At 55.0% G+C, this 119,399-nt stretch overlaps 2 protein-coding genes across 5 annotated transcripts; one reads left to right on the top strand and one right to left on the bottom strand.

The window, feature by feature from the left end:
- Window positions 1-10,200: 10,200 nt before the first annotated feature.
- On the top strand, window positions 10,201-13,021 carry Prf1 (perforin 1). Its single transcript, XM_026405835.2, has 2 exons — window positions 10,201-10,742; window positions 11,893-13,021. The coding sequence occupies exons 1-2, from the start codon at window positions 10,201-10,203 to the stop codon at window positions 13,019-13,021; spliced, it is 1,671 nt and encodes a 556-aa protein (XP_026261620.2).
- A 16,133-nt stretch (window positions 13,022-29,154) lies between these two features.
- On the bottom strand, window positions 29,155-91,474 carry Pald1 (phosphatase domain containing paladin 1). Of its 4 annotated transcripts, none has more exons than XM_026405827.2 (20): window positions 91,458-91,474; window positions 64,850-65,063; window positions 62,630-62,732; window positions 61,455-61,634; window positions 60,375-60,539; window positions 59,416-59,576; window positions 59,232-59,307; window positions 58,340-58,491; window positions 57,905-58,004; window positions 57,654-57,752; window positions 55,927-56,022; window positions 55,514-55,642; window positions 54,834-54,950; window positions 54,596-54,751; window positions 54,140-54,322; window positions 53,031-53,171; window positions 52,772-52,843; window positions 49,720-49,860; window positions 32,418-32,573; window positions 29,155-30,846 (listed from the first exon to the last, which is right to left on the bottom strand). In XM_026405827.2, the coding sequence occupies exons 2-20, from the start codon at window positions 65,032-65,034 to the stop codon at window positions 30,694-30,696; spliced, it is 2,565 nt and encodes an 854-aa protein (XP_026261612.2). In that variant the 5' UTR covers window positions 65,035-65,063; window positions 91,458-91,474; the 3' UTR covers window positions 29,155-30,693. The 4 variants fall into 4 exon arrangements, with proteins under 4 accessions (XP_026261612.2, XP_026261611.2, XP_077654492.1 ...); XM_026405826.2 differs by lacking the exon at window positions 91,458-91,474 and adding an exon at window positions 91,076-91,153; XM_077798366.1 differs by lacking the exon at window positions 91,458-91,474 and adding an exon at window positions 87,063-87,125.
- Between the last annotated feature and the right edge of the window lie 27,925 nt (window positions 91,475-119,399).

Genomic DNA, 119,399 nt, shown 5'->3' with positions numbered 1-119,399 from the left:
ATAGCATAGTGGTAAAAGTTTCAAGCTTAATTCACACACACACACACACAAAAAAAAATTCATTGAAAGTAAAAATGATTTAAACAAAAATCTGGAGGTTTGACCTTGTAAGTGAAACTGAGGGGAAACACTCTCACAGGGTAGGAGTGAACTAGTGCCAGCCCTATGAAGCCACTTACAGCACACTTATGCACAAAATTGAAAATGTGAAGGATTCTGACCTAGTAGTTCAACTCCTGGGAATTCATTCTACAGATATGCCTGTGCGTATCCAAAATAAGGTATCTCCAAGGTCATTCATTGCAACATTGTGTTTAAGCACAAAAGACTAAGGACAATCCAACAACCCTCAAATGGAGGCTGGGATGATAAATTATGATTCATCCCTACGATGAAATACAATGCAACCATTTTTAAAGAAAAATAAGAGGATGAGGAAAGTCTGTGTTGATAAGGAAAGATCTTCAGACTTCATATGAAAAAACAAAATCAAAGCATAGAGCCAAAATATATGCTTCCTTTTGTACGAGAAAGGGATAAAATGAAAGTTATTTATACTAGTTACTATTTATACTTACATCTGTATGAAAATTCTACGTGAGGACACAGAAGAAACTAGAAAGAGAAAAAGAAGAGCAGAGGCCCCTGCAGAGGATCAGGGGAGAGGCAGGTTCAGGGGGGCCGAGGGGCGCCCTTCACCAGGTAGTGTTTATATTGTTTTGAGTTTTGCATCTTTGTAAATGAATTTCCTGATTTTAGATTTCAATGGCTAAATTAATAGCAGATCAGATGCATTGGAAAGGAAGAAAGTGCCACTTGGAACCAAGAACTGGAGAAAAATAATGATATTGGTGAAAGAGGAAAAGTCGAAAATAAGAAAAGAGTCCAACAGACCCAGAGGGGAGCACGCACAGGCCCGGCGTGCTTCTGCTTGGTCTTCACAAAGGCCGAGACACAGAGTGCGGCAGACAGAACACAGGAAGCGATAACGGCCAAGGTATTTTTCCAGAATGTTGCATGATGAGACTCCTCCGATTCAGGAAGCACCACAAATCCCAGACGGAATAAATTTAAAGAAATGCATCACTAGATACAATCTTTGTAGTTGAATTTCAGAAGACCAAACCTGAAGAGATCTTAAAAGCAGCACTGCCTCCACCAACCCCTCAAAAAGCAAGAACCCCAATTCTCCATGAAGGAGTGATAAACAACAGCAACAGAGATACACCAACATCAAGGTGCTGGGAGGTGTGAGCCAGGAACACCTTCAAAGTGTACAGCCAAAATCAAGATGCAAGAGCAAGGATGAAGACGGCCACCCCGCTGACACCTGTAATCCCAGCCACCGGGGAGGCTGAGGCAGGAGGATCCCAAGTTCAAGGCCAATCTCAGCAATTCAGTGAGACCCTGTCTCAAAAAAAAAAAAAAAAAATTGAAAAATTCACTGGAGAAGTAGCTCAGAAGTAAAGTGCCTTTGGGTTAATTGAAAGAAGGAAGGAAGGAAGGAAGGAAGGAAGGAAGGAAGGAAGGAAGGAAGGAAGGAAGGAAGGAAGGAAGGAAGGAAGGAAGGAAAAGAAAGAAAGAAAGAAAGAAAGAAAGAAAGAAAGAAAGAAAGAAAGAAAGAAAGAAAGAAAGAAAGAAAGAAAGAAAGAAAGAAAAGAAAAAGGATGAAATGCAGGTATTTTAGGCAAACAGGAACTGAGAACCAGAGCTCCCACAGATACTCAATGAAAACACATCTAAGGGATGTGCTCTAAGAGAAAGGAAGATGATTTGAGCAAAGACATTGGCAAATGTGGGGAGATACAAACAAGCTCTAACTGTGTCTGGTAACAGTATGAATAATTGATTTCGTGGAGGAAAATTAAGATAGAACAAAAATAACTCTCAGAATGAAAAAAATGGAAAATTTGGTTAACAATATCCTGGGGGGTCTTCTTATCCCCAGGCAGGAGAACAGGGGTACACAAATTTAGATTTATATGTTAGCATTTTTATGGGTACCCAAAATAGAAAGAGAAAGGATGGAAATTTTTTTTTTTTAAAGAGAGAGTGAGAGAGGAGAGAGAGTGAGAGAGAGAGAGAGAGAGAGAGAATTTTTAATATTTATTTTTTAGTTCTCGGCAGACACAACATCTTTGTTGGTATGTGGTGCTGAGGATCGAACCCGGGCCACACGCATGCCAGGTGAGCGCGCTACCGCTGAGCCACATCTCCAGCCCAAGGATGGAAATTTTTAATTTTTAAAATGTTCAATGGAGCCGGGAGCAGTAGCACACGCCTGTAATCCCAACAGCTAGAGAGGCTGAGGCAGGAGGATCACAAGTTCAGTGCCAGCCTCAGCAACTTAGGGAGGCCCTAAGCAACTCAGTGAGACCCTGTCTTTAAATAACTTTTTTTTTTAAGGGGCTGGGGATGTAGCTCGGTGGCTAAGCACCCTGGGTTCAATCTCTACCAAAAAAAAAAAAAAAATTTTCAAAAAAATTTTTAAAAGTTCAGTAAAACAGAAGGCAGGAAAGGAAGGAGGACACAGAAAAAGAAAGAAAATGAGAAAAAAATGATGGTAAAAAACAAGTTCTGAGAGAATAATAAGTACCATAAAGTTAGATGGACTTAATGCACAGTTCTTTTGGCCACTCCAGACAGAGGACAAAACAAAATCCTACTAAGTTTAACAGAGACCCAGCTAAAACTGAAGAACACAGGGAGTTTGGCAGTAAGAGAAATATCTTCATGGTGAGGACTAATCAAAAGAAGGTTGGTACACTTAAAAATGGTTAGGGTGCAAATTTTATGTTATGTGTGCTTTATTTATTTGTGATACTGAGGATTAAACCTAGGAGGGTTTCACCAGCTGTTTCTATTGTTTATTTTAAGACAGGGTCCTGCTAAATTGCTAAGCTGGCTTCCAACTTGAGATCCTCCTGCCTCAGCCTCCTGAGTTGCTGGGATTACAGGCTTCTGCTACCATGCCCAGCTATACTTTATCACAATGAAAAGTAATAGTAGAAAAAAAAGTTGGGATTGTGTTATTAACATCAGTCAAAATAGAAATTTTAGCAAAAAGCATTACTTGAGATAAAAAGGGCCACTCGTAATGATAAGAAGTTCAACTTACCAGGAAGCCCAAACAACACTAAACTTACTTAGTAAAGCAGCCTCGTAATTCATAAAGCAAAAATTGACAGAACTACAGTTGTAGGAGAAACCAGACGCTCTCCCTTCATCATGGGGAACGGAACCTGACTCTCTGGGTAATGAACCTATTAAGAGTATTTAGATTTGAATTTAGAACCCTCCATCTAAAAACTAGCAAATATATATTCCTCTCAAGGAGCACTTAAAAAAAATACTGAACACTCCGTTGATCACAGAGAAAATTTCTACAAATATCAGAAGGGGGGTCAGAGAGACCACCTGCTCTGCTAACTGTTAGAAATTCACAGCCAAGAGGTAGTGCTTGAAATTCCCTGTGTGTGGCAGTCACTGGGGAGGCTAAGGCAGGAGCATCACAGCTTCGAGACCAGCCTAGGCAACCTGATAAGTCTCTGTTTCAAAATAAAAAATATAAAGGAATGGGAATGGAGCTCCAAGGTAGAGTGCTTACCTAGCATGTGCCAGTCCCTGGGTTCAATCCCTAGGATAACAGAAGTTCCACAAGAATACCAGAAAAAAGAAAGAAAGAAAAAGAAATTAGTTAAATGGGAAATGATGCTAGAATAGAAGGGATCAGTGAAGGCAAGAATAGGCTCTTTGATAAAACTAATCCAATGTATAAAAACCTTTGGCAAGATTATTCTAGAAACAAAAAGAAACATCATTAAAAATATATCTGGGATCAAAAAGGGAGCATCGTGCTGGGCACAGTGATGCACATCTGTAATCCCAGCAGCTTGGATACACACTTGCAGCTCTGGAGGCTGAGGCAGGAGGATCACCTGTTCCAGGCTCAGTAACTTATCGAGGCCCTCAGCAACTTAGCAAGATCCTGTCTCAAAATTAAAAATAAATAAATAAATAAAATGGGCTGGGGATGTGGCTCCGTGGTTAAGCACCCCTGGGTTCAATCCCCAGTACAAAAGAAGGGGCAAGCACCACTACTGATTCAGAGTTTTTTTTAAGACAGAGAAAAACCATCATAAACAATTTTAAGCCCATAAGTGTGAAGCTTCAGACAGACCAGAAAATTTTCTAGAAGACCATAACTTGCCAAACTAATAACAGAAAAAGACAGAGAGAGAGAGAGAGAGAGAGAGAGAGAGAGAGAGAGAGAGAGAGAGAGAGAAAGGGAACCTTAATAGAATTATAACCATTGAAGACATGGACTCAAAATCTACCCAACTACAAAGCAGAATGCCATCTTCTATAAAACCTTCCATGGAATGGAAAGAAGATTCTTCAACTTCTTCTGAGACTAGGGGGGAAATGGGCAGAATGTGGGTAACACCTAGGAGTGGGGAAGAAGAACATCTAAGCTTCAGAAACCTGTCAAGAAAAGGGACCAAAGAGTTATCTGGGGTAAAGAAAACAGTATCTTCACCACATTTGGGGTCTTTCGGATGTGTAGATTAGTTACCATCTAAACCCTTTGTTTGCTAAAGGACCCCTTGGTGACAGTTCCCAGATGTGGTTTACGTGGTAAGCAGAGTCCACACAAAGAGATGCGATCCAGATCAGTACCTCCCTCAAGCGTTCTATGGATTGTCTTATTCTGTTGTTGCTATTGTAACAAAATACCTCGGGCTGGTGTTTTAGACCATTTTCTGTTGCTATCACAAAATACGTGAGGCCAAGTAATTTAGATAGAACAGAAGTTTGGCTCACGGCCGTGGAGGCTGGGAAGTCCAAGTGCATGATGCTGTCATCCACTCAGCGTCTGGTGAGGGCCTCTTTTGCTGCAGCATAACACAGCAGAGGGCACCACGTGGCAAGGCAGAGCGAGGGCATTAACTTGGGTCTCTCCTCCTGTTCTTAAAAAGCCACTAATATCATCATGGGGGCCCACCATGAGGACCTTATCTAATTCTCCTTACCTCCCAAAGGCCCCACCTCCAAGTACCAGTGACATATGACTTTGAGAATTAAATGAATTGCTATGGTTTGAATGTTTGCTCCCCAGCACATGAATTTGGGAGAACAAACATTTAAAGCCTAGTAAGTAGGTGATTTATAAGAACAGAAGTTTATTTCTCACAGTTCTGGAGGCTGGGAAGCCCAGACCAAAGCACCAGCAGGTTCAGCTCCCAGGGAGGGCTCACTCTCTGCTCCACCAATGTCACCTCGTGGCCATGTCCTCAATGTGGCCCAAAGCAGAAGAACAAAAAGCAACTAAGAGATTCCTTCGAGCCACTTTTATCTCAGATTTATCTCCTAAAGTCTCCCCACTTATTATTATTGCATTGAGGATTAAGTTTTAATATGAATTTTGGAAGATGTCAAAGCCATAGCCAATATCAATATCTATGGAGATTTTCTATCAAGAATAGAAATGTTGGGGCTGGGGCTGGGGCTCAGTGGTAGAGCGCTTGCCTAGCACATGTGAGGCACTGGGTTCTATCCTCAGCACCACATAAAAATAAAGAAATAGATAAATGGTTTGTGTCCATCTACAATAAAAAACAATTGTTTTTTTAAAAAAATTGAAATTCTGAGGGCTAGTGATGTGGCTCAGTATTAGAGTACTTGCCTAGCATGCTCAAGGCTCTGGGTTCCGTCCCCAGCAATATGCACACACACACACACACACACACACACACACACACACACACACACACATACAAATTGCAACCTTAAAAGGATCAGAACCATTTGGAAAACCACATGGAAAAGAATGAAATTGGATGCTTTTCCATATGCAAAAATGAACTCCAAATGGACCGTAGATCTAAAACTGCAAAACGGTTAGTAGAGAACATCAGAGTAAATCTCCATAGCCTTGGGTTAGACCGAACCTTCTTAGATATGACTAAGAACTACAAGAAAAAAAAAAAGAAAATAGATACATTGGACTTCATCAAAATGAAATATGTTTATGCTTCAAAAGGACACCGTCTAAAAAAATGAGAATGCCACTCAGAATAGAAGAAAATATTTGCAAATCATATATCTGATAAGGTTCTAGAATCCAAAACATAAAAAGAACTATGAGAGCTCAACAATAAAAAGACAACTCACTTCAAAAATGCACTTCAGGAGACATTTCTTCAAAGAAAATCAACAAAAAGCTCACAAGAACATGGAAAACCATGTGCCATTAACTATTAGAAAATTCAAATCAAAACCACAAGGAGATACCACTTTATACCTACTCAGATGGCTGTAATAAAAATGACAAATAAGGGTGAGAAAGGAGGTGGAGAAATTGGAATCCTCACATGCTGCTGTTAGGAATATATGGAAAATAGTTTCTAAAACGGTAAAAACCCAGGGTTTCCATGGGACCCAGCAATTCCACTCAAGGTACAAGCTCAAGAACAATGAAACATGTTCATTCAGCTGGGCACGGGGGCATCTGCCTTAATCCCAGCAGCTTGGGAATCTGAGGCAGGAGGATCTTGAGTTCAAAGCCAGCCTCCGCAATCTAGCAAGGCCCCAAGCAATTTAATTGTTGCTAAACCCTGTCTCTAATTAAAATATTTAAAAAGGGTGGGGACGTGGCTCTGTGGTTAAGCACCCCTGGGTTCAATCCCTGGTACTAAAAAAACGAAGAAAAAAAAAAGAAAGAAAACGTATGCTCACGCAAAAACTTGAACACCAATGTTCATAGCAGCATGATTCATAGCCAAAGAGGGGGAAAAAATGTTCATAGCCAAAGAGTGGGAAAAACCCAAAACCCATCAACTGATGTGTGAATGAACAAAACGTGGTCTATTGGAACAGTCAACCGTGAAAAGCAATGAAGTACTGACAGAGCTACTGCACGGATGAAGCCTGAATGTTCTGTTAAATGAAATAGCCAGACACGAAAGGTCACATGTCCTATGATCCCATTTAGATGAAATGTCCAAACTAGGAGAACCCATGGACGTGTTGGGGAGAAATGAGAACTGACCACCAACAGGAACAGGGGAATCCTTTCAGGAGTGATGAAAATGTTCTAAAATTGATTGTGGCCATGGGTGGACAGCTCCAGGAACAGGCTAAAAACAATGCATTGAGTCGGGGACTGTAATCTGGTGAATATACAGTTTGTGAATTACATCTCGGTAGAGTTGTTTTAAAGGACATGTGGATGGTGTCTGGCAATGGACAAAGTGTGCCCTTGTTGAAACTTGTGTCTCTGAGGGTGACTGTGCTTAATGCACATTTCAAGCACGAGGTTGACCTGGACAGGATGGCCGTCACCAGAAGCCAAGCCCACTTGTCATCCTGGATGTCAATGGGGCTCTTCGATGGGCAGCATCCACACCATCATAGGCACCAGCCACTGGACACCTGCCAAATGCTTGTCTCGTCATGAGTTGGAAGGATTCCTGGGGATCCCCACATTCTCCCTTTGATTTGAGAGGTGAGGAGACTCAGGCTCAGCCAGGGCTTAAAGTGTCTTGCCAAGAGTCCCACAGCAAGTTGCCCGTGAGGCTGGGACTAGAGCCTGTTTCGAGCCTCGCTTTCGTTTCCTATAGATTTTTGCAGGGTCTTCATGTGCGTTCCGTGCCCCTCCTCGGATGTCGGAAATGAAACTCCTCCCAGCCCTGGTGTCTGAGCCAGGCCACGGGCCGGAGCTGGGGGGGTCAGGAAGCCGCAATCTCTGGGAGAAGAAGGGGAGAGGATGGGGCCAGTTCTGAGAAGGCAGTGTGAGCCCCTGTTCCCGTCAGAGCGGGGGTGCAGGGGGGACAGAGACTCAAGGGATGAACCCCAAGACGTGACCCATGACACACGGTGTCACACGTGGTCTGAGGCTTTGTGGCTATTTTTTCCTGTCACAGACACAGTTGGAAGGACTGAGAACTGACCCCCCCACACTCACCCCTGTGTCCCACCTCAGAACCAGTGTGCTTTGGCCCCCCAGAAGGTGACCTGTGAGTCACTTGCCCCATGGAAACCTCCCCCGCCCTGAGGCAGGGCAGAGAGTGGAGGAGCGCGGCTCGGATCTCTCAGCAGGGCCTGCTGGGCCCGGGACAGGGCTGGCATGAAGGAGTGGGCAGGAATGGACACCAGCTTTGGACGTCTTTTCTCCTCACTGCTCCAGGAGCAGGGGACAGTCACATATACGGACACCTTCTGAGGGCCAGGCACAGTTCTAAGCACTTGACGCAGGCCCGAGGCCAGCCGGCCCTAGGCACATCTGACGTGAGCAGAAGGGGCAGGGCTCGCTTAGCGTGGAGCACGGAGCCCTGTGGCACCTCCCCAGGTCCCGCGGCCCAGGCTTTTGTGGCAGATGAGCCTCTGGCCCCTCCGCTTGCTTCCTGCGGGCTGTCAACAGGGCCGGATGAGGGGGTGATGACAGGGTGGGTGCTGGGGGACCTGTGGCCACAGCTGGAGGTGGGACAGGAAGCTGAAGTGATGTGACGTGGCTGGGGCAAGCCTGCCTGGGGGGCTGACGCCACTATTTCAGGAGACTCTGGTGGGGAGCACGGTGGCGGCCCCGCGGCATTTTCTCGCAGGACTCCAGGTAGGGCGGAGGTGGGGGTCAGGGCCGGGGGTCCTGGGTGGGAGGGAATGGCTGCCGCTCTCACGGGGGGGGGGGAGCAGGAAGTGCCCTGACCCGTGAGATACGAGCTCTGGGCCTCAGAGGGCCCGGCCTGCCCTCACTGCCTCCCTGGGCAGCCTTGGGCCCACTCTGGCCTCAGTTTCCTCATGATGGAGTCGCACTCATGGTCTCCAAGAGCCCCTCCAGCAACAGCTAGAGCTTCTGAAAACAAATGGCCAAGAGGACAAGGCCGGTGGAGACCGAGATCCGGGCTAGGGTCACGACAGAAGCCTGTGGTCCCCTGAGCGGGGTGCCCGGGGGGACTTGGGAAGCTGCCCTCCCCTCTGCACCCCCTGAGCCCTGCATGGTCCTGGAATTCCACCTTCAAGTCACCTCTTTGGGTTGGGCCTGGAAGGCTCCATGTAAGGGACATTCCTGTCCTCCATGACCCCCTTTTCTCAGAAACTGAGGTCCCTGCAGGCACCAGAGAGAAAAGGCCCCTGAGCAGCTCAGGTCACAGGGGGATAGAGAGGAGATTTCAGCCAGGTGTGGTGGTGCACACCTGTCATCCCAGCAGCTCAGGAGGCTGAGGCAGGAGGATCGTGTGTTCAAAGCCAGCCTCGGCAACTTAGCGAGGCCCTAAGCAACTCAGTGAGACCTGTCACTATATAAAATATAAAAAAAGGGCTGGGGATGTGGCTCAGTGGTTAAGTGCCCTGGGTTCAATCCCAGTACAGAGAGAGAGAGAGAGAGAGAGAGAGAGAGAGAGAGAGGAGATTCCCAATCATAGGTAGGCACCAAGCCATCTCAGAAGGAGGGAGAAACTTCCAGCCAATGTAGACAACAGGTAGGTCTCTGCCAGACGTCCAGGAGCTTGGTGGGGAATGCCGGAGGGGAGACCCGGGCACCAGGAAGGGTGTGCATAGCAAACCCAAGGCCCCTCCCCCACCAGAGCCAAGGGCGTGGGCACACACAGCCCCCATCCGTTCCCCCGTCTACCCACCCCCACAGCATGGCACATCATGCCTCTCCAGTGAGGCTCAGAGGGAGACCCCGAAGGGAAAATGGGGAGCGCAAGGGTGTGCATGGCCTCATTTCTTTCCCGGTTCTGTTAAGGACTCGGTGGGAGAGATGGGGATGAGAGCTGGAGACACAGAGTGAGAATCAGGTGGAAGAGGGCCAGCAGTTCCAGAGCCCAAAAGGAACCTCCTCCGGAATCCAGACTTGGCAGGTCCTCAGGCTTCCAGCTACTCTTCCCTCTTCTGAGACCAGAGCCCCATCCTCACCAGCAGCAGCAGTTGTGTCCTGGGGACACAGACATCCATCCAGATTCCCATTAGGGAGGCCTTAGTAAGTTCCTAGCAAAGGAGCCCTGCTGGATGCCGGGCTGGGCAGACACACTCCCTGGGCCTGTCTGCACCGAGCTGTAGAACTGACGCAGCTCCCGCATTCAGTCATTTAGCAGAATCCCTGCCCTTCCAGTGATCCCCACTGGTGGGCAGAGAACACAGCCACCCTCCCTCCCTCTGCCCGGGGTCCCAGAGCTCAAAGCTCCCTGTTCCCACAGCTCCATGGGCACCCAACTTCTCTTCCGGGGCATTCTCCTCCTGTTGCTGCCCCGACCTGCCCCAGCCCCCTGCTACACAGCTGCGCGATCAGAGTGCAAGCAAAACCATGACCCCGTGCCTGGCGCCTTGCTGGCTGGGGAAGGTGTGGATGTGACCAGCCTCCGCCGCTCCGGCTCCTTCCCCGTGGACACACACAGGTTCCTGCGGCCCGACGGCACCTGCACCCTCTGTAAAAACCCCCTGCAGAAGGGCGCCCTGCAGCGTCTGCCCCTGGCGCTCACCCACTGGCGTGGGCAGGGCTCCAGCTGCAGGCGCCAAGTAGCCAAGGCCAAAATCAGCTCCACCGAGGAGGTGGCCCGGGAGGCGGCCTCCAACATCAACAATGACTGGCGGGTGGGGCTGGACGTGACTCCCCCCGAGCCCAGCAGCAACGTGCACATGTCTGTGGCCGGCTCGCACTCCAAGGCAGCGGACTTCGCAGCCCAAAAGACCCACCAGGACCAGTACATCTTCAGCACGGACACGGTGGAGTGTCGCCTCTACAGGTGAGGGCCGGGGGTGGTGCAGGTGATGTGGACGAGGATGGGGAAACCCCAAGTTCCATCTAGGAGCTCTGGAATTGCAGGATGGGGACTCGGAGGCTGCTCCCACCAGGAGGAAACCAGAGATCTGGTTCTCAGGCTTCAGGTGACAGCCCCTGGGCCTCTTCCCATCCAGGAGGGCCCAAATCTAGGAGGGCCACTGAAAGCCCAGGCAGAGGGAAAGTGAGCAAGACTGTGCCTGATGTCCTAATGTGGTACCAGGGAGGTGTGCTGAGAGCCCACCCACCTCCTTCCTGGGCACTGCCAGCCTCCCATGGGGTCCTACCTGGATAGGGACAGAGACCAGAGACCTGGCTGGGTCCTCCCTCCTTATTGCTGTGTGATCTTGGGCATCTGATCTGGGCCTCATTTATCCATTGAACCAATATTCACACCTGGTTCATGTGACAGGGCGACCCGACTAAGCAACAGCTGTCAATTCTCCAGCCCTCATAGAACAGGGAGCCTGGGACACAAGTCCCACACCAAGCAATGGCCACCCGAGTTACTCCTCTGATTTCCCGGGCCGTGAGTCCTCCACAGTGAGGCAGGGCACCTCCTGCCTGCATGGCCAGAACAGTTGGGAGCCCAGACCCATGAGCCTGAGCCAGAGGAACGGATGAGTGAAGGTTCAAAAGCAAGATGGGAGCCGGGCGCGGTGGTGCACACCTGTGATCCCAGCAGCTCGGGAGGCTGAGGCAGGAGGATTGTGAGTTCAAAGCCAGCCTCAGCAACAGCGCAGCCCTCAGCAACTTAGTGAGACCCTGTCTCTAAATAAAATACATATTAGGGCTGGGGAGGTGACTCAGTGGTCGAGTGGCCCTGAGTTTAATCCCCGGTACCAATAAACAACAATAAAAAAGCGAGGTAGAGACCATCCATGCTTTTATAACCAGAAAATACAATGCTTCATTTAATGAGGCAAGACCTATGTCACGTAGCTCATCACCAAGGAGTGGTAGTGCCCAGAGCTTTGGCACTGGAGCCAAGGGCACTGAGTTCAAGTCCTGGTTGTTCCCACTCACACTTGAACTTGGGAGGTCTTGCAGGAGTTATTGAGTGGGGAAAACACTACCCACCCTCGGGCTTACCTGGTGTTTCTCTCTCCCCACAGTTTCCACGTGGTGCACAGACCCCCACTGCACCCTGATTTCAAGAGGGCACTTGGGGACCTGCCCCCGCACCTCAACACCTCCACCGAGCCTGACTACCTCAGGCTCATCCACAACTACGGCACCCACTTCATCCGGTCCGTGGAGCTGGGTGGCCGAGTCTCAGCCCTCACGGCCCTGCGCACCTGTGCCCTGGCCTTGGATGGGCTCACGGCCGACGAGGTGGCGGACTGCCTGGCCGTGGAGGCCCAGGTGAGCATCGGTGGCCATGCCGAGTCCTCCTCCGAGTTCAAGGCCTGCGAGGAGAAGAAGCAGCGGCACAAGATGATAACCTCCTTCCACCAGACCTACAACGAGCGCCACTCGGAGGTGGTCGGCGGCCGCCACGCCTCCTGGCGCGACCTGCTATTCGGGAACCAGGCTGGGCCCGAGCAGTACTCAGCCTGGGTGGCTTCGCTGATCAGCAGCCCCGGCCTGGTGGACTACAGCCTGGAGCCCCTGCACTTCCTGGTGGACGGCCAGGACCCGCGGCGGGAGGCGCTGAGGCAGGCGGTGAGCAACTACCTGATGGGCAAGGCACGCTGGAGGGACTGCAGCCGGCCCTGCCCGCCTGGGCAACAGAAAAGTCCCCATGACCCGTGCCAGTGCGTGTGCCACGGCTCAGCAGTCACCAACCAAGACTGCTGTCCACGCCAGAGGGGCCTGGCCCAGCTGGAGGTGACCATCGTCCAAGCGTGGAATCTGTGGGGAGACTATGGCAGTGCTACAGACGCCTATGTGAAGGTCTTCTTTGGTGGCCAGGAGCTGAGGACCGGCACCATATGGAACAATAACAACCCCAGATGGATGACTCGGCTGGACTTTGGGGATGTGCTTCTGACCACAGGGGGCCCCCTGAGGGTGCAGGTTTGGGATGCAGACAACGGCTGGGATGACGACCTCCTTGGCTCCTGTGACCGGTCCCTAAGGTCTGGCTCCCACGAGGGGCAGTGCCACATGAATCACGGTCACCTGCAATTCCTCTACCGGGCCAGGTGCTTGCCCCACCTGGCTGGGGGAACCTGCCTGGATTACGCCCCCCAGGGGCTTCTGGGAGAGCCTCCAGGGAACCGCAGCGGGGCCGTGTGGTGAGGGCTCAGGCTTTATCACTGAGGTGGCTGAGTTTACAGGTCAACCCCGAGGTCCCTGGCCCAACTGTCCCAGCCCTCCGACATTCCAAGCCTGGCAGTCACTGCTGCACAGACTATAGCTCCGGCAGGGGTTGGGCAAAAAGTCAGCAGACTGTCCCACGGGCTGCTTAGAGCGCATCTTTCAAAACCCTCCTTGCAGCCATTTATTTTTTACTTTTTGGTACTGGTGATGGAACGCAGGGGCACTGTGCTGCTGAGCTGCATCCCAAGTCCTTTTTCATTTTGAGACAGGGTCTTGCAAACTTGCTCAGGGTCTTGCTAAGTTGCCAAGGCTGGCCTCAAACTTGTGATCCTCCTGCCTCAGCCTCCCAAGACACTGGGATTACAAGCGTGCACCACCACACCTTTGCTCTTTGTCTCCCTGCTTTATCTCTAAGACCAAGCAAGGACCGCCACAACCTAGCTCACTGCCCACGTGAGGCCAATAGATAGGATATATAGGACGGTGACCGTGATGGTGGTGTTGTGGCAGAGGAGACAATGGGACAAAACCACTTCTAGAGCCAAAATTCTACATCAGCAACCCATACGAAATGGGCAGGCAGGTCGTGTAAACTGCTCTTCTGCTTTGGCTGGAAATGTGGAGACTCGAAATATTTTACTTTCCTGGTAACCCTCTGGCTTGAGAAAAAGCAGCATGAACTTAGTGTTGAGTGGCCACAGACATTCAGTTCCCAACTGGAAGAAAACAGGGACAGGTGAGGACGGTGGTGAATCAGCAAGTGTGAGTCTTATTTATGGGTGGGGTGGGGGCGGGGCCATGCTGCAGCTCTCCTCCAGCCAAACCTTCCCAGGTGGAAATGTGAGCCCAAAACTTCCAGGTCTTCTCATTTTTTTTAAGCAATCATAAACTCCAATTTGATTGCTAACTGTGGCAATTCATCTCACTTTGTACGCTTTGTAAAAATAAACCTCTGTGGGCAAATGTGGTATGGGTCCAAGAGACCATATTTTCAGGCCATCACAGAGCCGGGGATGTTCATTCAGAAAACTCTGCTTCCCACAGAGCCCATGCGCGCAGGCTGGAAAATCTCACAACGCAGGCGGGCAGTGCAGTCACTCCAACAGGGTGGTCTCTGAGGGCTTCCGGGCCTTGGTGTGCAGAAAACCTGATTTCAGGGCCTGATGTTAAATGAAGTGGTCTTTTTGGGGGGTGCCTAGGGTATAGGCCTCAGTACACAGGCCCATGGAGTTGGGGGGCAAGGTTCAGGGCAGCTCTGTAGCTGTGGTAGGACGTGGCAGAACAGGGTCAGGGGGACTCAGGATCGGCCAGAGCTCCCCACGCTATTTGATACTCCTGACAAATCACTCTCTGAGGTTTGTGGAGCACCCATAAGCTCAAAAGCCAAGTAGTGACCCCAAACCCCCAGGTTGGGCAGGAGGAAGGAGCGAGGCCTAGAAGCCTGATAGAAACCACTGTCCTTCCACGTTCCCATCCACAGCCACACACACAGACAACCAAGAACACAGGAGGGACCTCGAAGTGTCACTCGGGCTGTGACTGAAGCAGAAGTGTCGACCCCACCCCTGGGGGAAGGTAGAGCCGCGAATCGGGGTGGGGCCTGCTCGGCCAGCCCGGCTCCCTGGGCCTCAGGGTCTCCACGAGGACCCTCTTCCCTTCCCTCCTCTCAGGCCTGCTCTGCAGGAGCTGGGGAAGGGGTCCCGAGCGGTGGACTGGCTGGCCCTTCCGTCTCCCAGGTCGGGAAACCACAGCCCGGAAGCAAGAAGGGGTTGCCCAGTGGTCAAGGCAGAAGTTAGTAGCAGAAAGAACCAGGTGCCTTTGAGTCCTGGGCGCGTCCCTCTGAGCACAGCTTCAGAAAGGACGATGGGGCCGGGAAGGAGGGCGGTTAGGGAAAGGGACTGAGGAGGCCAAGGAGCTGCTGTCGTGGGGGCGCAGCTACGATGGAGCCCTCAGCCCCGACTCAAGACCAGCAGGACATTTCCAGCTCTGTCCCACAAGGATGTGGGGCCGCTGGGTCACAACCGGAGCCCGGGTTTGTTTGAAAACTCGGACACCTTCCATTCGGCCCCGTGAATTCACTTGGTGAAAATAAACCCATGCAGAAATCACCGGAGAAGCCAAAGAGAACTGGGCTGCGGGTCCCCACCCTGCAGCGACCCAAGGGGCAGGCCTGAGCCCCCTCCCTGGGCAGGAGACACAGGGGAGGGGAGAGACCAGGGTCTCTGTTTCCCTGTGTCCTCTGCAGGCGGACTTGGGCCTCCTGCTGGAGTCTGGGAGGCCGCTGGGCCTTTATCCTAGTTCCAGGAACTTGCCCTCAGCCCGCCCTTGTCACACCAGGGGTGACGGAAGCTCTGCAGCTGCAAACCCCGAGTGGCTGCACCCCTACCCCTCTGCTCCCACTGTCCCCGACTCCTGTCACTGCCATCTCTGTAACTAAACCCTGTGCAAATTACTGTAGTGGAGTCTGCCACTGGCCGCCCACGGGGACCCTGAGTGATAGTCCACTCCCTGAGCCCCGGTGGAAAGCAGGGCCCGCCTCCCGCAGAGGCTGACAAGGCCCAAGTCTTGCCTCCCTGCACCGGAGCTCCACTGTAAGTGGGAAGTGGAGGCCCAGGGCTGGGCCACCAGTCTGAGGCTCTGCTGCAGGTGTGGGATGTGATGAAACCAAGGAATCTGTGCAGAGACACAGTGAGGGACAGCGGAAGTGTGCCAGGAGGGTGGCGGATCAAAGGCACGTTATCCCACCACTCAGCATGGGGGGCCACTGGAGCGGGGTCCCCCTGGGGAATTCCAGGCGCTGATGGAGAACACGTACCCCAGAGTGCCCCACGAGGGCGGGGGAGCTGGGGTACTGACACCCCTTGCCCTCAGTCCTTGGTGAGGGGGTTCTGGGGGAGGCATTCATTCCCACAGACTCCCCGTCCACCAAAGGAGCAGTGGAGCAGGTCCAGCAGCCAGAGAAAGCCCTCAGCCTCGCTGAGGGTGTGAGTCAGGAGATGTGCTGGTCTTGCTTACGGCCATGAAGGCAGGCTGACATCGAGCCCCTGGAAGCCAGAGCTGGAGCGTGGCAGGAGGAGTTCCTGGGCCAGGGGCTTCGGGGCCGCTGGTGACAATGCCCAGAGCTCCTCAGCAGTGTCTCCACCAGAGCAGCCCTGAGGCAGGATTTGGTGACACTGTTCCTGGAGGCTCGGGCTGTGCAGGCATCCTGGTGACAGAGTGCTCAGTCCGTATTCATGGTGACTATTTGTCATTTAAACTTGACTTCTATTATTTATTGACTTATTTCATTTAAACTTGACTTCTATTGCCAGCAACTAAATTCCTTGCTGCTTCAACACCCCATCCCTTTACACTGGTCCTCTTGCCACCATGGTGGGCCCATGTCCTTAGAACTAGCATTTACCTGTCCCCAAGCACCTTCCTCCCCAGGGCATGAGCACAGAAGGGAGGGAACCATTGCCAGGTCCCATCATCCAACTGATAGTCACTGAGAGCCTCCCATGGGCCAGTTCCTAGGCCCCCAGTGACCAGCACATCATGCAGAGCATGCGCCCTTGAGCCCCACGTCGGATGGGGGAATGGATGAGGACATGTAGGAAGATACCAGAGTCAAGGTGACATCCTGGGAGGGAGCTCAGGCTGAGTCGCTTTCCTCTCTTTTCAATCTCACACACGCACTCGCACACAGGTCAGCGATGTCTCCTAGACTCGGGGCTGGCATTGATGACAGCTCAGTGTTTGTTTTTTATTTTTTTACACATATAGAGCACAATTTTTCATCTCTCTGGTTGTGTACAAAGTATATTCACACCAATTCGTGTCTTCATACATGTGCTTTGGATAATAATGTCCATCACATTCCACCATCATTTCTAACCCCATGCCCCCTCCCTTTCCTTCCCACCCCTCTGCCCTACTTAGAGTTCGTCTGTTCCTCCCTTGCTCCCCCTCCCTACTCTAGTATGAATCAGCCTCCTCATACCAGAGAAAACATTCAGCATTTAGTTGTTTGGGATTGGCTAACTTCACTTAGCATTATCTTCTCCAACTCCATCTATGCCATATTTTTTTTATCCATTCATCTACTGAAGGGCATCTGGGTTGGTTCCACAGTTTAGCTATTGTGAATTGTGCTGCTATAGACATTGATGTGGCTGTGTCCCTGTAGTATGCTGTTTTTAAGTCCTTTGGCTGAAGATCTAGGAGTGGGATAGCTCGGTCAAATTGTGGTTCTATTCCCAATTTTCCAAGGATTCTCCATACTGCTTTCCATATTGGCTGCACCAATTTGCAGTCCCATCACCCATGTATCAGTGGACTTTCTCCCCTATATCCTCGCAAACTCTTATTGTTGTCTGTCTTCATAATAACTGCCATTCTGACTGGAGTGAGGTGAAATCTTAGAGTAGTTTTGATTTGCATTTCTCTAATTGCTAGAGATGATGAGCACTTTTTCATATATTTGTTGATTGATTGTATGTCCTCATCTGAGAAGTGTCTGTTCAGGTCCTTGACCCGTTTATTGATTGGTTATTTGGGTTTGTTTTTTTGAGTTCTTTATATACCCTAGAGATTAGTGCTCTATCTAATGTGTGAGGGGTAAAGATTTGCTCCCAAGATGTAGGCTCTCTATTCACCTCACAGATTGTTTCTTTTGCCGAGAAGAAACTTTTTATTTTGAGTCCATCCAATTTATTGATTCTTGATTTTAATTCTTGTGCCACAGGAGTATTATTAAAGAAATTGGAGCCTAATCCCACATGATGGAGATTAGGGCCTACTTTTTCTTCTATTAGGCACAGTGTCTCTGGTTTAATTCCTAGGTCCTTCATGCACTTTGAGTTGAGTTTTGTGCATGGTGAGAGATAGGGGTTTAATTTCATTTTGTTGCATATGGATTTCCAGTTTTCCCAGCACCATTTGTTAAAAGAGGCCATCTTTTCTTCAAAGCATGTTCTTGGCACCTTTGTGGCTCAGCATTTGCTTTTTAAATGGTTTCAGGGTACCTTTTTCTCCCTCACACACCTTCATGGTCTCTGGGGGCTGTGTCAGTGTCTGACGAGCAGCTGACAAGCTGGGACAGTGAGCCCGCGCCCCTGACAGGTGGACAGAGCCAGTCTAGGTTGGGGGAACCTGGGGATGGAGGGGCTGCTGCAGCTCTGAGAGGCGGGGGCTTCTCTTGCCTTCCTATTACTCTGTCTGTAGTGTTCTTCATTCCCCCACATCTGTCACTTCTACATTATTTGTCCCCTTGTCCTTATAACCATGGCTTTTCTAGCCCAGGTCACTAACATCGCTTGCTTGGACTCATCTGCCTGGGGCCTGCTCCCTGATCTCCAGGCTCCTGTCTGCCCCCCACCCCACCCAGGGGTGCCTGCACTTGCCCATCTCCCCTCGGGGCCCATCCAACTCCATCGCTGCCTGGAGACTGCCCCCTGGGGCCTGTTCTGCCTGCCCCCGGCTGGACATGCTGGGATAGCCTGCTCGCCCCATTAGGCCTCCCGAACCTTCGACTGACCACTGATGAGAGATGGCATAGCAACACGCAGCTCCCATCCCATCCAGGAGCTAACTCCAGGGCAGATCCCACCCTGGCTCCCAGAGCCTTCCACTCCAGTTGCCCAAGCGGTGACCTGCTGGACCATCCCTGTCCGGCTTCCGCACCCCTCTACTGGCATTTTCTGGAATAGCCTCCTGCAGAAACTACTTGCCCTGGAATTCCTGACCCAGGGCTGGCCCTGGGGGAACCAGCAGTGGCCCACATTGACCACGGCATTGCTTTGCTGAAAACTCCTGATTCCTTGTGGCTCTTGGGATAAACCCCACATGTGAGCCGCAGACCCCACCTGTTGACCCCGGCTCTCAACCCCACCTCCACCTCACTGAGCCCAGCCTCACTGAACTTGTTGTATCCTCCTTTGGTCACACCCTTCACACTCTGACCCTTTGATGATGTCTTCCTCCAGGAAGCCTTCCCTGACTGCCAGGTCTAGATCATGGCCCCCTTCCCCTGCTTCTGCAGGCCCCAGCATTTTCCCTCTCAGCACCATTTCTGTCTTATGTGTGGTTGAATCAATTAGTCCAGCATAATTGATTGGCATAATTTTTTTTTTTTTTTGGTACTGGGGATTGAACTTAGGGGCACTCAACCACTGAGCCACACCCCCAGCCCTATTCTGTATTTTCATTAGAGACAGGGCCTCACTGAGTTGCTTAGCACCTTGTCATTGCAGAGGCTGCCTTTAAACTCGTCATCCTCCTGCCTCAGCCTCTCAAGCCGCTGGGATTACAGGCGTGCACCACTGCACCCATCTGATTGGCATAAATTTGACGAATGAAAAATATTGTGTGGATGACAAATGAGTGGATGAACAACCCCACCACGGAATCTTCCAGCCTCTGCTTGGACCCTCCTAGAGAGAGCTCACTGCCTCCCAAGGTAGCGGGTTTGCATTTGGAAGGTTCTGGCCTGAGACATCTCCAGCCCTGGAGGTGCTCCGGGGTTCTGTCTGCCCCTGTCTCCAGGAGGGTGGGGCGGAAGGAGCAGCAGGCCGAGTTCAGTCCACGCAGCAGTCTCTGCTGGCTGTCCTCCTGTGAAGCAGTCCCAGAGGGGTGCACACCGCTTGGCTGGTGGGGCCGCCCACCCCCTTCCCCATCGTCACAGTAGAAATGAGGACTTCTCGTGGAAGGAGATGGCTTCCCTTTGTGGCTCCTGACTTTTTCTCATTAGAATCTGTCACGGACGGGAGTCAGATCCAGCTGGGCTACCTCTTTCTCTGGGCAGAGCTGATGTCCACTTGGCCTCGCAGGTTCTGACCCCAGGGGGGCAAGATCCACCCCTGGCTGTTAGTGGGCCCTCCCCTCTCTCCTGCACTGCCTGATGAGGTCCTGCCATGGCCCGGCTGGCCACAGCACGGCCCAGGTGGGTAGGCAAGGAGAGGGAGGGTCTGGTGTGTTGGGACCAGGGTCGCAGGCAGGATTCTCCTGGCTGGTTGGGGTTAGGGTTAGCTGCACAGAGACCTCTAGCGACTCTCTTGAACACCTGGCAACCCCTCAGGCCGCTCCTCCAGACCCCAGGGCCCAGCCCTAAGTTGAGGGGGTGGGAAGAATGGTCTCCATGCGGCTTCTAGTGGGAGGGCCTCAGCCCCTGTTCTCTAGCCGTCACATACTCAGGAGCAGGGCCAGTGACAGCATCTGCACCATTTTCTCACTGGCATGGTGGGCACCAGGCCACCCTCCTGTGCTGCGAAGGCCCCAGGTCCTTTGGCCTTTCTCTTCGCAAAGGCCACACACTGGACCCCAGCCAGCCAGGACCAGAACCACCCGGGTGGTTTTGCCAGCTAGAATCAGACTTGTTTGCCATGGAGCCTCCACAGCACATCTGGACTCCCAGTTCATCTCCACCACAGCCGGTTCCTTGTTTCGTCTTAAAAGGACAGTGATGTCATCTCGCTGGCAGGACACTGGATTTTCCCCTGGGAAACCCAACCTACTCGTGAGACTCCGCAGTCGGGGAACGAGGTCGACCCTCTCCTTGCTCCTCGCAGGAATCGGCACCACGGGGCACTGGGATCTCTGCCCGAGGTCCTGCCACCAGCAGGAGACAGAAATTCAGTGAGGACACCCTGGCAGCCCGTGTCCACCCTCCACCAGGAGACGGGAGTTCGGGGCTCCATGTGTTTTCGTTTTGTGAAGCACTTTTCCAATTTGCAGGAATCGTGGGCGCCCCGGCTCCTCCCCGTCCCCTCCACTTCCTGCTGTTTCTCACAAACAGCCGAAGAGACAAACCAGCAGCGTCTCTTGAGCGTGGTTGGAGGGTTTTAAGCACCATTTAGGCCTTACCTCCTCTAGTCTTGCCAGCAGTGCTCTGCGGCTGGTGCACATCTCTCCTTCCTGGAAAGGAAGTTGCCCAGGATCCTGAAGCTTCCCCTCGCATCTCGGTGGTGAACCTTCTCCACCAACCCCTGGAGGGTTCCAGAAGTTTCCCTACCACATTTTGCACTGCCTCCCCTAGGGCTCTCCTTTGTAGGTTCCATGACCTTTTTCAAAACGATGCTGCATGGTGACTGCAGAGGCCCCACCTCTCAGGGGGAGCAAGGTCCCATGCCACCTGGCCACTTGCTTCTCTTAAAAATGTAAAATATAGGGCTGGGGTCGTGGCTCAGCAGTAGAGCACTCGCCTCGCACATGTGAGGCCCTGGGTTCGATCCTCAGCACCACATAAAAATAAATAAACAAAATGAAGGTATCGAGCCCAACTACAACTAAAATAAATAAACAAATATTTTTAAAAAGAAGCTTAAAAAATGAGGACATAGCTCAGTTGGCAGAGTGTTTGTCTTGCATGTGTAAGGTCCTGGGTTCAATCCCCAGCACCAAAGGGAAAAAAAAATGTCAAGTACGCGTAACATTTACCCCAAGTGTGCAATTCAGTGCCTTAAATGGAATCACAATGCTGTAGCCCTCGCCTCTGTCTAGACCCCAAATTTTTCATCATCCTCAAAACAAAAAATGTGTACCCTTAAACTTCCCTCCAGCCCCTGGTGATCTATTCTATTTTCCTCTCTGTGAATGGCCAACCCTGGATACACCAGATAATGGAATCATGCGGGATTTATCTTCCATGCCTGGCTTATTTCACTTAGCATAATGTTTCCAAGATCCCTCTGCATTCTTGAATGCATCAAAATTCCATGTGTTTGGCTGAGTAATATTCCACTGTGTGTCCACGCCACATTCTGTCCATCCATTCACCCATGGTGGACACTGGGCTTGTTTCCCCCTGAGCTGTGGTGGATAATGCTGTCATGAACATTGTTGGGCCAGTATCTGTTTCAATCCCTGCATTCAACTCTTTTACACACATCTCTAGGGGTGAAATTGCTAGGCCCTATGGCAGTTCTGTATTTAGAATTTTGAGAGGCCACCAAATTGTTCCCTGCCACTAGCTTTTGAGCTAAGCTCTTCATGTCTGTCTGTGCCCGCCATTGCCGTGTCAGATCGGGGCCTGAATACAGGTGCAGTCCTCTGGCACTCCTGCCAGGGCGACAGCGACTCCAGCCTTCCCAGCCACACCCCACCCCTCCCTCACACCCCGCCCTGCAGGAGGGAGGATGGAAAGCCAAGGCCTCAGGATTCACATAGTAGGTGCTCAATAAATGTTGCTAAATGAACGAGGGAATGTTGACAGGTATTTCCACCCCCACTCTGCACAGGACCGTGAGCTCACAGAGAGCAGGGACCACAGCCTGTTCACCTCAGTGGCCCCACCAAGCTGGTGTGAAAGGGAAATCCAAAGTGAATTAAGGTGACTGACAGCGGAGGAGAGAGTGACCAGGGTTGGGGGAGGTGCAGGTGCTGAGGAAAGTGGGAGGGGAAGGGACAGCAGAGGGAGGGGAGGAGGACAGGGGTGCGGACCTGGGGACCAGAGCCCTGCTCCTGGTACAGGAAGCCAAGAAGAGCTGCCCTGGGCTGAGGGGACGCTCTAGGCTCCAGCCTCCTCCCCTTAGGGGGCTTCCCTTTGCAGACCGAGCAGCTGCTCTCCACCACCCAGAAAGGCCAACTCTTCCCCCCTGTCCCTGGAAACCGTCCCACAGCTTAGGGAGCTGGTGTTTTGGGGAAGCAGGACTTGCTCTGAGGTCCCTGCCCCCAAGACTCATCCTCCACGTCATCAAGGTGGGGAAGGGGCTTCCGGTGATGTTCTGTTTGTTTTTACCTTTATCTCCCTTTGCTCAAGTGCCGGCCGTGGGACTGGACCTGCGTCAATATGCATTATCTCATCTGAGTTTCCCGAGAGCCTCATTTTACAGGTGAGGAAACCGAGGCTCAGGTCTGATCACTTGCCCAAAGTCCCTCAGCTATTTAGTTGCTGAGAGAAGTGGGATGTGAAATAGTGGTGTCTTGTGGCCAATGGCACCGAGTACGTCTGCAGCCTGCCCCAGTCCACAGTGCCCTTCGGTCTTCCCTTAGCCTTGGCCCCCATGCTGAAGGACTGAGGTTGGGCCCAGGGACTCGGATGACTCCCCTTCCTGTAGCCAGGTCAGGGGGCTGTTCCTCCCTTCCCTCCGCCCTTCCCTCCGACTGGGAGGTTCCTGGCCCCCCTGCGTCAGGCGTTGGGAAGTGACCCCTACCCACGGTGTGCAGCCCACAGCTCTCCCGGGGCCAGAGCTGGGGCACCCTGTGACCAGCCCCAGTTCCCGTGCCCTCTTCTGGGCCACAGGAGGTGGCCAGGTGGACCTGGGAATTCCAGAGAGCCTAAAGGAAATGTCACCACCATTCTTGGCAGGCTGGCCCTCCTTCTCTGTCACTCTGACTGCTCGGTGACAGGAGAGTGTTGTTGTGGCTCTTTTTGGATGCCCAGGGCAGTAGAGTTGTCTGGACGTATGACACAGGGACAGAGTAGAACTCACTCCAACTGGGATCCCATTCAGGAGGGCATCTCGCTCCGGCCATGCAGACTAGACCAGAGGCCCCTCCCTTCTTTCCCACAGCCTCCCCTGCCCCAACCTGGCTGCTAAGAGCAGCCAGCGGTTAGAGGCCGCCTGGGAATGCCCCTGCGGAAGGTGTCCAGCGGGCTGGGTGCCCCTTCCCACTGCTGACAGAGCAAGCTGGACCGAGGAGAGACGGGCCTGTGTGTGAGCCAGGCCGGCCGCCGGCATGCACATCTGCTTATGATTTGGAAAACCAAACCAAACCAAACCAAGGTTTGCAGAACCAACCACCAGTCAGACGAGACGGCCAGGAACCACTCGGCTCTCTTAAGAACCCAAGAGGCTTCCAAGCCCTTTGCAGACCATTTTGACCATGCAAATTTTTTATTAAACAAACCATGCAAATGGGTTGGCTCGAAGGCCAGGAGTGATCACGGGGCTCCTTATCTGAGCTCTGGGTAGGTGCTGCAGGGAGCCGACTGCGAGACAGTAGCCGATTCCCATCATCCTGTGTCAAGTATCTGAACATAACGTCGGGACTTGACTTGGACAGATTGAATTTCTTCCCCTTGGCACTGGGGATTGAAACCAGGGGCGCTTAACCACTGAGCCACATCCCTGGCCCTTTTTGTATTTTATTTAGAGACAGGGCCTCGCTGAGTTGCTTAGGGCCTTGCTGAGTTGCCAAGGCTGGCTTTGAACTCGTGACCCTCCCGCCTCAGCCTCCGGAGCACTGGGATTACAGGCGTGCCCCACCCCGCCAGCTGCTTGCACAAACTTAGTGCCTCAGATTTTTCCCTGCATTTCTTCCCTAGTCATGTCTCCCAACTAACCCTAAAAGCATTTGCCTGCTCTTTGTCTTCGTTGTATCAACAACATGGGGCAAAAAGATCCCTTGGGAAGACCGGCCTTGGCAGGCCCCGGTGTGTGCTGGGTGGTACTTGCTGGGCGCCCTGAGGCAAGGGGCTTCCTCTTTGAGTCTCTGGCTCCTCATGCACAGCTCGGCCACAGGAACAGCAAAACAGGTGAGGGGCGCAGAAGCACTCGTGGGGAAGAGGCCTGACTGGAGGCAATACCCAGGAAATGGCCTCTGCTCAGGGGGTGACGCCTGTCACTGAGAGCTGAGGAATCCTGCCCTGCTCAGAGGAGGCAGCGGGAGGAGGCAGGATCCACTCCATGTTGGAGCTGAAGGAGCAGACGGGGAGGGGTGGAGAAGGTGTCCAGTAAGGCTCTGTTCACCCAGGAAACACTGGGGACCCTACCGTGTGGGGTGTGTGGGGACACATTAGTACTCTGCTGCACCTGCCACCCCACCAAAGCCCCACTCCCCTCCTCAGCAAACCTTCCTGGAAAGCTCTTCAGGGTGAGCAATCCTACGTGTCTCAGACCTAACTGGGCCGGCACTGATGGGCACCCAAGGACCAGGGACAGGACGTGTTCTCAGTGCAGCAGGCAGAGTCATCTCCTGTGACTACAGTCCCCTAAGCTTCACAGCTGTCCTCACCCAGGGCTCCCAGGACCCCCACACCCCAGGCTTCCCATCCGAGGGGCTGGAGGTGGCCCACATTCTTTTTTTTTTTTTTTTTCGTTTTTGGCGGACACAACATCTTTGTTTGTACGTGGTGCAAAGGATGGAACCTGGGCCGCACGCATGCCAGGCGAGCGCACTACCGCTTGAGCCACATCCCCAGCCCCATGGAGGTGGCCCACATTCTTTGGAATCTTCCCAAAATGCTTGCGAAGAACTTGAGCCCAAAGAACAATGATGCAACCTCCCCGTGTGCAACACGAACCCCCTCGAGTTCACTCCAACACAAGTCCACTCCCATCTCACCAACCCAGAGCACAGCCACAGGCAGCAGGGACGCGATGACAGGTGTGAGGAGGATTTTAAGTATGGAAGAGGCGACTGCATATGGTTTACATTCATGAATATGAAAATATTGATAGAAGATTTCTGTCTTGTTCTGGGACAATGTTGGTACCACCTGGGCCCAGGAAAAGGTGTTTTCACCCGAGGGGACTCACGAATACGGAAGAAACTGAGAACATCATCAAGACGCCTTCCTAAAACCTGCCTGCCCATTGCAAGGGCTCCATGAACCATCCAGCCACAGATGAGCCAAGAGATGGGAGCGCGGTTCCAGAACACTGAAATGATACAGAGCCGCCTCACACCTGACTTATAAGGCCACCATAGGCTGACCACAAAACTCAGGATGACAAAAGGGGGAAACACTTGGAAACACAGATGCAAAAGTTCTCATTAAAAAGTTCTGATTCAGCAACATGTCTAAAGAATAAAACATTGACCAAGGAACACTCATCTAGGAATATAAGGGTTATTCAACCTTGAAAAATTTGTTAATGTCCATTTCAATATTCACGTATTAAAAGAGGGAGCATATAGCAGTCCCATGAGTGGTAAGAAAACATGGGTTTTATTTTGTTTTATTTTTTACAGCGCTAGAGAGTGAACCCAGGGCCTTGCACATGCAAGGCATATGCTCTATCCCTGAGCCACAGACCCACTCCAAGGTTTTTTAATATTAACAAACCAGGAATTAGAGGAAATTTCTTTATCATAAGGGCATCTAAACTAAGTCTAGATCAAGAATTAGAGTCAGTGAATGGAGCATTAAAAATATTCTTATCATTAGACTTAGGAGTGAGGATGATCATTATTTCATATTGTGCAGGAAGAATGAGCCTACATAACAAGAAAAATACTAAATATAAATAGCAGAAAGAAATTAAACAGCTGAGCATGGTGGCACATGCCTGGAATCCCACCTGTAGAGAGACTGAGGCGGGAGGATAAGTGGGAATGGCCACCTTCCTGGGAGACGTGATACTGTGAAGGTGTCCATTTCCCTCGCTGAGCCAATAGATATTGAATTATCTAATGACACCATTAACATACCGATGGGATTTTAAAATACAAGTCAGTTGATTATTCTAAAATCCATTTGGAAATGACAGCACCTGAGAACAGTCGGGAAGCACAGAAGGGAGTTGTGACAGGAAGGCGGAGGAGGGGAGGCCGAGAACCTGAGGACACTGGTGTCCAGCGCAGGGTGTGGACGGCTCCTGGCCTCAGAGACCCCGGGCAGCTCCCCTGCGCACTAAGACAGCAGCTTGTCAAAGGTTCCTGGGGCCCAGGGGCGCCCGCTCAGCTGTGGTGGATGTGGATGCAGGCATTCGACGTCATTGTCCCTCAGCTGGTTGTCCCCTTCTCGCGCTGCAGCCATCTGTAGCCTCTCCCTTAAGTTCCCTAGTACTTAGGACTCTCCTGGTCACTCACTGAAACACCCAGCGTGAGCTCGACGGGGCCTCACGGCTGGCTGAGTCTCTGCCCGGCCCTGGGGGTCAGCACGCAGAAGGATGGGGTGCGCAGGCTGGCTCAGCCTGGGTCCTGCCCCTCCAGAGCACCGAGGGTCACAGTTACTGCGAGGATGACGAATGCTAGGGGCAGTGACAACTACGCATCTACACTACGAACCCATGGATGGGGGGACCCCAACGCAGGACAAAGGCTGTAGTTCAAGTAGCGCAGGGTGGTGGTTACTAATGATGGGCTAATTGCAGATCCACTTGGAAAAAAAATCATATTTTCTATCTCATGTCATTCACAGGAATCTATTCCAGAAGAATCAAGAAACTTAACACACACTAAGAAAGCATTCAAAGAAAACACAGAATATAGGTAAGAACTTGCCAGACTATCCCCAAAATGTTTCCTCTTGGGCCTCTCCCCAAATTCCCCCAGCTCCCGCATTTCCTAGAGGGTTTGACAGTCTCTCCCCCATCACTGGACATGGCAGAGAGGCTCCCCACACCTGGAGTTGGCTCCAGCAGCCGCCCCGACTTGAGCAAGGGCTGGGAACCAGAACTCTAGCTGCACAACGGGATGAGTTACTCGGGTCTCGTCGCAGGTTGAACAAGAGGAGGGCTGGGAAAGAAGTCCAATACACAGCTGGACACACACGTGCTTAACAAAGAACTTCACGAAATAAGCCAATTGTTGATCCAGAAATGGGTCAGCTCCAGGGTGGACTGGAATGGAGGGGTGGGCTGGAGGGGAGCACGTGTGTCTGATGGTGTTTGTCTGTTGAGTTGCAAATCAACACAATCAATCCCTTTATTTATTTTTTATGTGGTGCTGAGGATCAGACCCAGGGCCTCACACATGTGAGGCGATCGCTCTAACACTGAGCCACAACCCCAGGACCCTGGTGATGTTTTAAAGCTAAAAATAAATACAACAAACAGAATAAAGGGCCGCCATCCTAACAAATCAATAAGATAAAGGGGAAAAAATAGCAAAGGATGCAGATGACTCAAGAAAGAGAAAATATAAATGACTAATAAACATAAAACAACTGTGGACCTCACCACAGCATCTGTTACAAAGAAATACAAATTCAGCCCAGCGCAGTGGCACACGCCTGCTATCCCAGCAGCTGGGGAGGCTGAGGCAGGAGGACCGTAAGTTCAAAGCCAGCCTGGGCAACTTAGTAAGGCCCTAAGCTATTCAGGGAGACCCTGTCTCTAAATAAAATACAAAATAGGGCCGGAGATGGGGCTCAGCGGTTGCCTGCCCCCCAAGTTCAATCCCTGGTACCAAAAAAAAAAAATATTTGTGCATTATTGGTAGCTACATTTTATCTCAGAAGTAAAAAGTCTAAATGACCACAAAGTAAACGAAATGCCCTAGAATAAATTTATCAAAGTTATTAATTATCCACACAATCAAATGTTATGAAACCACGAAAATGTTTCAAAGGCAATCTGGCACATGCCTATAATCCCAGTGGCTCAGGGGGCTGAGGACGGAGAATCTCAAGTTGGAGGCCAGCATCAGAAATTCAGTGAGATCCTGTCTCAAAATAAAAAATAAAAGGGCTGGGGCTGGGGCTCAGTGGTAGAGCACTTGCCTTGCCCGTGTGAGGTACTGGGTTCGATCCTCAGCACCACATAAAAACAAATAAATAAAAATATTGTACCAACTACGACTAAAAAAAATGAATAAAAAATAAAAGGGCTGGGGATGTATCTCAGTGGTAAAATGCCCGTTTTCAATCCCTAGTACCAAAAAATAAATAAATAAAACCAGAGAGTAGGGCATAGCAATGGGAACAGAGAACGAAGAGGAAGTGGAGACTAAAGTCCACCTTCCTTTTTTTTTTATATATTTATCTATTTTTTAGTTGTTGATGGACTTTGATTTTATTTTTTATTTATTCATATGCGGTGCTCAGGATCGAACCCAGTGCCTCACACATACTAGGCAAGCTCTCTACCAGTGAGCCCCAGCCCCAGCCCCCACCTTCCTTTAAAGGCCTTAAAGTCCACTTTGTTGCACACATTTTCCCTAGATATGGTAGTTCTTCACACTTTAGTGAGAATTAGCTTGTCATGTCACTTTATGGAAGCGTGACAGCCTGGGGTGTCCAGTGTGAGATGGGAATGAATGATGGGGGATGGGAAGGAGGGAGAAGGATACCTTAAAAGCCACCTTCTCTAAGATCAGGAGTGCTAATGGCAGCCTCTGCGCTCAACTCTGTGCAGCCAGCCTCCCTCTGAAGAGGCAGGGTCCCCATCTTGTCTCACCTCTACAATATCTGTTTCACACTAAAGATAAACCAGCAGCTGGGCCCACTTCACATTTAAGCTGTTTTTAATGCCAAAAAGCTCTGTACAAAAAAAATAATAATAAAATCACAAATGATTCCTCACAACACCCCTGTGAGGTAGGTAGGCAAGTATTATTCTCCCATTTTACAGATGGGGAAACTGAGGCAGAGAGGTGAAGTGATCGGCCAGTGGTCCCAGCACAGCTGAAAGTCAGGGTCAACCATGAGAACACAGAGATCCCTCCCAGTGTAGCCCCAGTCTCTGACTCCTCAGCTAGACCTTGTCTGCAAAGAAATTAAAATTTTTGAGTACATGCAAAATTATAAAACAAATCTGAAAAGGTAGTGAGCAGACATACAGTAGTTTTGCAAAAATAATTCAGCTAAGAGGGTCCCTACTTCCCAACACTGGGCACAAGTGGACAGCTTTGGCCTCCTCTCTCCCTTTCAGATATGGCAGCCAACGAGAAGGGCACCTCCTAATTTTCTGCAGATGGGCATGAGCTCCCCAGAGGCCAGGCCTCCCTGGCCCCATGGCCAGGCGGGAGGACAGGCTCCTCACTGCCCAGGGCCTGGGTTTCAGCAAACACCAGCCTCCAGACAGAGGAGAGGCAATCTCAACCCACACGCCCTTTCTGTCACTTCTCCGTGCCACCTTTAACTGGGCGAGGTAGCTCCGGTGACCTGCCTCAGCAGTGTCTGGCCCTTCCTGTGGCCGGGGAGACAGCTGAAGGATCTCTGCGAGGACGGTCTGGAACCGGGTGACCCTCCTGCATCCTTGGCCCAGTCCCACATTCCACGGTTCACAAGGGCCGCCCCGGAGCCTGTTGTGGATCCGAAGTCCTTGGGGCTCCTCAGCAGCAGGTGGGGCCATCTTGCACGGGTGGGACAGGAAGGAGGAGCAGAGGGGCCGCAGCCCCAGGCTCTGGCTCTTCGGCACCTGCAGCCCAGGCTGCTGGGCAAACGGAGCAGAGCTTCCCGCTCTTCTGGAAACTTCTTCCTCTCCTAAGAGGGATTTCAAGCTGGTTGGGGACCTCCACCATCCTGCCAGCCGGGGAGTGGGAAGGAGGGAGAGGAAAGGCCCCGGCAGCCCGGCGCCATGCCATTGTCCTCCCAGTGCCCCAGGCTGGGGACAGGCAGGAGACACAAGAAAACTGATCAATCACCTGGAGCACTGTCCCCTCACCTCGGGCAGCCAGGGACCCACAGCCAGGGCTCAGGCGGCAAAGGGGAGGGTGAAGAGAGCCGAGAAAAGAGGAAGAAAGGAAGGAACCAGCCCCGCAGGGCTCAGAGCCACTGAGAGGGACTGGAGAGGACAGAAGGTGGCGGTTAGCTGTGGGCACCAGAGGGGTGCTCCTCGGAAGCCGAGTGCCAGCAGCCTGCAGGTGTCCACCCTGTAGTTCCCTGGAGGCTCCCTCCACGTGCGTCTGGGTTACGCGCGAGGAGCGGCTGTGCCGTCTGCATGTCCCACAGGAAGCTCTCTCCCAAAAGGCTCCCGCCCAGGCTCTCCAGGCAGCCCCCAGGGCCAGTCCCAGCCAGAGACACTCAGGGTCCCCCCAGCCCTGCAGGAGAGGCAGGGAAGCCCCTACGGGAAGTCCCCAGCAGCAGAGGGCTCAGGACCGAGGTTCTGCTCCTGCCACCGGTGTCGCAGCCTCGAGAAGGGCTGGTCCTCCAGGCTCTCCAGCTCCGGGAAGCCCAGCCGGTCCAGGATCTCATAGACACCGGCCTTCGATGCCACCTGGGGAGGGGCGAGTAGGGCAGTGTGTCACGCCCTCCTCCCCTCAATGGGCCCCACGGGTCTGCGCGCCCCTCTGCTCACTTCCCTGAGCCTTGGCTTCCGCCCAGCAGCTCAGTGGCCTCTACTCGGGAGGGCACAGGAGGACAGAGAGCTGCCCAGGTGGACCTCAGGGCACAGGCTGGCTGCTCTGGGCACCCCAGTTGGCCCAGGGAAAGGCTGGAGAAGGCAGAGGAACTCCTGGGCTGCATGTCGGGCTCCAGGCCTCTGCACCCACAGCTCCCTGGACACTCAGCATGCAGCCCCGCTACCGAACACCAGGTCAGGCCCAGGCTAAACACCCAACAGCCTTCCCCTCCTCTCTCCCACCACCCTGGGGACTTAGAGTAAGTGGAATACGGTCCTTCTTTCCTCTCCCTGGGCAATGCTCACCCCCAGGCACCCTCCCAGGAGAGAGGGGCTGAGGGGTCCTGGGGCTGGGGCCTCGGTCCTGCCCAGACCAGCAGCTCTCCCTCCTCGGCATCCCTCCCCCGCACCCAGGCTCAGCTGGGAGGGGCTCCAGCTTCCTCCCAGCTCCTGAGCCCCGATATCTTCTCCCAAGCAAAGCCCAAGACAGAAACCTCCTTGTCCCCACCCCCACGCTTCCACCCACCTCGGGGGCGCAAGAGGAAGCTGAGCCCAGGCATGTCCACAAGGGTGGCCCTGGTGTCCCCCCAGCTCTTGCTGACCCAACACCCACCCAAGGGCAGGAGGGCTCACTTCCTGTGCTTCCCCACCACCATGTCCCGAGGACCCCCAAAGGCCTGTCCTCAGCAGTCCCCCTGACTGCCATCTGGGGCTGCAGGGGTCTCCCTGCCTCTGCGCCCCCGCAGCTCTGAACCTACCGGCACCCCTGCCTGAACCCCACACCTTCCTACCCACTCTGCCTGGGTGGCCAGCAGCTCCAGTCCTGAGTCCAAATTAGAGTCACCAGGCCTCTCTGGTGAGCCCGGGTGGCCTGGCTTCCTAGCAGAGGGTAACCGTAGGCTGCTCTGCTGAGGGGGAGGGAGCCCGTCTCCTGACCTGGGGGTGCCAAGGCGTGAACAAAGTGTCCGTCCTAACGATGACCCCTGTGCTGGGTCTCCTCCTGAGCACACGTGGTGGGCTTGGGTCTGGCGGACGGCACTCAGTGTACCCAACGCCACCTTCTGAGTGGATGCCAACCACTAAGGTTATTCCCACTTTAGCGTTGGGATGGCAGGCTTGGAGAAGCCACCAATTTGTCCAAGGTCACAGCAGGAAGGAGGTGGGGGCAGGGACACCACAGCCCTGCCCTTCACCCCGCAGGGACCAAGCGAGGGCTGAAATGATAATGGACAATAATGATGTGCCCAAGGCCCTGAGCCAGGCAGCCACGGGCCACCCGGAGCAGGCTCCCGGCCCAGCAGGCGGCCGCCGCTGCCTCCCATGGGACCTAACTCACCCTGCAAGTGCAGAAGACCCAGGGTAGGACAGATGACACAGTGCCCTCTCCTCGGGGTAGCCTGCCACCAGGTCCCCACCGGCAGCACACAGGGACAGGACCGGCCTCTCACCTCCCGCATCCACCTGCTGAAGGGCCTCTGCCAGGAGCCAGCCTTCTCCAGGTGGAGGTAGGCGTTGAAGAGGATCAGGTAGACGTAGCGCTCCAGGTACTGTGCACTGCGCAGCCGCAGCCTCCGCGCCTCCTGCTCCTCCTTGGCAGCCTTTGCCTGGAGGAGAGGGCAGGCTGGAATCAGCATGGGCCCCACTGCCCCCCACAAACACGCACGCCCCATGCCCTGAGCCCCGGGCAGCTGGCCTGGCACGAGCCCTCTCACCCACCACAGGCTCCACCAGGCCTGCCACAGGTCTCTGATCCGGGAGAGGATGTGGCACAGCAGTTGTCCCTCCACATCAGCCTCAGGGGCCAGAGGGGTGGGGTCTCCCAACAGCTGGGCCACAGCTGGAAGTACCTCCACTCGAATCAGAGCTGGAGTGGACCTGCCCAGGGCCTGGGGACCAGCCCAAAGCTCCCAGGGTCCTGTGAGGCAGAGGGCGTGGCCAAGCTGGCTCCCGACCCCACCGGAGGCGCTCAGGGGCCCTGGGGATGGAGGCATGGGGGAGGGCAGGGTGTGCCAGGAGGAGCCAGGGGGACAGGGCCGCTGCTCTGATTCTCTGAGTAACTCCAAGACCCACAGGCTGGGCTCTGGCCCCAGTCCTGCCATGTAGGCCTCAGCCCCTGAGATTCCAGGGGGAGGGTTTCTCAGTAAGGGGAGGAGCGACAAAGCACCTGTAGCCCACAGAGAGCCACCCGGACCCCTCCTTCACAACAGGGCACTGGGGACGCAGGGACAGGCAGCAGGCCCTGCCCTCCCCCAGAGGTGTCCGAGGGGAGGTGGCACCCAGGTGGGTCCGGAAGGACAGCGGGCACATGGAGGCAGGACGAGGACCCAGAATGTGTGCCCACAGGGTGGAGGGAGGAGGAGTGGTGGGGGAGAGGTGGGATGGGGGGCAAGGCCCAGACAGGAGTGAGGGAGCCAATCCAAGACTGGACCCAGCACACAGGGGGCTGGAGCTGAGTCAGGAGAGGTGGCACGCCTGTCATCCCAGCAGCTCAGGAGGCTGAGGCGGGAGGATGGAGAGTTCAGAGCCAGCCTCAACAACAGCGAGGCCCGAAGCAACTCTGCGAGACCCTGTCTCTAAATCAAATATGAAAAAGGGCTGGGGATGGGGCTCCGCTGCTGAGCGCACCTGGGTTCAACCTCAGGTGGGCTGGAGGTGACTCCGGGGTTGGGAACGACCCCAAGGCTCCCTGAAGGACAGTGGCTGCAGCAGCGAGGATGCTGAGTTCTAAGGATGGACGGAGCCTGTGCTCGAGAGTCCATTTTGCATAGAAATCAGGCAATAGACCAAAAAAAGGAAAAAAAACAATGTTGTTTTCCCTAAATGCAAACCGCAGCCACCACAGGACCACCGCCACCTCCAACGTGGCTTCGTCACAGCGCAGTGAAGAGGTGAGCACACCCCCCCTCAGGCTGCCTCTACCCTTCCCCAGAGACCACCCCAGGCCTGGAGCCCACCTGGAAGCCCTTTCTTAGGGAGGAAGCCACCCACAGCCCCGCTGGGCAAGAGCCACTTCAAACCACTTTCGATTAAAAAGCCCAGAAAAAATGTCCTGTGGGCACAAAAAGCTCTAGGTCTCGGCTGGCAGTGGACACAGCCTGCGCCCTCTGTGGCCTGCTCCCAAGGGGACAGAGGCCTGCCTGTGCCAGAACTGGGCCTGAGGAGGATTCGGGTGGAGGCGACAGGGGCTCCTTCCGGGTCCTAGGGCAAGGATAGAATTATCCTAAATCCAGAGCTCTGCAAAGAGGTGCCGGACACCCAGGGAGTGCTGTGGGCACATCCTGTGCAGTCACAGGGCTGTGATTTGGACCGTGACCGTCTTCCTATCAGAGCCTTGGTCTCCTTAGAACCACCCACGCTCACGCTGCCTGGGCAGGAGTGGCAGCCACCTCCTGGGGATCAAAATAGCGCAGATGTTTTAAGAGTTTTCCAGTTCTCCAGGCTGTCATTAGCTGTACTGCAGCGGGACAAGCTTCCTCGTCTGCTGAGACGGAGCCTAAAATAGAACAGGGTCACCACGGGCAGCCAGGACTCTGAGCACTTGAAGCCCCTCACCCCTCGGGTCTGCCTGGCCTGAGGCAGCCCAGCACTGCCAAGGTGGCTCTCTTGACGCTCTGCTCTTTGCTGGACCACCAGGAAGAGGCCCACCGAGCAGGGCTGGGAGCCCCCAGGTTGACACGCTGAGTGTGTCACACCCAAATTGAACGATCGGACCCTGACATTCTCTCAGAGCAACCCCATGCAGGAGGAGGGCCTTCCTGTTTTGCAGCTGGGGCTCAGCAAAGTTAAGAAACTGCCCAAAGTCCCAGAGTTCTGTGCTGCTGGGCATGAACAGCACGTTCCAGGTTCTTACTCTGACCTCTTTACCAGGGCCAAGCCAGCCCCTCTTGCCCTCCATCCTCTGGGCCTTCTCCCACTCTGTTCCTCCTCCCTGGAATGCCCTTCCTCTGCCTGGCCCTGCCATGTGCAGCTTGTCCCTCCGGGCCTGGGGCAGGGCCCCTGAAGCCTGTTCCGAGTCCCCCACCCTGACCCTCCACGGCCCCTCGCTCTCAGCCTGAACCTTTTCATCTTCATTCCACGGTGAGGATCGTGTACCAAGGCAGGCTCTGCCTCCCCAACCACAAACCCAGCGGACAGGCGCTGGATTGTAACCACTGCTCCCTCCAGGGCCAATCTGCAGCAGGCGCTCAGGTGGCCAGTGACACCCCTCCCTAGGTCATCTCCTGTCCACAGCACCCAGTAGCACCCAGAATTGGGATCCTAGGCAGATGCTGGGACCCCCAGTTACAGCTCCACGCAGCGCCTGGGAAGTACCTCTGTGGATATCGGTCAGGCCCCAAGAGACCCCCGCGCACTCCCCAGACCCGCCACCCCCCAGTTTGCCCATCTCGGTGGAATGATGTCCTCTCAGCAGCTGGGGTCGAGTAGAGACCCCTCCTTCCCATCTCCCCCGCCCCACACCCACAGTCAGGGAAGCCCACCGGCTCCCCTTTGAGAAGTTCCCAAGCAAGGCGGCCTGCCTCCCGCTGTCCTGGTCCATGACAGCCCCCGCCTGGCCGCCCTGCACCGACTCCACCCCGTTGTCTATTCTCAACACGCTGAGCGAGGATCTCCCCTCTGGTTCCCCCTGTGCTCGGAGTGGAAGCTGAAAGCCCACACGAGGTCTGCCTTCTCGCCCTGAACCCTCTGACCTCCTCCCCTGCCCTCCGGCTCCCTCGCTCTGCCCCTTAAAATCACCAGGCTGCTCCTGCCTCAGGCCCTCTGCACACGCTCTGTCCTCTCCCTGGAATGCTCTTCCCTCAGATGGTGGCATGGCTCCACCCTCACCTGCTCTCAGTCTGTCCAAATGCCACTGCAGTTGAGCCCTGTCTGCCCACCCTACACAAAACTGTAATCCCCTCCCCATCTCCTCACTGCTTCAGCTCCCGCGTGACGTCGCTGTCCACCATGCCACAAGACTCCCCCAGGGAGGGACTGTCTTCCGTCTGTGGCATTCCAGCACCCAGCAGCACTGACACCTGGAAGGTGTGTGCTAAATGCTCAGTCGGTGGCCAGGTAGGGCTGGGTCTCGCGTCTCCGTGACTCCCAGCCTCGCAGGGTGCTCGGCACGGCCCACACCACCCCTCTGCTTTCCAGAACAGGCGGAGGTCAGGGGTGCAGCCCTGCCATGGCCACCTGGAGGGCTGGCAGCAGAGCCCACGCAGGAGCCATAGCTCCTGCCCACGCGTGGCTTGCCTGGCCAGAGCGGGCCAAGCTCATGCTCGAGGAAGCAGGAAAGCCAGCCAGCGAGGCCAGGCCCAGGTCCATGTCAACAGCCAGACTCTCCCTTCCCCATCCCGGAGCTCCCCCGTCCCCCTCCTCACCTCCTGAGTGGGAGGACACAGGAGCTGGTGGCCTCTGCTCCCAGCCCTCAGAAAGGGCCAGGGCTGCAGGGCAGGTCCCCGCCCTTCCCCCAGGACCAGGCCAGCCTCTCCTCAGAGGGCAAGCCCCCCACGCCATCAGCCCTGTCCTGGGGGCTTCCTCTGGCACTGCCTGGCACCAGGGCCTGAAACACAGGAGCTTTCTGTACCCGGGCCTCAGCCCACGTGGGCACGGTTTTCCAAAGACACCATATTCTATTTCTAACTGACAGTGAAGTCATCGATCTGGTGCCAGGCCTCTCTACCTGTTGTCCCCAGAAAACCCCGCCCAGAGCACCCCTGGCCAGGCACAGGGCTCCACCCAACACGTGACGCCCCCTCCTTGTGAATGACCCCCCAGCGAGCCTGGGGTCGGGCACCCTGCCCACACGCCCTTACCCACTCCCGCCTCACAGCGTCAGGGCTGGTCCTCGCCTCCGCTCCTCACAGTGAAAGAGCAGGGCTAACGACCCCAGGTGACAGAGGGGAAAACAGGACCAGAGGCCAAAGCAACATGCCAAGGCTGCTCAGGGAGTCACCGGCAGAGCTGGGCCTGGAACCCAGGTTTCCAACCACCCCCAGGGCGCTTCTCATCTCTGGAGAAGAACCTCGTCTTGGACGACCCACAGCGGGGACCAAGAAGGCACCAGGCAGCCCAGGTCTCCAACACCCTGACCGACCTTCCACCCGCTCCCTGCAGACACCTCTGGAGCCCCGGCTGCACCAGGCAGGTCCTGGAACCAGGCTCGGGGAGGCCGCCTCTGCAGCAGAAGGGACAGCAAGCGCACAGGAGGGTCTTCCTGGGTGGGGGTTGGACCCAGGGCCCCAGGGGATGCTGAAGTGGAGTCTAGACTCCTCCAGACGCTCCTGCTCAGCCTAAGACGGGAAGGCAGGGAAGCCAGAGGGCTCGCAGCCCACACCCTGCACATGCATGCAGGAGCACACACATGCGTACACACACACACACGCACACGCACGCACATGCGCACACACACAGATTCTGTTCCAGTGGCTGCCCTGACCCACTGGCTCTGTCCTGGGCCGAGTGGGCAAGCCCAGGAAGCAGCCTTTCTTCTGTCACTTTTGGTGGGACCCTCACAGCACTCCAGGGCTCCTCTAGTTGCCCAGGACGGGCCCTGGAGACACGTTACCTTTTGGAAAGGTGTCTCCAGGGAACAACTTTGGCCACTCCAGGGTCTTTTGTTGTTGTTGTTGATAATTTTATTTCTTTATAACTCCAAGGTCTTAGAGAGACTGACAAAGACCCCCACGCAGAGCCCATCTTGCTTACTTTTTGGGGGATGGGGGAGATGCCAGGGATTGAACTCGGAGGCACTCGACCACTGAGCCACACCCCCAGCCCTATTTTGTATTTTATTTAGAGACAGGGTCTCACTGAGTTGCTTAGTGCCTTGCCATTGATGAGGCTGGCTTTGACCTCGAAATCGTCCTGCCTCAGCCTCCTGAGCTGCTGGGATTGCAGAGTGCACCCCGTCCGGCTTGCTTATCTCCTTCAAGACCTTAGTCCTGTGACACTGGGCCGACTCACTGATGCCCAGCAGCTCCTCTGTGTGCAGACCCCACACCAACCCTGTGGCGCACCCAGGAGCAGCCGGGGGCTTCCCCGCTAACCCTTCCTCTTTATGCTACCACAGAAGGGCCCCTGGCCACAGCAGTGCAAAGAAAGGACAGGCCAAAGTGTTGGCAGAGGAGCTCCGGTCCTGCCGCCAGCCAGTCCCAAAACGTGCTCAGCCCTCCATTTCTGCCCCAGTGAACTGGCCTAATGAACCTGTCCCACTTCACCAGCAGCCTGAGGCCCAGCAGGAACAGAAGGTGGGCCTCAGAAAACTGCTCCCAGTCACACAGGACAGCCTGCACAGACTGCCTCTCGGACTGAGGGGTGGGTTCGGAGGCAGGGGGCTCACCAGGCAGGCACAAGGGCCCAGGACCTTCCACCCCTGCCCTGCAAAAACAAAACCCCCCAAACCTACATCTGAGACCAAAGGACGTGCCACGCCCCCTCCGTGGCTCGTCCTCCGTGGCTGCCTTCACCTCAGCTCTTCCTCAAACGCCTCTGGAGGAAACAGGGGACTCAGAAAGCTGCTTCAAACACAGAACACCAAGAATTCACGCCCTGGCCCACACAAGGGAGGTGAGGCGGGCATCACCGATCCCAGCAGGGCTTCCTCCAAGGGCCCTGACCTTGGTTTATGCCACAAATGTCTCCCCTTCCCAGGCCCAACAGGAAACGACTGATCCACAGACTGTGTCACCCTGTGGGCCTGTGGCCGTCTTGGCCTCCCCTCAGCCTGGGCCCGTCCGGCCCTACCTCACCAAATGGCTTAGTCCAAAGGGTTTTCTTTCTCTCTTTTTTCCATTTGAGGCAGTTCTTAAAATTCCCTGAGAACAGCACAATGGCACGTGCTTGTAAGCCTGGCAACCCGGGAGGCTGAGGCAGGAGGACCATAAGTTTGAGGCCAACCTGGGCACCTTAGAGAGGCCCTATCTCAAAATGAAAAATAATAATGATAACAAAAAGGGCTCGGTGGTAGAGTGGCCCTGGCTTCCATTCCTAGGGCCACACACACACACACACACACACACACACACACACACTCTCCCTGAACATTCTGGCCCCTCACACAGCTAGGGTGACCAGGCTTGGCCATCGCCATGAACAGTGGAGAGGGCATCACTGTTGGCTGCAGCCCCCAAAGCCAGGCAAGCCTGAGTCGGGCTAAAAGGGGGACGGAGACTGTCATCCCAGGGCGGGTCCATCCCAGTGAAGACTGTCTGCGGGTTCAGTCTGCCACCTCCATGCCAGCCCTGTCCTGCGGCCTCTGCTCTGCAGCCTGAGAAGAGCCAGGACCGTGGCGTCCCCCCCACGACAAGCATGGGGAGGGTAGGAGGAGGTGAAGCTGGCCCCCCGGGGGCAGGGTGGTGCAGAGAGGGCCGCATCCGGGAGCTGGGTCTGGGTCTCACCTTCTCCCTGCCACCCCCAGCTGTGTTCCTGGGCACACCTGGCCTAAGGACGGAGACCTCTCTCCCCCATAAATGCAAGACCAGAGCTAAGTGGGAGCCTGCCTGTCGTCAGACACCAGCGCAGAGTGAGGACCCGGCTGTGAGCACCCGGGACTGGTGCTGAGCTGCTGGGAGAGGCCGGGCCCTGGCCTCCAGCACTGGTCTGCAGCCGCCCCTGGCTCCCCCTTCCCTCACCATCCAACGTCTTTCCTTGTCCTCTGAAGACGGGGAAATCCAGGGGAAAAGCCACCACCTGCCTTTCTGCCCCAGAAAGGGTGGTCTCTCAGGAACTGTCAGTTAATTGCCACAGTTAATTAAAGAAGAAACGAGGAATGAGCAGATCACCATTCTGCAAATTCCAAATGGCCATCCCCCCATTTTTTTTTTAAAGCAGTACTAGAAATTGAACCTAAGGAGACTTGACCACTGAACTGCAATCCCAGCCCTTTTCTGGTCCCGTTAAGTTGCCCAGACTGACCTCAAACTGAGATCCTCCTGCCTCAGCCTCCCAAGCCACTGGGATTATAGGCTGCACCACCACACCAGGTCCTGCAAATTCCAAATGAAAGAAGAAATTCAAGTGACGTCCACCAAGGACACCAGTGACAACAAGTGCAAGGGCAGGGGCTCCAGGCCCTGGCGCCACCTGTAACTCTTCCAACTATTCCAGACAAAGATGGAGCAGGAACTGGTACAAGCCTGTGACTCCAGAAGTCTTCAGGAGACAGAGGCTGAGCTAAACCCAGGATGCCACTGTCAAGGTCAGCCTCGGGAAGCCTGGTGGGATGACCAGCTGCTCCCAACAAATGTGATCCAGGGGAAAGGGAAGAGAAGAGCTTTTGAGATGAAAAGGGCCTTAGGCGGGGGAGGGCTGAGTGGTAGATTCCTTCCCGTATTTAGAAGCCCTGGGTTCCCTCCCGGCCCCAATAAGTAGGCAAATCCACGAGCCTTAAGGGCCAACGGACCATATGTAACAGGTGGCTCTCGTGTGGACCTGCTCCCAGGACAGACTCAATGAGACCAGGGAGCAAATCTCAACACTGACTCAACATCTGATGATAAGAAACTGCTAATTGTTTTAGGGGAGACACTGGTGTCCTGATTATCCTTTTTCAAAAGATCACCTTGTCTCTCTCTCTCTCTTTTTTTTTTTTTTATTTTTTGGTACCAGGCATTGAACCCAGGGGCACTTAACCACTGAGATACATTCCCATTCCCTAGCCCCTCTTCATATTTTATTTAGATCAGGGTCTAAGTTGCTTAAGGCCTTGCTAAGTTGCTGAGTGCCGGGTTTCTGTTCTCGCGACTAAAACTCAGGGGTCACTCCAGGTAAACTGGGCTAACCGGGCTGCGCAAAATAACCACACAAGAGACACAAGTACCTTTTTCTCTGGGGTAGCTGTGACGGCTCCTCTGACCTTAAGGGTCTGCAGGAAGAAAGAGAGGGAGAGCATGTGCTGACCCCTTTTATTGAGGAGAAGCCATTCAAATGAGGCAAGGGGTCAGGTTTCAGGGGGCTGAGTCTATCTTCATGATGTCCACTGTCAGCAGGTTGACTGACTCCTGGGTAGGCCACAGTAAGAGAAGGGGACACACACAATGCACTTCCATGGAACGTTTTATCCTAAACAGGGCAAGGGGTTATATTACAAAGGAACAGGCGAGCACAGCTTCACCCATGGGGCTGTAGGAAGACAGTCACTCGAACCCTAGAAGAGCGGGGCAGTCTAGCAGCATGGATGCCTGACCTCACATTGCCCAGCAAGGGAGTTAACTCAGTCACGTGCAGAGGCTGGTCTCCCATACTGAGGCTGGCTTTGAACTCTGGGTCCTCCTGCCTTAGCCTCCGGAGCCACTAGGATCACAGACATGTGCCACCACACCCAGCAAGATCACCTCTTAGGGGCACGTGATGAAATATTTACAGAGGAAATGCTATGCAGGCAGGCACTTGCTTCATAGTGACCCATGCTGAAGAGGAGGTGACGGGGACCTCCCACAGCCAGGAGGTGGCACACCAGGGCCCCTGGGGCTTTCCACTTTGAAGTTTTCTGTTTGAAAATTTCCAAAATCTTTTTAAGAATAAAATAAGTTCCTACCTTTCAAGGTAGTCAATAATGCTACTTTTAAGGATCAGCCTTCAGAAATAATCCCCGTGGGGCTGGGGCAGGGGCTCAGAGGTAGAGCCCTTGCCTAGCACATGTGAGGCCCTGGGTTTGTTCCATCCTCAGCACCACATAAAAACAAACGAATGAAATAAAGGTATTGTGTCCCACTACAACTAAAACAAAAATGAATAGATAAATGTGTATAAGAAGGAAGGAAGTGATCGCCATGGGTAAAGGAGCAGCATGTACTTGGACACCCCACCCCAGGAAACACCTGGAAAGGCCATCCACAGAGGAACCGCAGGGGACACAGGACATTCCCACAGGGCTGCAGGTTACGTGGATATTAATAGGACACAAAGACCCCGCAGGGAGAGACCATTCCTGCACCGCCCCTCCCGGCCCCCAGAAGGCAGGCTCGAAGGCCCAGGGCAGGCGGGCAGGGGGTGGCCACGCTGGGGAGCCCTGTTGAGTGACACCACCCCGGTGCGGAATCCCGGGGGCCATCATAATCCCGCCCACCAGAGAAGGTATGCGCAAGCGCACAAAGACCAGACAAAAAGGCCCACAGGCCCCGGGGTCCTGGAGGCCCGGCTCTCCCAGGCCTCGCCACGCTTTCCGCAGGCTCCGGCGACGCTGCACTCCCCGGCGACGCTGCACTTCCCACAGCTCTATGCCAGCCGCCACCCGCCGGCCTCCCGCTCGCCTTGCAAGCCCGCCTGGAGTGGGGCTCCCCTCTCCCACGGGGGAGCAGTGGCCGCACCCCCACTGCCTGCCCCCGCCCTGCGGGGCCTTCACTGCGGGAAGCAAAGGCCAAAGGCCAGGGGCTATGCTCGCCCGCTCCTCGCCAAGCCACGCTGCTCAGGGGCGCTGAGGGGCGGAGGGCCAGGGAGCCAGGAGCTGCCTGAAGTTAGGGGCTCAGAGTCCCAAGGCTGTGATCTCTGGGAAGGACACTTCAGGCGGACAGTTCCCAGGCAGTGGAGCTGACGGAGGTGACACCCAGGCCTGGGCTCAGGGCCACGGCCATCCGGAGGCTGCAGGGAACCCCAGAGGGCTGACCAGTACCCCGGCCACTGTGTCCAGAGAACTGCAGACCCACTGGAGGTCACCTAGGGACCTCTGGTTTGAAACCAGAAGACAGAGGTTTGAATGAATAGCCAGACACCTGGGGAGACCCAGGGCTGCCCACTTCTGGAGGAGCGGTTCCCTGGAGGGCAGCCGAGCTGCTGCCCCACTAGAGCCTCAGCAAACCCTTGCCCCCCACGAGAGCAACGCGGAGGAGACCCCAGGGTCAAGAGCAAAGCGGACAGGAGACAGTTCGGGGGTGAGGACCTGGGCCTCTCATCCTGCTCTACCACCAACTCGCAGGGGACCTTGGGCACTCTGCCCTCCCACTCCAGGCCCCCGGCCTCATCTTTAAACAGATCGCCAGGTCTCTCCACAGCCTTTCAGCACTGGATGCTGAGGGTCAGTGGGGACATTGTGAAACCAGGAGGGGCCCCCTGGGGCACTGGCCTGGGGCACGCTCAGAGCCCTCCGTGCTTAGCACCTACTAGGCATGAGGCAAGTCCTGCTCCTCTGGTCCCCAAGGACTTCCTCATGCCACCCCATGGGAGGAGCAGTATCGCCCAGCAGGTGGGAACACAGGCGGTCAGAGAGTCTCCCCTCTCATGTACAGAGCTGGCCTGAGGCCCCTTTTAACCTGGAGGCAGCTGGGACCACGCAGGTCATCACCCTGACCTCAGGCAGGACCTAGATCCAAGCTGGGACATGCAGGTCACCTTGGAGGAGGCATTCAGCCTTTCTGGCCTTATAAAGGAGACAGAAGCCTGGTGGCCGGAACAGCGATCCCCAAGCCCAGGCCCTGGACCGGTTTTCTTGGGGCCACCAGAAATTAGAAATATAAACATTTTCAAGGCTTCTATTCTGACATGACATCCTTCTAACTAAAATATCCTTTTTCTCTTTTGGTGGCAGGGAGGGTACTGGGGGTTGAACTCAGGGGCACTTGACCACTGAGCCACATCCCCTGTCCTACTTTGTATTTTATTTAGATCACAGGGTCTCACTGAGTTGCTTAGTGTCTTGCCATGGCTGAGGCTGGCTATGAACTCACGATCCTCCTGCCTCAGCCTCCTGAGCCACTGGGATTACAATTTCCAGGCAAAATATCCTTTCTTTTATGAAATACCAACTGTATTAGATGTTAACTGGGGTTTTAAATGGTTGTTTCCTCTAGGAATCCCAGTGACTCAAGAGGCTGAGACAGGAGGATTGTAAGTTCAAGGCCAGCCTTGGCAACTTAGTGAGGTTCTGTTTCTAAATAAAAAGGGCTGGGGGTGTAGCTTAGTGGTATAATATCCCTGGGGAGTACCCAAAGAAAATGTTTGTATCCTCCTTTTCTTTAAAAGGATGTATTAAACAAAATTAGACACTAGCAATCCTAAGGAAGTCCTTTCTTTAAAAAAAAAAATGGTCTGGGATAATCAGGCCATGGCTCAGTGGTGGAGCACCTGCCTGGCTCGTTACCAGAAGAAAGAAAGAAAAAAAAGTAAGCTGCTCTGTGAGATCCAAGCCCTGGGCTAAGGTCCCTTCCAGGTCCTGCCTTGTTCTCTAGCAGCACTTCCAGAATCTGCGACTGGGTGACCGCAAAGATCTCCCTGCTAAAACTCCTTGGATCAGAACCATATGGAATTTCTGTCCCCTTGTCAAGTGTTGGCAATGAATTAGTGACAGCCTCAACAAAGTGGCCTTATTTGTCCGGCCCCAAGCCAGGTCTCCTGCCCTCCCCAAGCCCAGGCCTAGAGGGCGCTAGTGAGGAGAAAAACCTCCTGGTCCCTTTGCTAGTTGCCCCCCCCCCCCACAGAAGGGCGAGGCTTGAGGGCTGAGCCCTCCACAGGGCCAGGGACATCAGCAGGGGCCTGTCAGGGGAGGAAACCAGGACTGCACTCCAGAGGGCCTTGCCTGACCCCCAGGGGAACTGAGCCTGACACAGCCTTGGCGGAGACTTAAACCTGGAGCTACAGGAACAAAACCCTGGCTAGACCTTAGGGCCTGCTGCCTGCAGTGGCCTGTCAAGGGTTTTGAGATACAACCAGCTGTGACCACTGGAACCCAGAGCTCTAGTCCAGCTGGAAAGTTAGTCACATCTTTCTTGTAGAGCCCCAGCGGACAGCATCCCGGAGGAGTACAGAGGACACGGCGCCATGTTCTGGGCACACAGGGCCATTCCCAGGGCCGGACAGAGAGCTGGACTCCAGCACCTCTTCACCACGGCTCCCAGCTGTCACGGGAAGGGCAACAACAACAACAGCGGCCACTGTGGCCAGCAGGAATCGTGCCTGAGTGCTGTGAGGCATTCACGCTCCCCACCCGTCCTCACCACGCCCCCGTTCATCAGGTGCCATGGTGGTCCCATCTCAGGGCCAAAGAACCTGGGCCATGAGTGTTTCCAGAAGAGACTCAAACCCAGATACTCCAATTGCCCAGCCTCCTCTCTCTCCATGTGATCCCAGAGAAGGTTAGGAAACTCCCAGAATTGAAATATCTTGTTGACATGGAGAGAGGATGCCAGAAAGAGAACTGTGCTGCCCTGACATCAAAATTAAGCAAAGGCTTCACAAGAAAGGAAAATGCAGACCAATAATGCTTATGAATATACATACAAAAATCCTCAGCCAAATGCTAGCAACTGAATCCTGCATGTATGTGTTCAGTCACAACGCCACGACTACAATCACTTATCCCAGGAATATAAGGCTGGTTTAACCCCTGAAAATCAATAAACCAACATGCTGTGTATCAACAGAATAAATGACAGAAATTATACATGGCCCACCCACATCATGGAGGGTAATATGCTTTACTCAATTCTGCTAACTTAAGTGCTAATATCACCTAAAAAAATATTTTCACAGAACTATCTAGAATAGTATTTGACTAAATATCTGGATATCATGGCAATACCTAAAATTCTGATACATAAAATTGAGCATCACAAAAACATAGACATAAATCTTCATGACCTTAGAGTAGGTATGACATCAAAGCACAAGCAACACAAGAAAAAAACAGATGTTGAACTTGGTCAAAATCAGAATCTGCTGTGCACTAAAGGATCTTATCAAAAGAGTGAAGACAACTCACAGAAAAGCAGGAAATTTTTGCAAATGATACCTCTGATAACAGATTGATGTCCAGAAGATGTAAGAATGTCTAGACTAATGAACAAGGCCTACTCAATTAAAAATGAACAAAGGATCTGAACAAACAACTCACCAAGGAAGCTATACGAATGATCAATCAGCTCATGAAAAAATGCTCAACCCCAGTGGTCAAGGGGGAAACGGAAACCAAAACCATGACCAGTTCACACTTCACACCCAGGAGAATGGCAAGAATCAAAAAGAAAGACAAGGGGCTGGGGTGTGGTTCCGCGGTAGAGCGCTCACCCAGCACGCACAAGGTCCTGGGTACCATCCCCAGCACCGAGAAAAAAGAAAAAACAAAACCACAATGACTAGTGTGTTGGCAAGGACAAGGACAGGGAGACGTCAGAACCTTCACACGGGGCTGGTGGGGATGGGAAACGGTGGAGCCACTGTGGAAGACAGTCTCAAAGTTCCTCCGAAGGTTGAACTTAGAATGACCACAGGATCCAACCAATCTACTCTGAGGTTGTATTATTGTGATTCATAGTTTTGCTTTCCATGTACAGTTACTGGGTCATAGTTTGCACTCCAAAGTGGGCTACAGAAACTAGAATTTCTTCCCCAAGGCAAGTCATAGAAACTATATAGAAATCCTAACCTACCCTTGATAGGTAGCGGGACACAAGAGCCTTCTCGTTCCAGAGGGTGTCTGGAGGAGTGCAGCCCAGAGACACCAACAAGAGAGCAGAACACACAGCGCTGGGGTCCCCACCCAGCCTACAGCAATGCTGCCCGTGCACTAAGGCCTCCGGAAAACCCCAAGGACAGGCCACTGAGCACATGGACACTCCTGGCAGGTGATGCCCACGGAGGACCCGGAAGCTGCATGTCCTCTCTCCCAAACCTCAGCCCGTGCCTCTCTGGGCTCGGGAGCTGCTCCAGCCATTCATTAAGCCCAAGGAGGAGGTTGTGGCATCTATATCCTGTCCATCAAAAGCTCAATTGAACCCCTGGGGCTCATGAGTGGCAGGAAAGGGAGGGGACAGTCTTGGAGCGAGCCCTCAACCCGTGAGATCTGGTTTCTCCAGGTAGATCAGAAGATACCTGGCTGGTGTCATCTGCACTGAGTGTCGCGGTGAGAACAGAGGGGAAAACGGAGCTTTTTATTTTTTCCCCCACACAGGCATATCTCCAAGATAAATGAAAACATGCCCACACAAATACTTTCACACAAATGTTCACAGCCCACGACTCAAAACAGTGAAAAAGTGCAAACAACCCAAATGCCTGTCAGCTAATGAGTGGATAGCCAAAACACGAACCTTCCACACAATGAAATGTTATTCTGCACTAAAAAGAAATGAAGTAGCCAGGTACAGTGGCACACGCCTCTGATCCCAGCAACTCAGGAGGCTGAGGCAGGAGGATAAGTTCAAAGCTAGCCTCGGCAACTTGAGAGAACTGACTCAAAATTTAAAAACTTTAAAAAGGGCTGGGGGAGTTTCTCAGTGGTTATGCACAGCTGGGTGTAATCCCCAGTACCAAAAACACCCATAAACCTAACCAGAGTAGGCAGATCCACAGAGGCTCAAAGTAGACTGGAGATGTGGGGCTGGGGGAGAAGAGACTGCCAGCAGGCAGGAGGTTTCTTCCTGGGGTTCTGGAAATGTTCTAAACTTGATAGTGATGGCTGCACAATTCTGTGAATGTACTAAAACCATAAAATGGTAGACTATAAATATGCGCATCGCATGGTGAGTGAACCGTACCTCAATAAAGCTGTTATAACAAAGAGAAAGAGCAAGAGACTAGGGCAGCTGGTCCCCAGTGAGGGCCCAGCCTCTGGGAGCTGTCAGACATCCAGACCTGGAATCAGAGACCCTGGAGTGGGCCCAGCTTAGAACGGGGCCCAGGGGCCTCTGAGGGTCACTGAAGGTGGAGACCCTGCCTATGGGATGTGGTTCTCAGCCTGAGTTACAGCTGGGGAATTTGAAAACAAGACCCATGCTGGCCTCACAGCAGACCAACCAAACTGAACTCTCCTGGGATGGATCCCAGGCCTGGGTATGTTTTAAAGCTCCCAGGTTAACCTCCTGCGCAGGCAGGCAAGGCCCCTGCACTGGGGCATGTCTCGGGCTCCCCTCGCCAGCATCTTGAAGAATGGACCAAAACTTAGCTCGCTGACACCACCTGGTGGTGACACCAGAGAATGACTCTACCCTTGGCCTCTGACCCCTCCAGGGGCCCGGGATGAGGCTGGGGATCCCCATCCTCCCACTGCAGAGGTCAGCACCACTCTGGCACTGGGAAGGGGGTGGGTGGCCTGGTGGGAAGGACCCACAACACTCCCTGCTCCACCCTGTGTGTGTCTCACAGTGGACATCCTGGGTGGCAGGGCTCAGAGGCCTATGAGTTTTAGAGTCGGGGATATAGAGAAGGGGACTCTTGGCAGAGCTCAGCCAGCATGGGGCGGTGTCTGTGGTATTTTGAAGCAGGACTAGGTGTTACCCCCAACCCTCCCACTTTTCTCTAGTACTAGGGATTGAACCCAGGGCCTAGGACATGCTAGGCAAGCAGTCTACCCTTGAGCTGCATTTCTATTTTATTTTGAGACAGGGTCTCAAAATTACAATACAGGCATCCACCACTGTGCCCAGTTTTAGCCACCCCCTTTGGACTGCCTGGGCCTCTAGCTGCAGAAACATCTGGAAGCCTGAGACCTTTGCCCTCTGCCAGTGAGTTCTTAAAGTGAAGGAGCTCAGCCTCTTGACTCGGTGCTGCCACCAGGTGGCAGCATGAGAGACCAGGGCTAGTGGGACCCAAAAGTAACCCAACAGAAGCCCCAGGGTGTAATTTAACCACAGGCTCTGGAGAAAACACGTGTGTCTTACCAAAGTACACCAAGTCCATTCCAGAAGCTCCTTATCCACCTTCCCCTCCCCACACTGGCAGCCCCTGAAGTCTGCAGAACCCTCTCCCAGCTGACCTCTGATCTTATCTGACTCCCAATGCTGTGCCTGCCCCAGGACCCTGAGCGAAGTCTGGATCACTCTGCTCATCTGTCCTACCTGCAGGCTGAGGCCCGGGGCTGGCTTGAGGCTATGGCTGGAAGCTGTCCCTGAGAATCACAGACCAGCAGCACAGAACACGAGCTGGCACCAGGGGAGCTCTCACCCCACCTCTGGTGGCCCCTCCCACCCCAGCACCCCACTGTCTCAGCAGCCAACCAATTCCCAAGCCGGGGGAGCACAGAAGTGGGCAGGTCAGTGCACCCCCCTGAGGCCTGAGGCTGTGATGCCCAAGTGACCCCTGGTCCTGTGATGGCAGGTGGGTGAGCCAAGTGTGACCAAGCTGGGAGCATGGGGTCAAGAGGGCTGGACACAAGGGCACACTGAGATAGGATGAAAATCCATATTTTACATGAAATCCAAAACTGTTATAGAAATTTCATTTTTATAATTTAGTGAGTTGTTCAAAATTAACTTGAGGGGAGGGAAGGGACTGAAATGGAGTCAAATCAAATTCCATGCATGTGTGATTTTGTCAAAATGAACCCAACTACTCTGTGTAACTCTAATGCTCTAATGAAAAATTCATTTTTAACTGAGCAGACCAAAGAAAGAGGCCAATGGGGGCCAGGCCCAGTTCCAGGGCAGCACAGACCGTGTCCTGGGGGAACTGGTGGATAAATGCTGACCTGCTGGGCCTGACAACCACTCCCAGGCCCTCAGGACCCTGCCATCTACCCGCCTCTGACCCAGGCACACCGGGGTCCCCATCTCCACAGAATACAGAGTCAACGCCGGGCCCGGGTAGGGGCTCTGCCTGGCCTCATTCTCCATGGGCCCCGGGACGAAGCGGTCAGGTCCTTTTCGTATCACCCCTGCACACGCCCCAGGGACAGGATCAGCGGGGTTGGGGGTTTCCCTTTCAGGGATCACCTCTGCTTCTGGAAGATGGAAACGTGACCAAGAGCAGAGGGCGAGCCTGCGATACCGCCAGCCACCTCACACCCCATCAGCCACCATGGGGGCTGGGCACATCTGGAAGCACACCTGGGCAGGTGAGGCTCACCTGGCGGTAGGTGCAGATGATGATTTCCCGCAGGTGATAGTGCATGGGTGTCATGGTCTCGCTGACTGTGTCCAGCGCTGCATCCACCTCCTTCTTCATGTGGTGCCCATCAGGCAACAGCTGCACCACGTCCATCACCACCTGGGCCCGGGGAGGGGGAGGAGCACACGAGAGACAGTGGGGTGGGGGCCCCCAGGCTAGGCAGCTGGCTCAGCCCCCTCTGAAGGGCCACCCCAGCCTGAGGCCAGGCCCTGGCTGCAGAGCCCTGCTGGCCCTCTCTCAGGCAGGGACTGACAAGGTGGGGTCCTGTGCCTCTCAGGCCAGGCTCCCAAAGTGTTGTGTTTTGACCTTTGGTTTCTGCTTAGGGGCTGTGCCCAGGGCCTCGGACCTGCCGGTCAAGCGCTCCACCACTGGGCCGCAAGGCACGCAGTTCACGTTGCAATTTCTGCACAGTTCTTAACATGGGTACCGAGACTCTAAAAGGCCACGTACTGTGATCCTTTTTCGGCTATGCCAGTGGCTTTCCAGCTTACAGTCTAGAGACACTTTCTCTTCTGAGGTCAACACATGTTAAGCCCTCCCATGGGGAAGGGGCAGGTGGTGCGCCGCTGCGCCATCTCAGTCAGCTCACAATTCCGCATCGTGTATGTGACACGCACGCACGCACACTCCAGAACTCTAATCTATATAGGGGACAACTGTCTCACGCTGGGCTGGGAAGACAAGGACATGTGGGAAAAAGCAATGTGGGGGCCCTTCGGGTCCTTTTCCTGCCCCACAGGAAAGCACCAGAGAGTACCCCTTGACTCCCGGGAAAACTGAGGCTGTCACGGGGCAGGGCTCTTCTCCTCCCAACAAACCCCCTTCCAAATCTGCCCTCATCGCACCCCTCCAGCCTGCTCCTCCAGACCTCTAACACCTTTGCCTCTTCAGTCCCTGGCTGGTGTCCCTGCCTCAGCCCTGCCCTCCTGCTCCCTAGACCAAATATGACACTCTCACCTTTATATGAAAGTCACATGTCACCCAGGGTCTTGGTCTCCTTGGTCTCCTGGGGGCTCATGCCCTCAGCACACAAAGGCCCCACCCTGTCCCGCCCTGCCTAGCCCCTCCCTCCCGAGGCCCACTCCAGTGCTCACGTTCACGTCTTGGCCCCACAAAGCTGGGGCAGTCTGTAGCACCTGCTTGGTGCGCACCACCAGCAAGTGAGGGAGGGACATGCACAGCCCTATCCCAGGGCAGGGCCCCCTGCTCCCAAATGTCTCAGGAAGCTGGCCCAGGGCTGGGCAGTCTGCAGGACTCGCATGACAACTGGGCATTCAGCTGGTACATAAACCTCATCCACAGGGTCAAGTGGTTTCCAACAACAGCGCCAGGGCAGAAGGGCCAGTCCCTCAGCGAGACTCTATGTCTAGTTTTCCACATGCAAAAGAATAAAGCTGGGCCTACCTCATACCACATACGCCAATCACCTCAGTGGATCAAACTCCTAAGTGTGAGGGCTAAAACCATAAGTCTTAGCATAAAACGCACAGGAGCTTCATGACATTCGATTTGCTTTGATTTCTTGGATATAAAACCAAAAGCCAGCCCAACAAAAGCAAAAACAGACAAATTAGACTTCACTAAAATTAAGAACTTGTGGGGCTGGGATTGTGACTCAGAGGTAGGGTGCTTGCCTAGCATGTGTGAGGCACTGGGTTCGATCCTCAGCACCATATAAAACAAAATTTTTTTAAAAAAATTAAGAACCTATACATCAAGGGACACTACCAAGAGAGTAAACACAGATCTGATACGGGATCAATATGTAAAGAACTCTGAAAACTCAACAACAAGACAACCAATTCAAACACAAAGAAATGAACAGACACCTCTCCCAAGAAGACACACAAGTGGCCAATAAGCCCCAAAAAGCTGCCCAAGGTTAATCATTAGGATAGTGCAAATCAAAACCCCAAGAGAAGGCTGAGGCAGGAGGATCATGAGTTCAAAGCCAGCCTCAGCAACTTAGTGAGGCCCTTAGCAACTCACCAAGACCCTGTCTCTAAATAAAATACAAAAAAGAGCTAGGGAATAGCTCAGTGGTTTAGCACCTCTGGGTTCAATCCCCAGTGGAAGGAAGTAGTTGGGGGTGGTTAACAGAGGGCTAGGAGAGGGGGCGATTGGGGAGTCACAGTTTTATATGGCAAAGTCTCTGTTTTGCAACATGAAAGAGTTAGATGGACAGTGGTGATGGTTACACAACAATGTACGTATATTTAATGACATCGAACTGTATCCTTTAAAATAGTCAATTTTCTTTCTTTCTTTTTTTTTTTTTGTTACTAGGGGTTGAACCCAGGGATACTGAGTCACATCCCCACCCCCGATTTTATTTTTTATTTTTTTATTTTTTATTTTAAGACATGGGCTGGCTGAGTTGCTTGGGGCCTTGCTAAGTTGCTGAGGCTGGCTTTGAACCTGCATCCTCCTGCCTCACCTCCAGAGCCCCTGGGGTTACAGACATGTACCATCGCGCCTGACGTAAACGTTCTGTTATGTATATTTTACCACAATAAGAAAAGAATCAGAAAACCAGACAGAAAAAGAGAGAAAGGAGAGGCCCAGGGAGGAGGAGGAGCACGGCAGGTGAGGACCCTGCGGAGGCCCAGGTGTGGGCTGCAGCCAGGGGCGCAGGGCAAGCTGGCCAGGGAGCAGGAGCAGACAGGGACACTAGCCCCTCAGGGAGGCGCCACCTCCTGGTGGTATCTGGATGACTCGCTGCAGGGTGACCAGATGGCTGATGACTGAGCCTGAGTGTCGGGCTGTCCATTCAGCACCCGACCTGAAGCAGGGAAAGGACCAGGGCAGTGGGGCCCACGCTGGGTCCCAGGCGCCTGATGGCGGTCTTCAACGTCACCCAGACGAGGACATGTCCAGTGACCCGCCACAGGGCCCCAGAGCCGAAAAGAAGAGATGGCAATGGGGAGAGCTCTGAGGAACACCCCCAGACCCACCGCAGGGCTCCTCTCCCCTCCCCAGACGCCCCCGGGAGCCCGCGGGGCACACTCACCTGAAACTCTCCCTTGGTGAACTTGGCGTCTGGCACACTCACCAGCTCCTCCTCACCCACCTCTGGGCAGCCCTGAGGGAGCACAGCAGATGACCTGGGGCACCCCAGCCTCCCTCCCCCACGCCAAGGCCCTGCGGGGGTCTGCCAGGGCCCAGGCACTGCCTGCTCCCTGTGGCTTCCTGCCACGGGCAGTGTCCCCGGGACTCAAATGCCCACCACTGCCAGGCAGACCCGTCCTCACGCAAGAGGCCACACGTACTTGGATGCTCCAGAAGGCCAGCACGGCCACCACCATGGCCGTCGTGGTCCGGCCCTGGCCACTGAGGCAGCTGAACACGAAGCCGGAGCCTGGGTCCTTGGCAAGAGCAGCCCGCAAGGCCTCCAGCAGGCGGTCGAAGTCCTGGGTGGGAGGGCACAGCTGAGGGTGGGGCCTCCTGGCTGCTCCAACTCCCGGCATGGCACCCCCTCAGATGGCAACCCCAGGAAGGGCCCGGCCCACAACTTTGCACATGCGCACATGCGGCTCACTCGGCACCCGAGACGGCGTGTGTGTGAACCGCTGCACCCTGGTGCAGTCATACCGTCCCCACCCCAGGGACCGGATGTGTGAGCAGACACAGCACCCCGGGGGCTCCAGCTGCCCACCCCCACCCAGCAGGTCATGCCAACCCCGGGTCCTGCACCCCTGCCAACCCAACTGGACGAGGCCAGGTTCCCATGCAAGGGCAAGGTCCTGAGCTCAGACTGCTGCTGCCCTCAGCCACCAGGGGGCCACACACCACAGGCAGGAGCCCTCAGCAGGGACATGTGAGCCCGGGTAGCATCGAAGCGTGTCCAGAGGCGCACTGTGACCCCTTCACAACACACGTCAGGCACACACCACGAACACACCCACGTACCTTACATACAGGCTACACCTCCTAGGAACACACATCTGTCACGAAGCCACAGCGGCCACACAACACTGCTTCCGTCACACTAGCCCGGCATGATGTTCTCCTGCACGAACCCCACCTCTGCCTCCCAGATTCCACAGAACCTGCCAGGCACACGTAGGTACCCTCCACAGGGGCCCCATGCCCCATGCACACGCCCCATCAGACACCTGCACATCCTGTAACACGCAGTACACACGAGTACACACACTGCAACACGTGATCAATATGTATGTGTCCACACTCACACACACACACACACACACACACATAGAAAACGGTGTGAACGAGCCTCTTGGGCTAAATCTCAAGGCCTCAGGAGACAATGTGAGGCCCAGTGCTGACTGGGCTGGTCTCCCCTCCCTGAGCCCAGGAGTGGAGGTAGGGGTCACCCGGTGTGCCCCCAGCGGCCTTGGCCTGCCCGGCCCCTCACCTCCTCTCGGGGGGCACAGAAGTCGGGCACGGGGATGCGGTGGTAGGTGAGACCGGGGCAGGCTCCGTGGTGCTGGCTGAAGACCTCCCGCATGGTGAGGCACGTCTGGAACCGGGGGCTCGGTGGGCCCTTCGTGTCGGGGGACGTCGAACTCAGGTGGGCCTTCAGCTGGGTCTCCAGGGCCTGGCACAGACAGACAGAGGGAGAGGCTGCTGAGGCAGCCTGCAGCGACCTTGAAGGGCCACAGCCTGCTGCCACAGTGACCAGGCTGGCTGCCAGGGGCTTCCCTGCCCCCCAGGAGCCCTGGAGCAGGAGTCCTCCACCAGCAGCTCCTGAGACGCCCCCGAGGCCCCGTTTCTCCATCTGTAGCAGGAACAGGGGGCTCCTGAAGACCCTCCTCAGCCAGTTCCAGAAGGCTCCCAGGCAGGGGAGTCAGAGCAGGAGCAGGAAACTCACCTCCAGCTGGTCGGGGAGCAGCGCTGGCCCGGGCAACGGCAGGCTGTGGGTGTGGCCATCACACTGCAGCACGGCCTCCTGCCGCAGGTTGACCCAGACCACCTGCCGCAGCTTCCTCTTGGCATCAGTCAGGTAGGCCAGGATGCTGCCCAGGGCCTGGGGGCGGAGGCCATCAGTGAAAGGGCCCAGCCACACCCTGCCCGCCCCCCATGTGGGGCCCAGACCCCAGGAGCGTCACCTTGGCGCTGGGTTGGGCTGTGCCATAGATGGGCATGCGGGGCACTCGCCGGAAGTTGGCCACGTCCATCTCCCTGATGGTGCTGAGAGCATCCGGAGAGACCAGGTCATCGGCCTCCTGTGGGGAGGGCACCGAGTCTGGGACCTACCGCAGCCAACTGCAGCCACTGAGGGTCAGAACCCGCCTGTGGTCCAGAGGGGGGCTCCACCTCCCCCGCGGACAGAACCCCTCTGCACACCCAGAGCTCCCCCAGCGCCCCAGCGGGGACAGGAGCCAGGGCAGCCGCTCCCCAGAGGAGGAGGCTGAGCTCAGAGAGAGGAGCTGGGACCAAGGGACCGCGGCCCAGCACCCCGCCTCCCTCCAAAGTACACAGGACTGAGACTCAGGAAAGGGACCAGAACAGTGGCCTGAGGGGCTGCGGTCATGGCTCGGAGGTAGGGCGCTGGCCTGGCGTGTGGGAGGCCCTGGGTGAGACTCTCAGCACCACATATAAATTAATTAATTAAAGGTCCACTGACAACTGAAAAATAAAATAAATAAAAAGGAAGAGTGGCCCGACCCTGGGGCCCGAGGAGGCTCCTGCTCCCAAGAGGATCCTGCCACCCCATGGGCCACGCTTGCCCCAAGCCCGCAGGGCCCCCAGCCAGGCCCACTCCCACTCCCTTCCGCCAGCCACTCACCAGGGAGCCCTTGGCGATGAGGTCCCTGGGGGCCGCGGGCCCCGCGGGGCTCAGTGTCACAGGCAGGCGGTAGAGCTCAGGGTGGGCGCAGAGCCAGCGGCTGAAACTGAGGGCCAGGGCCAGGGGGTACTGCGGCCCGAGGCAGAGAGACGGGCACTCAGGCACAGCGCCGGCCAGCTCTCCTGCCCGCCCCAGAAGGCCAGCACGGGGACCAGAGTGCGGCGAAGGAGGCTGGATGGCGCTGACACCACGCAGAGGCCAGAGGGGTCAGGCCCAGGAACCACCCTCCCACAGGTCCCTCACTTCCGCCTTCCTGGGGACCAACACAGCACCCGCGCCCCCACCCAGCTCCGTGGGGTCCCTGACACCCGTCACTCTATGGGGGGGACATCTGGAGGAGCCCCCAGCCCCACCTGCTCGTGGAGATAGTAGTTAAACAGGACCAGGTAGAAGTATCGCTCCAGGCTCCGCAGCGCCCTCTGCCGGACATCATGCTGGCCACCGCTTCCCTAAAAAAGGGCCAGCAAGGGAGGGCAGGTGCTAAAAATGGGGTTTCTCAGGCGACCCACTCTCCATGCCTGGAAGGATAGGAGGAGTTCAGCCTGGGAAACCCCAGAAGAGGGTCTCCCTGCTTCATACCACAGTTCTGCCAGGCTGGAAGTTCTCCTGTATGTCTAACTCTACCTCATTTGCTATGGTTACCGGTGGGGCCAGGAGAGGGGCTGGCAACCACACCAGGCCCCGCAGCTCTGGTGCTGACCTGCTCTCGGCCTGGGGGGGCGTGGGGGCTACTGAGCTCTCCTCCGAGGCCACCCCCATCATGTCCATCCTGTTCCGCGTCCTCTGTGCTGCAGGATCAAGTGTTCAAACCCTTTCCGAACCAGGGACCCGAGCCGGGTGCAGTGTGACCCATAATCCCAGTGGCTCGGGAGGCTGAGGCAGGAGGATCGTGAGTTCAAAGCCAGCCTCAGCAAAAATGAGGTGCTAAGCAACTCAGTGAGACCCTGTCTCCAAATAAAACACAAAATAGGGCTGGGGAGGGGGCTCAGTGGTTAAGTGTCCCTGGGTTCAATCCCTGGTACCGAGAACAAACAAATAAATCTCAAGACAAAGACCAGGTAGCCACACGGGGACCAGCTAATGCTGTAAAGTTACAACAAGCAGAAGGTAAACTGTGTGTTAGGGCAACTCAGGCCAGAGAATCCAGACACCTGCTCCCAGAGCTGTGCTGAACGGTGGTGACCTCTTCCTAACTTCTCAATTCTGTCAGAGCGCCCAGGGCCCAGCATCTTCCAGAAGCTGCAGACAGGACCACATCCTGGTCTTGACAAAGAGACCCCAGGAGCTTCATTCCTGAGGGGCGCTGCCGTATCCTGGATCTCCAAAGCCCCCCACAGGCCCCTGTGCTATAGGCTCGGTCTCTTCCATGTTTAAGAAGTGGGCCGTAACCCCAGTGACTCAGGGGGCTGAGGCAGGAGGAGCGCAAGGTTGAGGCCAGCCTCAACCACAGTGAGACCCTGTCTCAAAATAAAAAATTAAAAAGGGCTGGGGCCATGGCTCAGTGGTAAGCTGCCCTGGGTTCCCTGCCCAGCACAGGGCGGGTGGTGAGGGGGTAGGGAGGGCTATTATGAGTGGGAGGTCTTTAGGTCACAAGGGTGGGACCATGGGACCCCCCCCAACTTTGCACCCTGGCCATGACATAAGCGGTTTTGCCCCCCCACACATTCCTCCTGACTCGCCACAGGTCCAAAAGGAACAGGGCCCCTCCATCATGGACTGAAACTTCCCAAATGATGATCCAAAGTAAACATTTTCTCTTTATAAGCTGATCATCTCAGGTATTTCATCATAGTAACACAAGGCCAATGCAGGAACTTGGGGGATCTGGGAAGTGTCCCAGCTCAAGCACCAGCCCCCGGCAGCTCCCTCCATCCTGTTTATCCTCGCAGCTCAGGGACCCGGTCAGGGAAAGTAAACTTCCCCTCTTCCTCAGCCTTCCTGCAGGCCAGCAGGAAACTCCTTTTCTTATGGGAGAAGCAGCCAGAGAGGTCGATCTCAAAGAAGCGGGTCACAGCGCTAACCAAACCTGGCTGCGGCCTCCCAGGAGGCAAAGGCCCTGAGCCGCCTCCCTGGGCCTCACCTGCGCCCTGCTCTGGGTGGCTCCCAGCTGCCGCTGGCCCTCCAGGACCTCCTCCTTCAGATCGTGCAGCTCGGCACAGGCGGCGATGGCCCTGTCTACCTGGAGTCAGGGATGGGCAGTGAGGAGGACGAGAGAGAGGACAGCGTCAACAGAAGACCGTGGGCAGGGAGAAGGCGTGAGGAGGGGAGGTCCCCTTGCCGGTGAGGGCAGGGACCGTGCCTGCTGCCCCGCCCTGCCCGCCCCTCACTCACCTCCTCTACCACCTTCCTCCCCCGGGGCGCGGTGCAGAGGAAGCTCTGGACCACCTGGAACTGCTCCATGGGCAGCGGCCTGGTCTGCGGAGGGACGGCCCTGACAAGGCGGGAGGTTAGCCACTACTCAGGGCTCCCTAAGGCTTCTGGGACAGCTGTGCTGCCCACTGTCTCCCCTCCCACTGCCACTGGGAAGCAGGGGACTGTAGGCTCCTCCTGGATCCCAAAGGGCATTTCTCCCACTAGGGAACTGAGCCCAGAGAGGTCAAGTTTCTCTCCCCAGGTCACGCAGCAAATCTGTGACCAGCCAGGAAAGGAGCCCCAGCTCTGCCTCTAGGTTCCTGGATGTGTCCCATCATCCTGGGCAGCCCTGCCCCCTCCTCTCCCCTGCTCATTCCCACAGCCCCTTGGGACTCTGGGTCCCAGGCCACTCACTCTGGCTGTGAGATCGTCCCACTGTGGTGAAACAGCACGAGGGTGCCCAGCACCATGCCCAGGTTGGTCCTGCCCACGCCTGACTGGCAGCTGAAGAGGAGGGCCGGGGGAGGCCCATGGGCGTCGCAGAGCCGCAATAGGCTGGGGGTCTCCTGGGAACAGACCGTGGACAATAGGCCACAGTATGACCTGGGGACCCTGAGGCTGGGCCGAGGCGAGGAAGGGCTCGTGCACCAGCCAGCCCTGCCCCGTCGTCTACAGCCAGCGGGGGACAGGGGGCCCGGCCTCCTGTGCAGATCCACAACCCGACCTGCCCACCTGTCCCAGGAGGCTGACCCCTTGGAGGGACTCTGGAGCAGGGCACAGGGGGCAGGTGCAGGGACTGGAAGCGAGAGCTACTCAGAGGGCATCGGGCCTGTGTGGCACCCGCTGTGCCCTGCAAGTTAAATAAGGCAGCATCTGAGGGCTGACCAGAGGCCACTGGAGCCCATGAAACCCCAGCTAAGAGGCGGTGCAGCGGAACGGCTGTGTCCCCCAAGGCCATGAGGGACCTGAGGGCTGGAGAGGCTGGGGGGGCTCTCCAAGGCCACGCGGCACGTCAGCAGCCGAGCCCCCTGGGTCCAGTCCTCCAGGGCCCCCGGGCTCTGTCATTAGAGTGTGTGCAGATACACACCCACACACAGGTGCACACAAGCAGAGACCTAGAGAGGGTACACACTCACCCAAAGGGACAGACACACACAGGGTGCTGCCCCGTGCAGCCCAACCCACTGGTCCCCCACACAGCTCAGGGCGAAGCCCCCAGGGAAAGCCAGAGACCCTGCGCCCTCAGACTCCAGCCCTCAAGGCCCCTGTCCCCACATGTCCCAGCACTGCCTCTGCCCCCGTTTACCCTGATGACACTGACGAAGGCGTCGAGCTGGGCTTCCAGGGGGGCACCTTGCTCAGGCAGGGGCAGGCGCTGGTACCTGCCAGGTGAGGAGGGCCTCATCAGGCAGGCCACCCACCCCCATCCCCATGCCCGACCTGCAGATGGCGAAACTGAGGCCACAGCTGGAGGACTGGTGCCCTGGTACCTGTAGGTGGGCTGCAGGAAGAGGGGCCGCTGGTACACCTCCTTGGTCACATGCACGTCATCCTCAGCCCGGACGGTCACGGCGTGGGGCTCCCCCTGCAGGTCCCCCGTGCTGTGGTACACGTGGTAAGTGTTCCCGCTCAGCCGGGCAAAGTCGTGGATCTAGAGGGCGGTGTGAGGTCACAGGGACAACCGGACCTTCAGCCCCTCCTGGATGTCCCAGCTGACCTCTAGAGTGACCAGCTGCACAGGCCTCTCTTCATCCAGGAGGGAACCCCATGGCCAAAGACGCCCTCTGTACCCTGCCTGGGCGCCTGAGGGATGGGGGCAGCCAGCTGTGCGTGGGCTCACCACTCGGGGATGCCCGCCCTGCCCCAGGGGCAGCAGGAACGCATCAAGCTGCCAGGACGGGTGAGGTTTGCTCAGCTGGGCGGGTGGCTAAGGCACGGGGAGGCAGGAGGCCGGGAGGGGAGGCAGGAGGCCATGTCACCAGTTGGGCCTCGCCTCCTGCCCTCTGGAGCCTAGGGGCACGTGACCCCACCTTCCCCCTACACTCTCCTGTGGTGGGCCCACTGCCTTAGAGCCCTGCCAAGTCTCTGTGCTGTGGAGGGCAGGAGGAAGACTTAGGTGTCTCGAGATGGGCCAACAGAGGCCCAGAGGGACAGCGCCCGCTGGGCCCCACAGCACAGGAGGAGACCGACTCTGCTCGTGGGCTCCCTAGTCCAGGGCTCTTTAGACCCCCAGACCCTTTTCTAAACAAGGACGTTGAACACAGGGGAGAGAAACAGGCTGCAAAGGGACAGCCACAGAGAGGCCCGAAGAGGAAGACCTATCTCTGGACACCTGGGCACCAGCCTTGCAGACAGTCTCCCCCCCAAGCAGAGCACAGAAGCAAGGCGTGGGGGCGGGGAGAGCCAGGCGGGCTGCCCCAGGAGAGTGCCCCCACCCCTCCCACCTCACCTCCTTCTGGATGGTCAGCTCCAGCCTCTCCGCCTGGCTCCCCGGACCCAGGCCCCGGAGGTTCTCGTGAAGGTTCTGCTTGTCGCGAGGTGTGTAGGACACAAGGTCCTCGCCAGCACGCAAGAACAGCACGGGCTCCTCGCGCACGCAGAAGATGACGCACTCCTGCCGCGAGACGGCCACCCGTCACCAGGCGGGGACCTCGCCCTGCGCAGCCTCTGCCCGGCCGCTCCTCTCTCCTCCAAGGCCCAGCACCCGCCCTGGACCCTGCCACCTGAATCCTCCCCGACAAACAGCTCAGTCCAGTCGCCTGCTCCACCACCCAGTCAGCAGGAGCCCCCCCAGGGCCAGCGTCCTTTATGGCTCTCGGGCTCTCCGGTGCGGAGGCCTGCTGTGTTGCAACATGGAGAGCCCACAGTTCCCGGACAGGACCCCAGATAAATCAGGGGCTCGATGACATCAGCTGAAGAAATGTCTGTCCCCACCCCTGTGCCATCAGCCATCGAGCACCCACAGGCAGAGAGGGTGGGACTTAAGTCAGGCTGGGAGGGGAGCCACAGGGAGCCCCACCTGGCCCCGGTTCCTAGGGGCCTCCCCACCAACAGGGAAGGAGGGAAGGAAACAGGCACTTGGGGTCTAGCTGCCTGGGTTTGGGTCTTGGGGCAAAGCTGTGTGACCCTGAGCAAGTCACTATTCTCTCTAGGCCTTAGTTTCCTCCTCTGCAAAATGGGCCTGGCAGCTCCTCCCTTAGGGTTGACGGCACGATTCATGTCAGCTGCCATCATCTGGCATCTCTTGTGTTATGAACAGGCCCATGTCACCCTGTCACCCCCTCCCTTCCTCCTAGGCTCTCGGAACGGCTCGGAGTTCCCACATCCACACAGGACACACGATGAACATCTGGCGGAATTCCCAGCCGTCAGGATCGCCCACCACAAGGACCACCATGGCAGTCAGTCGAGGCCTGATGCAGGCCCCGCCGCCCTCCCGGGCCTGTGGCCAGGCCCCTCCAGAGCCTGGAAGCCGCCCCTCCCTGGAGCCCTCCTAGGTCGGGGCTGGACTGGAAGCGGCCTACTTTACCTTGTGTCCGTCCTTCTGAAGTTTCTGGAGGACGCGCCTGAATCCTAGGAGGCTGGGCTGCCCCATGCCAAACACGGGGAACCCGCCGCGCCCTTGCCGGAAGTTGGGGGCCCCGCAGCTCTCCGAGGTGCCCAGCACGTCCACCTTCTCAGGAACATCCCGCACCAGGAAGTATCGGCCCTGGCAGGGGACAGCCACAGCAGAGTCACTCAGAGACCCGGGGAATCTTCCACAGGCAGGGCTCTGTCCTGGACTCCAGGGGACACGGAGCAGGGAAGTGGGGGAAGGGACACGCTCTGCCCTGCGTTCCCCTGTAGGCTCCCAAAAGACATGGGTGTTGGGCAGGTGTCCCAGGGCAGGGGGGAGGGAGAGACCACCCTCCTGGGCGCATCGGGAGGGCCCGGGGCCAGGCTTGGAGGAAAGACAGGGAGAGGGGCGGCTTACGGGGACTCCCCCAGAAGAGGGCAACGTCCCCGCCTCCCAGGGGCACACGTGGAGAAGGGACTCCAGGAGGAGGTCACATCTGTGGCACCTGATGAGCCAGAGCTCAGCCCCTGCCCGGCCCGGCCAGCTCTGGGGTCCCACGGGAATGGCCAGCAGAGGAGGGAGGAAACCCGGCCCAGCCCCCGGGCGAGGAGCAGGAGGAGCAGAAGGAGCCCTTCCCTGGGCAGAGGGAGCCCTGGACCTTCTCGTGCCTCCCGGGCCCCCAGCAGGCCCTGGCCGGGACAGATGGGAAGGGGAGCCGGCACCCCGGACTAGCCAGAACGGCCCGGAGCCTCTGTGGGCAAGCGCAGCCTGTCCCCATTCCCGTGGCTCAGCACCCGCTGCGTCCACCCCTTCCACCCAGCCAACGGGAGACCAAGACGTCCACCCGAGGCCTGGCTCTCTGGGCCCCTCTAGGAGGGAAAGAGCAAGTCAGACAAGTCCAGAACTTTGAAAAGAACAGAGGAGGCTCTCAGCCGGGGAGCCAGCGGCCACTAGGCCCATCTCCACTGCCCGGCACCTGAGGAGGGAGGAAGGGGCCTGGCAGGGAGCAAGTGGGAAACCACGGGGCGCAGAGGGAGGGCAAGCTGCTGGCCTCTGGGAAGGGGTGAGGCCCTGAGGGAGGCGGGGGGGGGGGGGGAGGGCAGAGGAAGATGGGGGAGGGAGCCCGAGGCGGGCAGGGCTGGCCTCACCTGCACCAGGTAGTGCTCCGGGGTGGCGTCCGAGAGGCGGCCCAGCGTGTAGTGGGCCTTGAGCAGCTCCTCGTGGATCTGGAACTCCTCCCTGCAGTTGTACCTGCCGGGGGTGGGGTGCAGCCAGGTCAGTCGTCTGTCCACTCCAGGGCCACAGGAGGCCACCCACCCTCAGCCCGCAGCTTCCCCTCTGGGGCACAGACTGCCCATCCTACCCCAGCGGCCACTGTCCCCTTCTTCTTCAGACACAGAGCCCAGAATTGTGGCGGGACTGGGCCGCCCCGCTGTGGACTAACGTCCAGCCCCCGTGCAGCTGGCTCTGGTCACGGGATCGGCCCTGGCCAGGGAGGAGTGGGCAAGTCCGGGGCCACCCCCAGAGGGAAGGCCTTCTGACCCAGAGGCAACAGCAGAAGCAGAACAGCATCTCGGGCCACAGGACAGAAGGCACAGCCCAGGACACTGGTGCAGACCGAGGGAACCTGACGGGCCGGGCAGCCACACCAGCCCAGGGGGCCCATCGAGACGCTTCTGTCTGACGCAGGCGTCACCCTGGGGGTCACCTCGGTACAGTGGCCTAACCCCCACAGGGGCTGGTCAGCATCACCCCAAGACCCGTGGCTCCTCCACACTCCCTGGAGGAACCTTCGGCAGACACAGAGGCACTCGAGGGCCCTCGGGTAAGGCCACCCAGCATCCAGGACTCAGAGCCACAGCACTGACGGTGACAGCACGCAGCACAGGCCTCCCAGAGTCTTGGCCTGGTACTGGGGCCCCCCTACCAGAGGCCGGCCTTCAGGAAAGGCTGGGCAGGACAGAGCAGGGCAGGCAGCGGGCAGCACAGACAGGTGGTCTGGAGACCAGCCCCTGCTGCTCTGCCTTGGAGCCACCTGGCCGGGCAGGCAGGCCACCTCGAGAGCCCGCAGCCACGTCCATATGGGCTTTTGGCTCTGCTCCGGGAGGCTCCCATCGGGTTCTGCAGAGCTCCTCTCCAGAGGACCGACAGTGAGCACGTGGACTCTGGGCACATGGCCTCGGGGACAAGCGCTCAAGCTGCCATTGAAGTGACGAGGAGGAACAGTGTCCAGTAACAATCATGAAGAGGTGACGGGCAGAGTCAGCCTGCAGGGTGAGGGTGCCGGTCCTCCACCGCATGACCCCCGAGGGTCCTTCGGCCTCCAGCACTCCGCTGGCCAAGGAGGGCAGCGCTCAGAGGGCCCCAGGCCACACACGGTGCCTTGAGCTGGGTCTTTACAGCTGGCCAGCAGCCGTTCAGGGCCCAGCACTTGGTAAAATATTTGATATCATCTCAGATTACACTGATAAGAAAACTGAGGCCCAGAGAGGGCGAGAGGCTTGCCCTAGGTCACAGAGCACAGGATTTCACTAAGTTGCTGAGGCTCCTGCCTCAGCCTCCTGAGCCACTGATTATAGGCGTGGTCCGCCACACTTGGCCCCAAACACATTTGTCAGAACAGAGACTCCCAGGCCCAGCGGCAGAGGAGCAGGGTGGACAGGCATGGCGAGCGCACCTGACCTCTTGTCCAAGCTGCCCTTGGGGACAGCACGGGTGCCCAGCACAGCCCTTGCACAGGCCTTTCTGTTTCTTTTCTTTAATATACTTTACCTTTTAGTTGGACACAGTATCTTTGGCCTCCCATATGTTAGGGGGCGCTCTACCGCTGAGCCACAGCCCCAGCCCTTTTCCTTTCTTATTTCGAGACGGGGTCTCCCTGAGTTGCTGAGGCTGGCCTCGACCCCGCCTCCATGGCCAGAGCTGCTGGGAACACAGGCCCGCACCGCCACCCGCCGCCACCCAAGGCCCCGAGATGACCCATCCTTTACCGCACTTTGGAGCCATAATTACCGACTTTGAAAGAAAACATCTATATTCCATGTATCTAAATATATATACACTTCCTTTGAAAATGTTTAGTCAAAAGTTATTTTCAAAGGGATGTCCCCTCCCGCCCCTCCCCTTTCTCCACACTCTGACGCGGAGGAAGTGGTAACAGGGGCTCAGGGAGTCACAGCAGAAACCCAGCTCTGCTGCCTGCTGGCTGGGCGTCTCCAGAAAGACCGCTTACCCTCTCTGGGCTCAGTGTGTTCGCGTATGAAACCGAAAGCCCTCTGTTGGCACGAGGTGCGCGCCACCGGCTGCACCTCCAGGGGTTCCCGGGGGCGGGTCCTCCAGGATCGTGGCCACGCCCACCCGCTACTCACGTGATCACGACCGGGGCCACCTTGTTGGGGATGATGGACTTGGCCTTGCTGTTGTGCACGCTCATGGTCTGGAAGGAGTGGACGCTGAGTGAGGGCCGCCCGTCCACCGCGCCGCCACCCTGGAAGCCTTCGAAGGGGGCACCTGCCGGGACCGTCTGCTGGGCTGTGCTGGCCGTCGTACCCATAGTCCGCGGGCAGCCTCAGGACCCCAGACCTGCGGGCGAGAGGGTGTGCGGGGTGGGAGGGGCCTGAGGACTGGCAGGAGGGGACCGGGCCACCCGTGCCCTGCCACCTCCAGGGAGCAGGAGCGCAGACCAATGGGGCTGGATTCACAGGCTCACTGACCCCAGCCCTCAGCGGGCCTGCTGGTGCCTCAGGGGAGTTACCCACAGGGACAGGAGGACCGTGACCTTGGGGTTCACACTCCCCTGGCAAAAATAAGACAATTGGGAGGGATTATCTGGGGGTCAGCGGCTGAGTGGAAAGAACCAGGGCAGAGGTGTGAGGAGGGGTGCCACTGGAAATGAAGGGTCTGGGGGACAGGGCGCAGGAGGACAGTCTCCTTAGGGGGTGGGGACGCAGCAGGAATCCACAGGTCCTCCTTGCACAGAGACAGAGGCCATGTCACCCCCTCTGTATCATTCCTCCAAGCGAGTGCAGGGAGACACCCAGACACACCTGCTTTAGTCCTTGACTCCATTTCTTTTTAAGATTGCATTTCATCTTCGCAGCCGGAGGGATGGAACCCGGGCCTGGCTGGCACACACTAGGTGGGTGCCCTACCACTGACCCACACATCCCCAACCCCTGTTATATTTTATTTTGAGACAGGCTCTTGCTAAGCTGCTGAGGCTGACCTCAAACTTGAGATCCTCCTGCCTCAGCCTCCTGAATGGGATCCCAGGCGTGCGCCACAGCCCAGCTCTCTACACCGTGAACGTCATAAAGGGAGGCCAGCGTCACCCAGACCAGCAGAGCTCAGCAGGTCAAGGCTCCAAGGAGCATAGCCCCGAGGTCGCAGCAGCACCCAGGTCAACACGGCCATAGCAGAAGCCAAGGCCAGCACGCATGGGGCGCTCTGTCCACAGGAGAGACCTGGGCCTGAGTGTCCCAGGGGCCACTGGGCACTGTCTGAGAACAAAATGCTGGAAAGGCCTGCCGCCCTTAACTCCTGGGTGCTTGGTGCTCCCCGAGGAGGCACTTCCTTCCCCCTTGTGCTCCTGTCTTCTCCTCTGGTCACGGGGCAGGGCTGGCATCTAGAGCAAGAGGACAGGGACAGCCTTCTGGAGCCGGGGAAAGGGCTCAGCAGACTGAAAGCCAGGCCCTGGGAAGGAGGTGCTGGGAACCTCACAGAGGGCAGGAGACATGGACGTTCCAGGAGCTCAGCAGCCGGGCACCAGGGAGCACTCACGTCCAGGAGGAGGGGCAGCCCCTAAGCCCCTGCACCCGGGGACAGCCCCACTCTGCAGCCTTACAGACACGCCAGCTGCTTGCAGTGGGGCCCAAGGCCCGCGTCACCAGGGGGGCTCTGCACCCCAGCAGCACCTCCAGTCACCAAGGGTGGGTCACAGACCCACACAAGGCCAGCCACGGCAGAGCTCCTGCCGACCCCCGCCCCAGAGCCTCCCCTGACCCTGGGGTCTCCAGACAGGACACTGACCACCAGGCTCACGGGCCCTCCCGGAGCCTGAGCCAGGCCAGCTCCTCTCCCTGAAGCCCTCCCCGTCTCCCCTCACCCCTGAAGCCCCGGGACAGCTCTGTGGAGAGCGCACCCCGGTCCCCAGGAGCCGTACCCCCTTCACCCCCAGTTCTCCCCCCGCCTTTATTTTCCCTCAAAGATGGTAAGAATGAGCCCCCGAGTCCCCACACCAAAACACACGGTCAGAGAGGAGGAGGGGCTCGGGCGGACCCCAGCTGGCTGTCGGCAGAGCGGACGTTTCCTCTAGCGGCTCTCACGGAACCTCCCAGACCCCTCCCAGCGTCCCGGGCCAAGGGGCCATGCATGGGAACGGGCTCAAACAGGGGAGGGGGCACAGGGAGAGGGCCTGCAGGAGCACAGCTGGCCACAGCTGTCACCACTCCCACAGGGCGTGGACACCTCCACTCCCCGCTGGCCACATGGCCTCCCTTGCCCCCAGGCTCACAGGCAGTGACAGGCCCCGGCTGTGCCTGGAGGGGCAGCCAGGAGACAACACAGATGTGCCCAGCTGTGCTGCAGGGGGCGAGGCAGCCCGTGTCCCCTGAAAACTGACCCACCTCCAAAATGTCGGGAGGAGGGCACCACCCCGGGGCATCTCTGCCAGCCAGAGTGAGCCTCGCCAGCAGAGCCCTGCCTGCCGGTCACATGCTGCGGGGACTGGGCAACCTCTTCCCTCTCTCTGGGCCTCAGTGTACTAGCCACGAGTGGACAGGGAGGGACGGGGTGGTCTGAAGGCCTCTTCTAGCTGTAGGTGCGTTTGGTTCCTGAGACTGATGGTCCTAGTGGCCGTACCACTGCTGTCCACTGCCAGGGACAGTGGTCAGTAAGCTCAGGGGTGTGGGTGGGCACCCTAGTGCCCAATCCCTTGAGGGGATACTGGGGTGGCTGGAATGAGGAGAGATGTCAGAGGAGGGGCCACAGCCTGCACAGTTTGGACAGTATTGTCTGCCAGTCAACTCGTATCACTATAACAAACTACCTGAAATAATCAACTTAAAAAGAGAAAAGGTGTATTTGGGTTCCCAGATTTGAAGTTTCAGCCCATGGTGGGTTGGTCCCACTCTTTTGAGGACTGTGGTGAGGCAGGATGTCACGGCAGGAGCCCGCAGTGAAAGAGTGCCAACAGGAGGGTCTCTTGACTGCCAGGCTTTTGTCATGGACTATCCCATCTAATCCTGACTGTGTGAATACCAAGTTCACACAAAACACCATTTAAAGATGGACAAGACTTGAAAACTCATCTGGATGCCAAACAGGCACATGAAAGGCCACTGAGCACCAGGAGCAGGGGTCCCCTAGAATCCCAGCAATCAGGAGGACCATGAGTCCAAAGCCAGCCTCAGCCACTGAGCCAGGCCCTAAGCAACTCAGCGAGACCCTGTCTCTAGACAAAATATAAAAAAGAGCTGGGGAGGGGGCTCCGTGGTCGAGTGCCCTGGGTTTAAACCCCAGCACCAGAAAATACGGTAGAAGAAAAGGTCGAATAACGTGTTCTTAAAATCAACTCCGCCCACTCCTGTCTGCCCTTTCAGTGTGGCTATTTAAAATGGCCCACGCGGCCCACGCTCCCTTTCTACTGGACAGTGCTTGAGTCTCCGTGGCCGGAGGGCAGCCCGGGGCAGCTGCTGCGTGGGAGAACCTGATCACAGCCTGTTAGAGGCGGGAGTTTCACTCCCATTTTACAGAAGGAAAGGCAGGCACTCTCCTCCTTCCAGACTGCGAAGAAGAGTTGAAAAAGTAAAAACAGGATGGAGAGTGTCTGCAGTGATTGCTGAGTGTTCAGCAGGGGCTGCGGCTGTGGGGTGGCCCTGGGGGTGGCCCTGGGTTCCTGTCTGTCTCGAGGGGCTCGTGGAGCCGGAGAGAAGCCAGAGAGCCGACCTCGACCATCAGGGCTCACTCAGGTGATCACTGCTCGTTCAAAATCCTTCAAAATAAAAATATTGGAGTCAAAAGTTTTTTCAGAACTAAAATTCTAAAAACCGATTTGGTTAAGCTGCCATTTAAGACCAGGCTTCCACGGATCCCTCCTGGCTCTGCCTGGCGGCCTGAGAGGCGTCACGTTGGAGGAGGAAGCTGCGGGCCCCCAGGAGGCGCCCGGGAGCCCGGAGCCTGACCTCTGGTTGGTGATGTCCACGCTGCGGCCACCTGGGCTTAAGAACCAAGGGCCTCGATAAACACCCGGCTCCCGGCTTCTCCTGGAGGAGCCCAGGAGGGGCAGCCCCGGGGCCGGGGCCTCCAGGGACCCACTTGGCAACCCTGGGCCCTCCCTGGCCCGAGTCCCGAGGGCAACGCGCCCTGGTCCTGGGGTGGACCTTGCTCCCCGCCAGGTGCCCTGGCGCCCGCAGCGCTTCTTCATTTCCCTGAGGCCTCTGAGCCCCCAGCCTCTGGCCACTCTCCTGGGAGCGGGCCTGGCCTTCCCCAGACCCGGGCCACACTTTCTTGGCATGCTGTGACCAAAGAGAAGAGGTGACCTGCCTCCCTGTCCCAGCACTGCCCCTGAGTGGGCTCCTCCTCCCTGGGCCCTTCTCCGCAGGCTCAGCCCAGCCTGCCCCAAGGCAGGACGTCCCGTTGGGGAAGGTCCCTGTGAGACGCTGCAGGCCCTGGTCCGGCCCAGCTTCCCAGCCGGGACCATCCTCGATGCCTTCATCCCCCAGAGGAGGGAGAGAGACTGAGCACACGGCCACCTTCCCCACTCCCTGCAGACACGTGGGGCCACGTGGTGAATCCTAGTAACAGGACATACGAGCAGTGTCACATGCCAAACTCCAATCCTTCCTCATGAGATCTTTCCTCCCTTCTTCCATCCTGTTGCCTGGAACCCAGATGTGATGATGGAAGGTTTGCAGCCATCTTGAACCATAAGCCCATGAATCCACGCCCCAGGAATGGTGGAGACCAAGTTCCCCAAGGAAACCGTGGAGCAGAGCCATCGCACCAGGCCTGCAAAGCTCTGGGCTCGGACAGGACAGAGAAATAAACTTCCATCTTGTGTAAACTATTGCTACTTGGCTTTTCCTATTACTTGCAGCCAAATCTAATCCTGACTAATGCACCCTGTTATTTTTAGGTTTGACCCTCAATGACCACATGCCGCACGGCCACAGGACAGGGCTTACTCCTTTCCCCTCATGCAGAACATCGAGTTTCCCTGCCAGTGGACAGGCCGTGCTGAGGGCTGCGGGCCACACGCGGGCGGAGAGTCCCCAGGATCCAGGAAGTCAACTGTGAGGAGGCCACAGAGCAGAGAAGAGCACCATTCACTTCTAGGTGTGGCACAGGGGCTCTACCCAGGATGCCCCAGAGATCTAGAAAGTTCCACGGAGCAGAACATTTGCTCCACGCTAGACACAGACATGGCCCCGACCACTCCACAAGGCAGAGAAAGGCCCCCAGGGTCTCCCCACCTAGGTCAGAGCCTGTCCTCCCTGCAGGGACCCTCCGAAGCCAAGGGAGGCCCTGGGGAGTATGCAGGTGCCACCTGGTGGGACTCGCCCAGGATGGAGCAGGCGAGGTGGGACCCCCAGGGAGCAGGCGAGGTGGGACCCCCCGGGGAGCACGCAGGTGCCACCTGGTGGGACTCGCCCAGGACGGACCCCCGGGGAGCATGCAGCCAGTTCTGGGGAAGGGGCCCTCTCCTGAGCTTCGGTCCCCAGGCAGGCAGCTGGGACCTGGGGACCCATTCCCGGGGAAGGTGCTGGAGAGCGTCCCACCAACTCTCTCCCGGCAGCCACCAGGTCTGGGTCCTCGGGGCCGACGGGAACTTACCCTGGAACCCACTGAGGACCTGCAGCCTGTGTTCAGTAAGTGCCCACCTCGCTCCCCCACTCCAGAGGCTGCCACTCCAAGTGTCCTTACTGAACTAATCTCAGTCACCTGTCTCCAGAACAACCCTGAGAAGGCAGGAGACCAGCTGTTTCCCCATTTAGCAGGTGGGAAAACCGAGGCTCGGAGAGTTCACGCCCGGGGCTCTCCCACTGCATCAGCCCTCAGCCCCACCTCTCCCTGGGAGCCTCCCCAGCTTGACAGACAGACACCGTGAGGCCTAGAACAGGGGCTGGCAGAAGGCGGACAGCCCCCCACACGCCCCTGACGTCCAGATGAACAGGGTGGGTAACAATGGAGCTAAAAATAGGCCTATCTCTGGGACAGTGGGGAGGGCTGAGTGGCCAGCTGCAGGAAACATCTGCCTCAGCTCCAGAGCACACTAGAGGAAGTCACCCTGCGGCAGGGGTCCTCACTGCCCCGGGTCTCTCCCCCCACCCCCAGTGCAGGTTCCTGACACCCTTGGGCGTCTTGGAGCCACCGGAGACAACTGCTGAGACACTCCTCTGTCCTGTTCCTCCCATTCTACAGAGGAGGAGAACGAGGTCCAGAAGTCAACCCACAGTCACAACGGAGGGGTCAGGGCCAGGCGTCCCCTACCTGCAGGGACCTCATGGTCCCCTGCACTTCAATAGGTGCGGCCTCCAGGGTCCAGGAAGACCCCGCAGGACCAGGCTCTCCTGCTCCAAGGAGAAGCTCACCAAGCAGAGGACACAGGTTCAGCACGAAGGGCTACAGCTTCCTCCACACAGGGCGGCCCCGTTCTGAGCCTGTGGGTCCCCTATTCCCACCCCGTACAAAACCCTAGCACAGAGTTGGAGTGAACCTCTTACTGCTCCTGGCAACATCAACAGACCTTTGCAAATAATTAAAAATAATGCTGGGCTCAGGGATGCACACCTGGAATCCCAACAACCCTGGAGGCTGAGGCAGGAGGATCACAAACTGTAGGCCAGCCTCAACAACTTGGTGAGACTCTGTCTCAAAAAAATAAAAAGGGCTGGGGATGTAGCTCAGTGGTAGAATATTCCGGGGCTCAATCCCCAGTAGCAGAAGTAAAAATAAAAAATGTTTTCTTTTTTTTTTTTTTTTTTTTTTTTTTTTTTTTATTTATTTTTCAGTATTTGGCGGACACAGCATCTTTGTCTGTATGTGGTGCTGAGGATCGAACCCGGGCCGCACGCATGCCAGGCGAGCGCGCTACCACTTGAGCCACATCCCCTCCGACCCAAAAAAAAAATGTTTTCGAATAATAAAGCAGAAGTGTATCTGGGCCACAAGTGGAAGTGTCTGTGTAAGGCAGCCCTTTGCCTTGAAGATCTCTGGAATGTCCACAAACAACAAGCTGGGCAGCCTCTCCGCGGGGCCAGCCTGGCCAGTCTTCTTCCAGAATGGAACAGATGCGCGGTTACTTTTGCTGCCAGGTGGCAGATGAACCACATCTTCCCGCCTGGCCCTTCCTCCTTGCCCCTCCTCTCCACCCAGCCCACTCCCAGCCTCCCCTCCTGGCTCCGGCCATGGGTGTCCCCAAGGCTCTCCAGGTTAAGGCTGAAGCTGGTCTTCAATGGCATCCTGTAGCCGGGCCAGCGCTTGGCACAATGTAGCCACTTGAATTAAAAAAACCTGGAAGCCGTTTCTGTTGTTCCCTCTTTGGCACTGGGGACTGCCCCAAAGGCACGCTCCCCGGAGCTACCTTCCAGTCCTTTTGATTTTTAGTTTGAGACTGGGTCTCACCAAGTATCTGAGGCTGGCCTCCAACTTGCGATCCTCCTGCTTCAGCCTCCCAAGTCGCTGAGATTACAGTCACGTACCACCATACCCAACCCAAACTGGGAAGGTTAAAGAACAGATGAAAAACAGATCCACCTTATAGATGTATGTGTTCTGAAAATGAATGAGACCACACCATAGTTCCTGGGTGGAACTATGCAGCCCAGGGCCTAGACGGCAGCACCTTCTGACCAATGGCAACTGTGCGGGGACCACCTTGTAGAAAACGCTGGATGGGGAGGCTGACCCAAGCCCACACCGCGGGGAGGTGGGAAGGTCAACGAGGACAACACAGGCCAGAGGCTGTGAGCGCTAGAGACAGGGGAGCAGCTCTGGAGTCTCCCAAGAGCAGATCCCACGTGGGAAGAGGTCGCCTGGCTCGGACCCTCCGGTCTCTTCCACCAAGTCACGCCCTCTCAGAGGGGCCCAAAAAAGGCACCTCCAAGGTCCCCTGCCCCTGGCCCACTACTGCAGACTGACCATGGCGCTCTGAACAGGGTTTCAGACCACAAGGGATGGGTGGTGGCTGTTTTCTGGCACCAGGGATCAAACCCAGGGCCACTCAACCTCCAGCCACACCCCCAACCTGCTTCACATTTTATTAGACACAGGCTCACGGAGTTACTGAGGGCCTCGCCAAGAGCTCTGAGCTCACGATCCTCCTGCCTCAGCCTCCGCAGCCCCTGGATTACAGAAGTGTGGCCCGCGCCCGGCCCAGATGATGAGTTCTTAACCCTAAACGGCTCTCTCCACTCTCCACATGGTGCTCCCCGGGGTTTGTCAGAGTGGAGGACAACAGTGGCAGCAGGCGATGTGCACAGGGCCCGGAGAGGACAGGCACCGGCCGGGGCCAAGCATGGTCTAACTCCGGATCCGCGCACCCCAGGGGTCCCCAGCACCCTCCCGCCAGGGGTGCAGGAGGCCAGGACACCACCTTCCCAGTGGGATCCCACTCGGTGGCACGAGAGTCTCCGTGAGAGACCCTGCTGGACACACGGCAAGGCCCCAGCAGGACCGGTGACGGTGCACTTGCCGTGGAAAACGTCATGCGAGGGTGACCTTGCGGGGCAGTAAAAATGATGTGTGTCACGAACCTCAGCCCCGGCCCACGTCTGTTTGGGACTCCGGGCGATGGACCGGGTGGTGCAGGAGAGCACTCTGGGGTGACCGAGGGTGCCAGGCCGGGGGGAAGCACCACTGGGCGCCGCTCCCCTGCTCCCCTGCTCCCCCGCTCCCCTTGAGATGCCTTCTCCAAAGGGCCGCAGTGAGCCTGCCCCTCAAGGTCCACAGCCAAGGGCGCCTGCTGCCGGGGACCGGGTGAGAGCTTTCCGTGGGAAGTCAGAATTCTGGAAAAGCTGGGCAGCCGCTGCGAGTGTGACGGCACCCCAGGACAGGGGTTCTCAGTGACAAGGGTGCCGGTGCTAGCAGTGATTAGTGGTGCAACTGCTGGAAACGGCGGCATGGCGTGTGTCCACATTCGGAAAATCTGCAAAACCCCGTGAGCCGGTGTATTCCCGACAACGGATGTCCTGAGTTAGAAAACCATCTAAAGGAGACAGTTCAACTTAAAATCAGCAGACTACAGTGACGCAGCCACATCCATGTCTACAGCAGCTCAATTCACAATAGCTAAGCTACGGAACCCACCTAGGTTACCGTCAACAGATGAATGGATAAAGAAAAGTGTACATATACACAATGGAATATTACTCAGCCAGAAAGAAGAATGAAATTATGGCATTTCCTGGTAGCTTAAAGAATGAAATTATGGCATTTGCTTAGCATGTGTGAGGCACTGGGTTCAATCCTTAGCACCACATAAAAATAAAGGCATTCTGCCCATCTACAACTACAAAAAAAATTTTAATTAAAAAAAATAGCACATCACAACATCCTGACCACCCAATGCAGAGCAGATGTGAGCACCCAGCTGGTGTTGGGCAGACATTAGAAGGACTTGCAAAGGTGTGAAACAAGGCCACTCTTCACCCTCCTCTTACTGTCCAGGAAAACAGTTATTTTTAGAAAAATGTTTTATGTCAACCTATGTGTTTAGCTTTAGTGTGTTCTGCCACACCGGGGATCAAAGCCAGGGCCTTTCACGTGCAGGGCAGGGCTCTATCACTGAGTGGTGCCACCTGCCTTCTAGAATTACTATTTTTAAAATGACTTTATAAGCCAGGGGCAATGGTGTATGCCTATGATCCCAGCGGCTCAGGAGGCTGAGGCAGGAGGATCAAGAGTTCAAAACCAGCCTCAGCAAAGGCCAGACACTAAGCAACTCAGGAAGACCCTATCTCTAAACAAAATACAGAATAGGGCTGGGGATGTGCTCAGTGGCCGAGTGCCCCTGAGGTCAATCTCTGGTACCCTAAGTAGATAAATAAATAATAAAATGACCTTAGAAGTCAGTGTCCTCCTGTGTATTCAGTTTTAACCTTCGCCCGTGCTGCGGCTCCATCCCAGAAGCTCCCGTGTGCTGGCTACTCTACCTCTGAGCTACATCCCCAGCCCTGAACGCGTGCTCTTGACCTCGGGCTGCCCTGGTCTGGCATTTGTTCCCAAAGAAAACATAGAAAAATGAAAGATGATCTATTATAATGGAAACCAGGGAACTGAAGGAAGAGAATGTGAGTAAATATTTGTATAATCTCAAGCCAGAAAAAAGCTTTCTACTGAAAATGCTGGAACTTAAATATCAAAAGACGGACTATGTAAAAAAAGGGTCCTGGTCCTGGTCCTGGTCCGGGTGGTTGAGCTCAGTGAGAAAGCACTTGCCCACCATGTGGGAGGTCCAGGGCTCAGTCCTCAGCACCCTTAAAAAAAAAGAAAAAGGCTGAGACTGTGACCAATACAGAAATCTCACAAAAACAAACTACACAAACATATTTTAACATATTTATAGTATGTACCATATTCAATAGTTTTCTCAAGTGAATGGGAAAGAGTGCAGCTGTCCCTTGGACTCTCTAGGGAATGAGCCCCAGGACACGGATGGTGGGACCCTCACAAAGTGGCAGAGTCTTGCCTGGCGTGCACGGGGCCCTGGGCTCAAGCCCAGACCTTGAATCCTGTCTAGATCCAGTTTTCCTAACTGTTTTACCGTGGCTGTGTGACTCCATGAACGTGGAACCTTGGACACGGAGGCCGACTGTGCATCTTCACAGTAAAATGGATCAGAAAAACCAACCAACCAACCAAATAAAGACAGGGTGGGGTGAGCTCCAGGAGTGGAGTGTGCCCAGCAGGCTTGAGAGCCGGGTTCGATCCCCAGAACCACAAATCAACACACAATTTTTAAAATCTAAATGGAAAAAAAAAAAGAGGGAGAGAGAGAAGAAATAATGACAACGAATGTGAAAACAATTTGTCACATGCAGTTTGTCAACTGCAGGGAGATGCCACGTGTCTCCTATCATCATATTAGAGGTAAACCAAGGCAGAAATGCCCAGTGTCTGCCTGGCGTTGGGCAGGGCTCTCCAAAACATCCAGTGGGGCATCAACCCGCACAGCTCTCTGGAGGCCAATCTGGTGGTGATTCTAAACTACGTTAAGATTGTATGACACTGGGGCTGGAGATGTGGCTCAAGTGGCAGCGTGCTTGCCTAGCATGCACGAGGCACTGGGTTCGAGTCTCAGCACCACATAAAAATAAAATAAAGATATTGTGTGTCTACCTAAAAAAAAACTAAAAAAATTAAATATTAAAAAAAAGACTGTATGACACTCTGACCTAGTCATTTTTCAATTGATTTATTTGGTGGGGATGGTACCGGCGATGGAACCCAGGGGTGCTCTAACACTGAGCTATATCCGCAGCCCTTTTTTATTTTAATTTGAAATAGGACCTCTTGAAATTGCTCAGGCTGGCCTCAAACTTGCAATCCTCTAATGAGGCTTGGTACATGCCTATAATCCAAGGGACGCTGGAGGCTGAGGTACGAGGATCACAAGTTGGAGGTCAGCCTCAGCAATTTAGCAAGATCCTATCTCAAAACAAAAAGGGCTGAGGATGTAGCTCAGTGGTAGAGTGCCAAAGGATTTATTTCACCCCCAGTTCTGAAGGAAAAGAACCACTTGTGATCCTCCTGCCTCAGCCTCCGGAGTAGCTGGGATGGCAGGTGTGCACCACCACGCCAGACCTCAATCAATCTACTCACAGGAGATCACCAAAGATATGGCCACACCTATGTCCAGTACAGTCTGGTTTGTATTTAGTCAAACACTGGAAACATCTTTTATGGACACACTGCAGGCGTCACGACGTAGCCATCTGATGGAGCCGCAGACGCAGGTCCCTGACAGAACCTAGAACCAAAGACGGCCAGGAGTCCATCTACCCAGAACTCAGACACAGGCAGGCAAAGCTCACCTGTGATGCCGAGTCGGGGAAGCAGTCAGGTGTGCAGCAGGAAGGAGGGGACACTGGCGCCAGGACCTGGGCACTGATGGGACTCTTCTGAGGGGCGAGCCCCCCACACCAGCCATGTATACTTTGCACAGTCACCAAGCTGCACACCTGTGCAGTGTGTACCTTCCTATAGATGTGGAACTTCAATTTCTTTGTGTGTGTGTGTGTGTGTGATGCTGGGAATTGAACCCAGGGCCACGTGCATGCAAGGCAACCTACACCAACTGCACTATGTCCCCAGCCCCTGGAACCTCAATTCAAAGTTTCAAAAAAACAAGCCCACAGTTTATTTACCAGCACATTTCATGTATGTATATTTAGTTTCATTTAAAAAAAATGTCAAGAGAGGTGGCGCAGGCCTGAAATCCCAGCAGCTCAGGAGGCGGAGGCAGGAGGATCACAGGTTCAAAGCCAACCTTAGCGGGGCGCTAAGCAACTCAGTGAGACCCTGTCTCTAATAAAATATAAAATAGGTCTGGGACGTGGCTCAGTGGTCGAGTACTCTGAGTTCAATCCTGTACTCAAAAAAAAAAAAAACAAACCACCAAAGCATTTTAGGGTTTTGTCCCATTAGAAAGGGTGGGGGAGGTGTCTTGGGTACAAGTGAGCACAGACAGTGGGAAACGTCTGGAAGGACGACTCCCAGGGCACCGTGGGGCACGGGTCAGCTCTGAGCAGGCAGATCAGGACGATGTCCTCATTTCCCTGACCTCTGTTCTGTTGTGGGGCTGGGGACAGAACCGGCCGCCCGTGCAAGGGAAGCGCTCCACCCCTGAGCTACACCCGTGTTTACTGAACTCACCACCCACCGCGGCCAGCACCCACCTCACAGCCAGAGACACGGCCCCACCGGGAGGACGCTCCCAGGTTTCCAGGGGCGGAACGCGAAACCTCCCTCCGTGGGAAAACCAGAACGTTCCAGGCAGAGGGCAGAGGACAGGTCACCAGCGCGGCCCTGCCCCAGAGGCCTGGCCTTGGCCTTTCTGAGCCTGGTTTCCTGCAGGACAGTGAGGACCAAAGGAGGCCGTGCTGGCCCAGCCTGGCCAGGTCAGTTCTCTGTCACCTGCAGATAGTCCCACGTCCCGGAAAGAAACGGAGCCCAGGGAGGTCAGGCCACTTTCTCACCTTCCACCCGACTTGTCCCCACAGGTGACCCCAGGACAGCCCTAGCACACAGAGCCCTCCACATAATTGGAGTGTGGCCAGAGAGCTGGGCCCTGGTCACCCCTGGAAAGTGTCACCCCCTTCTGGGCCTTGGTGCCTGGAGTGAAAGGAGCAGGCTGGCCCTTGCACTTGACCTCAGGTAGCCTCCCTCAAGCCACGCCCACCAGCCCCACCAACTGCCCCTGGACCTGAGGCAGGAAAGTGGTTGGCTTATGCAGACAGGAAGCGGCCTTGCCGGATGAATGACAGGCACATTCCACCCGGAGCCCCCACCTGCTGGTGACCTGCAGGGTCCTGGGAGCCAGGACTGAGCGGGCACAGAGGCCAAGGAGGAAACAGGATCTGCTGCGGAAGGCCAGGCACACGGCAGACCCCCGGGCAGGGAAGTGACTTCATTTCACACTCTGTCCTCTGCGCTTCCGTCCCTGGCACTGGAGGGACTTAACCCTGAGGGGACCGCGCTCCCCCAGGCTCTGGCCTGGAGGCTCCAGGCAGCCAGGGAGAGGGGACCCAGGCTTCCTCCTCCGCCACCGTTTCTCCCCAATCCACAGAGGAGGGAACTGAGCCCCCAGCTGCACCAGACAGCGGCTGCAGCCTCCCCACTACATGGAGCTGCACAGGGAGGGAGAGGCTGACCTGCCACCAGGAATGCGGAGAGGGCTTCCTGGGATCAGAGGCAACCATGCAGGGCCAGGAAGGATGAGCAACGCTTGGCAGACAGGAAGAGAGAGGAACAGCATTCTGCCCACAGGGAACAGCGTGGAGAGAAATGCTGCACACTGTGCAGAGGCGCCTCGGATGCAAGAAGGGATCTGTGAGGCCAGACGTGAGGAAGGGGTAGGCTGGGCCGAACCTGAGCGCCTGGGAGACCACACAGGAGGTTAGGGCTGCTCTGCAGGGGGTGACGTGCCACCCTGGCTACGGCAAAGAGGCGGTCATGACCACGGCCAGTGTCAACCAGGATGGCGTAGAGGAGGCAGCAGGTAGAAAGCTGCCGGGAGATTCCTCTGGGGCCCAGGGCTCGAGGCCTCACCCGACCCCCACCAGGCCCCCGACCCCCACCAGGCCCACGGACCCCACCAGGCCCACGGAACCCACCAGGCCCACGGAAACTTGCTTTCTCTGTAAAAAGAGAAGTCTGTGTCGGCTGTCAATCACGAGGCCAGGCACCGAGCGCCAGGCTGCCCGGTTCCAACCTGGGCTGCAGCGCCAGAAGCTCTGCGACCCCCGACGGCAATGCTGGGCCTTTCTGTGCTTGAGCATCCTCCTGCCACGCAGGCTGGGCGGCCCCATCCCAGAGCACAGCCAGGTTCGGAGGGCCATGTAGCGGCCCAGCTGACCCTCAGGGAGGCTGAGAGAGGAGGCCAAGACCACGTGGCAAAGAAATCATGGCACCAGGAAAATTCAGGTGAGCCCAGATGCCAGGCCCCCCCACCCACCAGGCAAAACAAGCCCGGCCCTGAGACGGCAGCCTGCCAGGTGGGGCCCCGACAGAGCAGCGGGGGCAGCGCAGGCTCCGGAAGGGAAGCAAACGTCCCAAGTCTCTCCCTCTTCCTGTTACCTCTCCCCGCAACCCTGACGCTCTGTCCAGGGAAAGTCCTGCCCAGAGTGGCATCCTGCCTCGCCCACCCTGGGCCCAGCTGCCCTGCCAGCCCTGTGCAGAGGCCCAGACCCCTGCAGATCCCGACCCAGCCAGCCCAGGAGGCTGGCGCTGGGGCTCTCCACAGAAGCTGCCCGGGCAGGGCACCTGACCCAGGAAGATGGGCCTCTGCTACTGCCTCAGCTCCCATCAGCTCCACACTCTGCTGAGGAGACGTGATAAGCAGGATCCCAGGAGATGACTCCGAGCCCGAGGCTCAGGGAAAGGCCAGCCAATCCTGTGCTGGGGTCAGGAACACAGAGCCAAGGCCCTGCAGGCAGGCAGACCTGGCATCCAAGTCTGGCTCACCACTGACCTGCTGTGTGACCTTGGCCAAGTTATGAACATCTCTGAGCCTGGTTCCTTTATCTGTAAACTGAGGGTAATGTTGACTTCTACATCCTAGGGACATGGCGAGGATTACAGGAGACAATGTAGGGAAAGGGCCAGTACTTAGTAAACATCAGGAAATCTTATTTATTCCCCTCCCACCATCAAGCCGACCCCCTCTCTCAATCCTGAAATGTGAGATGTCAGAAGAACAATTACATCCCTCAAAAGGAAGGAAATTCTGACACGTGCTGTAACAGGGGAGGGTCTGGGGGACATGCTGCCCAGTGTTCCAGTAAGTCAGACCCAAGAGTAGAAAAAAGGTGAGTGGGGACAGTGAGACAGGCCCCCAGAGTGGTCGCTGCACCCGGAATGAATCAGGAGGGCAGCTGCGGGAGGAGGAAGGCCGGCCAGCTCTGACGGGTCTGGAATTTCAGTTTGGAAAGATGAAGAAGTTCTGGAGGTGTCGCCATGGTGATGGCTGGCACGCTAATGTAAATAAATATGCTGGACGCACAGATTCAGTGTGAATTTTACGTTTTATACATAATAAAAAACTAAGATGTCATTTTAGGACTTTTCGTGATGCCATGCTATGCCTGTGTCCACCCTTGGAGAGTCCAGGGCTGAGGCGGGACAGAGGTGGCGAGGCTAAGGGCACCATGGGACAGGGGCTGGGGCGGCTGGAGATCCAGAGCTGCCTTGGGGGCTTCGTGAGGAGGTGGTCCTGGACCAAGCGGCCACCAGCCAAGGCATGCCCGGGTCCAAGGCAGCCACCTGCACCTGCGCCCACCAGGGACACAGAGAGCAGCCCCGCTCGGACCCACACAGGTGCACACACGCTGCCCCAGGCCAAAGACGCCAGGCCGTCGCCCAGCACCAGGCCCAACCAACACAGCACCCCGCAGCCACCCGGCATCCACCAGGAAGGCAAACTGCGGCTGGACACCGTCTCTGGGACAGAAGTAGGGACAGGTGCAGGTGAGGAAGAGGAGGAAGAGGGAACTGCTGCTCACTGGGCACTCGGACAGCGATGGGACCTCGAAACATGGCCCTGTGAGGCCCTCGGGCTCCAGCTGGACCACCTGAATTTCCCTAAATTTTGAGACCGAATCTCATTAAGCTGCTTAAGGCTTTGTACGTTTCTGAGGCTGGTCTTGAACTTGAGATCTTCCTGTCTCAGCCTCCCAAGTGGCCGTGATTACAGGCGTGCACTACCACACCCAGCTCAAATCTAAAACTTTTTGAGCCCCAAGTGGAAAATTCCACAACAGATCTCCTGTGACGGGCTGAAGTCAAAATGTGGGTGCATAAAAATACTTTGGGCTCTGTGCACGATGTATATATGAACACAAGTGAATGTCAGGCTTAGATCTGATTCCCATCCCCAAGGTGTATGCAAATGTTTCTAATCTAAAATCTGAATACTTCAAAGGCTTCAAATCTAAAACTTTTTTTTTTTTGGTACCAGGGATTGAACCCAGGCAGTTTAATAAAGGGGTGCTGGAGTGGTACGTGTGGCAAGGGAGCACTACACAGCAAAGAAAAGGAAGAGACTGCTGACACATGCAGAGGCACGGGTGGGGAGCAGACACGGGGGTGAAAGAAGCCAGGTTAAAACAACTCATGTGAATTACCCATTTATACCAAACCCAAGGACAAGCAGGTGAGGTCCTCAGAAGGAGGTCGGAGAGGACACTTATGGGGGAACAATTGGGGAACAGACTGGGAAGGGGCACCAGGGAGCCTCTGTGCTACCGGAAATGCTCTACAACGTGACCTGGATGAGGGTTTCAGAGACACACCTGTAACCGTTCATCAAGCTTCGACCTGATTTACAACCTGAAATTATACCTCAGTTAACAAAATAAAATAGAAATAGCTAAAAACCCCACTCTCCTTCTCTGAGGATGGCAGCGAGGTGACTCTGGGAGGCTGCATGTGGCAAGGCCCTGGCGCAGGTCAGGTGGCGGCTACGAACAGGGCTGGGAATCAGAAGGACCAGGGCTCACATCTGAAGCTCCTTCGGCCTAGATATGGGATTTCTTCCCTTTTTTTGGTTTTGCTGTTGTTGTTGACCAGATTTTTTGAATTAAAAAAATAATCTGTCCTTACTGTCACGAGTCACAGATGTATAAAGGTCTGCACCCTCCCCGTCACCCTCCACCCACTCCTCAGGCTCCTTCTGCACCTTTCCTAACTAAAAGGCCGGCCAGGCGTGCAGTGCACACCTGTGACGGGGCCGAGGACCCGCAGCAGCTCAGGGAGGCCCTGTCTCTAAATAAAATGTGAAACAGGAACCCCTAGGTCCAATCCCTGGTACCAAATATAGACACACACGGGAAAGGTGGGGGTCTTGGGGTCTCTCGGTTCCCAGGGAGGTCTCGCGTTTGAGCAAAGGTCTGAAGAAAGCGACGTGGCCAGCTATGGGGCGTCCCAGGTGAAAGGGCCAGTCGAGGCCAGGTCCTGGGGTGCTCCTGGCGCACTGAGTCTGTCTGTTGGGTGGGGCTGTTCTGGAGGACAATGGCTGACACAGCAAATAAACAGGGAGCCACCGGGCGGCCTGGGACAGAGAAGTGCCCTGGTCTGACCCTGTGGCTCGAACAAGATCACCCCAGCCGCTGGTGAGAAGAGGTGGCGGGGACAAGGACAGAAGCCCCCAGAACTGTTCAGCACCTAGTGCAATAAATACAGGTGGCGCTGGGTGCTGGGGTCAGCACCTGGGCCCCGGAAGGGGAAGGGGCTCGTGCTAGGTCCACTGGGAGGTGAGACCAAGGGGACCTCCTGACCCCTCAGTGCTGCAGTCAAGAAACGGAGCCGCCAGGGGCAGCGGGCGCCATTAGCCCTGGCGGGACAGGCGGAGGGAGGAGGAAGTGTGGGCAGGGCTGGACAGACAGACGGAAGGCTGCGGTCTCTACCCGGCTGCAATCACAGAAGGAAGCGGCAGGCCCTGCGGTCCCCGCAGAGAAACAGGAACCCGGCTTGAGGTTCGCGGGGGTCGCTCTGGAAATCAACGCCAAATAGAGAGGGGACAGTGGGCCCAGAGAGGAGGGCGGACACTCTGCAGGCCTCACCGCCCACGGAGCCCAGGCCACGGCCAGGCTGTGGGCTCACAGGCCCCTTCCCAGACACAGAACTGAGTTCAGGGGGAGCACCTCGTTTAGAGCCAGGAAGGCCGGATGGGCCGGGAGGGGGCAGGCAGCCATGACCCAGCCCAGCCTACGGCTCCCACCTGTCTCCCCAAACACGGCCTATGGGCTCAGGGTCCCCACCCAGCCTGGGAGTCCCCAGGATCCCCAAAGGGTGACACAGAACTCTGGGTTTCTAGAGGTGAGAGCATGACTCAACCCAGACGCCAGGGATGTCTGCTTAGAGGAGCATCTGGTCTTTTTAAAGTGAGCTGTGATTCACATATCATAAAACTCACCTTTAAACACACAACCCAACGGGCTTTAGTATGTTCACAGAGTCATGCACCCTCACCACCATCTAATCTCAGAACATCAAACTCAAAAAGTAAAACACAGAACATAGGACCCAGCAAATTCACCCTGAGATGTCCTAGAGCACTGAAAATAAGCACCCAGGGCTGGGATTGTGGCTCAGCGGTAGATCGCTTGCCTAGCATGGGCAGGACCCGGGTCCGATCCTCAGCACCACATAAAAAATAAAGGCATTGTGTTGTGTCCATCTACACCTAAAAAATAAAGAAATGTTAAAAAAAATAAGAAAAAGAAAATAAGCCCCCAGTCGAGTTGGGCTGGGGATGTAGCTCAGTTGGTAGAGCGCTCGCATGCACAAGGCCCTGGGTTCAATCCCCAGCACCACAAAAATAATAATAATAATAAGCACCCCAATACTACCATGTGATGCCATAGCAGCCAAACGCCTACTTCGAACAGCCAAAAAGTAGAAATACGCCAATATCCAGCAACTGATCAAAAAATGAACAAACTGGGATCTATCCACACAACGGGCGGTTAAGGTCCACCAAAAGGAGCCAGGTCCTGGTACATGCTACTACCCTATGGCTGGACCTTGAAAACGCTAAGCTAAGTGAAAAGAGCCACATAAGAGCCAGCCACAGTGGCGCATATCTATAATCCCAGCAGCTTGGGAGGCTGAGACTGAAGGATCTCAAGTTTGAGGCCAGCCTCAGCAACTTAGCAAGGCCGTAAGAAACTTAGCAAGACCCTGTCTCTAAATAAAATATGAAAAAGGGCTGGGGATGTGGCTCAGTGGTTAAGCACCCCTGAATTCGATCCCCGGTACCAATAAGAGGAAAATAAAATAAAAATGCTTCACTGTACCTTGTATGAGTTTCCAAAAACAAAAGGTAATGAGACATTCCTTGGCCACCACCATGGCCACCTCACGCACCTGCACTGCTGTGCGATGAGGGCCGAGACTGCTCCTGTGTTTACCGTCCAGCTCCTTCTCCATGAAGGTCACATGACACCATCGCGCCCAGCACAGAGAAAGGTGGTGGTTCAAATCAGAAAAGAGCGGGTGGGGAGGGAATCGGGCCACCTCATCCCCAAGGAGCCCGGATGTGGCCAATTCAAAGGGCAGCCTCCCAGCCGTCAGGGCCGCGTTCGTGTTGAGAACTGGGCAGGGTCCACCTCTGGGCCAAACTCCTGACTCCCACAGAAGTGGGTTTAAGAACTTCCCGGATTTCAACAGTGCCACTATGCTGCCCGTATCTGCAAACCAGCCACACGGCTTCCAGGTACCCAGTGAAGCCCGTTAGACAGACACCGGGGACTCCTCACGGGCAGCCTGGGCTCAACCATGAGATCCAATGACCCCAGGTCACCCAGTCAGCCCAACAGGGTCAACACTCCTGTGCAGTGGGCACAGGAAGCAGAGGCAGGGGCAGGAGAGGCCAGGGGCAGGAGAGGCCAGGGGCAGGAGAGGCCCAAGGGAAGGAGAGGCCCAGGGCAGGAGAGGCCCAGGGGCAGGAGAGGCCCAGGGCAGGAGAGGCCCAGAGGTCGGGTCCTCTGATACCAGCCCAACACGGCCAGTCAGCTCAGGCACGGTCCCTCCAATGACACCAGCACTGTTCACTGGAGGTCGGCTGACTTTCCAGTATTTCATCATGTTTTGATTTTGCTGGTTTTTGCAAGGTGGGGGGGTGGGCCCCAGGCCCCTGTATGCTAGGCAAGCGTTCTAACGCTGAGCTCGCTCCCAGCCCCCTCGGGTATTACAGTTACACAAAAACTGTGAGTCTAAGGCATCTACACTAGTCTTCTACATATTTAACTTATATTCCAATACAAATAATGTAAATCAATGAGTTAGGGTCCCCCCGTTTAAAAGGGGATCCACAAAAATACACACACACACACACACACACACACACACGCTGCATTTATATAAAACGTGGAAACTGTGCAAACCTATAAAGACAGAAAGCAGACTGGTGGGCTGGGGGGGGTCTTTTCTCCCAGGGAGCTTTCTCCCTCTTCCACCTCCTCCTATAAGGTCCCTGAGCCCAAGGTGAGACCCTAAGTTACAAGACGACCCCACCCTGGGTGAGCAGGGGACTGCCCTGGAACGTCACAACACAGGATTCCTATCTCCTGGACTCCGTTCATACAACGGTACTAAGAGACACTACTTTGAATCATTACATTTGGAAAAACCATGAAAACAAGCAATGTCAGGAGTGGCAGGAAATGGGTTTCGCTTATACACCATGAAATGTCAGAGAATATGCTGTCAGAGAATATGCATGACGATGTCGGTTCAGAGTCTGGCCCTGACTGGCTGGGGAGGGAGCATAAAAATCTAACATGGTGGGTGGTGCATGCCTGTAACCCCAGCAGCCCTGGAGGCTGAGGCGGGAGGCTCGAGAGTTCAAAGCCAGCCTCAGCCACTTAGCAAGGTCCTATGCAACTCAGCGAGACCCTGTCTCAAAATAAAATATAAAACAGGTCTGAGGATGTGGCTCAGTGATTAAGTGCCCCTGGGTTCAACCCCCGGTACCAAAAAAAACAGTGTTTTAAAAACAAACAAAAAAAATCTCAGCACAGCCAGGTCCCTTCCTCCAAAAGCCCCAGACAGGCCAGCCCTCCGCCGTCCACAGGCCAGGCAGGACTCTCCAGGAGGCCGGCGGCACCACCAGTAAGGGACTGGCAATGCAAGTGTTCTCCAGGCTTCAGAGGGCATGCAGCACGGTACTCTTTTGCCCTTGCACAGGTCAGTCCCAAGACTCCTAATAAATCGCTCTCTCCTGGGACCTAATTCCTGTGTCACTTCACAGAGACAGGAAGAGGAAGCCCCTGCAGCTGACTGCTGGCTGGGGGGACAGTGGACACACCAACAGACCCCTAGCCACACATTCACCAGCCCCCACCTGTAGGGACTCCAAAGTCCATGAGCTCCTGCAGCAGACTCTGCCATGAGGGTGGGGAGGGAGCCCCACAAAGACACGGATACCACCCCCCTCAGGGTCTCCCAGGCCTGCCAATCAGAGTCCTGGGGCTCCGATGGAAGGCCACCCAGGGTGGGGTCAATACCGACCTCTGGGGTCCTAGGATAAAGGGTGACGTCACCACAGGGTGGCCATCAGGATATATCCATTAACTCTTTGGGACAGCAGGAGAGGAGTTACTTCCTTCACAAGGTTCTCCAGTTCCAGGAAAAGAAAAGGGGGAAGATAAGTTTCCCTCCATGTTTTCCAAACACCATCTTCCAGAATGCTCAAGGGTCCTCCACTCTGGGACAAGGCAGCGGGACACACAGCCTTCAGGTGGACAGGGCCTGCGGCTCAGCAGGATGCAGAGGCTGGCAGGATCCCAGGTTACCTGAGGACACCAACCCCTCTCCCCCAGCAGGGCCCCGGCCTTGCAGCCTCTTGGCCTCAAGGCCATTTCCAGGGGGACCCAAAGCCCTCCCACAGCCCTCCCAGCAATGCACCTCTCTCCTCCCTCCTCCCTCCTCCTGAAAGCCCAGTTCCCAGGAGTCCAGGAACTTCTGCAGTAACACCCCCTGTTCCCAAAGTCCCAGGAGTCTGCAAAGGTGAGGGGGGACCTCCCTGCAGAGAGCTCGTGGGGGCAGAGCGGGCAAGCCCAGGCCGTTCATGGATTTCCTACAACTGGTATAGGAACGGCTACAGCTCAGCTCCGGGGGGTGCCCAGCCTGGGCCGGGGCACTCTGACAAGGCATCTGGGTTCACTGCACGCACAGGTCCTGGAACTTCAAGTTACGGCCAGTCCACGTGCAAACTGCAGGCCCCCGTTCCAAGCCTCCATGAGACATCACCCTTGGCACGCAGGTCCCTTCCCCGAGGCCAACACAGGCATAGGCAGCAGGGACACCAGCACACAGGGCAGCAGCAGGGTGTGACATAAGGTTGGCATGCGGGGAGCTCACCTCTGTGAGGAGCTGGGTCCCCTGCACCTCATACTGAACGCAGGGTCAGGTACCCCAAATCTAGATGCCATCCAGTCCCCTTCCCTCACACGGCACCACACAAGCAGTCCTTGTCCCTTGGGTGTCACAGGTCTCTCCTCTGCTGAGAAAACATTCCTCATGCCAATAACGGCAGCACCTAGGGCTGGGGATGTCGCTCAGTAGTAGAGCTCTTGCCAAGCATGCGTGCGTCAGGCCCTGAGTTCAACTCCCAGTACCACCCAAATACTACCAATAACCACAGCACCCACTGTCACACCTAACGTCTAATGAGCACACCCTGCGCCACAGTAACCCAGACCTCTCTGCACACTACCTCCTTTCACCCTTGCCACATTCCTCTAAGGGAATTCTCATCAGGCACAGAGAGGTTGTTTGCCACCCAGGGCCACACAGCTAGTGAGGGAAGGTGAAGGACTCCAGACCCTGGTGGTCAGCCAATGCTCTTAGGTCACTACAGGTCTCTCAGAGGTAGAAGATGGTGAGGGGACGCAGCTGTCACAAGTTCCGAGTGCTTCCTTGGACTACATCCCCACAGCCACAGGCCTAGGGAGGGAAACAGCCCTCTCCCAGGCTGTCTGCAGCTCCCAGGCCCACCCCTGTGCCGTGTGCCAAGTGCCCAGCTTTAGGAGGCCTAGAAGGCCAGTCTGAAGCCCCTGGCCTGGACAGGGAGAGGCAGGAGAGGCACAGGAGAGGCACAGCTGCCTGCTGGGAGCTCAGAGGCATGATTTGGGGCTATTCTTAGCGCACCACTGGCTCCTCTCCCGGAGGCCCAGCAGGCGGCAGGCCCAAGCTTCCCCACACCCGGCCTGCCATTTCCTGACCCTATGTGGAGGTCCCCCTGGGCCAAGGAGGGGCTGGTGGGCCCAGAGAAAGGACAAAGCACACCAGCTTTCAAATGAGAAGTCCACACAGCTGCCAGCCTACCCCAGGCCTGGGCCAAGTCCCCTGGGCCATGCATCTGGCTACCGAGGAAGCCCAGGGGAGGCTGCATTCAACAGCCCACCCCGTGATGACTGGGCGCCGCGGGCTTTCCACCCTCCAACATCCCCCCACCCCTGGGGCGTTACTGGTCCCCCTGTAAAGACAGACAACTAAGGCCTTCAGTGACTTGCCGAAGGTCACACACGGAGTTAATCTCAAACCCAGCGAGCGCCCAGGGTGGACGAAGACACTCAGCTGCCAGGTTAGACCAAGGAGACAGTCTAGAGGTTAGACCAGCCAGGGGTAGGGATCTGTCCTCGCCCAGGGTTGGGGGAGGAGCCCATGCGGGGTGGGGGCAGGCAGTGGCCCTCATCACTGACCTGCAAGCTGGGTTTCAGGAGGAGAACCCCACAGTCAGGTTCCTCCTTATCCTGGGGGAGCAAAGAACCGTTGAAGCCGCTCACCCAGGCCAGGCAGCCACACTCAGGAAGCTCCCAGAGGCCCAGGGAAGACGGGAACCAAAGGCTCAAGGAGGCTGGCGCAGTGGTACATCCTGGAATCCTAGCAACTCCGGAGGCCGAAGCAGGAGGACCTCAAGTTCAGAGCCAGCCTCACAACTTAGCAAGACCCTACGTAACTTAGTGAGACCCTGTCTCCAAATAGAACATAAAGAGGGCTGGGGATGTGGCTCCAGAGTTGAGTGCCCCTGGGTCCGATACCTGGTACTAAAAAAATAAATAAATAATGGTTCAGGGCTGGGGTGTGGCTCGGTGGTACAGTGCTTGCCTAGCCCGCGTGAGGCACTGGGTTCGAGCCTCAGCACCACATAGAAATAAATAAAGGTCTATCAACAACTAAAAACAAATAAATAAAATAAAGGCATTCTGTCCATCTGCAACTAAAAATATTTTTAATAAATAAATAAAGGTTCAAGGAGGTGCTGCAGGTGCCCCTGGCACAGACCCTGCCTTTAGGGAGTGGGAGGTCAACTGTGGATCACAGTAAAATAGGAAACGAAGCTTTTAGGGTCCTCAAACCCCAAAGTGGGAATTTAGAAAGGAAACCACACCACAGAGCGCCACCGTCAGACCTTGGTCTGCGCTGTCAAGTGCCACCCCTGAAGGCCCACAGCTGACTCTACATCAGCCAAGGTACTCAAGCCCCGTGTATGTGCCCCTGGGTCCTGTATCTGCAAATGTCAGCTCACATCCACGTGCTCTGCTAGGCCCACCTACTTGTCTGCTTCCCATACAGGTAGGTTCAAATCCCCGCAAAGACGGACAGGCAGCGTCTGTGTCCCTGGGTCACTTGCTCATCCCACAGTCGTCCTGGCCTGTTCTCCTGTACACGTGTCCACTTCCTGTTTCTGAACCTGGGCATGCACACACGTCCCATGCCCACACAGGGGTCCCCACCTGTGCCTGGGAGACCCAGGTCTGTGTATGCCACCTGTTGGAGGTGGGTGGGTATGTCCACTAAGTTACCACAGTGCTGGCCAAAGGCGTAGGGTGAGCTCAGCAATCCCCGTTCCCAGAACAGCACCCGAGGCTGGGCACACACACTACCACCTCGGCAGAGTGTTCCAGAAAAGCAGATACCTGCCAGGGATGATGGGGGGGTGCAGAACCCTAGAGACAGCAGAACCTCACAAGAGGGAGGGCAGAGTTGCCCCAGCCCCCATCCTCCACCATGCCAACACCAAGGAAGGAGATCACCACAGACACACCGTGACCCGGAGCCTGTCTGCACTCACCGGAAACCCAGTCTGGCCCAGAGCCTCCCAGCCTCCCAATCTCCCCAGCCCCCAGCAAAGGAGGCTTTTCAGAAAGGAAGTGAGGGCTTCCTCCCATGTACCTCTGAACCTCTCCCAGGGCTGGCTCTAACCCCAAACCTCAGGAGCCCCAGGGCAGCTGTGAGAGTCCTGTGCCCAGCCTGACCAGAGAAACCAAATGGGTTTCTAGACCCCAAAACAAAATCTGGGAATGAGGGAGGGTGGGGCATAAACAGACAGAAGGATCTCCCAGACCCTCCCACTGCTCCCTGTCCAGGCAAGAGGCCTGATCACCAGTAGGTAATCAGGAGGGGAGTCTGTCCTGGGAACTCCAAGGCACATCTGCATTGGCTGCATGAGGACAGCCATCACCCTAGTGACCCTGCAGCCTGAAATCACTCCCAGAGCCATTACCAGTGTGGGGCTTCTGGGCATTTCCACTGTTACTGGTCCAGGACAGGAACTGTGTCAGAGAACCCTCTGTGTACGGTGACTAGACTACCCAGACCCTCCCACCACCTACAGCCTCCCCAGCATAGCCCAGAGCCTGGCACCTAACAGGTGCTGGGTCACGGGGTTCCGGTTGTTCTGCAGAGAGCCCAGGAGATGGTACCTGGACCTCTGGTTGGGAGAGCAGAGATGCCCAGCTTTCAGAGGCCAGGAGGCATTTCCTCTGTCTCTGACTCCCCCAAGACAACCATGCTGGCCACTGAAGGGGCACCACCATGGTGGCCACTTTAAGAAGCCCTCCACCAGGCTCCTTCTGAAAGGTCACTGCCACTTCAGGAAAACTCTCTGAAGTTGAAAATGGACCCTCCTAGGAGACTCAGGCCCTCAGAGGAAGCGGGCCAGACGGAGCCAAGAATCAAAGCCTGTGCCCACAGCAGCCTGCGGACTCTTCCCCTGTGTGTGGACCTCAAGGCCCCTAAAGATGAATCGGGGACCCCATCTCGGGGCATGAGGGGCTTCTCTCCCTTCCACATCTCAGGTCGCCCAGCTCGCAGGCCCAGCCATGAAAAGCGGAGATGTCGCCAGCCTACTGCGACTCCAATCCGAGGGAAATCTCAGGACAGGGGACTGGCCCAGTGACCAGACGTACAAAACGACCGGGTCACCACCAGCCCCCGTCGGCCTGGGAGGCATCCATCCCGCGGGGCTGGGTGGGGGCCCAGGACCCTCCTCTCCGGCATGGGGGGTCCGAGCAGCCCCGGGCTGGGCTGGGGCACCGGGGACCCGGGGCCGCCCTCCCGTCGCCACCCCCGGCCAGCTGCGTCGCTACCTGCCAGCCCGCGGCTCCAGGGGGCATCCGCGCTCCTGCGGCCGGCTCGCTGCACCCGGACTGGGGGCGCCGGGGCAGGCAGCGGCGGGGCGCGCCCGGCGCGGGCTCCGGCTCGCGGCCCCCGACTTCCCCGGCCCATCCGCGGGCCCCGGAGGCTCCCGAGGGCAGGCGGCGCCGGGCCGAGCAGGCGACACGGGAGAGCCGAGTCCGACGGCCGGCGGAGAGCGCAGCCAGCGCGCCGCGCGGCTCCCCGCGCCCGCGTCCCCCACGCCGAGGGGCGGACCCCGCCGGCCGCCAATCACCGCCCCGCAGCCGCCCGGCCGGCGGGAGCCCGCGCCCCTCCGCGGAGGGGCGGGGGGCTCCGATTTAAAGACACACTCACCCGAGCAGGTCGCGATGGGCAGCCCCGAGGCGCGAGTCCCGGGCGGGCGCGGAACCGCGGCCCCACCTTCCCTGGCCTGCTTCCTCCCTCCGCCCGCCCGCCCGCCCACCCTCGGCGGGAGGAAAAGTTTGGGGCGGGGGAGTCTGCCCGGGAAGCCAGTTCCTCTTCCCTCCTGTTCAGCTCGATTCCTTCTGGAAGATACGCCACCCCGACCTACAGCCTCCCTGGCTCTGGGAGAAAAGCAAATGCTATGGGCGCCACACCCCCTCGAAAACCACAGTTCCCCCGGCAGACCGGCGGACCCGGGCTTCCGTCGCCCCTCTCGGCTTTTTAAAGGCAGGCCGAGCCTCGGCGGAACCGAGACGAACCTCTGGGCTCCAGAATCAGCCTTGCTGTGCTGTGCGACCTGAGCCGGGTGCTTGCCCTCTCTGTGCTTCAGCCTCTCTAGGTTTCTCAGGATGAACACATAAAGAGCACACCGTCGGCTCAATCGTGGTTTTCTCCTAAGCACTGGACTCCCGAGGAAAGACGCCCCCCCAAACCCTAGAGGCGAAAGAGAAGCAGGAATTTGGGGAGGGAAGGAACCCTCCTCCCTCACTCGGTGGCTCCAAACGCTGAGGTGCCCAGGACCCTGACTCCACCTGCCGCGCCGCTGGGCCCACCTGCATGACCCCTGGGCCCAGGCTGGCGCTAAGCTCTCCAGCCCCCGCGGTCACCCACGTGCGTTCCCTCTCACCACGGCTTCCTCTCCAGGAGTCTGGGCTTTGTTGTGTTTGTTGAGTCACTTCCTCCCTCTCTCTCCTGCACTCTGGGGAAATCCTCCTTCCTCACCTGTCACTACCTGTCTTACCCCCAATCAGAGCCCAGGACGAAGATAGTGCAAGCCCTGAGCTCAGGGGTGGGGGGCACACAGCCTTGGGTCTTACCAGACTTCCAGCACCTAGGGCTCAGGCTTCCCTGGCCCACGTAAAGAGCTAAATATTTTATTATCCCTGTTTTTTGTTTTTGTTTTTTGTTTTTTTGGTACCAGGGATTGAACCCAGGGACACTTAATCACTGAGCCACATCCCCAGCCCTTTTTTATATTTTATTAGAGATAGGGTCTCACTCAGTTGCTTAGGGCCTAGCCAAGTTGCTGAAGCTGGCTTTGAACTCATGATCCTCCTGCCTCAGCCTCCCAAACTGCTGGGATGACAGGCGTGGGCCACCATGCATGGCTATTATCCTTGGTTTTTGTTTTTGTTTTTTTAATATATTTTTTGGTTGTTGATGGACCGTGATTTTATTTATTGATTTTTATGTGGTGCTGAGAATCAAACCCAGTGCCTCGTGCCTGCAAGGCAAGCACTCTACCACTGAGTCACCACCCCAGCCCTTATCCCTGTTTTAATGGATGAGGGAATGGACCTGAGAAGATCTGACCTCAGCTCAGGCCTTCTCCAGCATAAGACGTGGCCGAGGGGCAGAGAAAGCCCAAGACTGGCCTTGAGAAGCAGACCTGACCTTCACGGTCCAACAGAGCTGGGCTCAATTTGGCTCACAGTTCACCAACTGTCTGGTCTGGGGAAAGTAAACAAACTCTCTGACCTCCAAGTTCTTCACCCACGAGATGGCTCCATCCTCCTGTAGAGAGGTGTTTGAGGAGCTGGTGAGCTGGGCACCTGCTGTCTAGGTGCAGTGTGTAGTGCGGGGTAGCGCTCCATCTTTGGACACAGTTCCCTTCCTTCCATATCCCATCTCAGATGCCCCAACTGATGCCCCTGCCATCCTATGGATGCATTCCAGGATAATGTGCCCCTCATGGCCAGGACTAAGATAGGAGCAATCGTACACACAAACCCACACATTCACACACACATACACACACACACACACACACACACACACACACTCTCATACAACATATATGCATAGACACATATACACACAAACAGCACACACATGCACACACACAAATGTGCATAGGCAAACAGGTACCCCAGTCCAGTAGATGTTGGGGGGGTGGGGCCTGTGGATGTTTTTCTCTCTAGACTGAGCTCCTGTAGGATAAAAGCACATCTGACCTGTCGTTGGGTCCCCTGGGCGTGACTGGCACATTTTCATTCATTTGTTTGTATTCACTATGCACACAGTAGGCCTTCTTATTTCACCCAGCAGAAAGGTGGAGGGCAGAGATATCCTCAGGAAAACCAGCCACCTCAGGCCTTCTGGTTCCAACAGAAGCCTCAGGGCTCGGCTGACAGGCCGAGGGACAGGTCACAGATTGCATCTAAACCACACTGCCCAGCCGTCCCAGCACCGCCACCCCCAGGTCCCCAGAGTCTGCCAAGTCACTGCTCAGAGCAGAAAGTCCCGCAGCCCTGGCTGTGGGGCTGGAGCAGAGTGGGGCAGAAGGAAGAAAGCCTTGGGGACCAGATTCGCACCCGGGCCTGAGTGTTGGGAGCTGCCCGGGAAGGGAGAGTCCTAGGAACTGGGGCAGGTTGTTGAGATAATATGAACTCTGTCCTTTCTCCGGGTACCAGGCCAAAGGGGAGATAAGTCAAGCCAACTGGAGCCTCTCAAAACTGGAGCCACGGCTCCTGAGAAGAGCTCAGAACAAAGCCCCAAATCCCAAGAAAGGGCTGGGGGTTCCAGAATAGGACACAGAAGGCAGAGGGCTCAGGACCCACTCACCTGCCCAGCACCCCCAGCCCCCAAGCACAGCACTGAGACCTCCCTTACCACCTGCAGAAGGCCGGGGCCGAGGGTAGCTCTGTGCAGTGCTGTGCTGTGCTGAACACGCCTGTGCTTGTGTGGCTCATGTGCAGACTCGGTGCAGGGATGTGACTAGGGACTGCACGTTTGTGCAAGGATTCAGTGAGAGTGGTGTGGATATGTGAGCGGGCGTGTGTGTGTGTGTGTGTGTGTGTGTGTGTGTAGCACACACAAAGCAGCCCACAGTCCAAACCCAGTCCAACTGCGGCTGCCAAGAACGAGGTGATAGGGCACCTCATCACCACAGTGACAGAGCACTGCCCGGCATGTACCAGGCCCTGGGCTCCGGCAAGGGGGAAGATGGGCGATTCTAGTCCTCTGGCTTCCAGGAGTCCCCTCAGCCCAAGCACGGTGCTGGTGCTCTTGGGGAGAGCTCTCTAGTTTGGTCCTTTGGCAGAAACACGAGCCGTGGAACTGCAGATCCCCTCGTGGGAACGCTCAAGCTGAGAGCTGTCACCTGACAGGCGCAGGAAGACAGGAGCTGGGCTCCAACCTGCAGAGATGGGACCTGGGAAAGACCAGGGACAGGCCCTCCGCTCTGCTCAGCCCCTGCTCCTCGCCATGCCTGCCAAAGCTGGGGGACGCGGGGCCAAGGAATGGGTGACGCTAGGGCCAGAGCTGGCCGTACCCTGCTCCCTGAGACACAGTACTGCCAAGGACCGAGACCACGTGGACCCTCCAAGTGGGCATCTTTTTATTTATTTACTTATTTGTTTTCTGATACTAAGATTGAGCCCAGGGGAACTTAACCATGAGCCACATCGCCAGTCCTTTTGGGAAAAAAAAAAAAAAAAAAAAAAAAAAAATATATATATATATATATATATATATATATATATATATATATATATAGTTGTAGTTGGACACAATACCTTTATTTTATTTATTTTTATGGGGTGCTGAGGATCGAACCCAGGACCTCGAACGTGCTAGACAAACACTCTACCACTGAGCCACAACCCCAGCACCCCCAGCCCTTTTTTAAAATTTTTTTTATTTAGAAAAATAAAAAAATTAGGCTCTCACTAAGTTGCTTACAGCCTCACTAAGTTGCTGAGGCTGACATTGAAACTTGCCATCCTCCTGCCTCAGCCTCCAGAGTCACTGGGATGACAGGCGTGCGCCACTGTGCCCAGATCAGCTGGGCCTCTTGGAGCCTGTTGTTTCCCCCTGAGCCCAGTGGTGTCTGAGCCCCAGTTAACTTGTCCCTGCCACCTGATTCCCGCCCCAGACAGACCCCTGGCTGTCTGGGCCATCCTCCTTTCCAGGAGGGCCACTGCCCCAGCTCCAGGATCTAGCCCCGGGGTTTACTCAGCCCCATCTCTGTGTACAGTCCAGGGCAGGTGTGGGCCTGGATCCAGCCTCTGCAGCTTTCCTGCCGTGTGACCCTTACTCTGCAAGTTGCCATGTTTCTCTCAGTGTCTGGGATTCTAAAATGGCCTGAGAGTGCTTCTTGCTTCCTGGGAACGTCTATAGAATTAGGGGTTGCCTGGCACTCTGCCAGTGCTGACTGGTAGCACCTGTTATCATGGCTATTATTTCCAGAGCTCACCAGCCCCAGCCCCAGACCTGGCAGGCAAAGGGGTTTCTTCTTCCCCCTCCTCTTCTTCTTCTTCTCCTCCCCTTCCCCCTCCCCCTCCCCCCCCCCGGCTCCCCCTCCTCTTTTTGGTATTGGGGGTTGAACCTAGGGATACTCCCCAGCCATTTGGGGGTTTTATTTTGAGAGAACGTCTCCCTGATTTACCCAGGCTGGCCTGGAGCTTGAGATCCTCCTGCCTCAGCCTCCCAAATGACTGGGATCACAGGCGTGTGCCACTGCACCCGGCTCCCAGAGGGGTTACTTGATACTGGGCTCAGATCTCCTCCCCTCCCTTCCCGGACAGGCCCTGGGACCTGAATGCCCCTGGCCAGCGCAGGATGTGTGGATGACCGGCCTCCCTGTCATCAGCCGCATCGGTAAGTGCCTGTCCCTTCCCTCCTTCAGAATGTGGGGAGGTGGGATCACATCTCCCACCTCCCAAATTCACCCAAACTCTTCGCCCCCCCCTTTTTTTTTTCACTTTTGGCAGTTCTGGGCATTGAGTAGCTGGGGTTTCAGGTGTGCGTCACTGCACCTGGCTTGAAGTTTCTGTTTTCTTTGGGTGGAGGAGAGAGGGCAGAAGAAGGGTCATTTCTTCCCTCCCCACAGGACTGTTGGCAGGAGGGTGAGGGCCAGGGTCAGCCCACTGCCCTGTCTGAGGGACAGCAGCATCCAAGCCCCATGGAACACTGTTCTTTAAGGACCTGTGTGCCTGATCCTAGATGGGGGTCACAGAGGGAGCCGGGCCTGGCCCTGCCCAGCCCTGCCCTGCCCTGCCCTGCCCAGCCCAGCCCAGCCCAGCCCTTGAGGTGCTCAAAGACAAGTAAATGGACCACTTCAGAGCAGAATCTTCCTGGCAAGCAAGCACTCACCCATTCCTAGGATTGAGGGAGGAGAGCTCCTGGGCCCTGGGAGTTTGTGATATGAGGACCCCTGGGAGGCCTGAGATGAAGCAGGTCAGCTCGAGATGGAGTAGGTGCCGCGCAAGGGCCCTGCCAACTCCACAACATGAGGGGGTTTGTTCAGGTTTCTGCATCCAGCAGACTTGAGTTTCAGTTCAGTTTCTGCCATTTAGCTGTGTGACCTCAGGCAAGTCATTCAACCTCTCTGAGTCTCAGTTTTTACATCTACAAAATGGAGATAGTTATACTTACCTTGACTGGATTTGGAGATTAAATGAACTGACAAATGCAAAGCCCTTTACAAACAGCTGCTTTCAAGGAAGCCATGCAGAGCAGTATCCATGCTTATTATGAGCACGGGAAGACTCCTCTCTGAGGTGCCATTCACCCCCTTCCTTCCTCTCTCCCTGGCCAGCCCTTGCTCGGTGCCCCCTGGGAACATGCAGACAATGTCCCACCCCCACCGCTGTCAGGAAGGAGCTCCCAGGGGCCTTCTGCATGGTCTCCTTGGGAATCCCAGGCCCTGGACACTGAGGATAATGAGGAGGTGGGAGGGGGCTGCCAAACCCTGCAGGGGAGCCCATCCATCCCCGAGGGAACAGGCTGCGGCCCCCCCACCCTCCCTCTCCTTTAAATAACCCAGATCTGTTGCTCAGTTGTCTCCAGGCAACCCCACGGCAGCTCCCAAGGACGCCTCGCGCTGCCAGAGCCATTTATGAAGATGCTGCAGGGAGGTGGGGCGGGGAGGGGGTCGAGGGAGCCTCCAAGGGGCCTTGATGTGACAAGCTCCCAGTCCCCAGGAACGGAGCTCCCGGGTGACACCCCCCTGAGCCATGGGCAGGGGTGAGTGTTTGCTTGCCAAGAAGATTCCAGGGGGGTTAGGCCCCCCAAACTTACAGGGAAGATCCTGGACTATGTGAGACTTGGGACACACAGGAGCCCACGCAGTGCCTTGGGAAGGTCACTGGCCTGGGCCCGGTCTCGCTGGCTGTGTTATCCCAGCCAGGCCACCTCCCTCTCTGAGCCTCAAAAAACCTTAGTGCTACAAGATGGCTTTGAGGAGGGTGAGAAGGAAAACACCCCCACCCTTTTTGGTAGCTTGTGTCCATTTTGAGAGGTGGAGCCTGGCTGGGCCTTGCAGCCTGTGCCTGTAGTCTCAGCAACTCAGGAGGCTGAAACAGGAGGCTTGCAAGTTCAAGGCTAAGTTCAGCAACTTAGTGAGGCCATGAGCAACTTAGCAAGGCCCTGTCTCAAAATAAAAAATAAAAAGGGCTGGGGGTGTAGCTCCGGGGTTAAGCACCCTTCAGTTTAATCCCCAGGACCATTATAGAGGAAGAAGAGGAGGAGGAGGAGGAGGAGGAGGAGGAGCCTGGGGAGGCACACGCATGTGTGCAAATTGACAGCCGGACAAGGCTCCTCCGCGTTTTCTGTGGTGAGCGATTGGAAAACCGAAAGGTCTGTCCACCAAGAGAGGACTGGCCACAGTATGGAGCCCCCAGAAACTAGAAATACCACACGGCTATTTTAAAACAGAAGGCAGATGTATGTGGGCTGGGGAAAGCTATCTCTAGCGTGGTGTCAGGGTCTGGAGGTAGACATGGGGGGACGGTCAGGGTGGTGGTGTCCAGGATAGTGGAGTGCTGGAGGCTACCAAGGTGCCTGTGTCGAGGAGAGTGGACGACAGGCCTAACCACCCAGCCAGGCACACACACAGAAGGTGGAGTGGCCGTGGAAACACTCTGGGGAGAAGGTCAGCCTCGCCACTACTGGTGGATAGACAGAATGCCACCATCGCTTTTTTTCTTTTCTTTTTTTTTTCTTTTTTTTTTTGTACTGGGGATTGAACTCTTTACCACTGAGCCACATCCCCAGCCCTTTTTATTTTGAGACAGGGTCTCACTGAGTTGCTTAGGGCCTGGCTAAGTTGCTGAGGCTGGCTTTGAACTTGCAATCCTCCTGCCTCAGCCTCCTGAGCCACTGGGATGACAGGCAGCCACCACCACATCGGGCTCCACAATTGCTTTTTTTTTTTTTTTTGGTGTGTGTGTGTGTGTGTGTGTGTGTGTGTGTGTGTGCTGCTGGGGATGGAACCCAGGGCCTGGGGCATGCCAGGCAAGCACTCTACCAACTGAGCTATTTCCCCAGCCCCATCAGCCCTTTTTATTTTTTATTTTGAAACAGAGTTTCACTAAGTTGCTTAAGGCCTCACTAAATTACTGAAGCTAGACTTGAATTTGTGATCCTCTTGCCTCAGCCTCCTGAGTTGCTGGGATTACAGGCGTGGTCCACCAGGCTTGGCTCTATTTTTAAATAATAAAAAAATTAAATCATATTTAGATTCATAGGCTCATGAAGTTATATTCCGGATCAACCTCTGGAAGTTTCCCAAGAGGACTTATCCCTAGAAGGGGAACTTGGGCCTGGGACAGGACGGTGACTTCCCTTCTACTATCCTTTTGTACAGATGGAATTTTTTATCTCATGCATTTATGATATATATTTAATTATTAAGCCATTTTTAATTTAGATTTGGAGCACTTTTGTGTATGCAGTAATGTGGAAAATAGCATAATCAATTCTGTGAACCATCGCCTAGATATAACGCTGTCAAGATTCGCCTCTGGGGCTCCCCTGCCTTTTCCTTCTTTTGGTTTTCTTCTAAAGCAACCAGACCTCACAGCATGTCACCCCTCCCTGTGTCAGAATGCGGGACCTGGTGAAGGCAGTGCACAGAAACAAAGCCTCAGAGGCCAGCCAGTGTACCCTGCCCCACCTGGAGGAATCCCTGGACTAAGGTCCTAAGGCTAGTGGTCACCTGTCTCTGCTTGACTGTTCCCAGGGACAAAGAATTCATTACCCAGCCCAGTCTCCTTCTTTGTCCTCAGGACTGAGAGCTAGTCTTCTCAGAGGGGACCGGTACTATCCTACCTTCCTCTGCAGGCACCCAGCAGAGACAAGGGCTACTCCAGGTCACAGGGAATGGCCCAGTTCATCTCTGTTCATCTTGAGAATAAACAGGCTGTGCCCTGTGCTGCACGCAGGAGGATCACAAGTTCAAGGCCAGCCTCAGCAACTTAAAGAGATACTGTCTTGAAAATTAATGGGGCTGGGAATGTAACTTAAAGGGTCACCAAAGCTCTGCTGGAAGTCCCCTCCAGGCACCCCCAGGCCAACAGAGATGAGCATTCACTGTCCTGCAGTTAGGAGTAAACCTGGAGCCAGGACAGGGCAGTTGTTCCACGCCTGCCTGTGTGCCTGTGAGTCACACCTGAGCCCTGGGTGGGCCTGAGTAGCAAGTGTCTGATGTTCAGCTCCCAGGCATCTTCGGGCTGCACCAGGATCACAGACCCTTAGCCGTCTGTCCCAGGCCAGAATATTCCCAACTCACCAGCAGGGGCCTGGGCCATGCCAACTCCTCTTAAACTGAAGGATGTCTGGCCGAGGTTCAGCAGGAGCACACACAGCCGGCCAACCCCAGGGGGCTCTCCAGGGCTGGAGGCAGTGATTCAAAGCTCACCTTCAAGGTGGGCTCTGCAGTCAGGTAGCCAGGTCTGAATGCCAGCTCTGACCCCTCCCAACCACGTGCCCTGCGGCAAGTGAGTCTCCCTGAGCCCTTCTTATTTTTTATTTTTAAATATTTATGTTTTAGTTGTAGGCAGACATAATATCATTATTTCATTTTTATGGGGTGCTGAGGTTTGAACCCAGGGCCTCACGTGTGCTAGGCGAGCACTCCACCACTGAGCTGCAACCCCAGCCCCTTATTTTTTATTTTATACACAGGTCTCACTAAGTTGCTGAGGCTGGCTTTGAATTTGTGATCCTCGGGCCTCAGCCTCCGCAGCCGCTGGGTGTGCACCAGGTGTGCACTGAGTGTGGCAGATACGCCCCACCAAGCCCTGAGCCCTTTTCCTCACCCTCTAGAGGGTGGTGCCCAGTCCTGCCTCACTGGGTGTAAACCACGGCAGAGTGAGTTCTCAGGGTCTCTCCCTGGTCCCTGGCTGCCTCCTGCCCTGGCTCTCCTCACACCAGTCCACTGTGCTCTGTCCTCTACATGATGTCCACGAGAAAGCGTGGGCAGGGCTGCTCTCGGAGCCAGGCAGGGGAGGGTCTCTATCCTTCCAAGCCATCTTGGTGCCCATCCCTGCCCTCTTCCTGGGCCTGGCAACCCCTCTCACCAGGAAGGAAATAGGGGCAGACCTGATAGCGCTGTGACCAGATAGGGTCCCTGACCAGGCTTCTAGAGACGGAATCCAAACCTCATTCCTGTCTCCCCTGAATCCAACCTCATTCCTGCCTCCCCATGCCTGCTCCAGGCAAGTCCAGGGACCTCCCTGGGCCCCAGTCTCCTCATCTGTCATCTACCTTGCACATAAACACAAGATACTCTTTTCAGAACCTATCTGCAGCAGGCGGGTGGACAAACTGTCACCTGATGGAAGGTGACAAACTTCAGACCACGTGGAGACACTGTTGGAATGAGTGCCTGAGGTCAAGGCCATGGGGCTCTTGTGAGGATTTAAGCTAACTCCCCACCTGTTGTGGTTTGGATCAGGAATGTCCCCTGGGGCTCCGGGGACAGCAGTGACCACGAGTTGGGCTTGAGTTGGGAAGTGATGGCATCGCGAGGGCTCTGATTTCTTTGATGGATTAATCCAGCGATGGAGTCATGATGGAATGGACTCATGGGAGTTGGAGGAGACTAGGAGGAGGGGCCTTACTGGGGGGTAGGTCACTGGGGCAAGCCGGTGTCCCACCACCTAGCCTGCTGCCTGACAGATCTTGTCTCTGTTCCACCGTGACCTTCTGCCATGATGCTGTGCCTCCCCACAGCCCAGAGCAATGGAGTCAGCCGACCAGGGACTGAAACCAGGAGCCAAAACGAACCTTTACTCCTTTAAATTGACTTTGTCGGGTATTTTGTCACAGCAACCAAAAGCTGACTAATACACCACTTCACTCCAGAGTCCCCCTACTGGGCTCCTAGCCTTTCCTGAGTGCTTCCCAAGTGCTGGGTACCATGTTGGACTTCAGAGTCACCATCTCATTCCTCCCCAAACCCCAAGGCATTTTCCATTACTATTCTCAAATGAAGAAACTGAGGCCCAGAGCACTTGAGGAATCTGCCCAACCCTCCCCCAGCCTAGAGCCCTTATGCCCCCGCCACCAGCCTGCTGCCGGACTTACATCGCCCTGTGGCAGCAGCTCACCCCCTCGGAGGCCGCCTGCTTTCTGCAGAATCCTGCAGTGGGGAGGGGAGTTAGGTCAGCCTCCATCCTTCTTCTCACATGAATTTGACACCCACTTCCCAGTCACTTCCCATACACACTCACACACACACACACACACACACACACACACACACAGGGACCACCAGAACACACATACCTCCTCCCAGGGGTCTGCCTCTCAAATATTTGAGAAATGCCATCTCCCGATGGGCCCAGACCTGCAGCTCAACACCCCGGGGGCTCTCCAGGACGGGTGGGAACCTGCAGGACCAAAAGAGCCGCCATGGTCCTTCTACCCCCAGGTGCCCCTGAGGGGGGTCTCTTCCATGGGGGTCAGCAGAAGAATGAAGCGCTTCTTTCTTTGTCTCACCCAGCCACTCTGATACTGCCCAGAAGCTCCTCGGGGCTCTGACTTCACACCTAGCTGGCACTTTACGTGGAGAGACCCCCTCCCCTCCCAGCCTGCCACCTGTCACTCTGCACTCCACATCTTTGAAGAGGGGGAAGGAGGCAGGGAAATGGCTGGACTGCTGGAGGCTGCCTGGGGAGGGGAGGTGGCCAGGGCGGGGGTGGGCAGCCAGAGCCAGGCCGGAAGGAAAGGGGGCAGGAAAGCCCCGGGTCTGGCTGGGAGATGGAGCCCTGGGTGTCTTCTCTCAAATTCCTGTCTTTTCTCTTCAAATTAGTCCACGTCCTCTCACTTCCTCTTACAAGGTCTCCACCACCGTCCCCTGGGGGAAAAATCCACTATTAAATAATTAATGTAAAATAATGATAATTCGTGTATGATGGGGATGAAGTTTCAGTTTGGGGACTGAAAAAGTTCTGGAAACTGATAGTGGTGACGGTTGCCAAGTTCGAATGTACTTAAAGCCACTGTAGCATTGAACCATTAAAAGTGGTTCAAGTGTTAAATTTTATGTTCTGTATGTTTTACCACAATTAAAAAAAAAAAAAAAAAAGTCCCCGGAATGAGAAACAAAACAAGACAAAGCCAAAAAGACCTCCCCAAGAAGAAGTCCCCAGGGGTCCTGAAGTCAGGCCTGATTCTGGGAGATCAGTGTGCTGAGATGGGGACCCCACACATCGTACGCCGGGGAGCCTGGAACTGAGACAGTCCCCAGGGAAAGGGGCCTGGCCAGGCCAAGGGAAGTCAAGAAACCCCCAGCCTCAGCTCCAGGTGCCACCAGGGCAGAGCTGGCTGGCCCCAGGACACACAGAAAGTTGGTCACAGAGCTGGGCTGAAGCCTGAGTTGATCCAGCTCTGAGCCACCCTGGGGGGGAAGGAAGGTTGTAGGGCTCCTCCTGCCGCACCTCAAGCCTCGGAGGTCCCCTCAAGTCCTTCATTGCACCTTTGCAGCCTGGCCACCAAGCCTTCCCCACTCCCCCGACAGCAGCATGATATCATGGAGGGGGTCAGCCTTCGGAGTCAGACAGGCCTGCATGCCTCCTGGCTGTACCTCGTAAGTATGTTCCTCAGACTCAGGCCTCTCCTCTGTAAGATGGGTACAAGGAGGTGGGATTGCACGTTATCTTCAGGATTGCAGCAAATGGCATAATACCTATGGAGGACCTGCCACACAGTAGGTGTTTAACAAATATTCTCTCTCTTCCCTCCCTGGGACCCCGGACCTTGTGCCTAAAATAGAGTCAGCAGTGTCCCCCTCAGCCACTCCCAGGTAACTGGGTTAAATTCACTCCTTTTCTGAGCCTCAGTTTCCCCACCTATAAAATGAAAGAGTAGAACGAGAGGCTCCTCCACTGGCACTTATAATCTATTAAAACTCAATGCACTTTGTAGGGCCTGATTGGCATAAGAATGCCTCCCACGGCTTATTCAGAGCAGACAGAAACTTGGAAGCAAATGTTCATCTAGAAAAGAATGGAAGCTGGGCATGGTGGCGCACGCCTGTAATCCCAGGGGCTCGGGAGGCTGAGGCAGGAAGATTGTGAGTTCAAAGCCAGCCTCAGCAACTCAGTGAGATCCTGTCTCTAAATAAAATACAAAAAAGGATTGGGGATATGACTAGTGGATAAGCACCCCTGGGTTCAAGCCCCAGTACCAAAAGGAAAAAAAGATAAAAGAGAGACAGACAAAGGGAGAAGAATGGATAAATAAATTGTGATGGTGTCTTATCATGGAACACTACCTAGCAATTATAATGAATGAACTGCCAATATCAGCAAAACATCATCAGTCAAAGTCACAGAATTAATGATGAGTGAAAGAAGCCAGATTCAAGGGTCATATAAGATTCAGCTGTGGACAGTAGCCCAGGCCTGTCGCTGGGAAGTGACTTGGGAGGCGGAGGCAGGAGGATCACAAGTTCAAGGCCAGCCTCAGCAATTTAGAGAAACTCTCCAATTAAAATAAAAGAGCTGGATGTCTCTCAGTGTAGAGGGTCCCTGGGTTCCATCCCCAGCACACCCGCCCCCACATACACAAATTAATTAAAATTCTGCAAGTGTGGTCCTTCTCGTGGCCTTTGAGCTTGCTGGTCCCTCTTTCTGGAATGCCCCTCCTCCAGGCCTTCCTTCTTTCCAGTCGGGAAAGGCTGCTTCCTTGGAGAGGGTTCCCTGTCCCCACCTACGGGGCCCCTGGGTCCCCAGCATGGCCACTCATAACTGGCTGTTTTCCTTGCTGGTTTGCTTCTTGCTTCTTGTCATCTCCTCCACCAGGACATGTTCGCCTGGGTTCATCTTGTTTCCAGGTGCAGCTGTTCCTGGCACATAGTAGGTGCTAAAGACCTGTTTGTGGACTGTCACTGCAGCAGGTGAGGCTATGTCTCAGGACTGCATTCCCCTCAAACTGGTGAGAGGGGATTCATTTTCTGCTTTTTTTGTTCACCCCACAATCATCTGAGAGAGGCCTACTAGGTGCCAGGTGCAATCTGAACTCTCTGGGCATCGTGGTGGTGCGGAGGAGAAAGGCCCACATGGGAGCGTTCTAAGTGGAGTGTGAGAAACAGGCAAGAGGGCACGTGCCCAGGGCTCCAGGGACACCCAGAAGTGAGAGGCAGGCTCAGGGTTGGCTCGGTTTGTGAGTTCCCAGGCCCAGGAGCCAGGGTGTGGCGGCAGCTGCAGCTGAGCAGCAGGAGGGCCTGTGCTTTGGCAGGAAGCCACCCCCTCCTAAAAAGCCAGAGAGCTCCGCCAAGGCCAGCCGCTGGCCCGCTTGTAAGCCTGGTCATCTGTTACCATAACAACTGTCCTGCCAAGCCAACAGTGCTGGGTGCAGCAGGCACAAAGCCAGGGGGGCGACAGGGCATCGGCCAGGCCCTCCTGCCCTGGGGGGACAAATTCTAGCTGGGTCAAGGTGCAGTTTGTGAGTTATTCTTGGACTTTTTTTTCCACATGTGTATGTGTATGCAAGAGCCCCGTGCCACAGCGGGCAGCCTCTCATCCAGCTGGGATTGGGGATTCCAACAGGAGGGAAAGAATTGTTCAATAATAAAACCTGTCATTTCCTGAGCATTTATTACATGCAAAACACCGTTCTAAACATTTTTTTTTGTACCAGGGATTGAACCAAGGGCACTTAGCCACTGAGCCACATCCCCCCTCCCTTTTTTATATTTTATTTAGAGAAAGGGTCTTGCTGAGTTGCTCAGGGCCTTTGAACTTGAGATCCTCCCGCCTCAGCCTGCACAGCTGCTGGGATTAGAGGTGTGTGCCACTGCGCCAGGCTGCTGAATACTTTGGATGTCTTTCCTTACTTTGGCCTCCCAGCAGAGGCAGGAGCTATTCTCAAAGAGGTGGAACCTAAAGCACAGACTGGCTAAGAAACTTGCATGAAGTCTAACATCTAGCCAGCCTTTGAACCAGGATTAGAACCAAGAGATGGGCTCCAAAGACTTGAGGGCAGCCTGGAGGAGTGGTCTCTCCCTGGGCCAAGGCAACTTCCTCCCACGCTACTATCTGAGCTCTGCCCAGCCGAGGAACAAGCAGTTTACATCAGACCTTCAGCTTCAAGTCGCCCCAGTCCCTACAGGAGAGGCAGGTCCACAACCATGAGGCCAAGTCTCACAGAAGCCAGGGAAGTGCAGAGGGCTCTCTGAGGCAGGAAGGCAAAGAGGCAGCCTGTCGCCAGCACCTGCCATTTAGACTTCAGCAGGGACCCGAGGAGCTGCTCTCCAGTCTGAGGACTGACTTTTAAAAGAAGCCCAGGCCTCGGAGGCCACCTGCTGGACGGATGGCAGTGAGACCAAGCCAACCTCTCTCATCCTCTCCCTCAAGACAGGTGCTCCTGGGTGCACACCCTGGGCCTGGAACCCGGATGCAGAGCAACCTCGGTCCCCTCAAGGGGCTTTTCCATCTGCGGGAAAGCAAAGAGTAATCCACAGCCCTGCAAATGAAGCCGCAGTTACAGCTATCAATAAAGGCCCTGAACAAAAATACAGGGGGCAGTTAGGGAGTGTGAGGTGGGTCTTCTTCAGACAGCCTAGCAAGGGAAGGACTCTCCCAGGAAGTCAGATTTAAACTAAGATTGCCAAGCAGGGTGGGCGAAAGGGGGCTTCCAGGCAGAGGGAACGGCCAAGGCAAAGGCCCTGAGGTGGAAACAGCATGTGAGGGTCCAGGGACTGAGAGAAGTCTGCAACAGCTGGAGAGCAGGGAGCTGGGGTGGCGAGAGACAGGCGGCCAGGGGTTCTGTGTTATCCTGGAGGTACAGGAGGTATGGAAGCGCATGACCGGGGAGAGAAACAACCCTGCTCCAGTGCCTCAGCTCCTTCCGGGAGGCAGGGGGCAAGCAGAGAGGTCACTACCGTGGTCCAGGAGAGGGACAGTGGTGGCTGGGAGCAAGGTGGAGGGAGACCAAGAGGAGTGGATGGATCCTAGAGATCAGGGTCCACAGGGCTGGTGCGGGATGGGCGGGTGTGGGGCTGGGGAGGCAGGACCCAGGGATCTGGCTGCGGGCGCAAGCGCAGGGGAGGAGGAGAGTAGTTGGATGAGTGCAGTTGAGACACCTTCGAGAAAGCCCAAGAAGGTGCGCAGGGAGGAACGTAGCTGGGTCCCGAGGGCCGAGGGGTGGCCTGAGGCAGAGAAAGGGAGGGCGCCCTAGGCATCAGGCTGGGGGTGGGGGAGCCTTAGGGTGGCGGAGACCCAGAGGAGCCAGAGCAGAGCGCAGAGGGGAGGGGACGGGAGCTGGCACAGTCGGACGGTGAAAGAAGAGCCTGGCACAAAAGCCAAGGGGAGGGGAGATCTCAGCTGTGCCAAGGCGGCTGCGAGGCCCAGCAGAGCTGGAATCAGGCTGGCAACCAGAGTCTCCCACGGCCCCAAGTCCGAGCCGAGCGCATGGTGGGAGGGGCCAGGAGGACACAGAAAGGAACCGGGTGAGGAGTGACCATGGGGGTGGGGGAGGGGCAGGGAGTGTGGGGGCCTGACCGTGGACAGCTGGGCTGTGGAAGAGAAGACCGCAGAGAAGAGCTGGCTGTAAAGAGGGGCGCCAGGGCTTGCTGGTGTGCATGGATGGAAACAGCTCTTGGGGTAGGGGCTCAAGGGAGGGGAACAGAGGACTTGGGCAGAATTGCGACAGCTTTCCAATGCCTCTTTCTTCAGTTCCTTCCACTTTCACCCTGGTTCCTGAAGTCCCTCCTATAATCACTACCCTTTCCTCAATAAGGGACACTGAGCCCCAGAGACAGGCCCAAGGTCACAGAGGCTCTGCTTGAGTTGGCTCCTGGCACAGCAGGACATTAGAAGTCTGACCTATTTGGACTCATTGGAAGCCAAGAATCTTGCCAAGGTCCTGTGAGCACATTGACAGGGTCTGGATGACCTTCTCTCCCTGCCAGGCCTGCAAAGGCCAGTCCCAGAAATGTCCAGAGGACAGCAGACAGACTAGGTATAGTAGACCCCTGATCTGAGGTGCTGCTTTCCATGGTCAACTTGGTCCAAAAATATTAAATAGAAAATTCCTGGGGGCTGGGATTGTGGCTCAGCGGAAGATGGCTCGTCTAGCATGTGTGAGGCCCTGGGTTCGAGCCTCAGCACCACATAAAAACAAATAAACAAAATTAAAGTATGAAAAATAAAATACTAAAAAAAAAAAAAGAAAATTCCAGAAATGATCTATTTCTCAGTTTTAAATCACATGCCATTCTGTGTAATGTGATGAGATCTCCAGCCATTCTTCTCTGTCCTGCTCAGGATGGGACGTGGGTTCAACCTTCTGTCCAGCATGTCCACACTGTCTATGCTACCCTCCCCTTCGTTACTCAGTGACCGTCTAGATCATGAGATCAACTCTGGTGGTACCATGGTACCACAGTTCTTGTGTTCAAGTAACCCTAGTTTTACTTAACATGGTAATTGTTCTCTTATTAGTAGTCATTGTTATTAATCTCTTACTGTGGCTATTTCATAGATTTTATCATAGGTATATATTTATAGGAAAAAACACAATATATACAGGGTTGGTACTATCCTCAGTTCCAGGCATCTGATACTTGGGGGTCTTGCAATGTATCCTCCACAGAAAAGGGGAGGACCACTGCACTGCCAAAGAGATCACTTTTGATGAAGCTGGAGTCTCATACAGTTGGAGAAGGGGCTTTTAAAGAAAAAGAACACAAAACACAAAGACAAAATTCGGTCATGTTTCAGCCTGGCTTCCATGGCACACACCTCTAATTCCAGCTACTAGGGAGGGTGAGAGAGGAGCTTTGCCAGTTCAAGGTCATCCTCAGCAGTTTAGCAAGACCTCCTCTCAAAATGAGAAATTTAAGCAGGTGGCGCGGGTCTGTAATCCCAGCTGCTTGGGAGGCTGAGGCAGGAGGATCATGAGTTCAAAGCCAGCCTCAGCAATTTTTAGTGCGGCCCTAAGTAACTCAGTGAGACCCCGGCTCTAAATAAAATACAAAAAATAGGGCTGGGGATGTGGTTCAGTAGGCAGGTGCCCCTGAGTTCAATCCCCAGCAACACCAACAACAACAAAAGGGAGAGGGGAGAGAGAGAGAGATCAAAAGGTCTGAGGATGTAAGTGGGTGGTCAAGAACTCCAAGTGGAGGGTACTGGCTTCTTTAGCCTCAGGGTAATTGTGCCTGGGACCATCATGACCTCCAGCAAAGGACATCACCTCTCTGAGCCCCTTCATGAAGGGGCAGCAGTAATCAGAGGAAAGTGGAGTCATTTGAGCACCAAATGAGATCACAGTCCAAAATGTCTGTTATCAGGAGTCCGGGTGCCTGTGTGCAGTGACTATGATAAATCGGGCTCCTGGGGGCTGTGGGAGTGCCCAGAGGCGCTTCTGCCTCTCCCGGAGCCCACTGGCGGAGCCAAGCCGGGTCCCTGGGAAGGTCCTGAACAGTCTCTTCTTCCCCAGATCCCCACTCTTTGATGGCGCTTCACAATTTCCCAAGCAGGCACATCCCACCCCTCCGCACCAACAGCAAAATGAGGCCACTGGAAGGATGGGAGGAGACACTTTCCGCTGATGGCAAACCCGGGGGTAACTTCACCCGCGGGACTGGCCCAGAGGGAAGCTCAGTACGCAGTAGCCCAGCTTCTCGGGAGCCCTCGGCGGGGCCCGGAGGACGGGGGAACAGCCACCGTGAGCAGGACGCGCAGAGAGCGCCATCCGGGGACCCACCCCAGCCGCCTCACCCCACACCTGCCCGGTGCTCTGTCGAGGACACTCACCGGCCGCCCCCGTGGCCAGGGCCTCTAGCTCCGCAGCCGCCCTGCTAGCTGCAGACTGGTCCGTGCGCCCTGGGCGCGCTCTCCCACCGCCCGGCGCGCTCACCTCCCCAGCTGCGTCGTAGGTCTTGCCAGGGCTTCAGCCTCCTCTGGCACCTCGGCCTACAGTGCCAGGCGTCCCGCCAGTGCACAGCTGGCAGCTCGGGACACCGCCCGCACATACCTTTAAGCCTTTGGCTGCCAACAAGAAGCAAAGCCGTGGGCGGGCATGCACGCTAAGGGACAGGACTCCAGGTCCATCCTCCTTTGCTTTGCCTCGGCCACCTCCCCCATCCCTTATTGATTGAGCACCTATTGTATACATAGGGCACTGAGGGCTGGGATCCCTTGGCGTTGTCGGTGTTTGTAAGCTTACAGTGTCAGAGGTGCTAGGCTAGCGGGGGAGGTGTTTGGTGTAAAGGGCGAGAGATGGCTGAATGGGCTGGCTGGCTTCCTGAAGGAGGCATCCTGAGGAATAGCACTATTTATTTGTAGATGGTGGTGAAGGGAAAAAAAAAAAAAAAAGCTAATTAGCCTGGAAATACGTTCTGGTTTCATGAAGGAAGCAGTTTGCAGAACAGTGTGAGTCTTGTAAATGAAAAGATACATGCGAACAAGAATGCCTAAGGATGGGAAACAGGATATACCCCAAAATGTTAACCATGGTCACAGCTAGATCATGAGGCTACAAGGGATTTTTCTCTTTCTCTATGTACTGTTTTATAGTCTGCAAATTTCCTACTGTGAATTAATGCATTAATTTTGTATTCAAAAAATCGCTATCCAGGACAGACAAGTACAGGGACAGAGTTGGAATCATGCCCGATGTGGAAACAGACTCAACAAAGTCACCAGGCATGGTGTCACATGCCTGTAATCCCAGCAATTTGGGAGCTGAAGCAGGAGGACTGCAAATTCCAGGCCAGACTCAGCCATTTAATGACAACCTAAGCAGCTTTTGAGACCCTGTCTCAAAATTTTAAAAAATAATAAATAAAGGAAGTTGGGGGCTGGGAATGTAGCTCAGTGGTAAAATGCCTCTGGGTTCAATCCCAGGACTAAAATAGTCACATGCTGGGGGTGGGGGTTGGGCTGGGAGGAGCCCTCATAGGCCCTAATCTGAACACCCCTCCCACTGTCCACCTCTACCCTCAGAGCTTTTTGGCTGGACTCCCCTACTAAAGAGGATTTTTCCCAATAGGGCAGGTGCCCCTAAATTTCTGTTACCAGCCATTCTCAGGACCTGGGTCAGATACAGAAAAAAGTTGTGTGAGCTTAGCACTTACTAGGAGGGAGAAAAGAGGGCACTGAGAGGCACACACCGGGAGGAGGGAAACAGGAGCTATAGGACCAGGTAGGAGGGCAAGGGCCCCAGAGCTGAGACCACGCTGGGAAGGTTGGGCTGGGGTCTTGGCTATTTGTCCCTTCCTGACTGATGTGGGTTGAGATCAGAATCAAAACAGACCTAGGCTCCAATTCTAGCTCAGCCATTCAGTGCCAGCTCCATCTTGGGCAGGTACTTAGGCAATCCCAGCCTCAGGGTTTTCATCAGTAAAAATGGGATTAATTAGCCAGGCACAGGACGCACACTTAACAATCCTAGCAGTTCAGAAGGCTAAGGGAGGAGGATCGAAGGTTCAAAGAGAGCCTCATCAATTTAGTGGGGCCCCAGGTAACTGAGAGAGACCTTGTCTCAAAATAAAAAATAAACAAGGCTGGGGAAGTGGCTCCCGTGGTGGTTAAGCACCCCTGGGTTCAATCCCTGAACCAAAACAAACAAAGAAACCAAAAAAGCCTACAGAATACAGCATGAAAGAAATGCCTTGGAGTTGTGCTCGGGACAGGTCACCCTGCACCTAGTTTTGGAGGCATGTGTCCAAAGCACTCGGCACTGTGCCTAGCACAGATGTGATATGGCCTGGCTTCTGACATTTTTCCATCTATGGAATGGACACACACTTGGCACAGTTCCTACCTCACCCCTAATTCCCACGTGTCCAGAGGTTTGCTAGTAGCCCCAGAATAAAAGGAGGCTCAGCTCAGAGGGTGTTTGCTGGTGAGAATGTATTCTCACTTCCAGAGAATTAGCTGCTCAGTGAAGGGCTTCCTGCCCCATGGGCCTGTGGTTAATCGTATTAGCTCTCCCAGGCTTCCCTGCATTTCCAGCCTGGTATGTGCATCTCCCCTCAAACTGCCTTTGAAGTCCAAGGCCCTTTGATGTGAGTGGGGGATGCACCAGCCTAGGGATCCAGGAGCCCTGTGGTCAGTGGTCCACAGGGCACTGGGCTTTGCAGAGTCTGAGATGCAAGTGTCCGCATCCTGACTTTGGAGTCAGACTTACCTGGGCCCCAACCCCAGCACTGTTATTAAACTGTGTGTGCTTTGGCAAATCAGAGAGCCTCTCTGAGCCTCAGATTTTTCCTCTTTTGAAAGAAAACAAGAGAAACATCTCCTTTAATATAATATAAAAAATAAACGAGGCTGGGGACGTGGCTCCGTGGTTAAGCACATCTGGGTTCAATTCCCGTACCAAAAAAAAAAAAAACCAACAACCTACAGAATACAACAAGACTCCCTGGAGGGCGGGGGTTATAGCTTAGTGGAAGAGCCCTTGCCTAGTCTGTGGGTTTGATCCCAGCACAAACAAGAAAAGGCTCATGGAAAGGGCAAGAATTTCTGAGTCCTACTCCAGACCCACCAAGTCTGTGGACTACCTTAATGCTTTCATAGTATATTCTACTAAGCATACTTGTATTTCAGAAGTATAAATGCACAAACTTAGAATATCAAATTTAATTATGAATCCAGGCACGTCAGAACAAATTATACATACACCCCAAATTATACATACAATGCCTGTGATCCAGCAACTCAGAAGGCTGAGGCAGGAGGATCACAAGTTTCTCAGGTCAGCCTGGGAAACATATCGAGACCCTGCCTCAAAACAAAATAAAAAGGGACTGTAAATTTCTTTACTCTAGGGCTGGGGTTGTGGCTCAGTGGTAGAGAGCTTGCCTAGTATGCATGAGGCACTGAGTTCGACCCCCCGCACCACATAGAAATAAATAAAATAAAGGTACTGTGTCCATCTACAACTAAAAAAAAATGTCTTTAAAAGATTTCTTTACTCTCACAGGGCACATGGCTGCATGCCAGTAATCCCAACAGCTGGGGAGGCTGAGACAGGTGGATCAAGTTTGCAGCCAGTCTCAGCAATTTAGCAAGGTGCTAAAGCTACTCAGTGAGACCCTGATTCTAAATAAATACAAAAAAGGGCTGGGGATGTGGCTCAGGGGTTAAGCACCCCTGGGTTCAATCCCTGGTACCAGAAAAAAAAATCTTTACACTCATTAATTCTATAAAATTTTGAATAATAATTCTTAAATTTTCAGAGCTCATTCTATGTAGGGATAGAGTTGTAGCTTAGTGGTAGAGTGCTTGCCTAGTATGTACAAGGCTCTGGGTTCGATCTCCAGAAACCACACACAAAAATTGGTTGTTACATTTAAATTCGTTTTCAGTTTCAGTTGACAATTTAAAAGTGTTCAGGTTGGGGTTGTGGCTCAGTGGTAGAGCGCTTACCTTGCCTGTGTGAGGCCCTGGGTTTGATGCTCAGCACCACATAAAAATAAATCAATAAAAATAAAGATATTGTGTCCAATACAACTAAAAAAAATTAAAAAGTGTTCATTTTGATCTCCACAATCAAGATAACATGTTTATCACCCCAAATCTATCCCTCTGCTCATTCTTCCCTCTTCATGCAACTCTTGACTTGCTTTCTGTCACTATACATTAGTTTGCATTTTGTACAACTTTATATAAATGCACTTGGCCAAGATGTACCACTTGTTGTCTAGCTTCTTTTTGCAGAGTGATCATTTTGAGACTCATCCTTAGTACAGGTATCAATAGTTCATTCCTTTTTACCGTCCAGTGGGTATTCCAATATATGGATATAGCACAGTTTGTTTCTCCTTTCACCTTTTAACTTGAATATCCACAGACACGTGGGTGGCTTTAAATTTTCAATTATGTGTATATATGAAATAAACATTTGAATTATATATATGTGTGTATGTATATATATATATATATATATATATATATATATATATATAATGTGTATATAGATGTGTGTGCATATGGCTGGGACCACTGCTATACCCCTAGTCCTTGAATAATATAGATTTTTTATTATTTTATTTTATTTTATTATTACTGTGTATGTGTGTGTGTTACTGGGGATTGAACCCAGAGGCACTTTATCCGTTTTTAGATGTACATGATAGAGTGTATTTTGACATATGTACTATACATACATGAATATAACTTAGGATCCCATTCTTGTGGTCGTACGTGATGTGGAGTTATACTAATTTTGTTGAGCAAAGGAAAGTTATGTCCAATTCATTCTACTGCATTTCCTGTTCCCATCCCCAATCCCTACCCTTCCTTCCCCTTTGTCTAATCCAATGAATTTCTAGTCTTCCCCCCACCCTCCCTTATGTGTTAGTATCCATATATCAGAGAGAACATTCAGCCCTTGGTTTGGGAGGATTGTCTTATTTCACTGAGCATGATATTCTCCAGTTCCATTCATTTAGTGGCAAATACCATAATTTCATTCTTCCTTATGGCTGAGTAATGTTCCATTGTATGTGTATACATCACATTCTCTTTATCCATTCATCTATTGAAGGGCACTTAGTTTGGTTCCATAGTGTGGCTATTGTGAATTGAGCTGCTATAAACATTGATGTGGCTGTGTCATTGTTGTATACTGATTTTAAGTCCTTTGGGTATAAACTGAGGTGTGAGGTAACTGGGTCAAATGGTGGTTCCATTCCAAGTTTTCTGAGGAATCCCCATACTGCTTTCCAGAGTGGTTGCACCAATTTGCAGTCTCCCCAGCAGTGTATGAGTGAACCTTTTTCCCCACACCCATCCTCACCAACATTTATTGTTGTTTATATTAATTGCCATTCTGACTGGAGCGAGATGGACTCTCAGTGTAGTTTTCCCTTGAAGGTACCAGGAATTGAATTCAGAGGCACTCTAGCACCGAGCCACATCCCAACCCTACATTTTATTTTATTTAGAGACAGGGTCTCACTGAGATGCTTAGGGCCTCAATAAATTGTTAAGGCTGGCTTTGAACTTATGATCTTCCTGCCTCCGCTCCCCTCTACCCGCCATCCACTGGGATTACAGGCAAGCGCTACCTTGCCCTACTCAGCGTAGTTTTAATTTGTAGTTCTCTAATTGTTGACCATTAGTATGTATTTCTTCTGTGAAGCGCCTGCCCAGTTCCTTTGCCCATTTATTGATTGGGTCATTTGGTTTTTTGGTGTTAAATTTTTGGAGTTCTTTGGCTAACCTAGAAACTAATGCTCCATCTGAGGTGCAGGTGGTAAAAATATCCTCTGATTCTTCAGGCTCTCTCTTCACGTTCTTGATTGTTTCCATCCCACCACTATTTTTTATTTAAGTAGGGCCTCACTAAGTTTCTGAGGTTGGTCTCAAAGTTGTGATCTTCCTGCTACATTCACCCAAGTCACTGGGATTAGGGTGCATTACCACACCCAGCTGAATGATATATTTTTGAATATCAGTGCTTTTCTTTTGTCCTGGGGATTGAACTGACGTGTACTTTACCAATGAGTTACACCCTAGTCCTTCCTATTTTTTGAGACAGGGCCTCAGTAAATTGCTGAAGCTGACCTCAAACTTGTAATCCTCCTTTTTCAGCCTCCGAAATCGCTGAGATGACAGGCATGCAACACCTCGCCCGACTAACATAATGCTTTTTGAAAATGACAAATGTTGACTGAAGCAAAAAAGAAAAACTTAAAATAGTAGAAATAAATAGATCTAATAAGTTTTAAGTAAATGATTACAGGATGACTTCTACGTTTCTGTCACTTATACTTTTGAAGTCATTAAAACTTAAAAGGGCACTTTAAAAAGTGCACCAGGACTTTGGGATCCCTTTATCTGTGGTGCCTTGAGTGATTCTGATCATCAAGCGACTTTGAGAGACGTAAGTTAATTGTGCACGGTCGGGGCCTGGCACATGGTAAGCACTAGGTGCTCAGTGTGTGTTCTTAGCCCTGATTCTTGTGTGTACCCTGCACACACACACACACACACACACACACGCGCGCACACACACACACACACACACACACAGGTCCTTCTCCCAGCCCCGGGCTCTTGGGGTCATCAAGCTTCAGCTGAGCCTCAGCACAGGGATTCTCACGGGAGGGACGGAGGGAGGTGGGGAGCAGGAGGCAGAGGGCGCAGGCTGGGCTGTGGGAATCTCTGAGAAGCTTCCGGGGTGGGAGGAGAGGGCATTCTCCTGGTGGTCTCTCTGTTTGTTTCACAAAGCCCTCCCATTCCACGGGGTTCCCAGGCCTGGCTGAGGCTTCACCTCCTGACCCTGTGGGAAGCACAATCTGGGCTCCCCCAGGAGGGGCTGGGGAGGACAGCTGGCCATGGAGCTGGAGGAGCCTGAGCTTCTGAGGCAGACAGGGCTGGCCTTTAGAGCTGGACCATCTGCGGCCAGTCCCTAGTGGTACACCCAGCTCAGGTCACAGGAGGGTAGAGGCGAGAAGGCGCCTGAGCCGTGCACACAGAAGGTGCCACAACATGCAGATGTGAAGTGCAGACACTAGTGTGCCAAGACGCGGCGCCCTCCCCCCTGCTCAGGAGAGGGAAGTGAAAGACCCTGAAACCAGAGGAAGGTGCTGACCTGAGTCTTATGTCCTTTTGGTGGCCACTGGGCCAAGACGCGTCTGCCTTGTCCTCACAGCTTACCACTATGCCTCCCAGTATAGGCGCTGGGTTCCATGGACCCGCTCAACACACAGGCAAGCCGCGGGTGCCATTGAGGGGACTGCTCATTGGCTTGGGCCACAGGTCCCAGCAAGTGATGTTTGCTTAGGAACCCAGGGCTGAGGCTTCAGAGAGAAATGAACGGGGAGCCATCCCGACTTCTAGGGAGCTTGCTGTTCTGTGGCTGTCGCCAAAGGGAGTTTGGACAACTGCTCTATGCTGCTTTACTTTGAAGGGGACTTTGCTAAATAGCTGAATAGCTGTGGGGTAGGTGGGACTGGTTTGTAGAGGAAGGAACTTTTTTTTTTGGTAGAGGGATTGAACCCAGGGGTGCTTAACCACTGAGCCACATCCCCAGCCCTTTTTATTTTGAGACAGGTTCTCCTTAAGTTGCTTAGGACCTCCCTAAATTGCTGAGGCTAGCATTGAACTTGCCGATCCTTCTGCCTCAGATTTGGTAGCCCCTGGGATTATGCATGTGTCTTCACACCCAGTGAGGAGGGAACTTTTAAACTATGTCCTAAATGAGCAGGAGACACAGTAGAAACAGCAGGAAGAGCCCGTGAAAGGCAAGTGTGTGGGGGAATTAGAGAGTTCATTCAGGAATTAGGAGTTCATTCAGGAATTAGGAGTTCATTCAGGAATTAGAAGTTCATTCAATCACTTGGCAAACACTTATTCATTACCCAGGTGCATGCCAGGAGCTGGGGTAGACACTGGAGGGTTGTGACAAGATGAATGTCCTCCACTCTCCAACCTGTTGTGATCTAACTCCTCCTCTATGGCTTCCAGAATGTAATACATACAGCCATTCCTAAGTATCCATGGGGGATTGGTGTCAGGATCTCCCGTGAGTACCAAAATGTATGCTCAAGTCGCATACAAAATGACATAGTATTTGCATATGACCTATGCACACCCTCCCAGGCACTTGAAGTCATTTCTACATTACTTACGATACCTAATACAAAGTAAAGATTGGGTAAACAGTTGCTCTACTATATTGTTTCCGGGACAATGACAAGACACAAAGTCTGTCCATGTTCAGCACACATGTGACTGTTTTTCTCCAAATATTTTCTCTCCAAGGTTGGTTACATCCACAGATGCAGAACACTTGGATACAGAGGGCTGTCTGTACATGAAGGCAGCTGGTGTCAACCCGGCTTATTAAATAGGTGTGCTTGACTCCCTGAGAATCTGGTCTGAGTTAACACAAGTAGACTCACTGCATATGCAGATTTGTTCAATGAATAAATAAATGAATAACCAAATGCAACCCGCATTATGTTCTTTACACACGTTTCCTACTTAGGACATTTCTGTGAGTGATATGTTATTATAGATCTCCATTTTACAGCTGAGCAAGCACAAGCTTCAAGATGGTAAGTGACCTCACCCTGGTGGGAAGTGAGGTAGAAGAATCCAGACCCCACATCCTGGAGACCTAACCTGAGTTCAAGCAGGCAGCCATGCCAGGTCAGGGGGGGTTCCCCAACAGCCCCATGGAAAGCGTTTGAGAACAGCAAGGGACTTTGCCCTCATCCTCATCCAGCTGGGATGAGCTCAAAGGTTATCTCCCAGGTCAGGTGATGCACTGGTCAGTTTGTCTGGGGCAGGGAAGTGAGAAGGTGCCACTCCCCACTTGGGAAAAGGACACTCACTTGGGCTCTTCCTTGCAGGAAACAGACCCTCAAATAATTAGCCTCCTTTAAGATTGAGAAGGATGACTGTGAGCCTCTGTCTCAAAGGGCACCAGAGACGCGGGTTCTCCACAGGGCCAGACCCAAGGAAGCTTCAAGATGGATGAGCTTTGTCAGACGGTCCAGTTGCTCTTGCTGGTCACAGAGAAATTCCAGGCCCCCTGCTCGGCTGTGAGCCAATACACATCAGAAATGAGGTCTGTCTGCAGTGACCAGCCCTGGGAAAGGCAAGATTTGAGAGATCAAATACTCTTATTAGAGGATGAGGAGGTGGCTCAGGTAGAGCACTTGACTAGCATGTGCACGGCCCGGGGGTTTCAACCCCAGAGCAGCAAAAAACAGAAACAAACAAAAGACCCCGTCTTGGTGGAAGACACCTACTCACCCCTCATTTAGCTAATGGGGAAGCAACAGGGGAAGAAACAGGAGCTGGGCAACCTGCAGTCCTGCCCTTCACATGCTGTTCCTGCTCATAAATTTGTGTTCTTGAGTAATTTACCTTGTTCCTTCTGAACTTCTGCTTTCTCATCTCTGAAGTGGAAACAAGGATAAATTCTGTAATTTTAACTCAACTATGGAGCACCAAACTATGTGCCACCTTGTTCAAGGGACACAAAGGGATGCAAAAACCTTTATCCTTAATTTCAGGAAGCTTCTATCAGGATGGAAAGGAGAAGCTTCATTTCTTTGGTCTCTTCTCCAGTGGACAAGGCTGCCCTGGGTGGATCTGCCCTGTTTATAGCGGGGTTGCCGGGTTCTAGGACAGACAGTGATCTGGGAGCCCTGGGTTGCGGAACTGACTCTGTCTCCTGTTGGAACCCCTCCTGGGGTGCCATTTTTGCTGTCCCTGTCTGGGCTAAAGGACCCCACAGGACTAACCACAGTCTGTTTCTGATTTATATGTGCATATGCTGAAGATAATCTCTACCTCTGGGGAGGGGTCTGATTCAGAGGGCCAGGTCTCCAAATTCCTAGTGAGCACCCAGATTAGGGATATTGGACAACCAAGGACACCCTTAATCATCCCCAAATATATAATCCTTTATAATTATATCGGCTTTCAGAGCTTGCAAAGTATTTTTACATTCATTTCCTTTAATCTGCATGGGAGGTGGTATCTCCAGCTGTTTTACAGAAGACAACTGAATTTAGAAAGGGGAGTTACAAACTGCAAGTAGAACCCTAGCCCACCCAGGTTCCCAGAGAAGCTAAGAATCACTGGGGTGCTTGCTAAATATGTAAATTGCCACTCCCTCACTCCAAATTCT

Source organism: Urocitellus parryii, chromosome 5, assembly GCF_045843805.1.
Source record: "Urocitellus parryii isolate mUroPar1 chromosome 5, mUroPar1.hap1, whole genome shotgun sequence".
In the NCBI taxonomy this organism is placed as follows: Eukaryota; Metazoa; Chordata; class Mammalia; order Rodentia; family Sciuridae; genus Urocitellus; species Urocitellus parryii.
The sequence above is the reverse complement of the archived record's forward strand: the minus strand, read 5'-3'. Positions and strand labels throughout refer to the sequence as shown.

Coding starts and splice junctions, on each gene's coding strand:
- Prf1 (XM_026405835.2), top strand. CDS start 10,201: ATGGGCACCCAACTTCTCTTCCGGGGCATTCTCCTCCTGTTGCTGCCC. Junction 10,743..11,892: donor GTGGAGTGTCGCCTCTACAG/GTGAGGGCCGGG, acceptor CTCTCCCCACAG/TTTCCACGTGGTGCACAGAC.
- Pald1 (XM_026405827.2), bottom strand. CDS start 65,034: ATGGGTACGACGGCCAGCACAGCCCAGCAGACGGTCCCGGCAGGTGCC. Junction 52,844..53,030: donor TGGCCTTCTGGAGCATCCAA/GTACGTGTGGCC, acceptor GTGCTCCCTCAG/GGCTGCCCAGAGGTGGGTGA. Junction 32,574..49,719: donor TCATCTGCACCTACCGCCAG/GTGAGCCTCACC, acceptor CCTCTCCTCCAG/GCAAAGGCTGCCAAGGAGGA.